At 42.1% G+C, this 144179-nt stretch overlaps 2 protein-coding genes and 1 long non-coding RNA gene across 8 annotated transcripts; 2 read left to right on the top strand and 1 right to left on the bottom strand.

The window, feature by feature from the left end:
- Window positions 1-8622: 8622 nt before the first annotated feature.
- On the top strand, window positions 8623-51074 carry METAP2 (methionyl aminopeptidase 2). Of its 2 annotated transcripts, XM_021006429.2 has the most exons (11): window positions 8626-8894; window positions 19901-20005; window positions 30613-30678; window positions 37124-37226; window positions 45080-45241; window positions 46162-46343; window positions 47540-47634; window positions 47745-47841; window positions 48718-48821; window positions 49432-49547; window positions 50361-51074. In XM_021006429.2, the coding sequence occupies exons 1-11, from the start codon at window positions 8738-8740 to the stop codon at window positions 50611-50613; spliced, it is 1440 nt and encodes a 479-aa protein (XP_020862088.1). In that variant the 5' UTR covers window positions 8626-8737; the 3' UTR covers window positions 50614-51074. The 2 variants fall into 2 exon arrangements, with proteins under 2 accessions (XP_020862089.1, XP_020862088.1); XM_021006430.2 differs by lacking the exon at window positions 19901-20005 and having other exon boundaries at window positions 8623-8894.
- On the bottom strand, window positions 30680-98273 carry USP44 (ubiquitin specific peptidase 44). Of its 5 annotated transcripts, XR_013482927.1 has the most exons (7): window positions 98144-98273; window positions 77263-78770; window positions 61661-61859; window positions 59924-60032; window positions 56174-56379; window positions 54949-55165; window positions 30680-32903 (listed from the first exon to the last, which is right to left on the bottom strand). XR_013482927.1 is itself a non-coding variant. In XM_021006444.2 (6 exons), exons 2-6 carry the CDS (start codon window positions 78694-78696, stop codon window positions 55005-55007), a joined length of 2109 nt encoding a protein of 702 aa, XP_020862103.1. In that variant the 5' UTR covers window positions 78697-78770; window positions 98144-98273; the 3' UTR covers window positions 53070-55004. The 5 variants fall into 5 exon arrangements, 4 of the variants coding, with proteins under 4 accessions (XP_020862103.1, XP_078002784.1, XP_020862105.1 ...); XM_021006444.2 differs by lacking the exon at window positions 30680-32903 and having other exon boundaries at window positions 53070-55165; XM_078146658.1 differs by lacking the exons at window positions 30680-32903; window positions 98144-98273 and adding an exon at window positions 94034-94358 and having other exon boundaries at window positions 53070-55165.
- Window positions 98274-98375: 102 nt separating this feature from the next.
- On the top strand, window positions 98376-101587 carry LOC144454497 (uncharacterized). Its single transcript, XR_013482930.1, has 2 exons — window positions 98376-100862; window positions 100966-101587. It is a non-coding gene; the product is annotated as an uncharacterized LOC144454497 (long non-coding RNA).
- The last annotated feature ends 42592 nt before the right edge of the window (window positions 101588-144179 follow it).

Below are 144179 nucleotides of genomic sequence, written 5' to 3' on the forward strand. Positions count from 1 at the left end.
TCCTGAAGTGGTTTGCCATTTCCTTCTCTAGCTCATTTGACAGATGAGGAAACTAAGGCAAACAGGGTTATGGGGCTTGCTCAAGATCACACACTTAACAGTGTGTCTGAGGCAGGAGGAAGCCCTGAAAACAGTCATAAAACGAGCAGTTATTCCTAACAAAGAAATCTCAATAAATTGCCATAATTACTTCAATTACCATTTTCTTTGATTTCTCCAAAACACTTCTTCATGGCTTCTTCCACTGAAATGTAGGTTCCATGAAGTCAAAGACTGTCTTACTTCGCATATGTATCTCCAGCACTTATCACAGAGCCTCACACTTAGTAAACTAGTTCTTGATAAATGTGTTTCCATTTATTCTTTCATACTGTGTGGGATAGAGACCACCTACCCAAATTAAAACCAGAGTTTTGACAAAAGTTTGCAAAAAGGAGAAATCTCTTTATTGACCTTCTCAAGAAAGGGCAACGCTGTGCTGCCTAAGCCGCCCCAAGAGTGGGAGTGCTCTTTGTTTAAGGCAAGATTACATAGACCCTAACGCAGCAGCCCACCCTAACCCCCTCTTTCTTTGTTTAAGGCAAGATTACATAGACCCTAACGCAGCAGCCCACCCTAACCCCCTTCCTGTCGGCTCGTTGGCTGAGCCTCAGGTATACAATATTCGTATAAAAACTGCCCCAGTAACAGAGAGGACAAAGAGGTATAGAAATTATGTTAGCATGTTCCCCTTTTTAGGGCCTCACAGTTTCGGCAGCCTTTTACCCAAGGTCATATAACTAGCTAGAGGATGAGATAAACAGTATGCTTTTATGGCTCAGGAATTTCTGCTAACACTAAGAGTAGGGGAGGGGGTCTTGTATTCTGAGGGGTCTTCACTTAGTGTTGGTCCACATGTACCACTCAAAAGCAAAAATACCAGAACCATTAACAAGAACTAATGACCTTCTGAGGAGGCTTCACTTCTGAGAGATCATCTCTCACAATACAGTCCTCAGAATTACTAACCGCTCTTTACACAGCCTTTAACTATATGTAGGACCAGGTGATATGCAGGGGAACCAGAACCCGTGGCTAGCTTAAGGGATTTAAAATCTAGTGAGGAATACAGGATGCCGACTTGGAAAAAGAAATCACTAATTAGGGAAGGATATGTATATTGCCCCCCAAATGACAAGTGAAGGAAGTTCAGAGAAGGGAGTGATTGCTGAGGATTAGGGTGGTCCAAGTAGGCCCTCATCAAGGAAGATGGGGCTTTTTTTTGGTTTTTGTTTTTGTTCTTTAGGCAATTGAGGTTTAGTGACTTGCCTAGGGTCACACAGTTAGCAAGCGTCAAGTATTTGATCTGAGACCGGATTTGAACTCAGGTCCTCCTGACTTCAGGGTGGTGCTCTATCCGCTGTGCCACCTAGCTGCCCTCAAGATGGAGCTTCTTTAAGGAAGAATAGGATGTATATAAATGTGGCTGTTGTCACGACAACCTATGTGGGAGGTTCATTGTACAAGCATAATTGTACCCATCAACTAGGGAGCTGACAGGTTAAGTGTTTTGTCCCCAGTGTGAAGGTAATAAATGTCAGAGTTGGGATTCAAGTTCATTCTAGGTCCAGCAGTCCCTCTATTAGGCCACACAGCCCCCTTGAAACAGAACTTTCCTTCTCCTCTTCTCTATCCCAGTGGTCTCCAAAGTAAAGGCTCTCTGGGTGACCTAGTCCTGACTGATAACTGTATGATCAGGCCATGGGAGGTTGAGAAGATGCTTCTTATCCCATTCCCCCCAGGATAGGCTGATAGCATCTGAATTTAGAACCTGAAGAAGCATTAGAGACAATTGAGTTAAGTTCTGGTGGAAGCTGATTTACTCCTCCCCCTTTTGGAAATACTAAGGAAGCATTTAAAATTATCTTAATCTAAACCAGGGGTGGGGAAACCTGTTACCTTGAGGCCACATGTAGCCTTCTGGGTCCTCGGGTGCGGCCCTTTGACTGAATCCAAACTTCACAGAACAAATCCCCTTCGTGAAAGGATTTGTTCTGTAAAACTTGGACTCAATTAAAAGGTCACACCTGAGGACCCAGAAGGCCACATGTGGCCTCAAGGTCACAGGTTCCCCACCCCTGGTAGGATGAGGATCTACCTAACGGAAGGAATAAGTCACTTTTTTAAAATGAGTTACTATGACCACCACCTGAAATGATTTGATCAGATTAGGGTAGGACCTTTGGGGGAAGGGATCATAGAAGAATTGAGTAGTTTTAGGAAAATGATTCTCTAAGGGTTTGCTTGAAAGATTAGCTCCTTCTGGGCAATGGGCAAAATGTTAACTTTTGCCTTATCCTGAACTCCATATTTTATCGTATTGTGAAATCTTCTTGCTCAAGAATCCTATAAATTTAAACTTCAAAATGATTTGTGGGGAGAGATGTTCAAGGGCATGTGAAAAGCCTCTGTCAATCTGAAATTTCTCTTTCTTAGCTAGAAAAATTCTTGAATTTGAAATAATAATAAACTAATAAAACTGTTTCAGGTAGGCATGTGCCTACAACTCAGAGTATACTATGAATATTTTGAGTTCAACATTCCACATTTTATAGATGAGGAAACTGAGTCAAGAAAGATTGTGATGCTCCCCGTTGTATAAAGTCTCGACAAACAACAGCCTTGTTCTAAGTCTAGTGACCTATCCAGTATTCTACACTGCTTCTAACCCAATGTTTCTTCACAGCTAAACCTATACCCCTGCCTCAACACACACACACACACACACACACACACACACACACACACCCTCTCCTTTGACAGTTCCCACCCTCCCCTTTTCTAAGTCAAGTTCCTTGATGGTGGTTATAAATACCACTTCAATGCCCATCCCAGGTAACCATTGGGAAAATTCTCCATTCCCAAGCACACTATTTCCCTAACCTTCAGATATCCTTAGTACTCTAGTAGGTGCCCCTGATGGGGCAAGCTCTGTGTTCCCAGAGGAGTTACCAGTGACTTAGAGCTCCACCTTGCCAGTTTTCATCTTGGGATGGGACAAAATTAGTCACACAGAATGAGTAAGAATGGTGGATGGGGAGTGACCTGCTTTACAGAATCTCTTTCTTTCTCTCCAAAACCCACCCCTTTCTGACCTTCACTATTACTGCCCTAGGAACCACCATCCTATCAGTGATCTGGATTCACAATCCATCCTCAGTAACTAAATCTTGTGTCTTCTTCTACATCTCTTGAAAATATCTCCTTTTCTCAATTTATCTAGGCACCACCCAAGCTCAGGCCCTCATCACCTCTCATCATGACTAACGGAACAATTATAATTGTAATACTGCAATGGGTATCTCAGCTTCAAATCTCTCCCCACTCAGCCCAGCCTCCACTTAGCTGCCAAAGTGATTCTCCTGGAGTTCAGGTCTGACCTCCACCCACACCCCCTACACACAATCTGCTCAGTAAACTCCAGTGGTTCCCAATTTATTTTAGGATCAACTGATATTTCATCTTTTTTTAATGCTTTTATAATTTCTATTTCTTTTATATTTTATGCTGTAAATAATAGTACATGTGTAGTGTACATACCCCCTAAAATTCATAAATTATGAATATATAAGCAAATAGATTGGGTGGTGCCATTCAGTTGTGTTTGACTCTTCATGACCCCATTTGGGGTTTACTTGGCAGAGATACTGGATTAGGTTGGCATTTATTTCTCCAACTCATTTTACAGATGAAGAAACTGAGGCAAACAGAGTTGAGTACCCAGGTTCACATAGCAAGAAAGTGTCCGAGTCTAGATTTGAACTCATGAAGATGAGTTTTCCTGACTCCAGGCCTGGTGCTCTATCCACTGTGCCATTTACCTGCCCCAGATCAGGGATACATGCACAAAAATGTTTTGTTAATGGGGTATGGAGTCAAAAAAGTTTAGAGAGTTTTTATCTAGATGAGTAGTGTCAAACTCAATTAGAATGCGGGTGTGTGTGTGTGTGTGTGTGTGTGTGTGTGTGTGTGTGTGTGTGTGAGTAATCCATATATACAGATCCCTGCTGGTGGCACACTGACTTAGTTTTAAAATGTAATGTTATCCACGTCTTATTGTAGTTTTATTTATTTACCAATTATATTTGAAGCAAGTACCACCATACTTGGAAGCGTTATGGGAACCCACTAGAGTTTGACATCCCTGGTCTATATAACTTCATTGGGTTGTCCCTGGTGTCTAGGGAGGACTAGCACCTCTGGTGCGAGGGTCTGCTGAGTCCTTTTCAGGGCCACCCATCCACCTTTGGTGTTTACCTAGCACTCAACTCTCACCTGTGGCTCCAAGAAGCTATAGCCTGCACACTGGCCACACCCTGGCAAACCTGGGCACATGGGCTAAACTATGGCGAAGGTAACCAACAGGCCTTAAACCCATCGGCAAGGTAGAGGGATGTCCACCCCAAACATGTGAAGATGTACTTCCTTGCTTTTTTTTTTCCTATAAAAACAAATACATGTAATAGCCTCCTCTGAGGTTATTGGCCCAACTCAAACTACAATGGCAGAGGGGTGGCTGTTAGTACTCCCAGGGTTCTGGGGTTCACCCTGTGGCTGGCTATCCTCTTAAACACTAGTTCATAACCCTCCACTGTGGGCTTTCCCTTAACAATGAGCCAGTACATCCAGTTAGTTCTTTACCAAAAGGGGGATTGAGAGATAATGAGGAATCCAGAATAATGTCTAGGGTGTAAGTCTGAAGGCCTGGGAGGATGGTGTTGCCTTCTGCAGTAATAGGGAAGGTAAGAGAGGGCAGAATAAGACAGGTTACCACCTACCTATCATATAGTACCTACTATGTGCTAGGAACAGTACTAAACACTACAAATATCTCATTTGACTCTTACCACAACGCTGGGAGGTGGGTGCTTTCATTACCTCCATTTTGTACTTGAGAAAACTGAGGCAAACAGATTAAGTGACTTGCCCGAGGTCTAGGGCTACTAATAAGATGTCTGGGGCTGGATTTGAACTCCCATCCCCCTGACTCCAGAACCAGTGCTGTCTCTACTGCACCTCCTGCCAGCCTTTCTGCAGTGAGGGAATATCTGTTTTGCATCTGAGGGCTTTCCTCTTGAAGTTATTATCTCTATGGTTCAGCGTGAGCAGACCTTCAGGTTGGGTGGGGTATATGAGGTGCCCCTTCTTAAAGGAACACTCCCTTCTGTGATCAGGGGAACAGTACAGTTGTATGTGGTCCCGTGTGTTTTACATTGATAGCTCTCTAACATTCGAAACAGTTTAAAAATTGGTCCTTTCGCCTTGCTGCATCAATGGTAGTCGTAAATAAAATGAGACGCTAATGGCACAATGAAGATAATATAACAATGAAGATGAAGAAGAAAAACTATCATTGTCCAAGATATTCTCACAGAATGAAGACCCAAGTATGATGGCTGCAGCTGCTGCTTCGGGTGCCTTTATCCTTTGTGAAGAGGACCAGGGGACCCAAAGGGACTGAAAGACCCTGTCTCATCCTGGCTACAGGGCAAGCATTGTCAATCACTTGTTCTGTGAGAACAAGGTCTAGACATCTCCATTAAATCAATCAGTTGATCAGGGGTGTGTCAACAGGTGCAATGGGAAGTCTGTAGACACTGGTTGGGAGATTTGGTCATGTGCTTGTGAGGCTTATAGAAAACTAGCAAGCTGGTTGGCATCAGGGATTTATCTGGGTGTCTGGCAATGGAGAGGAAGGAGACAAGCCAGCAGAGCCCCTGAGAGGGAATCGCTTGGGGAGGGGATGAGAGGAGAGAGAGGGAGGATTTGGGCTTTTTCATCAGCATGCTAGCAACATCCTTGCAACAGCCACAATGAAGGACAGTGTCTGATTTGGAAGCCAAGGGCAAACCTCGTGGAAATGAAACTTCGAGACGACAAGGAAATCAGCACAACAGTTACAGTGTCACTAAGAAACTCCATGAATACTCCATGAAGGAGAGAAAAGGACTTCCCGCAATGGGGAGCTACGTATGTTACCACCACATATCCTCCCTAAGTTGGAACCCCTGAGTGATGATGTGAACATGACAAAGGCAGCTAGGTGGTAGGTGGTGGAGTGGACAGGGCATTGCCCTTAGAGTCAGGAAGACCCAAGTTCAGATTTGGCTTCAGACACTTCCTAGATGTGGCAAATCATAAGTCACTTTACCTATCCACCTCGGTTTCTTCAACTGTTAAATGGGGCCAATGATAGCACCCACCTCTTAGGGTTGTTGTGAGGATCAAATGAGCTAATACTTGTAAAGCCCTATGCCAATCTTTAAATAAACAAAGTGTCAAATGTTGCAGAGTGGAGAAAGATGGAAAATTAATAAGTGGCAACCCATTACGACTGTCCCCAGGATAATGTAAGCTCCTTCCAGGAAGGGGCTGTTTTTTTGTTTTGTTTTCATTTTTGTCTTTATATACCTACCCTAACACAATTCCTTGCAGAAGTAGGTGATTAAAAAAAATCGTTCAATTGAATTACATGCATACTTCTTACAAATTTAAGAAACTGAGGCAACATGATGAAAAATATACTATTCACCTCCAGAGAAAGAACTGATGAACTCTGAGGGCAGATTGAAGTATAGTGTTTTTCACTTTATTTTCATGCTTTTTTTCCAATATGGCTAATATGGAAATATGTTTTGCATGACTTCAGATGTATAATGGGTATCTTTTTGCTTGCCTTCTCAGAAGGGGGGGGTTCCAGGGAAGGAAAGAATTTGGAATTCAAAAAAAATTTTAAATGGATGTTAAAAATACATTTAAGTGAGGCAACCCCCCCAAAAAAACTGGAAGCATACATTGCACAAAGTAGGCACTTAAAAATGCTTGTTGAATTGAATCTGTGTGTTCAGATTAAGACAGTACAGTAGTTATATGTATTTATAATAATAAAGTTTCCTCCCCTGAACCCTACCAGGTGGATAGTGAAAGTATTATTGACATTATTTTAGGAAGAAAAGAAACAAAGCATTTATCAATGCTCCTACTATATGCCAGGCAATGTGCCAAGCTTTTTACAAATATCATTTCATTGGATCCTCACAACAACCCTGGAAGGTAGGTGCTATTTTTGGCCCCATTTAACAGTTGAGGAAACTGAGGCAGAAAGACGTGAAGTGACTCGTTCAAGGTCACAACAAAGCTCTGCGAACCTAAGCTAGTCACTTAGCCTCTGGGCAATTTTTTAAGACTCTTAAATTGCCGAGAAGGCAGCAATCAGCATTAGAAGGGGGAACTTCCTTATCTGGGATAAGGATTCTAAGCCGGCAGCACTAATTGGGACTTTCTCCATGGCACTCGGGAAACCTCTTCTCGGTGGACGTTTCCTCCAACCCTTGAATTCTGACACCGAAGTACTCTCTGCCCCTTTCAGCCTTTTCCTCTCCCGGACCCTCCATTTGAAGTAGGCCTTTAGGGCCATGTTTTAATTGTTTAAATTCCCTTCCAGGATGCAGTGGACTCAGTACCGGGCATAGGTACTCTTTCTGTTCTCCTTTAAAATGTCAGTTTCTTCAGCGCAGCGGCTGTCTTTGCTTTCGCTGCGTTTGGCACTGTGCCTGGCACATAGTAACATGTAATAAATGCTTTTTGATTTGACTTCACTATTCTAAGGGTTACCTTTTTAAATTTTTTTTTTTTAATGCAACTAGGCAGTTGCAGATTCTGAATGAATCGAGTAACAAATCAAATAAGGTAGATTTTGCCTGCAGCGGTCATGGAGATCTTTTTTTGCAAAAAGAAAAGCTGTCACTCCTGATTTATGTCTTCTTGCAGAACTGAATTTAGTGTCAAGGTGTCCGCATGACATGCTTGCTGCTCGGAGAGCCATGTCGTTCTAGTGCAATTTACTCAATCAAGAGAAATGCAACTGGAGATACTTTTCTAAAAACGGGCATCCTTTGCACAGGGCGCAATTTTTTTTATTTTAAAGTAAAATTTATTGTTTCAATATAACAAAATTAATTTCCTTTCCCTCTTCCCCATTTCCCCCTTGCAGAATCAACTCCCGGAATGCCAACTTTTTAATTTTTTGAAAAGTGAATACAAATGTATTTCTCTCTCCCACCCCTTCATCGTAAAATAAAAACGAAATTCCAAACCTAACAAGCTACCCGTGGTCAAGCAAAATCGATTCCCTGCATGCACACTTTTTCGGCCCAACTGAATTTTAAAAACGAGCACGAATGCGTTTTCTCCCTGACCACCCCACCATCCCATCACTAAACGCGCGCCTGCCCAGGCGCACTTTCGCGCGTGAAGGCAGAGGCGGTTTGTCCTTGGGGAGCGAGCGTGCATGTGCACGTGGGTGGGTGGCTCGTACTTCTCTCGGGCACACGTGGGACGTGCGGAAGCAAACGAGAAGCAAACTTTTCTTTTCCTGCCTGGGACGGAAAGGACGCCCCCCCGTCGCGCGGCAGTCCCGGGGCGCGGCCGGTGCGGGTGACGTCACGCGGGCCCCGGGTCCCGCCCCTGACTCGGAGGCTCCCCCTCCCCCCGACCGCCACGAGGCCGGCAGGTCCCGGCCGGCCCCGCCCCTCCGGCGGGGGCGGGCGGGCCGCGGCCCGGTCCTCCAGCCGTCCCGGCATGCCCCTCGCTGGATCGCGCCAACGAGAGCGGCTCGGCGGGGCGCCGGGAGCGTACGCGGGCGGCTGTGCGGGGAGCGGGCCTCTCTAGCTCGGCCTCTCGTTCTCTCTTTAGCAACATGGCGGGCGTGGAGGCGGCCCAGGCGGCGGCCTCGGAGAGGCACCTGAACGGTGAGCTGGAGCCGGACGACAAGGACGACGGCGCGGCCGCCACGACCGAGGAGACGGCCAAGAAGAAGCGCCGCAAGAAGAAGAAGGGCAAGGCCGGGGCCGCAGGTAAAGGGGCTGGCCGGGGGCGGGAGGCCTCTCGGACCCCGGGGTCGCGCCCGGCCGGGGAAGGGAAGCGGAGGCCGGGGGCCCGGGCCCGCCGCGTCCCCTTGTCCTTGGCCGCTTCTCACCGTCCTCGGGTCGGCAGCGGGGGAATCGGCCTCGCCGCGCCCGGGAGCCGCGGCCCGGCCGCTGGGACCCCCCTGGCACCCCCAGACGCCGGGGAGCCCCGCTGCTGCGGCTCTAGGGCCCCCAGCCCCTGAGACACACCCCGCCGGGGCTCCTGGGACCCCCCCCCAGCTCCAGCTGGGCCCACAGCCGGGGCCTCCTCCAGCACCAAATGGGCCCCCAGCTACTCTTACAGCCGGGACCCCCCCCCCCAGCTCTAGCTGACACCCCGCCGCTCCCACAACTGGGACCCCCGCCCCCCCCCGGGGGCTGCCGCCGGCTTGCCTCCCGGCGTCCTCTGCACGTCTACGGTGCCCGGGCTTGGGGAAGGCGGAGGCCGGACTCCAGGTGAGGGTCCCTGTAGGAAGGCCAGCTTGCGAGGAGCCTCTCAGAGCGCCCCTCTGCTCTGCTCTTCATCCTCTCCGGGTGTCAGCGAGCGTGGATGGAGGGCTGACTCTTAGGTGCCGAGCTCGGTGCTGAGCGTGGGAAAAGTGACCCGAAAGTTTCCTGCGAAGGGTCAGTGATTCGTGGAGCTCTTACAGTAGGCAGGGGCTGTTGTTCAGTCGTGTCCGGCTCTCCGTGACCGCATTTTGGGGGTTTCTTGGAGAAGATGCTGGAGCAGTTTGCCGTTTCCTTCTCCAGCTCATTTTACAGATGAGGAAACTGAGGCAAACAGGGTGAAGTGACTTGCCCAGGGTCACACAGCTAGGAAGTGTCTGAGGCTGGATTTGAATTTGGGAAGATGAGACTTCTAGATTCCGAGCCCAGTGCCCTATCTACCCACTGCACCACCCAGGTGCCCTTAGTAGATGCTGAGTAAAGGTTCATTGACTGACGTTGTGCCAAGTAGTCTGCTAAGCTATGGGAAGGTAAATGGGACCAACTAAAAGTTTACGGGATGATCTACACGTTCTTTTCTTAGTCATTTTCAGTCAGTAGGCATTTATTAAACCCTGACGGTATGGTAGGCACTGGGTAGAGAGCAGGAAAGCTAAAGAAATAGCGAAAGTTTACAAAAATCGTCTAAGGATTTTTTTTCCTTAATCTTTTATCAGTCAGTCAGCAGGTATTTGTTAAAGCTCCTACAGTGCTGTGCTAAGGGCAGCAAACATAAAGGAGAAACAAGTTTACAGGAATAACTGGAATAAACAAAATGATTTTTCCTTCCTTGATTTTTATCAAGTATATTAATAAAATAACAAGTATTGGGCTTATTATAAGCCAGGCACTATGCTAGAGGCTGGCAAGGTAGAGTCACCACTGAAAGTTTGCAGAGACAACAGTCATTTATTTCTTCAGTACCTGCTGTATGCAGCTCAAGTCCCACCTTGGACTGGAAGCCTTTCTAGGGTTTGTCTCCTCCCCTCTTCCTAAGCTTTCTTCCCCGACGTTACTTCCCGATGTTACAGTGTGTCTTGTTTGGGTTTATCTTGTCTGTACCTGGTTACTGACTTGCTCTCTCTCGGAATGCAGTGTGAGCTTCTCGAGGACAGGACCTGTTTGTGCTTTCTTCTGTATCTCCAGTGCTTTTGGGATACATCCCCAGGATGAAGCTGGAGTGGGGGATGGATTCATTAATGATCTAGTGCAGCCCTAGATTTTACAAAGGAGGAAGCTATGGCCCGGAGAGGGGAATTGACCTGTGACCTGTCTGGGGTCTGAGCCCGCTTCACATCCCTCAGGCTTCCTTCTGGTGGACTTTCTGAACCAAGAGCCTGGGAGGAGTTGTGGAGTAATAGGTGTTGTGTGTAAACTGCTTCACCTGCTTTCTAGTCCTACTCCCTCATTTTCCAGATGTGGGAACTAGTGGCCAGGTACAGGGGTGGGGAGCCTGTGGCCTCGAGGTCACACATGGCTTTCTAGGTCCTCAGGTGCAAGCCTTTTGACTGAATCCAAACTTCACACAATAAATCCCCTTAATGAAAGGATTGTAAAACTTGGACTCAATCAAAAGGCTGCACCCGAGGACCTAGAAGGCCACAGGTTCCCCTCCCCTGGGCCAGGACATTATGTGACTTGTCCAAGGTCACACCCTGAGGTTAAACAAGAGACAGCCACCAAAACCATGAAGAAGGAGGAACAGCCTAGGAACTAGCCACCATTGCATTGTGGACGCCAGGCAGTGTGCTCTGCCTTCATCTCTGCCACTTATTTTGTGACTATGGGGTGGTCTCCTCAGGTCTGGATGTGCTCATCTGTGAAATGGATAGAAGAGCACCAGCCCCACTGAGATTTTGTGGAGGCCACTTGAGGTTGTGTGTTAAAGCACTAAGGTAAATGTTGGCACTTAACTGTTTCAGTAACTTATAAAAGTCATTTCAGTGATTAGTGAGATAGGATTAAGAGGTTGGTTGCCTCATCTCTGACTCAGGCAGAATTGAGCAGTTGTCCCTCCAAAACCTGCTTCTTTGCCTGGCTTCCCCTTTTCTCTCGGTCTAATCTAATCATTCTTCTAGTGACCTGAAAACTTTGGAGTCGTCTTAAACTTTATCTATCCAGTCAGTTATCGAGTCTTATTGTTTGGAAATGTGTCCGCTGGTCTCTTTCCATCGTCATTGTGACTGCTCTGTAGTCTAAAGCATCTTTACCCTATGTTGGCATTGTTACAAGAAATTTCTTACTCTTTGTTAACATTTTCTGTCGCCTTCCATTCATCCTACACACTATCCCTATCTCTCTTCTGAAGTCTTTTCTGACCCTCTCAATTGCCTGTGATAGGACTCGGCGTTGTTCAGTTTTTTCTATTTAAGGTCACCTATCCAAAGAAAAAGCAACTTGATTTAGGTAGGCTTTTTTTTTAAGAGAAATATAAAGTGTTTACTCTGATTTTAAATTAAGAATGGAGCATAAACCTTTTCTCTGTAGGTGTCAGTTCTACCCTGGTTATGTAAATTCAGTTGAATAAGAAAAGGAAAAGGGAGATGGTGAGAGAAACTGATGTGGAAGGAAGAAAAACACGGAATGTAAGTTTCTTAATGACAGATGGTTCATTTTCATCTGGTTCTCCAGGACCGTGCTTGCCACTGAGGTATAGGCACTTGATATTTGCTCATTGATTGGCTGGTTTGTTGTGAGAAAGAAAAGAAAGGCTATTCCAGTGCTATCTAGGTGAGGTAGTATTCTTGTAGGTAGAAAGGCAGATATATCAGAGGCCATTTTGTACTGTGACCTTCTTTTTGGTCGGCTTCAGGATTTTGAAATTCAGACTAGTCTGTTAACCTGTGACTCCAGCTCTTTTTACCTCTTTAGTAACCACTTGGTCCAACCCAAAGGGAAATTACCAGGGGCAATTAAAGCCCAACCAAGCCTGTGATGGGAATCTGGGCTTGCTTGATTTAAAGGTAAAATCCATAAACTTCAGTACAAGATGACTCCAGTCTATTTTTCCCAGCTTATCTCCTGGTCAAGAATATATCTTCTTTATTTACTCTTTACTTTCTTTGAAAGATTATAATGTACATTACACATCTTTGTATGTATTTTGTCCTGTCTCTTCAGATATATATAGTCTGTGAAGAAACCACATTTCATGCTTCTTTGTATTTTCTTCATCTGTAAAATGAGGAGATGGGATTAGTGATCTCTAAGGTTCCTTCCTGCTCTAAATTTGTGATCTAAAAACACAGCATGCGCTCGCTGAGTATTGCAATTTCCTAGAACATCATAGTTCTTCCCTTTGCTCCTTGACATTTTAATACATATTAGCTGTTAGTGTTAGTATAATTGTGTGTGTGTGTGTGTGTGTGTGTGTGTCTGTCTGTCTGTCCCAGGGAGGCTGTAAGTTCTTTGAGGCAGAATTTTTTGTTTTTTTACATTTTGTATTTGCAGTGACTTGCACATAGTAGGTGGGCACTTAGTGAATTTCTGATGAATGACTGATGATAGATGTTCTATCCTGTTTCTCCTGTGTGGTTTAGTGGGAAGTTCATTGGGTTCGGAGTTCTGGCTCTGGCAGTTCTTAACGGGTTACTTAGAACTCTCTGAGAATTTCTTCTTCAGTTATGTGTTAATATAACTTATCTTAAATCCTATAACTTATTATCCATCTCACAAGATTGTGAGGTAAGCATCCCAGGCATATTTATGAAAGATGTCATATTTTTGTGATCTTTCTCCTGAAATCCTTTTTAATCTTTTTCCATATCCATGTTGGTAATGACTTGTCTCCCCTCAGCACTGTGCATTGATGTAATGCACTCTGACTTTCTCATGAGAGTTATTTGGTTCTTCTCTAAATTACTATGCTGTTACCTCCTCAAGGCATGGAAATGACCCTGGCAAATCCTGTCCTGTTTTAATTATGGCCTGGTATCGGATTGAATGTTGTTCTCTCGGGAACAGTTGAGTTAGAAGAGGCTCAGAGATACCCAACTAGGTTGGCTAGGAAGAGGACTTTTTTTTTTTCCTTTTCTTTTTGAGTCTGAAGTGTCAAGGCCCAGTTGGTTTGTGATCTGGGTCAGTGGGGAGAATATGAAGTCACAGATCCTTGAAGTACTAAATTCCAGCTGTTTGTTTTCTAGCTTTTTTTTTCCACACTGAATTTTCTTGAGTTGGAAGGGACCTTAGATCATCAGTCTAATCATTCTCAGAATAGTATTCTTCTTGAATTGAATTGTGGCATGATAGATAAATCCATCAGCAAGCATTTCTTAAACATGCTTTGTACCAGGCACTGTGCTTGGTTCTGGGGATACAAAGACAAAACACAAAATAATCCCTGCTCTCCAGGAATTTATAAAGACATGGAGAAAACTTGTTCATTTATATTTTTATGTGTGTGTGCAAAATAAGTACAAAATAGGGAGGTTAATTGGGGAGGGGGGGTAGGGATGAGATAAAGCCTTGGTCGGGAGGTGGGAAGTGACACACTGTTGTTGGAATAATGTTAACTTGGAATGAGGTCTTACGGTGGAGTTCCGAAGAAATAGTGCTTGGGTGCGGTCTTGAGGTAGGGCATTAGATGAAGTGGTCACGAGGAGGGAGTCCATTCCAGGGAATGGAGAGAAGGCCTATTTGGGTAGCTTGTAGAGTGCTCGAAAGGGAGTGATGAGTGTATAGGGAGGCTGGAAAGATAGGTTGGGGTCGGGCTGTGGAGGTGTTTCATAAAAGCTGGGCCAGTAGGGAGCATCTGGAGTTTGACTGGGGGAGGGGAATACCGTGATTAGATTGGCTGCTCTGTGGAGGGAGGACTGACGGGGAGAGAATTGAGGAAGGAAAACCATCTAGTGGTGCCCCATTGTAGTAGTTCAGGGGAGAGGTGATAAGGGTCTGCACTAGAGTGTTGGCTCTGTGAGTGGGAGGAAGGGCACATATGCGGAAGATGTTGTGGACAGCTGATTGAATGTGTGAGATACGGGGAAAATGAGGAGTTAAGGATAAATCCAGCTGAGGTAAGGAACCTGGAGACTGGAAGCCTGGTGGTGTGCTTAACAGACATGGTTAGGTAGAGGGGAGGGTTGGGTGGGGAAGCAGAATGAGTTATGTTTTGCACACATCAAGTTTGAGATGGTTATGGGATGTCCACCGTGAAATTCCAGTAAGCCGTTGTTGATGTAAGCCTGTGGCTCCAGAGAGAGGCTCCTTGGGGTTTGTCTGCGGATGAGAGTTTTCTGCATAGAGAAAACCTTGAGGTTACCAGCGAGCGCGGAGAAAGAAGAGGGCTCAAACGGAACCTGGGTGTTTGAGAGGCCATTTTGTCCAGCCCCTGCATTTTATGATGTGGGAACTTGACTGACTGGCCCAAGGGAACAGAAATAATAAGTGACGGGGGTGGGAGTTGAATTCAGACCCTCTGGCTCCATTGTGCCGCATGCATCTGAGGGCCTTCTTCTGCAAGTGCTCGTGGCCTAGTTTGAAGACTTTCTGTAGTGGTGGGAAACTCTTAACTCTGGAGACAACCTCTTCTATTTTTGCATAGCTGTAATTATTAGGAAGTTTTTCTTTGAGTTGAAATCTGGCTCTTAGCAACTTTTACTCAGTGTTCCTAGTTGTTATTTCTGAGGTTAAACAGAATAAATCTGATTTCTCTCCAACTTACTAGCCTGTCACATACTTGAAGATACTGGATTCTTCTTCCCTTCTCTTCAGGCTAACTGTCCTTATTTTCTTCACTCTTATGGCTTGAACTTAGGTTCCCTGATCACCTCCCGTCATCCATGTTGAGACTTGCCATTGATCCTTAAAGTTGGATGCTCACAGCGGACCATAATAGTCCTGTTTCGCAAGGATGTCGCCTCACTCACCATGGACGCCCTGCTTGTGTTCATGCGGCCTGACGCTGTGTCAGGACTACTGGTTGCCCTGTGGCGCTGTTAGTTCTTATCCAGCTTTGGCCGCTCCCACGTGTTTTTCAGATGAACTGTGATACAGTCGTACCTTGCTCCCTTCCCTCTTCATATCCTCAACTTAGGCAGTTGATAAAAGTTGAACTTCTTAACCTTTATCCTTGTTGCATTCCAAATTAGACTCAGGCCCTCATTCTTTCTTGCTCGAGTGCTTCTTGGAAGATGGCTGTTGTCGTCCAAAATTGTGGCTAAGCCTCTCAATTTTGTGTCACTTGTACAAATAGTGCAATAGGGTGATCAATTAGATTAGATTATATAAAGGGTTATTAGGTGCCAGCCACTGTACTGGGCAAAGGGAATACAAATACAAGCAGAAAGAAAGCCCTTACCCTTGAAGAGTTTATGTTATATTGGAAAAATATAATGCTTAAGAGAGAGTTTAAGGGGAGTAAATAATGAAGATCCCTGTAAGGGGTGATGGTGGAAGGAAGGGGGATATGGAGGCTGGAATTGTGGAAAAAGCTTTCCTCATGTGAAGGCTGGAGAGTGAGGAGCTGAGCCAGTGTAGAAGCAAGTGTGGCTAACATCAGTATTTCCCCAAATAGAGGTTCTAGGAAGGACCTCAACAACTGGAGGAGGAGACTTGCAGAGAGGGAGGTGGATAAACCATACCCTTTATCTCCTAATTGAAATCATTGATAAAAATGTTGAACAAAACAAGGCCAGAGAGAGATTTGAGGCACCCTGCTGTGGACTTCATTCCAAGTTAACATTATTCAAATAATAGTGTGTCATTTTCCGTCTTTCTATGCCATGAACTTCGTGAGGGCAGGAAACCTGCTTTAATTTAATTTGGTCTGTCTCCTAGAACCTAGCATAATGTTCCACATACAACTTGTCAAAATTTTAGGGTTTTTTTTTTTCAATTAGCAAAAAATCATCTTTCTCTCTTCACCCCCCCCCCCGCCATTTAGAACAAAAGAAAAAGCAAAACCCTTGATGAAATGTGTAGTCAAGCAAAACAGATTTCCACGTTGGCCTCGCCCCCTGAAGTATTTATCTCATTTGGCAGTCCAAGTCATCCATCTCTGTCTGGGGGTGAATAGCATATTTTATCATTAGTCCACTGGAAGTTTGGTTAGTCATTATGCTGATAAGAATTCCTAATTCTTTCAAAGTTAGTCTTTACCAAATTGTTGTCATTGTATAAACTGCTCTCCTGGTTCTGTTCATTTCTCCCAGCATTGGTTTATGTGTCTTCCTGTGTTTCTCTAAAAGCATCTCCTCATTTCTTAGAGCACAGTAGTACTGCATCATATTCATATTTTATAGCTCGTTCATCTAATCTCTGGTTACCGGCACTCCCTCAAAGTTCTATTCTTTGCAAACTCAGAAAGAGCTATAAATATTTTTCTGCATACTTAGAGTTTGTTTTTGCTTAGGATTGAATCTGCCCTCTTTCTAAATCTGGCCTCTGCCCTCCTTCCTTTTCCCACCTAATAATTTCCTTATTGAGTGAAACGTTCTGTGCTGGAACACGCACAAATGTTCTTTCCTTTTACCAGTACAGATGAGAGAAGTTGCTCGTCCGCCTCCTCGTTTGTGTAAGTCTGCTTGTGCACCCTAAAGTGTGAGATCATTTTTTCCCAATCATCCTTTAGGCTCTTTTGGGATGATAATGTTGAGATAGTCCAAGAATTCTTACATTTTTTATTTTACCTATTTTCCAGGTCAGTTCTTTTTGTTCTGAAATACCTTATATATCCTTCTATTTTTTTTTCACTCTTTTGACTTTGTTTTAATATTTCTTTTCTGATGGAATCATTGGCTTCTATTTGATTCTGATTTTCACGGAGTTTGTTGCTTGGACAAGATTTTATACAACTTGTGTCAGGCTGTCAAATTCCTTTCCAATTCGTCTATAGTTTTCATTTCTTTTCCAATTTTTTCCTCAAGTGCTCTCATTTCATTTATAAAAAAGTATTTTTAACTCTTTAAAAAAAATACACTTCTTGCTTCATCTCTTCTAGGAATTCCAGTTGAGCTTGTGCCCAAGCTGTTTTTTCTCTGAGGCTTTGCTTGTAAATGTTTCGGAGTCATTCTCTTCTGGGTTTGTATCTGGAGCTTCCTCTGCCACCACAATAGCTTTTTATGGTAGGATCCTTTTTTTTTCCCCCCTCTTCTAAACTTTGGACTTGATGTTAGGTTTGGGCTCTGCCACACTGCTCTTACTGCTGCTTTCTTATGGTGTTGGGTATTGTGTTATTCTAGGATCTCAGGCACACACCAGGGAATGGCAGGCTTTCAGCGCTCCCGCAGCAGTCTGATTCTGGACAAAGTCTACTTGTTGTCTCCTGGGCCTAGACTCTGCAGGTCTCTGACCTGAGTTTCGATCTGAGCAGCAGCAGAGTACTGCTGGGTTCGGCCATGTCAGCCAGCTGGAAAGCTTTGTTGGCTCAGGCTCCCTTTTGGTTTGGGATTGCTGCTTTGGTTATTCCCAGTGGGCTGAGCTTCTGGGTTCTTAGCCACACCTCGGCTGCTTTCTTCTGAACTCCATCCTTTCTCCCTGGGAACATCACTCCAGGCTCTGTGACCTAGGACTGAGTAGTGGCTGACCAGGTTGCCAGTTGGTACCTGCCCCTCTTGTGGTGCCTTGGTAGGGGTCTGATGGTGTCAGAGTTCAGGTCTAGTATCTCTTCTTGCCCACCTAGCGCCAAGTGTGAGTGGTATGCTCCTAGCCTAACCCTTTGGCCCCATTGTCTGCGAGTCTTTGTCTCCACATGCTGACCATGGCAGGACAAATAACTCACTGTGACTTTCCCCTTCGGGATTCAGTCTGGTGTGTTTTCGAGGTCACTTTGGAGTTAGGGGCATTTTGGGGTGGTGCCTCTCTGTACTGCTTCCTGTCATTCTGCCATTTTGTCTCTGCCACTTCTACCATAGAGATGGTCTTTAATAAATGTCTTTTGAATTGAATTGCAAAATGAGCTGCTAGCATTCTCTTACCAATTCCTTGTAAGGCCCAGATCTGGCACCTCCAATGGTGGTGCCAATCTCACCTTCATTGATCTCCCTTCAAACATGTACAGCGTTTATTGTCTTCACCTACTTATTTGGGCCTTTATCATCATATCGTATTTTATATGCCTACTTAAATAGTTTTTATTTATATTTTTCTTCCTAACTACGTTGTAAACCTCTTGAGGGAAGAGAATGTCCATATGCTATGCATGTGGAAAATGCTAGACATTTGTTGAATTGAAGGGTATTATGTTATCTAATGATTTGCCAAATAGACCCACTGGGCCCTCAGTCCATGAGGGCTGCTCCCTGGCACTCACCAGAGCCTCTGTTCTGAACATCCAGCTCATTCGTACTGTGTGTCCCTGGTGACTGTTGGGCCCTTTCCTTTTTATAATTTCCATGGGTTCAGTTATCACCCCTATGCAGGGAACTCCAGATCTAACTGTATTTTGGCCTGTCTCCCAAGCACCAGTCCTCTATCATAACTGCCTTTTGGACATTTCAAACTGTACGTCTCATAGCTAACGCAGACTCACAACCTGTCCAAACCGGAACTCATTAATGACCATTCTCCTCAGACTCACTCTTTTGAATTTTCCTGTTACTGTTGAGGATACCATCCTTCTTCCAGTCTTTCAGGTTCACTGACCTTGGAATATCATTGACTCCTCTCTCTTCCTCACCCTGTAGAGCAGTTTCCAAATCTTAGGGTGTCTGTCTCTAGAATGTTTCTGTCATAGGTCCCCTTCTTTCTCTTTACGCAGCTACCACCCTTGTTCTCCTGGACTTTTACAATAGTATTTTGTTTCTCTGCCTCACGTCCCTTTCATTCCCATCTGTCCCCTCTCCACAGCTGCTAAAATAGTTTTCCTGATACACTTGTCTGACCGTTTTGTTGACTCACTGTTCTAGAGTAAAATACAAACTCTTCTCTGTCATGAAGCTCTTCACAATTCACCCCCTCTTGCCTCTGCAGTTCTGGTATTCATCATCTCCTCTGCCTGCTCTGAAGTGCAGCCATGCACAGGCTTATGTGCTGTGGATGGGCACTGCCATGCCTCTGAACTGGCTATTGCTTTTCTTGGAATACTTTTCCTTTTTACTTCCACCTCTTGGAATTCCTTCTTCAGACCATCTTGCCTTGTCTGGCCCCTCTTCCTGTATTCCCAACTACTAGTGCCTTCCCTACAAAGCATTGGTTTGTACTGAAATGTAACTGTGCATATTACATTAGAGAATGTAAGCTTCTTGAAGGCAGGAATTGTTTGGGTTTTGTCTTTGTATCCCCAGCCCTTAACACAGTGTTTGGTGTATAGTAATCAATAAATGCTTATTGATTTTATTTTTAAGTATAATGTTATAATGTTAATTTTCAACATTAAAAAATCCCAACAGTTGCACCGTATTTCTAATGTTTTGTTTTTCTGAACTTGAGAGTAGGGTCCTTTTGAAAATTCATTCTCCAGAGGGCCTACTAAACATTTGATTTTAGGCTATCATCATCGAGGCTTGATTTGTGCAACGTTATTTAACCGGCAGGACAACAGGAAACGGAAGGAGAATCGGGGACTTCAGTGGATGAGGTAGCCAAGCAGCTGGAAAAACATGCCCTGGAGGATAAAGAAAAAGAGGATGACGATGAAGGTAGGTGTGATTGTTGGGGGGGAGGTGAAATATCAAAATTTCATCCAGTGTCTCAATTCACTAGTTGAAAAGTGATGAGAGGCTTAGGGAAGACTTTGTATGACTGACTGTTGAATGAGCTGCTATATATAAAGTGTTTTGTAAACTTGAGAATCCTATATAAATGTCAAATAATAATCTAATTTAAAGTAGATCTTCCCATCATACAGCCTTTTGTGATCCCATGCAAAAGACCTTTTACAAAATCTGTATAACCCATGTTAGATGTCTGTGATAGGCATCGTAACACAGTGAAAAGAACATTCAGCTAGGACTAGAAGGCCTTGAATCCCAGTTCTTCCATTTATTAGCTGCTGCTGCCACCAAACACAAGGAGATCTTTGCCCTTAGAATTGGAAGGGACCCTTAAGGTCTCCTAGGTCAGCCCTCTCATCTTGTAGATGAGCTAAGGGAGAATCAGAAAAGCAGTGTGATTGGCCAGAGGCACACAGGTATCAGGTGGCAGAGCCAGGATTTAAACTGGGGCTCTTGCGACTGGCCCCTGGTCTAGGAAGTGTGGTGTAGTGGGTACAGAAGCCGAGCCAGGAAGACCTGGGTTCAGGTCCTGCTGTGACTCTCCGACCCTGGGCAAGATAGTTCATCTTCTTCTTCTTTTTTTTTTTTTTTGGTGAGGCAATCGGGGTTAAGTGACTTGGCCAAGGTTACACAGCTAGTGAGTGTAATGTGTCTGTGAAATTTGAACTCGGGTCCTCCTGACTCCAAGGCCAGTGCTCTATCCACTGCGCCACCTAGCTGCCCCAAGATATCTAGTCTTTCAGTGCTCTAGGCGACTTTCTGAGAGTCCTGTGTTGTAAACAAGGGCTATATGTGGGGAGATTTCCTTCACCCAGTGTTATGGAAATCACTAGTCCAGTCCCTGTTCCTCCCGTGTGTAAAGCTATATTTACAGGTTTTCCAACAACCAATTTTAGTGGTCTTTTTATTTCACTTATTTCAACTGGATGATTGTGGGTAAAAATAAGATGTTGAAATAAATTTTGCTGTTTGTTGCCTTACCAAGATTGGACATATTGAATGTGTACTCAGATAAATGATTCCTTAATTAAAAGAAAAGTTTTATTTTGTTTTATAGTCAGCTAATTTGAGGTGGAATATTAACAGCGTAATGATGTGGGGCTGTTTTCCATTAGATTTATTTGCATATAATTTAGGAAAAGTAAAAGGGTGGAAGAGCAGTTCTGTTTATAGAGTCTTAAAATACCATGTGACCCCCGATCTGGGCCCCTCGAGAGCTCAGCTTTCCATTGGCTGTAGGATTTTTTAGGAATCTTGAGAGTTGGCAGCTAGTGTTAGTGTGATCTTGGAAAAGAGATTAGACAGTTCTCAGCAGCCTCCTTCTGGGAGGCAGAGATTGTCTCCAGGCCATGCTATGTCTTGAAACCTATCACCTATCACCACATGTGATTGATGCTACCTGCCAAGCCTCCATCCTTTGCTACTGCAGGACTTTGTGGAACACTGTTCAGCAGATGTGTGGATGCCTGTTTTGTTCATGGAGCTGTGGGACAATACAAAGAATGGCCGGGAACCCTATTCTTCCCCGGGGAAGAGAACACTGGGCTGACTGGGTCTAAAGTACATTTCAGCACTCTTGGCCCAATTTCACTGCATTGGGGATGTTTTAAGAACAGTGTATGTAAAAGTACTTTGAGTTTATTACGGGGAGACACCCACCCACACCCCCACACCCATACCCCTTCCCCATCCAATGTTGGGGGAGCTGTGTGTGCCTGAGCCAAGTGCTACTGTATCCTTCTTGTGTTAGAACTATGTAAACCTTTTACTACCAGGTCACTGACTTGGATGTACCTTTTTGTCCTAGGGTGCCACTCTGACTTACACCCACCTCTAACCAGATGATAATCATAGTGTTTATTCTGCCTGCCTCACTGGATTGTCTTGAAGAAAATGCTTTTCTAAAATACTGTATAATTATATGGTATTATTTCATGTTGTTACAGTGCTGGTTTTGAAAATTATGACATTTGAGTCCTAGTAACATCAGCTGTGTGACTGGACAAGTTCCTTAACCTTCATGATCAATCTGTCTAACCAATGGGGACAATAATACTTGGATTTACTATCTTTTGTTTTGATGAAGGTGCTTTGTAAACTTTAAACTTCTATATAAATGTGAGCTCTTACCATAATTAAAATAAGGGATTTAAACAGATTGTGTCTAAGGTTCCTTCTAGCTTTATCAGTCTTACAAGCCCTTTTTGGGCTTGTAGCTCCTTGGTTGAGAGGTCAGACTCAATCATCAGATTGTAAAGAGGGCCTTCGATGGCCCAGAATTGTTGGCAGTACAGGAGGCTCGGGTGTGAATTCCATCTTTGCCACTTGCTGTGGAATTTCATAAAAATCCTGGAGCCTGGGTTTCCTTCTCTGGAAAATGTCTCCATTTTACATAGTCTCTTATTTAATTATTTTACTAATTATTCAGTGATCAGTATTTACCTCACAGGATTGTTGTGAGAATCCAAGAAGATAATGGATGTGAAAGGGTTGGGAACGTGCAAGCTGTTACTGCTTTTATCAGTCGTTTTCTACTGTCAGAGTTTATGGTCTTTCATCGACCATATATTTTATAAGTCATACATCAACTTACTACACATGAAAAGTATCTATGCAATATTCCACAACCGTAGTATAATCATTTTTTGAAAGCATTTTTATCTTTTTTTACGGCACTGTCATTTCTTAATAAATCCATCTTTTCCCCCCATTCTTATCAATCACTTAGTATTTATTAAGTGCTTATTATATTCTAGACAGTGTGCTAAGCTCTAGGAATACAAAGAAAGTGAAGGAGACCCTTTGTCCTCAAGGAGCTTTCATTTGAACAGGAAGTAATCACATACCTAAGTGAGTATATACAGGATACATGGAAGTAGGTATCTCTAAGGTGACCTTCAAAGAGAGACGGCAGCAAAGGCCTCCTGCAGAAGATGACACCTAAGCTGGTTTTTGAAAGAAGCTGAAGGGAGCAGCTCCAGAACAGAGGAGATGAGTGTGGTTGTGTAGAGATAAAAGGGTCCCCTATGTAAACATCTTTAAGTGCTAAACTTGGAGTTTACATTTGGTCTTGGAAGTAAAGAAAGCCAATTGCCTTGGAGTAAGCTCAGTAAAATTCCTGTATCTGGTCAAAATGAAGTGTAGTGAAATGTGTGAAATGCAATGGAATACCACAGTCTGTCGTCATTCCACCTCTCACTCTGCCTTGCAAAACTTTCTTTACCTTCACTGTGACCTCCAGTCCCTTGACCCCTCAGTACTTAGCCAGGCCATCACCCCTGCACTAGCCTCCTTCACCTCCCTTCGCCATCATGACTCCTGGGTGAACCACTTCAGCTCTGCAGTGTCCCATTCGCTGGAGTCCCTCACTCCCTTATCCTGTCACCAGTCTTGTCTTCCATACCTCAGCCTTGGATTCCTCCCACCATCTGCTGCTTTCACTCTTACTTGCTACAGACTGAAGCTGGAGAAAATGACAGAATTCTGCTCTCTGGGTCCATGACAGATTTATATTGCATAACCTCAACTGAGCTCTCACTTCACAGGGCAGTCCTTTTACGTTTCCCTAATTGACTCACTATCCCGTTTACCACAGAGGCTTTTCTGGGCCTTCTTATCCCTCCTCAAATCTCCCATAGATTCCTCCCTTCCCCCACACTCTCAGCTGAGAATCTTGCCTCGTATTTCATTGAAAAAAATGAGGCCATTCACTGAGAGCTCCTTTTTCTCCCTTCCCCATCCCACATCACTCAGGTACCTTTTGCCACTGTCTGCCACGAAGAAGTGGCCCTTCTCTTTGCCGAGGTAACTCTCTGCTCTATGTGCACAAGTGACTCTGTTCTATCCCATTTTCTTCAGCAGACTGCCCCTCTGTCATCCCTGATCTATTCCTTATCCTCAGCCTCTCCCTGTCTGCTTCCCTCTTGCTTATAAATATGCCCACGTCTTGTCCCTCCCTGCCAGATATCTTCCCGTCTTTCCCTTCCCTTTTGTGGCTAAATTGAAGAAGGCTTTGGTCAGCCAGCGCTTCCACTTATTTTCTTGTTAACCTCTTCTTAATCTTCTGCAGTGTGGCTTCCACTTCAGCTGAAGCAGAGCTCTCCAAAGGTACCACGGATCTCTTCACCGCTGGATCTAATGGTCTTTTTTCAATCTTTACCCTTGTTGAACTCTTCAGCCTTTGACATTGGTGATCACCCTCGTCACCTTGATACTCTGTTCCCTAACTTTTCGTGACGCTGTTCTGGTTCTCCTGTCTGACCACCCTTCACTCTCCTTTGCTGAATCATCATACATTTCAGGCTTTGGCATCCCCCAGGGCTCTGTTCTAGGACTTGTGTTTTTCTCTACGCTGTTTTGCTTGCTGCTAATCATCCGTTTCCATGGATTCAATTATCTCTACATTGATGGTCCTTAGATCTACTTATCCAGCCCTAACCTCTCTCCCAACCTCCAGCTGACTGTTGGACATGTGAAACTGGATGTCTCATAGACATCTTAAACCCAACGTGTCCAAAACTGAACTCATTTTACCCCAGAACCCTCCCCACTTCCTATCTTATTTCTTTGGAAACCACCATTATCTTGCCAGTGACAGGTGCTCACAACCTCCTTATTCACTCTCACTTTCCACATTCAATCTGGTGTCATCTTGTTGATTCTACCTCTGAATTGTGAGGAGAAACTAGAGGCAGCTGGATTATTTCAATAGTTCAGGTGATGAAGACCTGTATTGGAGTGGTGGCTCTTTGACTGGAGAGAAGGGCAGAGGTGTGGGCATGTAGTAGAGATGTTGTCGAGATAAAAGGGATATCTTTGTAGCTGACTGGATGTTTAATGTGAAGAGTTGAAGATAACTAATAATAGCTAACATTTACTTAGAACTCATTATGTGCCAGGCACTGTGCTTTATAATTATTATTTCATTATATCTTCATTATAACCCTGTGAGGTGCTATTATTATCCTCATTTTACAGATGAGGAGACTGAGGCAAACAAAGGTTAAGTGACTTGCCCAAGGTCACACAGCTGTTAAATGTCTGAGGCCAGATTTGAACTTGGGTCTTCCTGACTGCAGGTCTGGAGCTCTATCCACTTTCCCACCTGTGATCCCAAAGGTATGAACCTAGGTTACTGGAAGGCCGGATGGTGGTGCCTTTGATAATAATAAGGAAGTTTGGGAAATAAGGAGTAGGTTTTGGGGAAAGATAGTGAGATCTGTTTTGGACCTGTTATGTTGCTTATGGGCCTTCATTTTAAATATCTGATAGGTACTTGAGGTTGTGGTATTGGACCTTTGGAAAGAGACCAGGACATGGCTCTATAGAGCTGAGAATCATTTACATAGAGATGATCTTTGAATCCCTGAGAGCTGATGAGCCCCCCAAGTATAAATAGAGAAGGTCCAGGAGAGATACTTGGGAGCTATCCCATATAAGGTAGATAAAAGTGAGCATGACATGGATAGAGATCCAGAAAAGGGGACTGGGAAAGAGCCCCCAGATAGGTAGGACAAGAGCCGAGAGTGCAGTGTCCAAAAGACCCTGATTGGTTTAAGTGAATGTGTCCAGGAGGAGGGAATTACCAGGGTCACATGGTCCACTGAAGTCAAGAAAGGTGAGGATTGAAAATTAGATTGGGCTTTGAAGAGATCGTTGGTAATTTTGGAGAGGGAAATTTCAGTTGAATGATCATTTCAGAAGCCAGATAACAATGTGGAACAAAAGTGGAAGCACCTAGTGTACACAGGATGGAGAAAAGATGGAGACTTGCACCTACAGAATATCAGAAGAATGTTGGTGTTAAAAATAAAGGGCTTCAGGGGCAGCTAAGTGGTGCAGTGGATAGAGCACCAGCCCTGGAGTCAGGAAGAACTGAGTTCATATCTGGCTTCAGACACATAACACTCACTAGCTGTGTGACTCTGGGCAAGTCACTTAACCCCAATTGCCTTACCAAAAAAGGGGAGGGGTGGCTTCTGGGCATGGCCCCCATATGTCTACTACTCTATTAAAATATGAAAATAAATGACAGCTCTGTGATTTTATCAGTGTACTTATTTACTAAGAAGTCCTGGGGGGTTGCCAGTAAATAATTTGTTGGTGTTCAAACTTAGTCCTATCTAAGTACTCTATCTACTATCCCATGCTACTTCTCTGTTAAAATAAGCATAAATACTATATTGCTAACATTGGCATATTTGGAAGAATTATTTTTTTAGAATAAAATTTTAATAAATCCAGATCCAAAAACTTAGGTATAATTTGTGTTGCTTCTTATGGATCTTAAATACTCTTGAGGGTCTTCGTGGCCTTCAGGTTGGAAAGAGCTAAATTCCAATTCTAAATGTGCCTTAGACATACCTTGGGGATATGACCCTGCGCTCTCTGAGCCTTGGAAGGAGTTGCTTCAACTATCACTGGTCTCACAGATGCCTTAAAAGCAAAATAAATTGTTCTTACTCACTTTTCAGTCTAACTGAGCTTTCCCTTAAGTAGAAAGCCTTGTAGTTCGTTCTTTTCTTATTTTCACTGAAGCTTTGGTGCTTCAAGGCAAGATATTATAAAACAAAACAAAACTTTCTGGCTGAGTAACATTTTTTACTCAAGTAGGAAAAATCTTTTGTGTGTTTGCAACTTAATAAAGGAATGATTGGATTAGCTTTTCCAGATTTGTAGCAATTCATATTTCCTTCTCTTCCCCCCACTTCAAAAATCATACTTCTTTGATAGCTCTTTCTGGAACATTTCTCATTGCCTGAGGCTTCTTTGCCCTTAATAGAAGATCCTTTCTTAAAGTCTCCTTCCTCCCCACTCAGAGTCCCCTGATGCCCAGCATACAGTCGATTTATTTTTACCAAACTGTTTGGTTCCTGGTTGTTTTTAGAGCCTGATGGACTCTGACACAGATGACTTTTTAAAAGGAAATACATTAATTTTTTATAGCTTGTATAGTTTGGTATAGTGGAAGGAAGAGTGCTGGATTTAGTAAGGAAGACCTAGGATTGAATCTTGTATCTGACATGTACTAGTCTGACTTTGTGTGCCTGAACTTCTCTGACCCTCCGTTTCCTTATCAGTGATGTGAGGACACTCCCTCCTCTACCTGTTTCACAAGTCATTATGTGATGGGAAATTACCTATTAAATAGATCAAGGGGTGATGCACTGTGGCTGTATCCTTCCCTAGACTGTAGCCTTTTGCCGTTGATTGCACAGTGGATTTGGAATTAGGAGAGAATTTGGTTCAAATTCTACCTTTGGTTGTGGGACAAACCACTTAGTTTTTCTGAACTCAGTTTCCTTATCAATAAAACAGAGATGATTGTCCTGGCTGAGGGCCCCCCCCCCCCCCCCCCCGGTGTTGTCAGGACAGAATGAGATAGTGAATGTGAAGAGCCCTGTAAACCTGAGAGCACCATAGTATAACCATCAGATGGTGATTCCCATACTCTTCCATAAAAAGCCCCTAGAAACCACTGCCATCTTTAGGGAATGGCACATGGTAAGGAACAGTTTTCTCACTTTAATTAACATTTTTGTTTGTCTGGAGGTTAAAATGAATTGTAGGCCCTTATGTTAGTTCAAGGAGGCATATTGCATTAAAGACTTTTTCCTAAAGGGGAAAAAAAATGACCAAAAGGAAACCTTAGGAGTGGGTTAGGGCAAGGGGCAAAGGGCAGAAAAGGGTCACTTTTGCTTTTGGTAATACTCTATGGGGCATTTATGAGTGAAGAATCCTTAGCGTGAGCTGACCAGAGCTGCTGCTTTATCTGTCTTTTCTGAGTTACTGGGCCAGCAGCAGTGTGGAGGCCACCCAGTCGCAGACTCCAGGTCAGTCACCTTTACTTTAACCAGAACTGAACTGACTTCATAGCCTTCAGCCTTGGATCGCTCCGACCATTTCATCACCTTTGAGCCTACAGATGTGCTGCTGAATGAAGGGGAACAAAATCATATAACTGCTCACTGCTGCACTTCTGATTTATGTAACACAACTTCACTGCTCCTAGGCAATCCTATTGTACCTGCAATCTCTACAGCAACTCTTCCAAACCCCATCCCTTCCCAAACCTTTCTGTGGCTCCTCCTCCTCCCACCCTCCCAGATGAGAACCTTACCTCATATTTCACACAGAAAAATTGAAGCCATTCACCATGAGCGCCCTCTTCTCCCCTCTTCATCTCCTCCTGGCACTGTCACCTTCACGTGATGAAGTAGCTTTACTCCTTACCAAGGCTGCCTGTTCAAGTGATCTCATCCCCTCCCATCTCCCCCAGCAGAGTGTCCCCCTCTGTTTACTGATTTAATAATCCCTTCTACCTCCAAAGGTGCCCGTGTCTCCCCCATTGTGGGGGAAAAAAACCAACCCTTAACTTGATTCTTGTACTACCACCTCTCCTGCTGGATCCTGTTATCTCCTCTGCCCTTGAAAAGGCCATCTACAATAGGGACCTCCATTTTTTTTCCCTCTCACTCTCTTCTTAACCCCTTACAAGCTGGCTTCTGACCTTATCTTTCCACCAAAACTGCTCTCTCCCCAGTTACTAATGACCTCCTGATTGCCAAATCCAAGGGCCTTTACTCTGTCCTCATTCTCCAGCCTTGGACGTAGTTTATCACTTGACCCTCTTTGATAGTCTCTCTCGATGTTTTTGGGTGCTCACTCTCTCCTAGCTCTTGTCTGCCTACCTGTCTGCTCCTGCTTGGTCTCCTTTGTTGGATCTTCATCCAGATACTGCCTCTAATGGTAGGCATCAGCAGGATTCTATCTTGGGGCCCTCTTCTCTCCTCGCTCCATACTTCTTCACTTGGTGATCTCATCAGCTCCCATGAGCTTCATTACCATCTATGTGCTGATAGTTCTCAAAACTCCCTAACTTGCCCCACGCTTGCTGCTCACTGCCAGTCTTGCATCTCCAGCATCTCTACCCCTAAACCTTCCTTACTACTGTAAGGGACAACATCATCCTTCAGTCCTTCAGACTCACAACCTAGGGGTGATCCTGGACTCTTCACGATCTTTTACCATCCCACTCCACCCATTCTCAAATATAACCGCTTGTCCTCTGACACTCCTTGCCTCCAGGCTCTCCCTACTCATCCATTCAAGTGGTCTTGCTAAAGTCCCATCCTGTCGCCCTCCTCTGCTGGATAACCCTAATAGCTCTTTAGCCCCTCTAGGATCAAATATGAATGCTCTGTTTGGCATTCAAAGCCCTTCGTAACCCAGTGCTCCCCTTCCTTCTCCCTTTCCACTTCTCTAGTCTTGTTGCACCTGACTTCCTGTCATGTACTCCCTGAACCAGTGACACTGGCCTCCTGGCCATTCCACAACCAAGACACTCCATCTCTGGACTCCAGGCATTCTCTCTGGCTGTCCCCGATGTCCAGAATGCTGTCCCTCCTCTACTCCCACTACTGACCTCCTTGGCTTCCTTAAGACCCAACTAAAATCCTGCCTTCTACAGGAAGCCTTACCTAATCCGTCTTAATTCCAGTGACCTCCCTCTATTATTTCCCATTTATCCTGTTTCTAGCTTGTTGTCTCCTCCCCCATTACATTGTGAACTCCTTGAGGGCAGGGACTGTTTTTTCCCTCTTTCTGGTATGCCTAGCACTTAGCACAGTGCCAGGCACATAGTAGGCAATCAATAAATCTTTATTGATTGATTGACCCTAACCTGATACAGTATTTTTTCACTATTGAAAGTAGTTCAGAGGCCCTGTGGGTAATATGTGTAATATTCATGTTATTTTTTTGATGGCTATTAATAGCCATTCTTTTCAGCAAACTCCTTCAAAGACTCATGGTAGCATAGCATATGGATAACTTGGAGTTTTTTAAGGATCTGGCAGCAGAATTCAAACTCAGCTGGGATCTTCTCAGTTGGAAGGTTTTTGAGCCACATGCTGGTGACCAAGCGGGCCATGTGTTTGTTATCTCAGCTTTAACTTGGTGATACAGAACTGGTTATTAAAAAGGGTAATTTACCAAAGAGAAGTCTAGTAGAACTGAGATGAGACACAATTAATCGTTTGCCGTTAGTTTGAATCCCAAATCCATTAGGTTAATTTCTGAAGATTTATGGAACTTTTCTGACCATTAACATACTAAATCTGATTCTTGACTTAACTTCCCAATCTTTGTTTTTTGAATTATCATATGATTTTTTTTTGTTCTTGATATTGAAGTATGATAAGCAACATCAGATATTTTTCCTCACTTTACATGCAGCTACTGTGTCCTTCCTGGCAAGTGCCCCCGAAGGGGAGTGAGAAGACCCGTCCCCAAATGTAAATGACTTTTCACTGACTTCTTTTGTTAATTGTTTTGTTCTGTAGATATCTCTTAATAACTGAGTTATCAAATTCCTGTAAAATGAAGTCCAGTAACAGTTGTATGAACCACATTTGGGTACAAATGTGTTTGCTGTGATTCATTTACAAACACTAGGTCTTGTGTGCCTTATCATGATTTAATCGTTATTCCCTTTACTTTGTGATTTACATTTGTAATCCTTTTTCCCTTAGATGGAGATGGTGATGGAGATGGAGCAGCAGGAAAGAAAAAGAAAAAGAAGAAAAAGAAGAAAGGACGTGAGTTTCTAAACTGGATTTTATTTGATAAAACTTAAGCAGTTCACTGATAGTGTGCGAGTTTGGACTGGTGTAGGACACGTCAGTAATTTAGTGGCGGACATAACTTCCCCTCCTGCATCTTACAGATCACAGACCTTCTCATGATGTGTGTGATTCTCATCTTCAGCTTCCCAGAATCCTTTAGTGAAGACCTTCCCATGACATTGGGGGCCTTCTTTGGACATTCTCTAGGTACCAATGCAGTATTTGGGCCGTTCATCTGGCTTGATGTGTATTAAGGAAATAATGCTAAGTTTTGCCTAGGGTAAAACTTAGTAAAATTAATAATTCCACAACATATCCTTTTGGATAGCAATTTTGTTGGTGTAATTTTTTTTTTGATAGTATAGACTTTTTGGTGCAAAAAAGATTTTAAGGAAGCAGGGTAGTATAGGTAGGACAGTAGTGTTGGGTTTTTTTCTTGTGTCCCCTTTCCCATCTGTAAAAAATATTTGAGCACATTCCTATATATATGAATTTATAAATTACATACAACTGCTATTGTATTGATAAATAAGTTATAAAACATAGAAATTAAAGGGTATGCAACATGAAATGTAATTTTAAAAATGATTTTTTACTGGTTTAAAAAAACCCTTTTGCTTCCATTGAAATTATTTATACTAAAATTACTAATATTAGTGAGAAGAACGGGATTGAATTGCTTCCTTCTTTTCAGTAATCTTTGATTAACTGTTATAACTGTTTGAAGGTCTAGCTCATAGTTTAGAGTTTTTTGTTTTGTTTTACGTGGGGTTTTTTGTTTTTGGATAATTTGGGTAATCAATACATTTTCATCTTCACTACTGTAATTTGTTCTTTCAAAGTAATCAAAAAGTAATGCCTTTTTAAAATGGGTTCTAAAGTCTTTGGAGAGATTTTAAAACAAACTAGAAAATTCCATTTCTAAATTTTTTTAGTGTTAGGGATATGAGATTTTTTATAGGTGACACCCATAATTTTTGGCAATGAAAGCTTAGTTTTCAAGATATCTTGCTATTACTAATTGTGATGACTTCATAATATCATGAGCTAATCTCCCAAGGCACAGTTTACACTTAGGGTGAGGTTCATTGTTACTACTGGATATAAAGCCATATTTCAGACAATTTTTTTGATAATTTTGAAGTTTTGGGGAGAATGCTTCTTGTCAGATTTGATTAACTCCAGGTCACACTGCTTATCAGTGGCATTAGTTATTACTTTTACTTTGTAGTGTGGCGGGAGGAGCAGCAGAAGGTGTAACTTCTGTCATTTTTTTGCTCTCTTCTGTTTATGTGATTAATGGTTTATCTGCAGTCCAAAGTCTGTACAGGACTCCTTTTAAGGCACTTTTTCGTGTTGTGAATGCTAGCTTGGTTAAAACTAGCTAATAAAATCTCTAAACCTACTTAAAACAGATTCACATAAGCTTTAATACAGTGAAATGTGCTGAAAGTGAAGGAATGAGGGTGCCATCTTTACCCCTTCATGTTGCAGAACTCCCTCTCTTGCCTCAGGATGCTGTGTGAGTTACATGTGACTTTCAGACAAAATGAGAGTGTCACTATCAACCTGTGTACTAGATACTAGTAAAGTTCTAGGGTTAAAAAGTACATACAGGAGTTCTTCCTGCACCACAGTGGATTGTTTTGTATCCTAAGATATATGTGCCCTACTTTAAAGACTGTTAGCATAGGGTAAAGAACACAGGACTATAAGTCTGGAGACCAGTGGGATTAATTAGCTATGTGACTTTGAGGGAAGTATTTGAATAATTTGTCTTTTTCCTCATCAGAATTAAGGTCAGTCATTCTAAAGATATGAGTCTAATTCTTATTCAAGTATTTGGAGGAATATATAGAAAACTTCTTTGTCAGATTTTTAGATGAGCTGCCGAGAGGGGATAGTTAATACATCGGATAACAGTGTCTGGTGGCAGAAAGATTTCTAAAAATTTGAGGGATGGGGCAACTTATTCTCCACATGCATACCATGATGGAATCCTTTCTTAATAATAGTTCTTGGACAAAAGAGCCAGGGAATTTTAGGATCATAAATAGGATTTAGAACTGGAAGGGACTTTAGAGATCACTCAGTACATGGGATTCTTAACTTTTTTTGGTATGTGTCATGGCCCCTGTTGGCAGTATCTGGTGAAGCCCTTCTCAGAATCCTGTTGTTAAATGCATGAAGTAAAGTACCTGGGGGAAAAAAATGCAAAAGAAACCAATTATATTGAAATAGTTATAAAAATTATTAAAAAAAATATTTTTAAAACGATCAAGTTTGAAGTCTATAGGTTAAGAACCCCTGATCTAGTCCAGTATCTTCCTTCTGCTCTTAATTTACAGAAGATGACGTAACTGAGATTCAGAGAGGTCATGTTACTGTTTAAGGTCACCTAAAGACATCAGTTGAAGAGCTGGGTTTTAAACCAGCTCTTCTGACTTCAAATCTATTGCTTTTTTCCACTGCACGACTTACACTGTTCCCAAGCAATATGTAAGCTAAGAGTTTGACATGGGTGCCATTATATGACTGCCATCTGAATAGAAACAGTGTCTGGAAAGAGGGTAGGAACCCCGATATGCTGTCCTCTTGTCAGAGCACTTTTGAGAGAGCATTGTGCTTACCCTACAGGCACCAAAGCCAGATTCTGAGGGACCACTGGAGCAAAGAGCAGAGGGTAAAGAAATGGTAGTGGAAAGGGAAGCACAGAGGGTGCAAAGAGTCGCTGTTTTTTAGATAATTTGTAAGCCTTGACTTAAGGGTTGGTACTTGAAATATGAGGTCTTGGACCACGGACCAAGGAATGAATAGACTCTTGGAAGTACTGAACCACCTCAACATTGATGCACTTAACATTGAAGAAAACCAGGAGACAAAAGGATTTAGCAGCCAGATGGAAGGACAGCTTAATGGTTCACCTTGAAGAAGCACAGAGATGGTTGATGGCATGGAAGCTGCACAGTACTGAGAATGAGGAGTTTGAGAAATTCTATGGAGAAATGGGTGAGACTGTCTAAACTAAGCCATCTATACTATGGTACTTTATGACTTCAGTGTGAAAGTGGGCCTGGCGATGATAGCAAAAAATGCTGAAATGCTTGGTGCCTGGCCAGGTCTGAGAGAAAGAAGCAAAAAGCTTGTAGTAGATTCAGAGACCATGTCCCTGTAGATTGTAAATACTTATTTCCAGAAGACAGGTGGAAGATTTTGGACATTGCAGTACTGAATAGCACAGAATATGAAACTGTCACGTGAAGCAAGTGTTACTGGTGGGTAAATAATATCAGTTAGCAATATCGATGTCAGACTATTAGCCAGTTAGAGCAAATTGCCTCAGTCAGCCTTGAATGAGAAGAAAGATTGAAGATGAGAAGGAGCTGTAAACAACTGCAGTAGCCTCAGTCTAATTCAGATCAGCTGTTGTTGCCTCAGAGTGGGAAATGACAAAAGCTATTGACCTCAGTTATCACTCTTTCTTGCAGAAATCTAACTGATATAAAAGAGTCTCGTAAGGAGGAGGCCAAAAGACTCTCACATTATTCATGGCAAGTGAGGCATAAAATGAGGGAGATAGATGCTTGCTGAAGGTATTGGCGGCTGTTGAGGACAATGTCTTGCACAAGTTCCACATGAAAGGATTCTCTGTAGATGTTGAGAAGACAGTGTTTATGAATGATACTGAGTTGATTTTTATCAAGCAATAAAGCCTGAGAAAATGGCAGGCCCTTCTCAAGGCTTATTCAAGAGACTGATTTTACGGGCCATGCAGAAAAAATAAATGTATGAAAATTGACTGTTAACCATATTGTGACATGGAATGGACTGTCAGTCCCTTGAATTAGTCCCTCAGTGTTTATTTGTTACAGGTACTGCAGATGGACAGTGAGTTGGGCCTAGAATTGAATGGGGGACAGTGTAGAGATTTTTATTTGTACAAGTACATTAAATACATAATTCTACACATCACTTTCAAAATTGTCCTGTCTGTGATTCCTACTTCCGTTCTTTTCTGTGTATTTTTAAAAATGATGTTACAATGGTCCTCCTTTTTTTAAAGGGGCCATCCCTATTTCCTCTTCCTCTCACCCCTGGTGAAAAAACAAGAGAAAGAAAGACCCTTTCTAACAAACATAGCAAACAACACATCCACATAGTGACCATGTCAAAAAATCCATCTCCCTTTCTGTGCTTTATGTCCATCACCTTTGTCAGGAGGTAGGTGACATGCATCATACCTTCCAGGGTTAGGCCCCCCCTGGATACTGAAAGTTCATTTCTGAGTGCATCTTCTGGGCCCATCTCAGGCCTCGACTGTCCCCTTCTGAATGCTGTGGGCTGTGTTGCCTTGTCTCTCCTTGGGACTTCTAAGATCCAAACCTTGAAACATTGTCAGGGAAAACTGTAGCTGGCTGCTCGACACAGCCTTTCAGGCTGGTGTTGCCCTGGGAGATGGTGGCATTGGCTTTGCTGACTGGGGGCAGATTCCTTTTGCGTATGAGCCCCTTTCTGTTGCCTGTAGGCTTCTGGCTGATGTCTTGTGCAGTTACAAGGTGGAAGAAGTTAACTGTAGTTTCTCATATTTATTGATCATTATTTGATCTAGTGTGAACTAAAGAGTTTTGCAGGAGTTATGTGTGTTTTGCTGGGTGATCTGATTCCCATTCAGGTAGCCCATCTTGTCAGGAAGACTTGGATTTTGTTTGAGAAATTACATAGTGATTTTAAACAAACATGTTCAAAGAATCATCTTTTCAACATACACATTCTGGTAAATGCGTTGCAGACTATCTAAAGGGCATTGGAGAATTTGCATGGTGGGCACAAATAAGCTGTTGCATGTTTTCAATGATATCTTACCCAAGAGAAGTATCCTAAGGGATATTGTTGAGGAAGTAATTGGGAAAGAAGTTGGGCCAGTCATGTTGCAGTCCTCCACTGCAAAAACCAGCTCCCAGGCTTCGTGGGCATCTCTCAGTCTAGGATAACTGGAGAGGAGCACCTCCCTTCTGGTTTATCAGGTAGGTCCTCTGTAGGATCAGCTGGAAGGATCTAAACAAGATGGTTCACAATATGGACCAATAGAAGGAATGCCCAGACGGATTGGATTTGCTTGTTCACTTAATAAGCCTTTTAAAAAGTGACAGTTTGATTTTGCTTTAGTAATGCCAAAGTGTTTTATATTTTTACTTTATTCCTGTTGCATTCCTTTCTCTCGTTTTCTTGTTGCTGGTTTTGATTTTGTTTTATATTTTATTTATATATTATAATTATAATATATAATAATCTATGTTATATAATACATTATGCATTTACATTTTTGCTTTATTCCTGTTGCGTTCCTTTCTCTCATTTTCTTGTTGCTGGTTTTGATTTTGTTTTATATTTTATTTATATATTATAATACATAATAATCTATGTTATATAATATATTATGCATTTACATTTTTGCTTTATTCCTGTTGCATTCCTTTCTCTCATTTTCTTGTTGCTCGTTTTGATTCTGCTTTCACATCCATCAGATCACTTTTGTAAGTAGTGAGATGAGCCGGATTCTCTCTTGACCGGCCTTTAGGGAATACTGATAAAATCTTACATGTGTTGCAATGTTGCAGAGTTCAGAAGGTGCAGGATGTGATCCTGTGTGATGTTCATTGAGAACTTCTTTGTTTGATTCACAGCTGTCATTTCCATTCTGAGAGATTGAGAATGCAGACACTTTAATAAGGGTTAGAGGCTGCAATCAAACCCAAGTCTCCTGACTGAGAATACAGCGTTAGAAGAGCTAGAGAATTATCTCCATGCAATATACATACTTGACGTAGTCTGTATGCTTTCTTGCAAAAATGTAAATCAAGTTACACTTTAAACACATTGTATAGAAAGAATCTTAAGTGACTTGCCCAGGGTCACTCAGCTGGTAAGTATCAAGTGAATGGTCCGAGGCCAGATTTGAACTTGGGTCCTCCTGACTTCTATCCACTGCTCTGCCTCGCTGGCCTGAAAGAATCTTCTTTGTAAAGTGAATCATCACCCTGCATTTCATTTTCTGTGAATCTGGATTTTAGCGTAATTGTTTAGGATAAAGTTAGGCACTTAAGGTCACTGAACATGAAATTTATGTTGACTTCTTGGGTGAAACGCGCTTTTCTCCAAAGGCAAATAGACACTGTTGAACACGTCATTCTGTGCTTAAGGTCTGTTGGTCTTCTTTCCAGGCAGGCTCTGTGCTCTTTCTGTTTCTCACCTGAGGTAGGATGAAGATGATTCCCGTGGCTAACCATCCCTTTCTCCTCTCTAGCTAAGCTGCCGTGTAGTGAGATCCAAAGGGTGCACGAAGGGCCCAGGTAGGTCCCGATGAGGAGATAGAGTCTTGTGTTGATATAAACTGTAATGCTTCATTTGTCTTCCACAGCGAAGGTACAGACAGACCCACCCTCAGTTCCCATATGTGACCTGTATCCCAGTGGTGTGTTTCCAAAAGGCCAAGAATGCGAGTACCCCTCAACACAAGATGGGTGAGTAGTGTGTTTTATTTCAGATGGCACCTATGCTTTCATTGGCACAGGGAACTCTAGAGGAGGAAAGTCCTTCCACAGCTGCAGATTAGCACTTTCTCTGCAACCTGGAGCCTTAGACAGTTTGCTGGGGACATAGAAGAGTTACATGACTTTTGCCCAGGGTCACCTAGGCCTTAACTCCAAGGTTGGGTCTAATCAGTATGTGAGGCTCTCTTATTGTCTAAATATATATGTATATATTTAGATATATACTATATATCTGAGGTGGAATTTCATGCAAGATAAGATAATTGTGTTGGGGACATTTTTTAAAGTGGATGACTGAGTGATACTAAGAAAAATGGCTTTTGGAATTTGCTTGCCAGAGTGATCTACCCTTTTTAAAAACAGGTCAGAATCGTTCTTCATAATATCAGTACTTTAAAAATATTGCCATTTCCCAGTTAACCATAATGGGGAAGAGCTAAACTTTGAAATTCTCTGATAGTTACTACATTTTAACTCTTCCTAACTGATTTCTCTCTTCACATCGGCATGTAGTGGGGGTGCTGAGCACTGAAATGATCCAGAGAGAAGTGAGTCATGAGTCGGACAATCCATTTTTATGCACTTTGTGGTAGATTGTACTTGGGATCATTTCTCCTTCCCAAATAATGGTGCTCTTGAAGTCTAGCACTTCACTCATTTGTTAAATATTTAATGCAGTCTGCAAGTGTAGCTTGCTGTATTCAAATGCAGAGATAACATATTTGTCCTTGTCTTTAGAAAGCTTGTGGTCTGTGATAATCTTGTCCTTTATGAGAGGAGAAATAAGTGGTATAAGTTGAAAATGGTAGCCATGCCTTCTGCTAGTAATGGCCTAATTGTGTAAAATTGGCAGGTGATCAGGACAGAGTGACAACTGTAAGGTAGAGGACTGGACACCTGTTTTGTGATTAGCCACAATTTAGGGTTTAAACTAAATTTTTTAAATAAAGCTGTCATCTGTTATTTGATGTCTTTCAACTTTGTGGTATCAGAGGAGGCATTTGGGCTGTCGGCTTCTGAAAAGTGAGATGGATGAACCGCTGAAGGTGAGGGAGTTAGCCCCAGCTGGATGGCTGTAATTACTCCCCTCTCCCTTAGAACACAGTGTTGGACCTTTGGGGCAGGCACTAGACAGAGGTCTGTCAATCTCTAAGGAGAAAAGACCATGAACTGTCTTCTGCCTGCTTTGAGCAAGTGAGCAAGGTTGCTTCTCCCTCAGGAATCCGTTCCTGCTGCTGCTGGAGGAGAAGATTCGGTGGGCAGGGTCACAGTTTACTGCACCTTAGCTCCAAGATGTTCTGCAGGAGCCTTGTGTGTACCAGTCACTGTGCTGTGTGCCGGGGTTACAGAGACAAAAAAGAAACTGTTCCTACTCTCCTGGAGCTTACATTTCAGTGATGGAGGCAGCAGAGACCCATAGACATATGGGCAAAATAAAAAAGAAGAAATTTGTTGGAGAGGCGTTGCCAGAGTGGGGTGCTAGGAGAGGCTGGTGAGGAGGGGCTCCATTCCAGGCATGGAGGGCAGCCTGAGCAAAGATGCGTACAAAGGAGATCGAGCACCTCGTGTAAAACAGCAGGACCAGCCAGTTTGGCTGGATCGAACAAAAAGTACAAAAGTGGGCAACGCGTAATGATGCAGAAAGTTAGGTTTGAGCCAGGCTATGGAGCGTGTTAAATAATGAGGCATTTATTTGTGTTTGATCCTCAAAGCAACAGAGGCCACTAGACGTTATCGAGCTGGTGGGCGATATGGGCAAGATCGACGATAGAATTTCAACCAATCGGTGAACGTTTATTAAGCATCTACTAGATACCAATTTCATGACTTTCATGAGCTGTCCCCTTCCAGAACTTCCCTTTTTCAGGTATATTGTCACTCGTCACTGGAAGATCGGAATCCCCCAACAAAGTTTCTAGTTTATATCTTTTCATAGGCAGTGTGAACGATTTCTGTGTTTTGTAAACTGTGGCTTTCCTTACAACTACTTTGCAAATGTGATCTCCATTTTACCTAGAACCAAGTTGTTATAAAATTAAATATAAATCCCAGATAAGGTGCAGCTTCAGAAAACGGGAACCTAGTTGCCAGGAGTACCCCGTGGCTCTAGTCCATCTCATTTACCTGCCCTGGTAAATTTGGCGTGGTGGGGGGAGAAGTAAGTTGTTTCTATTAGAATAGACTAAGGGCGGCCAGGAAGATCTCACATCCCTTTTGTTCTCACTGTTTTTAATTGCAAATCTGTCTAAAGGGGGGTTAAGTTTAAAGGAACTTGAGTGATCAGTCAGATAGAGAATCAGACTGCCAGCCACCTGGAGCTTGGTGGGAAAGGTAGGCTTTGTTTTTGTTTTAGGTGTTTTTGATTCAGGGAAAGAGTTTATTTTGGGAATCTCGCTCTATTTTTTTTTTAATTCATTATGTGATTTGATGACTTTTTTTTTCCCTTTCAATTTTCATGAGTGCTACTCCGATGCCTGCCTCATCATAGCATGGAAATGACCATTGAAAGCTAAGCGATGGCAACAGAGCATACACTGTCATAGCCCCAGAGAAGACTGACGTGGTTATTCACAGAGAAGACCCAAGTAGTTAACAAATGTCTATTCAGATTTCAGTATGCACTTGGATGGCTACCCCATCGAGTCTGTCCATCAGTGTTTATGTATCTGGGACAGGCAGTGCAGCTGGTCAGCGAGCTGGGTCCAGAACTGCAGAGAGGGAAATGGGTTGGATTACTCCAGGGAAAATTGCAAAGCTTTTACTAACCCCAAGCTTACGGTTGACAGCAAAGGCCCATCTTCTCAGTTCCAACATGATGATTCTATGAGGTGGCAGTGAGATACCACTGCCTCAGATAAACTACAAATGAGTGTCATGTGGAGAGGATGGTGAAAGGGAACAGGCTGCAACAGATAAGCCAATGAGGAATTCCAAAGACCGACCAGGAGCAAAGAACATCTTCAAGGGATTGTAGGATTGGAAGAGAATATGGGCTGGCCACGTGAGAAGAATGAATGTTGACAGGGAGAAAGCCTCGTCGTAGTCGTCATGGCAAACGGAGGAAAGTTTCCAACATGTTGGTTGAGTCCTTCGTGATAACTTTTTGGAGGGCTGTATGGGAGGGATGTGCAGGTTGGGTTTTGAACTGCACCATCTGAAGGAACTCGTCAGTCAGTAAGATGATAGATCCAGCTGTGGGAGAGTTTATTGTGAACTTGATCATCAGGAAACAGAAACGTTTAGTTTCCAAAGAACAGGAAGTTGAATTTTGTAAGAAACGTTGAGCTTCCTTTATGTACTGTTTGGGTTTTTTTAGGACGCTAAATTTAACAGGGTAGTGACAAAATGTGTTTCTGCACTGTTTCCTTCTGTGCATCTTAAAAAAGGTTTTATTGTTGCTTTTTTTTCCCCCATGTCTATCACTCAGTAACCTCTGCCTTCCATTAAGTAGAAATCAGTCAGGCAAAACAGATTACCGCCTTGGCCACCCCAGAGAATACAGGCCTCAGCTATTGCTCCTCTGCTTCTGCCTCTGGGAACCATGGTTGGCCGCTGCTCTGGCCAAGGTCTGGAGTCTTTCATAGTCGTTCCCCTCACAAGATGACAGAGGTCATGGGGAGAAACTGTTCTCCTGGTCCTGCTCACTTGACTCTCACTTTCTGCAAATCCTCATGTATTTCTCTGAATCTGTGATAGGAATCATTTCTTAGGTGGCCATAGAATACCCTCCCATTCACATACCACAGAGTATCCAGCCACACCCCAGCTGAGAGTCACTGGTTTTGTTTCCAGTTTTTTGTATAACAGAGTGCTGCTCTAGAAATGTTCTGGTAGATGTGTATTCCTTCCCTTGGGTCCTCAGTCCCCTTGGATTCTGTATCACTTGAGGCAGAGGATAGGAGTAGAGTTTGATGACTTTTGGGTATAGGTTCCAGAAGCTTGAGCTGGTTCACAACTTCCACCCCAGCACTCCTTGGGGAGAGTTTACTTGATTTGGGGCTTTTTCCTAACTCTTTCCAGTTAGGGTTGGTAGGCCAATGACATTCTCCAGAATGTGTTGGTCCTTTCTGAAGTTTAGACTTCCTGCTGCCTTGTTCTTATTTTATTTACCTGGATTTCCAACGTCAGGTTCCAGAACAGTTCTTCTTTTCATGCCCTGATATCTATTGTAATGTTTTTGTAGTTGATTTATTTATTGGTCCATACAACTCAATTTCTGTACCAGATAAGAAACAGAACAGTAGTTGTACTAAAATTTCACAGTTTCCAGATAGACATCCTTTCTCATCCCTATTGCCCAGTGGTAAATGGCATCTAATTTGGCATTTTTGGACCCATGTGATAGTTTATGAAATAGATGGTTTCAGGTCTAGGCTCTACAACCCAGGCATTCCCAGTAGTTGCAGTCTGTTGTCGTGACTCGGGGGCAGCGGCCTCCGTTCAGGTGTCACAAAACCAAAGCCCCTTTGTTTCTTGCTAGTGTCTTTTCGTGCCATTCTCGAGAGTGACTCTGGCCCTTTAACTTGCCAGCTATGCCAGGAGTTCCGTACAAAAGAAGAAGACTTATGGTTACTTTAAAAAAAATGGGTTTATAAAAGCTCCATTTATCTGGATAATCCACTTAAATAGAACAAGGTTTTTGGTTTTCTCATGGCTAGTACTGAAATTTATTTGTTGCCTTTGTTTGTAGATTTTCTGTGTAGTACCATGATGGCATGTGAGTTGCAAAGTAAAATTCAGAAAAAGGGAAATCCTAATGATTAATCTTGTTTGATTCCTCACTCCAAGAAACACGGTGGAGTTGAAAGACTGGGTTGGCTTTGGAGTCACCACCTTGTTTCCCTTCCTGGCCCTGGCATTTACCAAGGAGCCTAATCTTCCTAGGCCTCAGTTTCCTTATCTATAAAACAAGGATCTCATGCCAAATGGCCTTTAAGGCTGCTAAGAAAGTTCTAAATCCTGGGATCCCGTTCCCTTGAGGTTGCTCCATGTGGTGAAGACAAGCCCCAGGAACGAGGACTTTGCCTCACTTTCTCACTGGCTGTGCCAGCACCGCAGCGATTCTTGTACTTCCTGTTTGTCCCCCTGTGTGTGGGGCGGGGAGAGGGGGATTGATCCCTTGAAATCTGGTGGTGCTGCTGGAAGAAATAAAATGCAAGGGTACGAGCCCCTGAAGGACTTGTATCACTTTGAAGAATTCTCTCAAGCACAGGAAATCTCTTGTAAAATCTTAAAAAGTACTTCAGGGTCAGTCAGCCTTGTCACTGTTGCTGTTCAGTCCTCTCAGTTGTGTCTTGGTCTTTGTGATGCCATTTGGGGTTTTCTTAGCAAAGAAGTGGGAGTGGTTTGCCATTTCCTTCTCCAGCTCCTTTTGCAGACGAGGAAGATGAGGCAAGTAGGGTTAAATGGCTTGTCCAGGGTCACACAGCTTAATAAGTGTCTTGAGGCCAGATTTGAACTCAGGAAGACGAGTCTTCCTGACTTCAGGCACAGTGCTCTATGCACTGTGGTGCCACCTAGCTGCCCATTCAGATGCTTTGAAAATTGATCACCCAGTTTATAACAAGTCCTTCCCCAATTGATGAATTATATGAACAGGCAGTTTTCAGAAGAAATCAAAGCTGTTTGTAGTAATTTTTAAAAATACTCTAAACCACTATTGATTAGAGAAATGCAAATTAAAACAACTCTGAGGTACCAGCTCACACCTGTCTGATGGACTAATATGACAGAAAAGGGGAATGACAAGTGTTAGAGAGGATGTAGGGAAAATAGGGAAACTAATGCATTGTTGGTGGAGTCTGGTCCAGCCATTAAGGAGAGCAATTTGGAACTACCTCTAAAGAGCTCCAAAACTGCCTACCCCCTGATCCAGCAATGCCACTACTGGGTCTGTACCCCAAAGACATCAGAGAAAAGGGAAAATAACCCATAGGCACAAAAATATTTATAGCAGTTCTTTTTTTGTGGTGGGAAAGAATTGGGAAATTGAGGGGATGCCCATCAGCTGGGGAATGGCTGAACAATTTGTGGTAAATGTGATGGAATGCTGTTGTGCTATAAGAAATGATGAGCAGGTGGACTTCAGAAAAACCTGGGAGGACTCGTATGGACTGAAGCTGAGTGAAGTGAGCAGAACCAGGAGAACGTTGTACATACACAGTAACAGCCATGTTGTAAGGATAATCCACTGTGGAAAAACTTAGCAACTCTGATCAGTACAATGATTCAAGACGATTCTGGAGGGCTCGTGATAAAAAATGCTGTCGTCTACCTCCAGAGAGAACTGATGGAGTCTGAATGCAGAGAGAAGCATATTTTTTAAACTTTCTTAATTTTTCCTGTTTTTTTGTTCGTTTTAGTCTGTGTTTTCTTTTGCAACATAGTTAACATGGAAAAATGTTTTATGACTGCACATGTATAACCTATATCATATCACTTGCTTTCTTTTTTTGGGGGACGGGGTGTGAGGCAGTTGGATTAAGTGACTTGCCCAGGGTCACACAACTAGTAAGTGTTATGTGTCTGAGGCTGCTTTTGAACTCAGGTCCTCCTGAATCCAGGGCCGGTGCTCTATCCACTGCACCACTTACCTGCCCCTAAATCACTTGCTTTCTCAACAAGGGGGGCAAAGAGGAAAGGAGGGAGGGAAATTGGAACTCAAAATTTTTTAACAAATTTTAAAATATAATTGATCAGCAGTTTTGCAAGATAACCTCAAAATACTTATTAATAATTTTTTGTCTTAAAATCAGCTTCATTTGTCCTCTTCTCCCCCCCTCTCCCCCATTTCTGTGTAACAACAAATAAAAGGGTGGAGAGGCAGTTCAGCTGATAGTAAATGCAACATTTCATTCCACCACCTCTGCAAGGGAGGGAGGCGGGCCCATGTTCTGTTTTCCGCTCTTGATGAAATGCAGTGACAGCATTCAGTGTGCTGTTTCTGTTGGTGTTATTACAGGGCAGGTATTAACCATTTCCTGGTAATGCTGGGAATCCACCTTGTACTTACACACACACACACACACACACACACACACGCACACGCGCGCGCGTGCACGCGCCTGCACCCCCTCCCTCCTTTTGTCACTAAAAGTCCTGGGTGTTGTCTCCTTGCCCTGACATGGGTTGTCTTCCTAGTCTGGTAGTTCATTTTGATTCCACTTCTTTCTTTGGCCCCCTAAATGGTGGTGTTTCTTAGGGTTCTGTATTTACCTTTCTCTCTCCTGACACTAAGCTTTCTTCTAAATGACCTCTGTTAACTATAAGTACGGAGAACTCTCCCTGGGTTTCCTGGTTCTGTTGCTTTAGGCTGATAATAATCTCACCTCAATGCATCCTACCAGTGAAGAATGCTTTCTAACTGAAAGACAGGCCAAGAGCAAGACTCATTATTATGTGATCTTTAGTCATTGGAATAATTTTCCCAAAAAAGCTAGTGACTAGAGAATTTGTAATATTTCTCAAAAGACATCTTTTTTTTAAAGTGTGTAAACCAAAAAATACATTTCCAGCAGATTGTTATTCCTAGTGTAGGCTTTTTAAGGCTAAATTTGTATGCCTACGTTTATTGCTGTCTTTAGAAGATAATGATTGATCTCTGTGGCTCAGAGATTGTTTCATCTGTAAAAAATGAGGTGCTGGGACTAGATGGTCTTTGAGGCCCCTTCATCTCTCCTCTGCAGTGTTGGTCCCATGATCTTAAGTTTAGTAAAGAGCTGAAAGAATCTTATTTGGATAAGCTATTTAGAAAATTGAAAATGCAATAAATATTGTAATAGGGGTTTTACATTGAAATGGTAGTGTCATTCTTATTTTTAAAGGCGAACAGCAGCTTGGAGAATCACAAGTGAAGAAAAGAAAGCATTAGACCAGGCCAGCGAAGAGATCTGGAATGATTTTCGGGAAGCTGCAGAAGCACATAGACAAGTAAGGAAGTATGTGATGAGCTGGATCAAGCCTGGGATGACAATGATAGAAATCTGGTAAGTGTGGAGGCCTCTGTAGTTGCATGCCAAGGGCCCTGGACGACTTCAGAACGTGGCACAGACTTGAGGCATCGTTGGTGCCGGGAGTGGGACAAGTGTGGTATGTGAAAGACGACAGGATGACTCATGTTAAGGGATGGCCAGGGTAGGGCAGGTGAGATTATTGGGAAGTGAAAGTGATATTAAAACAAAGAGAAAACCTGGTAACATCCTGACAATTAAATTTCTAAAAAGTCACATAATTTTAACATGTGTTGCTTTGGTTGTCCGAGTTCAGTTTTCAGCACACTTCTAGACAAACTACATTAGGAATCCTTCAAGTGTGGTTAGGGTGACCTTGAGAAAAGACGCCAGGAGCTTGAGACTGACTCAGCAGCCTCTATTGGGATGCTTTTCCTTGGGTGTCCTAGTATTTTAAAGGCTAGAGTGGGGGTGGGGGACCCTTAGAAGTCACTCAAACTGAATCACTTAAAGTTAGAAACCTGAACAGCGACTACACGGTCTAGTCTCACAATAGAAGTCTCTGCCGCCTGGCTGGTCCACTTTTACATAATGAAGCCAGAGGAAGAAAAAGAGGCAAAGATCATTGTTGCTTCAAGTTTTCTTGGGTTTCCCACCACCACCGCAGGAAAGATTTGTATACAACGAATGCATAAAACTAGTGGAGCCAAGACAGCAGCTCCCAAAGAGTGGCTTGTGTGTGTGTGTACACCAAAGTACATCTCTTGCCTCAGAGGTGAGCTAGTTTCAGAACAGCAGGTCCCTGGTTCACCTCCAGAGGGCAGAGTATTAATTCTCTTTCTTTGGGGTTATTTTCCAAGAGTGCATTTATCTTTTTCAGATTTATGGATAGGTAGGTTATGCTGCATGAGTGGAATGATGTCATTTAGTTGTCCTGCCCATTCTTTTTGTTTTAGTGAAAAACTGGAAGATTGCTCCCGTAAGCTAATAAAAGAGAATGGCTTAAACGCTGGCCTCGCCTTCCCTACAGGCTGCTCCCTCAATAACTGCGCAGCCCACTACACCCCCAATGCGGGAGACCCCACAGTCTTGCAATATGACGACATCTGCAAGATCGACTTTGGAACGCACATCAGCGGTGAGTGGTGAACGGAGAGGAATTAACCATGGTCCAAGGACCTTCTTAGAGACAGGGCGATGGACCCGAGGATTCATTGGTACAGGGAGGGAAGAGGTGAGGAAAATCATCACCTTCCCTCCATCCAGGTCTTAGAGAGTTGACACACAAACCTAATTCAGGTGGCTTTCTCTGCTGCGCCGTGCGTTACACTTCAAATAAAGTACTTAGCATTGAAGTGACTTTAATCTCTGCTAAAGCTCTTGACAGGAGGAATCGATTCTGTGTTTTCTCTGCAAGCAGTGCTGGGAAATAAGGAAATCTCCAAAAAGTTAATCATTGTAACACTCAGAGCTTACAGCCTTTGAAGTACGAGGACTTTCACAATTTTTTCTCCATGTCTTTGTTTCTGAGGCTGGGTCTCCCCACCTTCAAGGCTGGGAGTGCAGCAGCCACTCCTGGGCCTGATCCATTGCTGATCAGCATGAGGGCTTTGACTTGACCTATTTCAGTCTGGGACAGTTCACCTCTCCTTTGGCAGCGGTGGTGACTGCCCCCACCTCAGCGTAATGTGCCAACTTGATGCAGGCTCCTGATTGCCTTAGCCCTCTGGAGCTCAAACCTCCCAGACTTGAGTGATTCACCAGCCCCAGAAGTAGGAATTGGAGGCTTGTTCGATCATGCCCAAATGTTTTATTTTAAAGATTAGAATCTTTTGGGATTGAGCTGAATAGAGATTACCTTCTGAACAGTCATAGCCTACATGTTTATACTATGCAGATTTATGGGATAATGTTTGGCCCATATTTGATCCTGCTGTCTTCAACAAGTCGTACTTAACATAATCTGTCATCATAAGCCTTATTCTAGATGGTGTCATAATAAAATAGTAGTCCTTGTATTTTTCCCCTACAAGGAGGGGATCTAGATTGCTGTGTTAATTTATTTTTTTTCTCCCATTGCTTGCTTGACCCACAGTGTGACCCACGGTGGCTAGCTGAGGGGGATTCTGTGTCTTTCCAAATGTATTCCTGTTCCCACTTGCTCCTGGGGTTCGGGTTTGCGTTCTAGGTGGTTGGTTGAGGTTGCTGGGGCATTACCTCTGTCAGTTGTCACTGTGAAGGTGCCAAATAGATGATCAGCTTCTGAATAGCTTCAGTGATGAGAAAACAGTGGAATTTTGTCGTGAGAGTAAAGAACAGAAAATTCTTTTTCAGGCAGGATTATCGATTGTGCTTTTACTGTCACTTTCAACCCTAAATACGACACATTGTTGAAGGCTGTAAAAGATGCCACTAACACTGGGATAAAGGTATGTGAATTCAGTAGACTACTTCACGAAGCGCCCCGATTTGGAAGCTTTGAGAAACTGATTTAGGAGTGAGCTTTGTACTATTAGAAATTAAATGTGCTTCTATGCAGTGTGCTGGAATTGATGTTCGTCTTTGTGATGTTGGTGAGGCCATCCAAGAAGTAATGGAATCTTATGAGGTTGAAATCGATGGAAAAACATATCAAGGTATGTTCTTTTAAAAAGGAATGACAAACTGGCCAATTTAATTGCACAGAGGGAATTTTTAAATAAATGAAACTACTATTTTGAAATGCCTCAGACATCTGTGAGATTCCCTACTGGAGTACCCTTACTGAGAACTCTTCCTAAATTGAATGAGACTGGATGGGTGGCTGCCTGCATTCTCAGATTTCTGACTTTCTGATACAGGCCACAGTGAGTGAGTGCTACCTCGCTCAAGTTTTTTTCTTCTGAGTTTCATGGGGTGCAGTGATGGAGAACACAGGAAAAAAATGCATCTTGGGATGTTCTCTGTCAGGCCCCGGATGGTGGGATTATTGGGGACTTCCAACAAAGTGCTGCCGCCACATATATAGTGTCTCCCAGTCAGGTTCTTTGGGGATAAAATAAGCTTTTTGTCGATTGATTTTTGCCTTTGTGATGATATTTTAAAGCAGGACAGAGTGGCTCTGTGAATAGTAGTGTGGCTCTCCAAAAAGGCTAAAAATTCCTGTTAGAGGGCATGTGCTGAAGGGATTGTATCTAGAGTTATAATTGTATTTGTTTCTGTCTTGGGGTGCTTAAATGGAAAGATCTTGGTGCCTGCGTGAATGGCTTTGCATTTTGATCACTGTCTGGCATGGTGTGATGATGGTACATGTTGACATAGACGTTTCTCCAGGAGCCAGGCACAAGAGTAGGCTTTCTGGAGGCTAGATCATAATCCTCCATCTGAAGGCACACTGCGTTTGTTCCTCTTAATATATCCTTGTCAGTGGAACATGATTCCTCTTGAGCAAAATACCCCATAAAGCTCCATGTGTCACCTCTCCCTCTACAGTTCATAATGGACTAATCATGTTCTTTTTCTGTTTACCATAGTGAAACCCATTCGAAATCTTAATGGACATTCAATTGGGCCCTACAGAATACATGCCGGGAAAACGGTGCCCATTGTGAAAGGAGGAGAAGCAACGAGGATGGAGGTAGGTGACTGGGATCACACGGAAGTTCGCGAACCAATTCTGTGTTGTGGGTCCAGGGTGGTGGAGCAGAATAAGCTAAGTAGGATGGCCAGCCAGTCAGTGGCTGAGAAGACACAGCTTGGCACTCTTTGCACCAGGCCTCACTAGTGATCTAACCAAAAAAAGACAACTACTCATCTGTCCTGCAAAAAAAATGAAGTTTATTTTCAAATGAAGATCTTCAGGAAGAGAAGACACAGATCATCACTTGTTCAGCCATTCCCAGGAATGGCTGAATGTCCCCCACCACAAGAACATCCCTTTCCTTCGTAGTACCAACATGGTTAAGTGGTATTGTTAGTTAAAAGATGGCTAGACAGTTCAAGTTCAATTACAGTGCATTAATGTACTTATTTTTTTCTCAACCTCCAGCATTTTTTTTTTGCCATCTCATAGATGTCAGTCCAGTGTGACTTCATTTGTTTTAGGAAGCAGTTGTTAAATATGAATCAGTTCCCTTAGCAGTGGAACTTTACCAAAAAAAAAAAACAAACAAAACAAAACCAACCACCCTCACTGTAAATAAATATTTTTCTTCCTCATTTACCTGCATTTGTTTTGTTTCCCTAAGGAAGGTGAAGTATACGCCATAGAAACCTTTGGTAGTACAGGAAAAGGTGTGGTGCATGACGATATGGAATGTTCACATTATATGAAAAATTTTGATGTTGGACACGTGCCAATAAGGTGAGAAGCCCCCTACCCCCCCACATGTCTATTTCACTCAGTGCATAATAATAGTAATAGCATATATATACATGTGTACTTTCGTAATTACTTTCAGCAAATAAATACTTGTTGTGTTCCACCTGTGGAAACTTCTACACTTTTTTCTGTGCTTCTGCATAGTATAGGGCTGTATACCTTATACCCAGAGAGCTGTTTCAAACTATTGCTTCATGTTTGTTTGGCCTTTTAAAACTTCTAAGATTTACTGCTTGTCCATTGTTTAGTCAGTTAGTAAGCACTTGGAACAGGAGGTTTGGCGTGAAGATGATCGTTGTGTGCAAATGGGTTTTTAAATTGATCTCGAGGGTGGGGATGGGGGTGGTGGTGTGTTGTAGAAAAATCAGTGTCACGGCTGAGTCACAGGATGTATCGGAGTGGAACTCATTAGAAAGAAAGCTACTTGATAATAAGTGGAATGTGTAGGTTGACTGTGGAATTAAGGAAGACTTTGAGGGTTGAGGGTGTGCATGTGTTTTATGTGCAGAAGAAAAGGCATTTATTTGTTCGGTCCTGGTGATTGAGGGAGAGCTGATGAGACAGGAATCACAGGCTTCAGAGAATTGGAGGAGGAGGATTCAGAAAAGGCCATTGAAGCCACTGACTTTGTAGACAGTTTAGAAGTAGTAAGAGAAGAGTTTGCCTGGAAGGAAAGTGTCTTCTTTCCAAGTTAGCATTTTTGCATTCTTGATTTGGGCTAACTAGTTTAGATATTGTAATGCTTATTCCTTGACTGTCAGATCATAAATTGGTTTGGATCTCTTTGCTTTTCAGACTTCCAAGAGCAAAACACTTGTTAAATGTCATCAATGAAAACTTTGGCACTCTGGCCTTCTGCCGAAGGTGGCTAGATCGCCTAGGAGAAAGTAAATACCTAATGGCTCTCAAGAATCTGTGTGACTTGGGCATTGTGGACCCCTACCCCCCCTTGTGTGACATCAAAGGCTCCTACACAGCACAATTTGAGCACACCATCCTCTTACGCCCGACATGTAAAGAAGTTGTCAGCAGAGGAGATGACTATTAACTAGAACCTGAGGCCACCTCAGCAGCTTTAGCTAGGCTTTGTTGGAATACATTATACCAGAATTAATTTGCAACATATGTCTGTTTTTAACAGTGGACCTCTCTAATACTTTCCAATGTGTGAAAAGGAAGAAATTCAGTCAAAGGCAAGTCTTCTAATGTAACCAAGGAAAAAAGCTTTTGGGGCTTTAGAGAGATTTCACAAATGTTTAAACTGTTCAATATTTTCTGTTCAGGAAAAGATGCTATATGAAGCTCAATTTTTAGTTTGGAATGAGTTACATACATTTTGTTTTGAACATTTACTATAAAAGATGCTTTTCAGATATTTATATTACTATATTCCTTGAATGCTTTGAATGACCCACCCAATTCTACTACACTTAAGCCCTCTGGTATATTGCCTTTTAAATTTCCTGGATTCAATTTTGTAAAAAATAAAGACAGATTTTCAGATCCTAAGAGATACATTTCAATGTTTGTGGTTCTAATTCTGGGCAAGAGCTGGCTGTATTTAATATAAGAGAACCCATGTCTTTTTATGATAATCTGGAATGTAGATTTCCTCCTGCTTGTGCAGTGGCTCTATCCACCTCAGCAGTGCACCAAGCAACTGGCTCCTGTTTTCATCCTAATGGATACCCAACAGTCGCAGGCGTTGGTCTTCGAGAATTCTTCATTTCCTTTCTAGGACCCTGTTAATTCTCCTTTTCTCCAATCGATGGAAAGATACATTAACTTTTTCAAGCATTCTGCCAACCTCTAATCCTGACTTCCTGAAATGGAACCGTTTTCCTGATTGTATCCACACTGGGGGGAAAAAAACCTCTTCAGCTTTCCTAGCAGAAGAAGTACCTGGAAAAGAAGCCTTTTGAGGTTGAAGAATCATAAAGTATGAAAGCAGGGGAAGTTTCTAGGTTGAATTACTGTTCAGAATAGAACAATTAAAATTGTAGTCACTATGCTCTTTGATAGAATGAGCCAATTTGATGGGGTGAGGTTAGTAGCATCTCAAATCAAACCAACATCAGGGACTTAGGGGGGATGAGTTTGCAATGCTGTTACATGAAATGTGATGTCGAAGTATGCAAATCCCTCCAAAATTTCAGTGCGAACGGTCATATTTACTTGGGTTTGATCTGAGACTGCTATGTTTTTAAAGGAAAATCCCAATTTTTCTTACTTGTAAATACTCAGTTGGGACAGTCCCAAAACAACTTTAAAACTGTAATGAATTTTTTGGCTTGATATTTTGTACCAGGGTAAAGCCTTAACAATGGGCATGCTTTCTTTAAGTATGCTCCCATACTGTTATCATCAGTCCACAATGTGATTGCCTGTGGGATATCAGTTTAGTTTCTGTTATTCTTGTTCACCATCACCACCCTGTTCTCTCATACAAAGAAACCTATGACTTCCTCAGTGGGAGAGGTTGGTCGTCTCTCAAGCTTAAACAAGCAGCCTCTCTAAAGAATGAATGTTGCTGCCACCTCAGGAGCAGATCTCCACCCCCCCACCCCCCGGCTCTGGGTGGTGAATAGAAAGCTACTTCCTCCTTTGCGAGGGAAACTTTGAGAACAAAAAAGCACGCTCTATATAATGGAAACAAACTCACCACCACATAGAATTATGTTTAATTGCAAATATTTTGTTATCAATACTAGATCACTTTATAATGCTGGAGCTTGATGTGATCCTAGTAGTAATAGAGATTTCCTGGACCAATTGTACATAAGCTCCTCTCCAAGGTGACTGGGTAACACAGCATCATTGTATTAAAGCTGGGATTGGCTTAAGTAGGGAGGCTGTGGATTTAAGAAGTGTTTAACTACCTACTATCCATCCATGTATCTCTTGGAATCATTTTGTCATGTTAAAATAATGATGATGTACCTTACTGGATAACAGATGATTAGTTTGATGTTTAAACAATAGTGCCTTTAGTAAATTACTTTACAATCAAAAAAATGTTGCTTTTTTGTTAGATCTGTGTAGTTAATACTGGACCTATTTGCCTACTGTGATTGGTCAAATAGAAGTACTTACTTTCAGGAAAAGTTATCACTTTCACACCAAACAGTCATTGAAACAGATCCCTGCTGCATAGAGCTTATGTACCCCCCCCAAAAAAAAAATTACCTCCTTCTTAGGACTAGTACAATTTGTATTTTTTTTTTCTCCCTGAAAGTTCAAAGATGGAAAAAAAACAGAAACCTCCTGAAGTACTTCTGGTTACAAAACACGTAAGTCTTATTCACAGCACAGAGGTAACTACAGGTGTTCCGAACTGCCAGTGAACAAGCCAAGATCTCCCTTACAAGGAAACACCTCCTGGATTTGCTAGGGAACAGATGACACCTGGAAGTTTATCATATGGTGCAGCTGTTGGGTTATGAAGATAATACTGTTCGGCACCATAACCTCCCTTTATCAGTGACAAAAACACAACACTCAATATTGCCCACATTAAGTTTTATTGAGGTATAATTATCTAACAGTTGAGGTAACAACTTGCATAGGTTTTTATGAAACAATTTCAAACCCTAGTATTCAGCTAATACTCAAGTTGTATTTTGGCACAAATCTTCTGTTTGTTCAGTGGTAAATTCTCACTGCAACAGAGTTGAGTTAAATATCACTACTGCCCCCAACTCCATTTCTGAATTTGAATTTTTCAGTGTTATTTCTCCCCATTTGTGATTAATTTTTGAGAAATGTTGAAGGCATATTAACAACATCTTAACAGTGTAGTGGTAGTTAGGTGGGGAGGGTATCTCAGCTTCCTCCTGTGCTTAAGGCTAGCACTCCCAAAAGAGAGCAACTGTAGGTAAGGTTTAACACTAGGCTAGGTCACATTTTCCCCATTCCTCAAGAGGCAGCAAAATTAGGCTTTTGAAAGAAAAAACATGGTGTATATTAATTTCAAGACAGAAGATAGCTGGCCTAAGTCATTCATCCTTAACTTGCTCATGAAACGAGCCCACCCTCAAAGTACCAGGAAAGTTAAGTACAGGTTTAACTAACTGGTTTAGGCCCCTTAAAACAAAAGGTATAGAACTTGCATCATATTAGGGCTTACGCTATTTGGGTAGCTTGTCCTATACAACCCCCACTTGAGATACTCAGAACAAGAGTATAAACAATCCACTCCTCTGTCACTAGGAAAAATGCAAAGCATGATAACACACTGATTCTCACATGTATCTATTGAATCATTCTTTCAACTCATGTCCTAAGCGACTCCCTCTTTAAAACTTCCCATTCTTATTCATCTGAGCTAAAAATACTCTACACCAAGCTTCCTTAGGAGATCTAACCTTTCCAAGCAAGAAATGGCTAGGACCTTTGGAGACTTACAATTAGTTTAAACTATTTAGGCTTTGTCTTATGATCTCTGCATGATGGCCACTAAATTCACATTTTCTGGGTGCAGGAACAGTCTGCTTTATTGGAACTTGGACAGATTTATGTAGATTCTGTACAAATAAGTAGTCCTCCCCATTATCGCTGCCATCCTTCTCTATTTTTCCCTACACCCACAATACTAAGCTCAATTACATATACAAAGATTATAAGCTGCCTGTTTTCATTTGGACAGATTTTGAGTATGCCCAGTAAAGAACAATTTTCCTTTGCTCTAGTATTTCAAAACAAAACAAAACATTCCTACCTGGCCAGGTCTATCAGAACTTGGCCCTGCAGTCACTTTATTGGCTCTGTTTAGAATATAACCAAAAAGCAGCTCTTCTGAAAACAAGTTGTTCTCAGTGGTGAAGCCAACCACTGATTTATCTGTGATAAGGGTTTAATTCTCCAAGTGACTAAGGCCAAAAACAGCCTGTCTTTGTATCCCCCAGGGTCTCGCACATGGCAGTGCTCAATAATATATACCTGGCCTAAAAGAAACCCTTTTTTTTTTTTGGTGAAATGGTCTATCTTAATTACCTAAAAGAATTAGCCCTGCAGGAACAGCCTTTAAGAAGGCATGCAATAACAAATATACATAAAATGGTATAACCAGAATTTTAGTGACAGTCTCATAAAAATCCATGATTTAAAAAAAAAAGATAAAAAAAGAATGAACACCAGTCTGAGGTAAACATTAAAAATTTAAAGACTCTTCTCTTTAAAAAAACAACAACAATAAAACCAAACCAGCTGTATAAGAAAACTCCAGGTACTAAAAAATGTTTAAAAGTTACCTACTGTCAATATACAAGTGTTAATTTATACCGACTTTGTTTCTGTAAAAAGAATGCTTTGTCTTGCTCGATACAAAATATATAAACATAGTGTACACTGATTCACAAGAGAAAGTACAAAACAAACCCCCTACCTCAGCCGGATTCAAAGCCTAGCACCCCAAGCCACCAGTCAGTCCCTGTCTCTGGATCAGCTCTGGGCACTCAGAGGAGGGCTGGGAGCTAAGAGTCTAGAATGTCCATCCTCCTGGGGAGCTCGCTGGGTATAAAATAAGATGTAAGCCTGGGCCTTACACACTTCTTCCAGAGTGCACATGTTAAGCTTGGAATCATTGCAGTGTACCCAGAATCCTAAAAAGTTAGGGAGATAATTAAAACTGAGGTACATGACACAGAAAACCCAAAAAAAGCAACTTTTTTTCTCTAAGCAAGAGGTTTTTCAGCATGACTAAACATTTGTTGCACTGACACTAAAATTTTAATATTTGCTTAAGAATATGCTCAAATATTGAATAAGCTTACTATTCTAATACTTTATCTACCTTTAATTAAAAAGAAAGTTTGTAGCCTCAGTAATGAAACACTGATTAGAAGTGATTTTATCTTACACTCTGCTTTATTACACAAGATATGAACCCTCTAATCAAAGTCTATTCTTTGTTTTTCATTTAACTGAGCTCACCAAGAGCACCTAGCCAACTCTTGATAAATCAGGGCACTTTATGGATGATCTAGGGTCTTTTACCCAATGCCATTTGCTTTCTGGAAGCAGCAGTAGAAGGGGCAAGGTCTAGTTACAACTGCAAAAAGTGACTTCTGCTACTAACTGAAAAAGTTGGGGGATTAACTTTGCTGACCAGACAATTCAAAGGAAACAGGCCAACTACTTACCCCCTCCCCATCCTCCTTTCATTTAAGAAAGGGAATAATTTAACTAACAAATGCCCAAATCCAAATCTGCCCCTTTGTCTTCTGAAATCTGGCATTCCCATTTCTGGCTTTTAATTATCCAGGTTATTCCTATTATCTATTGTTACAATCTGGGGAGACTCTAAACTGCCAATAATCCATGGAAATGACCACTATTTAAAAGGAATGCTATTTCTTCTTCTGTAAAATAAAGGGTTGGTTTGGGTCTGATGATCTAGGCCAGCCCAGTTCTAGTATTTATTCATCTGACTGCAAGTTCTGATGCTGTTTTACCTACCAAAGGTAACAGTACCAGAGGGAGTAAGCCAAATTTAGCTTATATGAGGGTTTTTATATTTGGACTTAGAATATTTCTAAACCTTTTTACCAAATGCTTTCATCTATTCCCCAAACAAAGCTCTATTAAGAAAAAATGTTTTCCATCCATACCTCCTTCAGAGTTATAGCAGTATGCAGTATAGTGTCCTGAGCCAAACCCTTTCCCATGATGCATGACAACAGCAGACAAATCGTACAGGAAGCAGTCTGGTCTGAGGGACTTCAAAGACTCTCGGTAGCAGTAGGGCTCCATGTTCAGAATTTCATCAAAACCGACGTGTACTCCTATTTTCTCTCTGTGATTACGCCCTGACCACCTGGAAAAAAAATTAGAAACAAAACATGCTAAACTTCTTGTCAAAGTCGTACTGAGTAGAATACTATCCCTATAAATGGTTTCCTCAGTATGCTACAGCTCAGTAACGACAATATTGACCAACCAGAATTTCCTCAGGCCAATCAGTTCTCGGGGAAGGCTCGGTCATGCAACGCTCATCTAAAGCCATGGCTATCAGGACTTTTATTGGAGATCACCGCTATCAAGGCTGTCCTCGCTCCACCACTTTTTTTTATTCTGCATGCACTGATTTTGTTCATGCAAACACTTCTAAATTATGTAAATTCAAACATCTTTTGCGCTCTCTTCCAAACCTTGTCTGGTTACAATTCTCCCCTTAACCGGAGAATCAGTACAGGGAACTGACACAAATACGGAAGACCAAGAGTTTTCCTCAATAAATTAGTGGTCAAAATGACAGGGACAGTTTTCAAAAGGAACTGCATCCTATAAAACTACCACATGAAAAAATACTCTGTAAGTCACTACTGAACTAAAAAACTACTAAACTATTAAGAAGAAAATATTCAAGACAACTGATTTTCACCAGCCACCAAGAAAGAAATGTTTGAAGGGAGGGGGCTGAGAAAAGGGACACACGAATGCACTATTGGTCCTGGGAAATAATTATGCGAGAAAAATGACTATAAACTATTCATACCCTTTGATCCGATAATCCCACTACCATCTATATGCCCCAAAGAGACAGAAACACACAAAAGGTTCAATATGCACCAAAAAGTTCATAGAACATGACGAAGTGGGTGGAACAGCTCAACAACTGTGGTATGTAGATATAATTGAGTATTATTGCACCCAAAGAAATGGGGAGCATAAAAACTCTAGAAAGAACCAGGAAGTCTTAGAAGGACCTGATGCAGAGAGGAGAAAGAACCGGGACATGATAGAGTACTCCCTGACTCCAAAGTACACAAAAAACACCACCAACAAGCAGATGAACTCAGATTGATTCCAGTGGAAAACCAAGCCGCTGTCTTCCCCTACGGAGAAAGGGATGCAAAGTATGGAAAGGTGTCAATTCCCTGTTTCCATGTTGGTTGTTTTCACTTAACTGGGGAGAACACTGGGAAAGGTCAATGATATTTAAAAAAAAAAAGCATCAATCAATTTCTTTCTAAAGAAAAGCCAGGTTAGCAGACAAGTTATCAGGCAAACATTCCTCTGCCCACAGAGAGGCAGCAAAGCCGAATGATCTATCCCTTCCTCCAGTCTGGCTGGATGAGAACAAGGTGATTCAACCCTAGTGGCAGGCCTGTTTCCTTTCCTATGAATTTGGCTCTGTGGTCACCTGCCCTCTGACTGTGCTGTGCTCTGCACAGTCAGAGAGGTTCCTGGAACAGATGGTCACACAGCTTCCTGCCCAGTGTAACATCCCTTCTGCCCCAATGTATCTTATTCTATCTATGGGATGCAAGGCCTCATGGTTCTTCTGGGGAAACTGAATTTAGGTCATTACGAGATGCTACATGCAGACTAAAAAACCTGAGTATAAATTCTAATGTGACTGCAGGTGGTCAGTTTATGTCTCTGGTCCTTAGTTTCTCCATCTGTAAATTGAGGTAAAACTAAGTGACTTCTAAGGTCCCACAGGGCTCTAAACTCCCCATTTTAACTGGTTGAGAATTCAGGAAAAATACTTATATTGAGAAGACAAAGAAATGACACCAGCACACAGATATCTCCCTCTATGTTATCCTAAGTCTTATGTCACTTGTATTAGCATAGGAATGGTATTCCAAGAGTAGGGGGAGGTTCTTCCTGGGAAAGAACCATTAGAGCCTAGATGAAGATAACAGATTTGGAGGAATAGGGGGCTTCAGCTTCTCTTAGGATACAGAGAATTCCCAAAGGTGTGGGGGAACCCTGGGGTAAGCTACTCCAGAAGTAGGTCATGGGGAGGGGGGAGGGGACCCTTTCCTTCAAGATCACAAGGTCAACTCCTAATGAAAAGGATCAGTTCTTCAAATTCGATAAAGTCAGGAGGACAATGACAATTTCTCAGCATGAGTCTTAACTCATGGCTATAAATGATGGCCTCAGCTGACTGTACCTTGTGCTAATCAAATTATTTAACAGTTCCCTTTGAGCTAGGTGTGTCGGAAGAGTGAGGAGAGGATACAAGCAAAGTGTAAGAGGGGAAGGGAAAGAACAAGCCTCTGGTTTGAGCCTGGCACAGTGATAATTATCTCGTTCAATCCTCACAAGCCTGGGAGGTAGATGCTATGATTACCCTCACTTTACAGTTTCCTCAACTTGCGCTGGGTCATATTAGTGACCCTGTAAGTTCCTGTGGTCACATCTGAACTCAGGTCCTTCCTGACTCCAAGCCCATCACTCTGTGCTGTGGTGCCACTAGCTGTATCCACCTTCAAAAACACTTAGTCTAGTTGGAAATGTTGCATACACAAATGAAACAATGAAAACAAGACAGCTTATAATAAAAAAAAAAGTCAAACTATGCAGCAGATATCATCAAGGATGAACGAGAAGGGGAAGAGAGATCAACACGGGCTACAGTCACCAGAGAAAGCGACACTCACAGAATGTTAACAACTTGAGGTTTTGGGCTTGAAGGGTGGGCATTTGGGTAAGTGGGAAGGAATCCACTGGGATAGCATAAGCAAAGGCTTAGAATGAGGAAAGGGAACGTCACAGACTTGGGGAGACACACAAGCCTGGTTTGACCAAGGCTGGAGAGACACAGTTGGGCTGGATTATTAGCCAAGTGTGAAAAACATTTGGGGGGAAGAAAGCACTCTTTGCCCCTAATGTTAAATCGAGGGGTTAAGATTTGATCTGTTAGATAAAAACGAGCCACTATAGGTTTGAGCAGGGAAACCGATAGATGACCATGTCAAGAACAAATTTCCCAAGAGTAAACACAATTTATCAGTGTGGGCCAAGCACAATAAACGTGTTAAATTTACTTAATGAGCACAATGGCCAGAGTTGTCTATACACACATTAGCTGGATTAACCAATAATATTAACATCTGAGTGAAGAACCATAAGCCAATAACTACAATCTGGTTAACATGGATTATAAGAAGCACTCAATCTCAACCTGCCACTGACACTTCGGATGACTTGTGTTCAGTTCTTTTTAAAAAATAGTTCTGAATCTCCTGTACCTTCTTATTAAAGCAAACCCCTATTAAGTTTCTACTATGCAGAAAGGCCATGCGTTAAGGAAAAAAGAGGTAGATTGAGAAAAATTATCATATTTTAAAGGATATTTGACTTTTTAAAAACTCCCAAGCAGAAATTCTGGAAGCACTGCGTTTGTTGTGAAGATTTTTTTTTTAAAACAAAAGCAGCTTAAAAGACAGATCCCGTAGCAACCCCCGGCAAGACTGACCACAAAGGCTCTCAAACTTCTCTAAGAACAGTTCAATGCAAACTCTCATTAAATGGATTAATTCTAAGATATAAGGCTGATTACATTCAGTAAGTTAAAAATCAAAAATGTGCAGAGTTGATAAACAGCCATGTCTGATACAAACCTGAATCGTTTAAGGTGTAGTCTCAGAACCTGAGGCAGCCGACACACCATAAGCTGTTTCTGGGCCTCTGTGAGTATAACTGGTTTTGAAGAAAATTTCCTGCGCTTTGCTTTAACGGAAAAAGTATAACGAAACCCAATTTCAATTTCAGACTAAGGTAAAGAAAGACTAATTCAAGAAAATTAATAATTAAAAAATCTCAATAAACCTATTAATTTAGGAACTGAACTAAAATTTAACTTTTTACAACTGTTTAAAAAAGAGGGTGCTCTGAGCAAATGAATGGTGCAAAGAGACTGCAGAGGAGGAGGAAACACTTTACCTACCCATGAGAAAACAGTTTTGATGAAGTCTTCTCCAAACTGAGAGCAAGGTTTCTAAATCTGGGGTGGGGAAGCTGATGCTTCAGGCCTTTAGGTCCTTGGGTGTGGCCTTCTGACTGAGTCCAAGAACAAATTCTTTTATGGAGGGGATTTGTTCTGTGAAGTTTGGATTCAAAGTGCCTTACTTCAAGACCCAGAGGACCCTACGTGGCCTTGAGGCCACGGATTCCCCACTCCTGTATCTACAGCCTTGCCGATTTAGAACCATTCTGTACATTCAAGTCCATCACTAGCACCTGGTAATCCTGGTACTCTTGCAATAAAATTTTCCTTCTATAATTCTGCTTTTTCAATACGGCACAAAGGCTGCTTCCCCTCTTGAGAGCTATCGGTTTGGAGCCTCTTATCACCCTTCCAGTAACAGGTTCTAATCTACTATCTACTAAGGGAGGGAAAAAAAAAATCACCAAACAGAAAATTTTCCAGAAGGCCAAGATTTCTTAACTCCTTTCTTTTTAGCTACTCATTAGACCACATGGGATTAAAAACTTGGATTATTTAAAAAATGGGACCCAAAAATCAAATGATAATTCTAGGAATGGCTAAAGTTTTAGTATTTTTGTAGACAACAGCTGACATGGTATCTTCGATTCAGAAAGATATGTCTAATTAAAAGGAGCTTGGTGATAAGCACCTGCCCCCCTCCAAGTTAGTATCCAAATCCTTAGAATCATCTTTGTAAGACAGAAATGAAACCTTGTTTTCAGTGGAGAAACAGAACCAGCCCCAACGCCAGGCCAATCACCACATAAATACGGGTCAATTTTATCAAGGGCAACCAAGTAAAATGCTCTCTCGATTGACTGGGCTACTGATGAGTGAAGAATACTGCTGTTCCTTAACAGGAATTCTTGACCTCATCCTTAGGTGGGTCCTCACTGCACCCAGATCCACCCAGCAGCAGCAGCAGCAAGTAAGTAATCCACCCTCTGCAGCACATGCATTGGGACAGGGTCACTACATACATACACACACACACACACACACACACACACACACACACACACACACACACACACACACACACACGTCCTCTGACTGCCCTCATTTCCCCATCTCCCCACTCTCATGCTCCCCAGCCTAAGCTCTCTGTGTTATCTGAAGTAGGGGAGAGAGGTACAGGCAGGACACGGTCAAAGGCAACAGGCAGGCTGCTGTGCAGACTGCCCCCAGCGGTCATCCCAGGGACCATGGATTACATGGGTACTGCTTATCCCAGAATACCATATTCCCTCAATAAAGACAATCCTTAGAGTAATTGGTGAAACTCTCCCCTTCTCCCTTGTGTTTCTTTGCAATATTGAAACCTTTTCAAGACAAAACACATCTAAAATTACATACTGTCTTTACTCACTGTTACACTGGTCACACACATAAATTTTTCCTTCTAAAGCTTCAGTTTCTGTGAACTTGGCCAACATTTCTGTAACCAAGCAGGGATACTGGGTAGCCATTTCTTTTCCATTACAGTGGTATCTTTCCGGAAATTCCAGTGAGAGGTCCCAGAAAGGTTCGACTGTATTTGATTTATTATCACATGCAAGACATGTAACCTGTAAATACAAATATTAAGTTAGTCTCTCCAAGTATTCCAATGCCCTCTCCTGTTAGTAAAGGCAGTATCTACATTAAAAGAAATATTTCTTACTCTAAATCCTATTGATCATAGAAATGCAGATGAAAACAACTTTGAGGTACCACTTCACACCTATCAGAGTGGCTAATAAGACAAAAAAGGAAAGTGTTAGATGTTGGAGGCATGTGGGAAAACTGGGACACTAATGTATTGTTGGTGGAGTTGTGAACTGATCCAACCATTACGGAGAGCAATCTGGAACTATGCCCAAAGGGCTATAAAACTGTGTATCCCCTTTGATCCAGCAATACCACTGCTACGTCTGTATCCCAAGGGCATCCAAAAAAAGGGAAAAGGACCTATTTGCACAAAAATATTTGTCGCAGCTCTTTTTGTGGTGACTCAGAATTGGAAATCAAACAGATGCCCATCAACTGGGGAATGGCTAAACAAACTGTGGTATATGATTGTAATGGGATATTATTGTGCTCTAAGAAATGATGCTCAGTGAACAGATCCAGGAGAACACTGTACACAGAAACAGCAATACTATCCGATAAAGAACTGTGAATGACTTAGCTCTTCTCAGCAATACCATGATCCAAGACAATCCCAAAGGACTAATGATGACGCATATGAACCACCTTTAGAGAAAGAACTGATATTGACTGCATACAGACTGAAGCATGCCATTTTTCACTTTTTCTTTTATACAAGCCTTCTTGTGCAAAATGACTAATATGGAAATGTTTTACATAACTGCACATATATAACCTATATCTGCCTACCGTCTCATGGAGGGGGAAAAGAGCAAGAGAGGGAAGGGGGAGGAGAAGAAAGGGAAGGCTAGAATTTGAAACTCAAAACTTTAAATAAAAATGTTTTTTAAAAATTGAAAAAAAATAAACTAGACTACTACTCAAACAAAAAAAAATTTGTCCTGAAGATGTTTATAATGGAATATACCAAAAAAGACCTGGACAAGTTTAATGGAGAAAAAATTCTTAATGCTTTTCTTCCCTTTAAAACACCTTCCTAAGCCTGAGTGGTGATAATAAGACAAAACAGACCATTTTTATTACAAAGATTTTGTAAAAAGCTTTTGTACAAAGAAAATAATGGCAGACAAAATAAAAGAAATTTCTCTGATAAGGAAAACATTTGTGTCAAATTTCAAGAGATTCTGACATCTTAGCTACAGGAGAAATTCAGTTGCCAATCTTGCCATTTCTCCTTCCACATCTCAGCTCTTTCTACTCCTTCTCCCTCCTCACACTGTACCACCACCACCTTAGGTCTGGGCCTCAGACTCTCACTACGTCAGTGGCGTCCCTGCCAAGCACAAATCTGCCCATGTCAGTCAGTCCCTACTTGAACTCCAGGGGCTCCCTATGCCCTTCAGGACAACTACTCGCTCTTCTATTTTCAAGCCCTTCACAGCCTGGCCTTAATCTCTCCTTTCAGCCTCCTGGACGTCTCTCAGCAGCACAGCCCAACTGGCCACCTTCTCTGTTTCTCACATAGGGCACTTCATCTCCAGTTTATGTTCCTTTGAAACGGTCATCCCCCATGGCCAGAACTCACTCCTTCCTCATCTCAGAACCGAGGTCCTTTCTGTAAACACCACTTTTAGGAAGGGTTACTCATGCCCTCAACTCCCTTGTGTTCACATATTTTCTTTGTGTTCTCTTTCCATCCCACACGTTTATTTATGTGAGAGGAGGAATTAAAACCACTCATAGCACTCATCTCTGGGGCCTGGCACATAGTAAGTGCTTACTAAATGCTTGCTGATTGCTTGAATCAACATATCCGTAAAGCCTAGAACTATTTCCATTAGTCAAATGGTTTTAAGACAGGGAAAGCTTTCCAAAAAACTGTAAATTAGCAACTTTCACACAAAAACTAGCTCTACATTGCTAAGAAGCACAAGGGAAAAACAAGTTTGAGCAGTTCCCTCAAACCCTACAAACTGCAGAAAAACGAACACCATCAGGATCTGCGGGGCTATGAGAGGGACAGCTGTGTGAGTACACTCACAATTGGTGGCGCTGTGATTGGGCCCCTACATCCTGGCAAACAAGGAGTAAATTCTACGAGAACTCCATACCTGGGAACACCACCCTGCCCAGGCTAAAATATTCAGAGCAACACTTCGCGTGATAGTCAACATCCAGAAACAAAGTAGGCACTCAGATACTGGGGATAGGTCCAACAACCACAGAACAGGTAACAAAATATTACTGTGCAGCAAGAAGTGATAAGTGAGGAAGTCAGAGGAATGTGGCAGATCTGTACAAACTGACGCAAAGTAAAATCAGCAAATAAACAAACGCCCACAATAATAAAAAGACTGCTAAAAGGAAGCCAAATCCTAAATAACTGAAAAACCAGTAACAGGCCAGGAGAAACAATAACATAATGACAAACCTCTGCCCTCAGGAAAGAGGGGAAGGTTCTTACAAGGCAGAACACACAGCAATCAACAAAGGACACAGGCACTGGGCCAGCTGGGCTTAATTTGTTACAAGGAAAGTTTCAGAGCTGGGGGGGGGGGAGAGCAGAGAGAAGAGAGGGGAAGAAGTTCTATCCAGGAAATGACTGCGATGTAAGGCGAGAGGAATCAATAAAATTTAAGAAGCATAAAGAGCTTCTCTAAACCTGTCAGATGCCTACTACTAAGAAAGGAGACAGCAGTTCAAAAGGATAATAAAATCTAGAATAAAGATAAAGTATCAAACTTCACTTTAATAAACTAGTAATTCATTAACTGCTTCCTAAGACCTTCATATACAGCACCGCAGGGATCCGAAGGGGAGTCTGATCACACAGCAGAGAGTACCCGTGTACTTTCAGAGGAAGGGATATGGAGGGGAGGAGGGTGGTTTCTTCCTTGCCAACGTGGATCTCAAAGCCTCAGAGGAGAAGGAGGAGGATAAAGGAAATGCATTTGGAGAGGGCTGGAACCGTGTGTTGAAGTCCTAACACAATGGAGATGAAGGAGAATGAGGGAAAGAATAATGCTCACCTATACAAAGCCTGAGCTGTCTGTTAGAATTGAACCACACAGTCCGAGGTGATTCGAGAGAATTATCTCAGTGCACTCAGCCCCGGTCAGACCATACACTTGGAATGTCCTGTTCAACTCTTAGTATCCCATTTTAGAGAAAGCATCAATACTTGAAATATGGTCATCAGAAAAAGGATGCCTAGGACGATGAAGAGGATCTCAAAACCATTCCATTCAGGCACTGGCTGAAGGACCAGTTTAACCAGAAGAATGTTCTCATATGAAAGACCTGCCTGGGCACAGAAGAGGTTACAAAGAATTGTAACTTGGGCCTAAGAGAAGGAAAACCTTCCTTCCACATAACACACAAACTGGGGTGTACTGGGAATGTCGGACAGGAGAGTTTTGGAAGCAATTCTATTTGGTTAGCAATAAAGTCTTTAAAGGATTTTGGGCAGGAGTGACATAATGATCATGCATGCCTAGCAGCTGGACTCTGGATGGACAGATAGTACAGGAGGTTGGGAGGGGGTGAGACCAGCTCTTACAGACTGGTAGCAACAATGGCTTCTTCTCTGGCAATACCAGTAGGACTCTTAAATAAGGGAAGAACAGGAGATCACAGTAAGAGCAAAACTGGCAAAATCTGCAAATTCAGTGGGTCTGGAAAGTGAAGAAGAGGGAAGAGTCAAAGTTAGTACCAAGATCTCTTTAACAAGGCTGACTAGGATGAAGAATGATAGAGGCAGCACTAGAAATAACTTATCAAAAGGAAGACTCCATTTGTTTTGTTTCTAACAAACTGACTTAGAGTCAGCTAGAAATGATCAGATGAGATAAGAACAAACAAAAGAGATCCTCAAACAAATATGTGGAATATTACAAAGAACGGCACAGCTGTGGAAGTCATATAAGAGAATGCAGCTTTGAAGAGTGTCAAAGAAGACAAGCACCCCTTTACCTTACGGGGCTAGGAAGAGGAAGAAGCAGCAGTCAGAACCTTTCCAGGGTCTGAGATACCACCATCCCCCTCCTTCTCCTATAGGAAAATAACCTGTCAAGGAACAATGAATGGTCAATAGTGACAGGTTTTGCAAAAGGCTGAGAAGACCGATCCAATCATTCTGGAGAGCAATTTGTAACTATGCACAAAGAGCTATATATCTGTGCATACTCTGTGACCCAGCAATACTACTACCAGGTCTGTATCCAAAGAGATCATAAAAATGGGGAAAGGACCCACACGTACAAAAATATTTATAGCACTTCTTTTTGTGGTAGCCAAGAATTGGAAATTGAGGGGATGCCCATCAACTGGGGAATGGCTGAAAATGTCATGGTATATGAAATACTACTGTGCTATAAGCAGGCAGATTTCAGAAAAACCTGGAAGAACTTGAATACTGAGGGAAGTGAGCAGAACCAGGAGAACATTGTACACAGCAACAGCAACACTATGTGATGACCAACTTCATTAGATTTAGCTCTGCTGAGCAATGCAATGATCTAAGACAATTCCAAAAGACTCATGATGGGAAATACTATCCATATCCAGAGAAAGAACTATGGAGTCTGAATACAGATCAAAGCATACTATTTTCACTTTTTTGTTTTTTCATGATTTTTCCCTTTTGTTCTGTTTATTCTTTTGGAACATGACTAATGTGGAAACATGTTTAACATGTAAAACCTGTATCAGATTGTTTGCTGTCTTAGGGAGAAGGGAGGGAGAAAAATTTGGAACTCAAAATCTTATTAAAAAATGAGTGTTGAAAACTATCTTTAAATGTAATTGGAAAAAAATAAAATACTATTTAAAAAAAGACTGAGAAGACACCACTAAGCATTTTGGTAACCTCTGAGACAACAGTTACTAGCAGCTACTAGACAAGGCAAGCTCTGCATTTCATCGATAATTTAACAAAAGGGAGATAGGTGACTCTCAGGATCACAGATTTAAAGCCAGAAGGACTCCAAGGGATCACCCAATTCATCATCTTCATGCTGCAAATGAGGAAACCGAGGACCCAAGAGAACTACCCCTACACAGCTATAAAGTGGCAGAGCCAGGATTCGAACCAAATCCAACATTCTTTCCACTATACATGCTGTGCTTTCGTATGATTAAATGAGGATGTATACAAAGGCGGGTGGGGGGGGCAGCCTCATAGTTATTTTTAAAACGTATAGAAAGAGTAAGGGACATCTGATGGACCACAGCCCATTAATGTTCAGATATCTAGAGCAAGGCACAGGCAGGCTGGGTGCGTCCCTGGGGGTGGATCTTTGACAAGGGATGGGGAAGAGTCCCACAGGATGGGCAGACAGCACCTGTATCTTGAAGTTGATTACAAATCCAATAGAGTATTACAGTACTTCTTGTCATTTCCTCATTTTCAGATTTACTTTGTTTATAAAAGCATAATTTACTAGTCTGCTTTTAAACTGTAAACATTTCTTACCAATATTCAGGCCAAGTTCGCATTCATTTTTCTGTCTCTGAAGCCACATCTCTGTTCTTATTGGCCACAAAAAAGACTCATATGTCCCACATTTCCCGTAAAATATACCTCATAAATCTGTTTTATTTTCTATAAAGCCTGTTAGACTTTTCTAGCTCATTTCAAGTAGAGGTATATACTTTCTTATCTTTAAAGCAGTATGTGACATCATTAGGCATTATTTCTAGAGGTCGTGGCACCAAACAAAGTAAGCATCTTAAGGATCAGAAGAAACTTAACCCGACATAAAGACCATCAAGATCACGCTGAATTCTCCACAGGCCCCATCATAAGTTAACATTATAGGAAGATGCTAAAAAGTATTACGAATAACTCAACTTTACAAAATCTTCAGTTCTTATTCTTTAAGAGGAGACTGAAGCCTAAAATGGAGAATAAGGGGGACATTATCAACTAATGGGAGACAAAATTAACTAAGCAATGAACGTGCCAGGTAATGTGATTACCACTGCACCATTTTAATTCACTTTTGGAGATACCCATTTCCGAAGCCTTCACCCTCAATCTGCTTCCTCAAACAGTTGATGTTAATCAACTAATTATTTAAAACTATGTGTCTCTGAAGCAGGAAGTAATTTAAGAAAACTTCAGTTATACCCTAGATCCATTTTTTTTGATATTTATTATTATTATTTTTTGATTGTATTAATTTATTTTGATTTATCAACAATCACTTTTCCATATACTTTTGAGTTGAAAATTTTTCTCCTCCTTCCTCCTCCCCGCCCTCCCCAAGACGGCGCACAATCTGATACAGGCTTTACATTTACATTCCTATTAAACATATTTTCACATTAGTGAAGTTGTAAGTAAAAATTAAAACCAATAGGAGGAACCATCAGAAAGATGAAACAAAAAGGTGAAAATAAGTGATAGCGATTCGACTTCCATGGTTCTTTCTTTGGATGTGGACAGCATTTTCCATCCTGAGACCTCTGGAGATGTCTTAGATCCTCACAATGCTGAGAAGGGTTCAGTTTAACATTCTTAGTCATCGCATAACATGGCTGCTATTGTGTACAAAGTCCTCTTGGTTCTGCTCACTTCACTCAGCATCAGACCATACAAGTCTTTCCAGGTTTTTCTGAAGTAAGCCTGTTCATCATTTCTTATAGCACAATAGTATTCCATTACATTCATATACCACAACTTGCTCAGCCATTCCCCAATGGATGGGCACCCTCTCAATTTCCAAAGATCCATTAATAATATGGTGGTTCAAGCAGGAGGCAAACATGCCTTCCAAAGGAGAGCAGAAAGTTCTTCTGTGCCCAAGGAGTCAGAACAGCAAAGTGAGAGAAATTATCTGCGTCTTACTTACATTCACAACACAAGTACACACACTGCAGCTAGGAAGCAATAATTTTTGTGCAGATTACGCTTTACCCAGGTTTTTAGCAAAGTCCCAAGGAAACAAACAAAAAATAAAATTTCACCTATAAACAAGTCTGTGTTACTAAGCTTGAGGTTTACTTTTTTCCTCCTACCAAACTCATTTAAAATCAGCTAAAAATTAATGCCTATGTTTCTCCAACAGTGGGGCTGGGATTTCTGCTCTCCTCAATCCTCATACTCACCTATTCCACCCCATTCCCTTCCTATCCATGGAGTACCTGGTTAACATTCACTCTACAGAGATCTGCAAGCCCTAGAGAAGTACTGGTTTTATCCAGTGATGCTTAAGTGCAGTAGAACGACTTTACAACAGCGGCAGACGCAAACAGGACCAACATCCAAGCTGTAAATGTTTTATTACTGGTTGTATTTTGTGGTGCTGGTATTTACTTGGACGGGAGAATGAAATAATTTCTAGTTCTCCCTTGAATTTGTTACAACAGATTCTGGTCTATAAAACCACAACAAAGCAAAGTCCAAATGTAGAAATCCTACATTATAGAAGTCCTAAAAGGAGACAAAGCTATCCTTGGGACCTGACTGGCTCCAGCTCCCCTGGAGGGATACAAAGGGCATACAAAGCCCAGGAATATGGAGTCTGGGCCCAAGTTCCTCTAATCTGGTGTTTTCCTATCCTACTGTAATGACCCAATTCATTTCCATATGGAAGCAAGGAGGAATGTATGTAGGGAAGCAACTTGCCTGTATCCTTCCTGCACATCTTTGTTGAGTTAAAGCAAAATAAACCTCCTTTTGTTATCTTTTCGATAACTTTCAAGTGCCTCTTTTCATCCCAACATCAAACCTGAACTAGTGCTCACTTCAGAGCCACCTCAGACATTTGGCACAGTTATGGCAGGTGGGGATGAGATGAGATGGCCTCATGGCTCATGGGTGAGCCGGAGAAAGGGTGCCACAAAAGAGGGTGGGGTGATCAGATGGCGGGACCCTGAATGTGTACACTGTGGCAAGAGTCCTCCTGATCCTATATGGGGAGTCTTCTCTATGGGACAGAAAGCACACTCTCACCTCGGGCCAAAGGAGTCAGAGGCTGCTCAGGGGGTAAACAAAGTGCCCAATATAGGATTCCCTGGTGTCGGTGAATCTGTATTAAGTTGGTCTGCTTGGCATAATAGACTCAAAGTACACTGGGCCATATTATCAGCAGCTAGAGCTCTTGATTTTTAGGGAACAGATGGCTTCAAGGGTGAAGCCATCTTTTCTGATGGGGGTAATGGGCTAACAGGACCTAGCCAATAACCCACCTAAGGTCTCTGACCCAGAGATTCCAGCTGCTGCTGGGATCAGAACCATGAGAAAGGAGGCAAAGACACTCTGGCGCAGAGATCTGGCAACTCCCACCTGGTTAAGAAAGCTCCAGGCTCACCCTCTCACTGCTCCTGGGAAAAGGTAACTCTAGGCACTCAGAGAACAAACCTTCTCTACCAAGGAGTGAGGATGGTTGCAAGAGAAGTTCAAAGAAAAATCTGATGAGATACTACGGCAATGACTCTGGAAGGCCTGGTTGAATGGGGTCAAGACTGAGCAGCTTCTACAGCTTACTTACACGGGTTGAGGGGGTAGCTCTCTGAGGATGTACTTTTACGAAGCCAATTAAATTTATTAAAGCCTCCAAATGAAGAATGCTCCTTGTTCCTTTTTTTTTTTTTTGGCAGCAAGGCTAAGCAGTGGATAGAGCTCTGGAGTCAGAAAGATCTGAGTTCATATCCTTCTCCACCCATCCCCACCCTGCTTACTAGTTGTGTGACCCTGTGTCTGCCTGAGAAATTCACCTGTAAAATGGGGTTAATAATAGTGCTACCTCCCAGGGCTGTTTTGAGAATGTGCTCTGTAACTCCTAAAGTGCTATATAAGTTTTATCATCATATTACATATATAAATAATATTATTATATAAATAACAATTATAAGTTAATTAATGAATAAATTACCGTTACAGATTAATATTATTGAGATATAGGAAGTTATTCATTCACACCTGGCCTCATAGAGATGAATTCCAATAGCAATCAATGGGAATCTGTAAGGGAGGGGATGAAATTCCTAAAGGAAATACATTTGATAAGATTTGACTCCCTCTTGTGAAAGGATCCAACCATTTTGGAGAGTAATTTGGAACTATGTCCAAAGGGCTATAAAAATGTGCAACAGCTCTTCTAGGGCTGTATCCCAAAGAGATCATACAAGTGGGAAAAGGATCCATATGTACAAAAATATTCATAGCTGCTCTTTTTGTGATGGCAAAGAATTGGATATTGAGGGAATGCCCATCAACTGGGGAATGGCTGAACAAGCTGCGGTATATGAATATAATGGAATACTAAAAGAAATGATGAGCAGGCAGACCTCAGAAAAACCTGGAAAGATTTGTATGGACTGATGCTGAGGGAAGTGAGCAGAACCAGGAGAATGTTGTACACAGTAACAGCCACGTTGTTCAATGACTAATATTGATAGACTTAGCCCTTCTCAGCAATGCAAGGATCTAAGACATCTCCAAAGGTGTCATGATGGAAAATGCTACCCACAAAGAAGAACGAACTATGGAGTTTGAACACAAATCGAAGCATACTATTTGCTATTGTTTTTTCTTCTGTTGTGTTTCTGATGGTTGCTCCTTTTGGTTCTAATTCTTCCTTACAACATCACTAATGTAAAAATATGTTTAATAGGAACGTATATGTATATAGCCTATATTAGATTGTGAACTGTCTTGGGGAGGGAGGAGTGGGAGAGGGAGAAAAATTTTAAACTGAAAAGCTTATGGAAGAGATTATTGATAAATCAAAATAAATTAATAAAAAAATGAGGCAATTAAAATAAAAAGATTCCACTCCCTCCACTGTTTGCCATACCCCATGCCCAGCTTGTCTTGGGGTCAATTAGATCCTTTGTTTTAGGAAGAGCTCTACCTAAATGGTGTCAGATTTTAGCTTCTGCCCAATACTCAACCATATAGGTATGGGCTGATCAACTGGTGAAATCTGAGTAAGAAGGTGGGACAGTTACGACTCGGGAAAATACTGTCAGTGTGACTAGGCACTCTGGGAATAGAGGGGAAGAATCACAGAGCCTGTCACCCTGCAAGGTGAGCAATGAGGGAATTCTGGGTGTAGCTCCCAAAACATGGGGTTAAGAAAGCAATTGATGGCCAGTTCTTTGGGGTGCTAGTGGAAATGTATAGAAAAATGGAACATGAGTACACTAAGGGGGGGGGGCACCTTTCAGCACCACCCACGCCCCTTCACTTCAGAGGGCTCTGCACACTCTGAACAACTAGCTCAGGTGTCCCTCAACTGGAAGGCCTCCTCTCCTCTAGGATGAATAGACAACTTCTTCCCAGGGTTTAAAAGACCAAGAGGCAGTATTGTTGGGAGGCTCTTTGCTTTCTAATAGCATATGGGGAGGTGAAACTGTTGACATGCAATTATGGTGGTAGTATACTTACTTAGAAGAAAGGGGATCCCACTTTAGACGACTAGGTGGTAATCCTGTCTCACTATGGAATGGAGGAAAGAGGGAACAGCCGCTCCGGAGGACTCCGGTGGGGGGGGAGGACGGCGGCGGCAAAGATTTGGAATCATTCCCTTGATACGGCTCTTTAGGAGGGGAAGATTTGGGTAGGTGAGTGGGTGGCAGTAAAGAGAAAGATTCAGTATCAAACTAAATCCCAGGACAGGTTACATTCAAGAGGCTAACAGCTACTTTACTACAGATGACCCTGATTCATGATCAAGAACTGCTGACTGAAGAGATAGCCATGCTGTGGCCCCGATGTTCCTGTAGCTGCAGCCCCTCATATCGGGAGAAATCTGCGACTGTACTGGAAGTAAAAGCATCCATGCTGCAGCTGGGATGTTCCTGGGACTGCTCCACTTCATCTTCACCTCCTGTATTAGGAGACCATCACCCACCACATGGACCAGACTGCTGAGACCTAATCCTTTCAAAGTTTAGGAAGGAGAGGAGGAAAAGCTTAGATCTCTGTGTTTTTTCTCCACTGTTTTTTCCTCTCATTATGGCGATTATGAGGGGAGAGGGAAAAGTCTCTAATTTCCCCCACCCTTTTCTCTTTAATATTATCACTCATTCCAGGAGAACTGAGGGCCTCAAACACATGGTCCACATGCCTCCTGTCTGCCAGAACCAGGTTAAAATATAATTGGGAAACATTTAATAAAATAAAAATACAAAAAACCAAATATATTATCACATTTTAAAATTAAGTCAATATTGCAGCCCGGGGATCCTCTGGCACAAATCAGTGGGCCCTTTCCTGTTTGGGTTTGATATAACTACCCTACAGCAGTGAAATCTGACATGACTAGCCCAGGGTCACGTTGCCAAGATGTCTCAGAGGCAGAACTCACACCTGTGACTTTCAGACCCTGACATCCACTTTCAAACCACCAGGCCATGGCCATCTGGCCTTTCCGAGAACATCTTTATGGATGGAGAAACAATTTCCCCAAAATTCACTTATAAAATGGAATGAAATCTGATTGTAAAACCAGCCATAACAAAGGGCACAGGCGGCCAGTGAGAAGAAGATGCCAGTATTTGTGTCAAGAGCACTTCACTTACTAAGGAACTAACCTTTGGCACTCCACAGAATCATTCATTATACTTCTATAAAAGGCAGGAAATGATTACTAAATCACAGGTATACTGCGCTCTCAAATTAATTACATATGGCATCTGTAAAAGAAATTTCAAAGAAATATGCTAGAAAAGCTTATAGTGACATAGTCACCATGAAGACTGAACGCTAATGAGGGAAAGCTTGTGGGGGTAAAGGTGAGAACAAAAACAAAATCAAAGCACTTAAAAAATAAGCTTTATGACCACACATGCATATAGTGAATTGCTTGCCTTCTCAATGAAGTGGGTGGGGAGAGAGGAAAGGAGAGAATTTGGAACTTAAAGTTCTAAAAAGAATGTTAAAAAATGTTAAAAATTTAGAATGTGACTGGGAGGAAATGCTAAATAAACAGACAAAAAAAGGAAAAATAAGCTTATTTGGTAATTATCAAAACAACCTGGTACTGGCTAAGAAATAGAGTGGTGGATCAGTGCAAAAAATTAGGTACAAATTACATTATAGTAAATGACCGTAGCAATCTAGTACATGATAAACCCAAAGATCCACACTTTTAGAACAGAAACTCATTTGACAAAACCTGCTGGGAAAAATGGAGAACAGTATGGCAGAAACTAGGTATAGACCAATATCTCATAGTATACCAAGAGAAGATCAAAACGGGTACATGATTTACAGACAAAGGGTGATAGGATAAGCAAGTTAAGAGAGCATAGAATAGTTTATGTCACATTTATGGATAAGGGAAGAATTTAGGACCAAAGAAAACATAGAGAGCATTACAAGTGTAAAACAGGTAACTGTGATTATATAAAATTAAAAAGTTTTTGCAAAAACAAAACCAATGCAACTAAAATATAAGGAAAGCAGAAAACTGGGGGAAAAATTTTGTAACAAGTATCACTGATAAAGGCCTCATTTCTAAAATATAGAGAGAACTGAGTCAAATTTATAAAAATACAACTCATTGGGGTAGGTAGGTGGCGCAGTGGATAGAGCTCCAGTCTTGGAGTCAGGAGGACATGAGTTCAAATGTGACCTCAGACACTTGACACATACTAGCTGTGTGACCCTGGGCAAATCACTTAACCCCAACTGCCTCACCCAAAAGCAAAAAAACAAACAAAATACAACTCATTCCCCAATTGATAAATGGTCAAAGGATATGAACAGGTAGTTTTCAGACAAAGAAATCAAAGCTATCTATAGTCATATGACTATATCTACTAAATCACCATTGATCAGAGAAATGCAAATGAAAACAACTTTGAGGTACCACTTCACACCTATCAGAGTGGCTAATGTGACAAAAAAAGAAAACATTAGATGTTGGAGGCATGTGGGAAAACTGGGATACTAATGCCCTGTTGGAGTTGTGAACTAATCCAACCATTCTGGAGAACAATTTGGAACTATGCCCAAAGGGCTGCAAAACTGTGCATCCCTTTTGATCCAGCAATACCACTACTAGGTCTATATCCCAAAGACATTAAAAAAAGGGGGAAAAGTACCTATTTGTACAAAAATATTTGAACTGCTATAGTTCTTTTTTGTGGCGGCTAAGAATTGGAAATCAAAGAGATACCCACCAATTGGTGAATGGCTAAACAAGTTGTGGTATATGATTGTAATGGAATATTATTGTGCTAGCTATAAGAAATGACAAGCAGCATGATTTCAGAAAAACCTGGAAAGACTTCCATGAACTGATGCATACTGAAGAACCAGGAGAACGTTATACATGATAACAGCAATACTGTATGATGAAGAAATGTGAATGACTTAGCTGTTCTCAACAATACAATGATCCAAAACAATCCCAAAGGACTAATGATGAAGCATACTATCAAAGCATACTATCCACCTCCAGACAAAGAACCGATATTGACTGAACACAGATTGAAGCATGTTATTTTTCACTTTTTCTTTCTTTCTTTTTTAAAAAACACATTTCCACATTAGTCATGTCGTGAAAGAAAAATCAGAACAAAAGGGGAAAACCATAAGAAAAAAAAGAGAAAGAAAATAGTATGCCTGTATCTGCATTCAGACTCCATAGCTCTTTGTTTAGATATGAAAAGGCTCACGGACTTAGATCATTGTATTGCTGAGAAGAGCTAAGTTAGTCATAGTTGATCATCGCACAATGTTGCTGTAACTGTAAACAATGTTCTCCTGGTTCTGCTTATTTCACTCAGCATCAGTTCATGTAAGTCTTTCCAGGTTTTTCTGAAACCACCTGCTCATCATTTCTTATGGAACAATAGTATTCCATTACATTCTTATACCACAGCTTGTTCAGCCATTCCCCCAAATGATGGGCATCCCCTCAATTTCCAATTCTTTGCCATCATGAAAAGAGCTGCTATAAATATTTTTGTACATGTGGGTCCTTTTTCCTTTTTCATGATCTCTTTGAGATACAGACCTAGAAGTGGTATTGCTGAATCAAAGGGCATACACATGACTACCTTTTCAGCATAGTTCCAAATTGCTCTCCAGAATGGTTGGATCAGTTCACAACTCCAGCAAAAATGCATTAGCATTCCAATTTTCCCACATCTCCAACATTTATCATTTTCCTTTTTTGTCATATTAGTCAATCAGATGAGTGTAAAGTGGTACCTCGGGGTTGTTTTAATTTGCATTTCTCTAATCAATAGTGATTTAGAATATTTTTTCATAAGACTACAGATAGATTTAATTTCTTCATCTGATTTCACTTTCTTTCATATTTTTTCTTTTATTCAAGTCTTCACGTACAAAATGACTATGGAAATATTTTACATAATTGCACAATAATGTGCATTTGCTTACTATCTCAGAGAGGGGAAGGGGAAAGAAGAGGGAGGAACAGAATTCAGAACTCAAAACTTTAAATAAAAATGTTTTTTAAAATTGGAAAAAAATAACCTTATTTCAAGAAAATGGAGATGCTTCCTTATTTCTCCATTAAGTCCAAATGCTACTGGAGACTTACAGTTAAGAACAAAGCCTGAATCTTTGCCTTTATCTCACCCTTCCTCTAAAAATATAGAATAAATAGAGTACTACTTTTTGGGACATAGCAAGAGAAAACAGGTATGACAGGGAAACATTTTCAAGTCTACAGACTGACAGTTCTCTACATTCTCAAAGCAATATAGAAAAGACAGAAAAAGGAACTCAAAGACCATCTAATCCAGCCCTGAAATTAGGAATTCAACTGATAAGAGAACTGAGGCAGTGGCCAAGATCACCAAATCTTTCTTTTGCCTCAATATTTAGTTTGGGTAGCTGAATTTTGTCAAGGTAATAAGCATTTATTAAGTGCTTACTACGTGCCAGGCATTGTGTTAAGTGCTGGAGATACAAAGAAAGGCAAAAATAGTCTCTGCTTCAAAAGGAGCTCACATTCTAATGGACTTAATTCTTGCGACCTCTTCAATTTTACAAACCCCCCAACCACCTAAAATTCTACCTCATAATCATCTTCATAATAACCTCAAATTCTAAATATTTCCCATTTTTCTTTTTAAAACTGTCAATACCCTATTACTCTTCCTTCAGAATTATCTTCTCTGATCCTAATTTTTGGTCCAGTCCCCACTCATAGTTTTTTGTTGTTGTTATTGTTTTTTTAAAAGTAACAGCTTAAAGTACTATACCAGCCACTTGTTTTATCCTCATTTGTGGCAAAACTCGCTAATACGAACTTTGGAAATATTCCAGTAAAGGGGGGAAAATCACCAAAAACAGAACATCATGAATAGGATGGCATATTTAAGAATGCTTCCCAAAACCTTACCCAGACCGAAAACTTCAAACAACAGCACAACAAAAACAATTCATACCTGACTAAGAAGCTGTCCATGAAAGATGGTATTCACCACATTCAGAACCTGCTTGATAAGTTTCTTTTGAGAACTGGGGATGAGTGCTGGATACCTGGTACCTGTCGTCTCCAGTTCATGCTGCACTTTATCCAAAAGTTCACAGAGGAATTCCTGAGCGTCCTGTTGGGCATAACCACGGAATGCTGGTATCAGCCTCCACACTGAGTGTAACATGGCAAATGGGGACACCAATGCCCATTTTCCAGACCACATAACTTGGAAAAGAGTATGCAGCTCATGACAAAGAGAAATATATTTGGAACTTGGCTCCCTGGGCTGAATAAGTTCCATGCTTCTGCTTTTAGATGCCCCACCACTTAAACCTGAAGACAGACTTGGGCGTCGTGACCCAGGACAGCCTTTATATTTTTCTTGATTTTCTCTTATGTGAAACAGAGAATCTGTGATTGGTGGGTGTTTACAAGAAGATCTAGTCTTCCCACTAGCAGCTGCAGCCAGCAATTCTTGAGTTTGGTTCAGATCCAATTTTAAAAAACATTGCCGAAAAATAAGTAAATGACTTAATACCTGCAAAACAGAATTCATATAGCAGGTATTACCCAAATTCCTCAATCCTGTTACCCCAGGAGTCACTGTTGGTCTTCGTTTGACAGGGGAATCACTCACTTTTTTAAATCTTATTTCATGTGAGGTAGACACTTTTTTACCAGTCACTGGTGATGTCAGGCTCTGAGAAAGTTTCTTTATAGGAAGCATTTCCATAATGCCAGACCTGGCAAGGCCTTGCAAACGTGAACTTTTCCTTGGAGGCATTTTCTCCATTTCTGCCTTAAACTGACGCTTCAGTTCCTGTCGTCTTCTCCTTGCTTCTTCTCTCTTCGCTTCTGCTTCTTCCTGAAGTCTTTCTTCTTCTAATCTCCTTTTCCCAATGGGAGTTTGTTCAAACCAAGATCTAAATACTTTCCCAATTAGCATCCGCCTCCTATGCCAAAGAGCAGTGAACATTTGATCTTCATTTCGAAGGAGAGCTTGGGCACCACCATGTGAAGGGTAAGAGTCATCACTGGTACCCATAGAGCGTAAAATCCTTCCACTCCGAGTAGTGCAGTCATAATTCTGACTTTTGATTGCACTCAGTGTACTCCGCAATAATTTCAAGTCACCGGTTGCATTATCATTAAGAACATAGTCATCACAAAGATAACAGAAAACATACAACTCATTCACCTCCAATGCTACTGGGTGGTTACTGTCCTGAAAGTGCCTGAGTGCGTGTTCTTCAATGTATCTTCCACACGCCACATGAGAACAGCTAAGGCAAGCCCAAACCGAATCTGTAGTATTACAATCCACACAATGCCATTTTTGAGGATTGAGGATGGAATGATCTTGAGCAAGCCGAAGCCGCCCAACATGCTTGCATTTATCCATTGTTAATATTTATGTAGTCTAGCTGAGAAATACATAATCCGAATGAGTTTTTGTCCATAACTTGCATCTGAAAACTAAACACAAAAGAACATCAGTTTCTAGTACAATTAAAACATTTTTTTTAGTACAAAGATAATTTTAGAAGTGCTACTAAACAGTGCTTTTCTTTCCTATTTCTGATCTGCTTGTCAAAGTAATAGGTGTAGCCTTTATTTCATTGATATCTCCCCATCTATTCTTCTTCCTTGCTGCCTCTCTCAATCATTTAAAAAAAAAAAAAAGCCCTTCACTTGGCCCTATTACTAATGACTATCACTTATATGGAGAGAAGTTTTATATACATTAACTCATTTGATCACCTTATCAACTTTCCCTTAAGGTATTTATCCACCTATACCCCTCTCCTCACTTTCTCAAACTTCTAGGGAAAGCCAGCCCTTACTTTTCATCTTCAATTCTTCCCACTACTCAATCCTCTGAAATCTGGCTCCCCACTCACTCAACTGAAATTGCTCTCTTCAAGGTTACCAATAGTCTCTTAATTGTCAAATCCATTGGTTTCTTCTCAGTCCTCATCCTTTCTTGACCTCTCTGTAGCAACTGATGGCGTTCATCCTTTCTTGATTCCTCCTTGGGTATTCACGACACTGCTCTCTTCTGGTTCTCCATCTCTCAGCCCATTCCTCAGTCTCTCTGCTGGATTAACATTTAATTCCTGACCCCTCCTGCCCCTCAGTAATTGGACCCCAAGGCTCTATACTGGTTCCTCTTCTCTACCCTCTCTTTTGGTGATCTTACCAACTCCTATCAGTTCAACTGTCATCTCTCTGCATCTAAACTCTAGTTCTGATGTTTCTCTCGAGTTCTAGTTCCACGTCACCAACTGACTACTGAACATTTCCAACTGCAAATCCCACAGGAATCTCAAACAGAACTTATTATGTACCCTGCCACGACCACACACAATGTCCCTCCTTCCCCAATTGCCTAATTCTGTTAAAAGCACCATGATCCTTCTTGCCACCTAGGTTTCCAACCTCAGTTATCCTCAACTCATTCTACCTCACATCCCAATTCCAGTCATTTGCCAAGTCTCATAAATTCCACATTCCCATCTCTTGCTACTATCCCCTTTTATCTACTCATAGAAGCCATCAACTTTAATTCAGGCCTATATCATCCCTCACCTGAACAAAGGGTCACCTTCCTTCTAAACTAAATATATCATATATCTACCTATTTAGTAATATACCATCTCCCCAAAACAGGTCCATGAGTACACTGTTGGTGGAGCTATGATTTCACCTAGCCATTCTGTAAAGCAATTTGGAACTATGTCCAGAAAATTACCACATTGATTATACCTTTTGACCCAGTTAACATATCACTACTAGCCTATATTCCCAAGGATTTTTTTTTTAAAGAGAAGGATCCATATGTATAGAAATACTTATAGCAATTCTTTTCATGGTAGGCAAAAACTGGAAACTAATGCTGTTCTTCTACTGGAGAATGGCTAAACAAATTATAGTATAAAAATGTGATGGAATATTACTCTGTCAAAAGAAATTGATTAAATGGATAATTTCACAAAAGAAACCAGGAAGACCCTTATGAACTGATGATATGCAAAGACAGAAGAATCGAAACAATGCACACAGTGGTAACAGCATTACAGAGGAAAAATATCTTTGAGAGAAAGACTCTGGAGCACCAGTAAAGTGATAAATCACAAGTTCAAAGGAATGAAAATGAAATATGCCACTCACCTATTAACAGAAGTGATCAACTTGAAATGCAGAGATGTGCATTTTTTTGGACGTGGCCAATGCAACAAATTGTTTTGTTGGACTAATATATATTAAGATGTTTTTCAGAATTTCTTTATTTGCTTAGAGAGGAAGTTAGGAGAAGAAACAGGCTATCTTAAAAAAAATACTTGTTACATGAAAAACAAAAATAAAAAATTTTGTAAAAAAACGGAATCCCTCTTCAAAAACAAACACATCCCCACCCCACCCCCATTATGAGAGCAGGGATTGAGTTAAATGTTTTCACCTTTCCTTGTATCCCAATCACTGGCACACAGTTAACACAATAACTTCTGGGTGATTTGCTAGGTTTCTAATTGAAATCCTAGCTTCAGATCTCTCCCCTCTCCATTCCACTCTCCTACAAAGGCTTTGTACATAGACTCTGCTCCCCAGCCACACTAGCTGCCCCCTGCTTAATGCCCCTACCTCACATTCCATATTTCACCAGTGTGCCTTTTACAAAGACTGCTGTCTACTCTGCCTGAAATTCCATTCCTCCTAATCTTCACCCTCCTCCAAGGCCAATCTCACACACAGCCCCTCCTAGAGAAGGCCTAGGCTGATTCACCAGTTATGAGCAACCACTCTAACAGAAATTATTTTGTATTTACTTGTACAAGTTACTGTCACGTATGTCGTTCCCTCCAACAGAAAGGTCCTGGAAAGCCAGGTTTTTTTGTGCTGTCTTATACAACGCAGAGTGTGTGACAGGTTAGTGAATGCTCTCTCAATGCTACCTAAAAAGAAGCTGAACTTCACTCCCAACTTCTCTACATAGACACGTTTCTCATTTATCATGAAAAGCCTTCTGAGACACTGCATAAATTCAATTAGCATTTGATTTTAACAAAAGTACACCCTCTAGTGGTCAGAGGCTAGCAATGCATATTTTTCCATTTTCCTTTCAGATACGGAAACTCATTACAGCAGAAATCGAGGACTCCAAATACTTTCCCACCAGTATTTGTGCACGCTCTAGTATTCACTTCTAAGTACTGTGGGCCCTATTCATTTATAAGTAGCTTCCTTGGTCTTTCTGGGAGAAGGAATCTTAACATTCAGAACAACATTGTTTCTTAGCATTCATTCCCTTGGCTACCAATTTGCCTTCTGGGAAAAGGAAGGAAAAAGGGAAAGACAATAGCTGTCAGTACATGTTTCAATGAACCTTAATGCCTACGAGCGTGTGCATGGATGCACAAATATGAACCTGTGTCACCAAAGGATTTGATAAAACATCTGATACTATTCTTGTGGAAAGGGTGGCGAGAACTAGGACAGACAATAGGCGAGTTAGGTATGTTCAGAATTGGCTACAAAAGTAGACATTAGTGAAAGACGTAGTTCTGGAAGGAGAACTCCAGTAAACTAATCAGGTTTTGGGATCTGTACTTGGCTACACTCAGTTTGATTTTAAGATTAAGGTACAAATGACATGCTTATAAAATCTGGAAATAATATATATGCTGGGAAAAATGGTAAGAGTATGGATCTAAAAAGCTCTTTTGGGGGGGGGCAAGGGCATTAGGTAACTTGGCCCAGGTCACACAGCTAGTTAGTGTCTGGGGCTGGATTGGAACACAGGTCTTTCCAACTCCAGGGCTGATGCTCTATCCACTGCACCACCTAGCTGCCCCTGGATCCAAAAGGATCTTAATGGATTAGAACACTGGGGTGAATGTGTGTGATGGCTGGAGTTCAGAAAGTTGTAATTTGTCTTAAAAAGATGTGGGAGTTTTAATGGACTGTAAGTAAGCTCAGTTTGAACGTGCAGTGGCTGCACTGAGGGCTCTAGGTCCCAAAATAAGGCAGTGATTGTCTTCATCCCCCACCTCAGTCCACATCAGAAATACTGTACTCAGTTCTGGGCACCACAATTAGGTCCTAAACTTTAGGACAATATCATAAGCCAGAGAGCATCCAGTAAGGTAACCAGGATGGTAAAAGGACTGAATCCATGTCACAGAAGGGATACATGAAGCAACTGGGAATATTTAGCATGAGGAGGAGAAAACTCAGGGACAACCATGATAACTGTGTTCAATTATTTTAAGGCAGAAAACTAGGGGGGAAATTTTGTTTACAGCCAGTTTCTCTGGTAAAAGCCCCAAATATATAGGGACCTGAGCCAAATTTATAAAAATAAGATCTATTCCCCAACTGATAAATGATCAAAGGATATTTACAGGTAGCTTTCAGAAGAAGAAAGCAAAGCTATCTATAGTTAAATTTAAAAAATGCTTTAAATCATATTGATTAAAGAAATGAAAATTAAAACTGCTCTGGAGTTCTATCTTATACCCATCAGACTGGCTAACCTGACAGAAAAGGAAAATGACAAATCTTAGAGAGGATATGGGAAAAGAGCTGGTGGAGCTGTGAACTGGTCCAACCATTTGGGAGAACAATTTGGAATTACACCCAAAGGACTACAAAACTGTGCTTCCCTTTTGATCCAACAATACTACTGCTAGGTCCAAAGATAGCAAAGAAAAGGGCAAAGGACCTACACATACAAAAATATTTATAGTGGCTCTTTTTGTGGTGGCAAAGAAATGGAAATTGAGAGGATGCCCATCATTTGGGGAATGGCTGAACAAGTTGTGATGAATAATTATAATGGAATGCTATTGGGCTACAAAAAATAACAAAGGGGATGGCTTCAGAGAAACCTAAGAAGACATATGAATTGAAGCAAAGTGAAGTGAGCAGAACCAGGCACAGTAGTAGCCATATTGTAATGATGATCAAGTCTGAAAGACTTAGCTACATTGCTTAAAACAATGATCTGGGACAATCGTGAAAGATGATGAAAAATGCTATCCACCTTCAAAGAGAGAACTGATAAAGCTATGAGTGCAAACTGAAGTATAATTTTTTCACTTTATTTTTCTTGCTTTTTTTCCTGCAACACGGCCAATACAGAAATATGTTCTGTATGATTTCACACGTACAATTTCTATTATATTGCCTGCCTTCTCAATGGATGGAGAGAATCTGGACCTCAAAAAAAAATTTTAAATGAATGTTACAAAGTAGACAATAAAATTCTGAAAATTAAATAAAATTTTAAAATCAAGTATTTTAAGGGCTACCACCATTGCTCCTTGTTGTGTTTGGCCTCAGAGGGCAGAACCAGAAGCAAAGGGAAGAAGTTACAAAGAAGCAATCAACTTTAGGCTTGATGGCAAGGAAAAAAGTTCCTAAGAACTAGAGCTGCCCCAAAGTGAAATAGGCTGCCTTAGGACATAGTGGCTCCCCACCTACCCCCCCCTTTTTTGTCAGGCTAGCCAATCTGATTAATGTGAGGCGGGTACCTCAGAGTTGTTTTAATTTGCATTTCTCTAGGCAAACATCATTTAGAGCATTTCTTCATATGACTATATAGTTTTGATTTCTTCATCTGAAAACTGCCTATTCATATTCTTTGAACATTTGTCGACTGGGGAATCGGGCCTTATTTCAAATTATTTCTTCCCCTATTCCTTGACACTACCGCCAAACTCTATCACGGAACACACAATGAGCTGGGTTTTCTATGTCTATGTCTTCCTCCTGTCCTTCACCTACTGGACTCCTACACATATTTTTAAAAGCTCATCTCAAATGTCAGTTCTCTCAAAGAACTTTCGTAACTATAATACATCTGTAAGGCATTTGTGCACGTGTGAATATGTCATATTCCCTTCAAACTTGTTAGCTGTGAGGACAGTGAGCTAAATTTTGTAATTCCTCCAATGTTTAAGAACACTGCAGGTACCTAACTGTTAGCTAAATTGAACTAACATATATAATACACATTAGCTATGACTATGCAATTTAACTATCTTTAACTAAACTTTGTTTGCTTTAATAAGATTTCTATTGTCCCTATAAAAAGTCATTAAAGTTTTAAATTATGTGGCCTTTAACATCACTGGTTCAGGTTTCCAAGCTGTTCCTGAATCAACACTTAAAGTGTAGTAGGAGGAGGGCTGGATCAAGACTCAGAGGGCCTGGGTTCAAATTCCAGCATTGCCACTTATTACATGTGCAACCCTGGCTCTTTGGCCTTTAATTTTCTCACCTGTAAAATGAAGAATTTGGACTAGATAGCCTCAGAGGTCCCTTTCTGCTCAAGCTTTGATCTCATGAATCAAAAATTAACAAGTATCTTCTGTACCTAGCTTTAAATCTTATATGTGGAATTAAAGCTGGGTTGGTTTCAGAATCTCAACTACTAATTCTGGAACAGGAGAATAAGATCTCTTATGGAGACAATTTTTTTAAACCCCTTCTCCATTAGAGATGGTAGAGGCTTATTATAAGGGAGACGAAGGGCCTCATCTTAAATACTGATGACTATTTTACTTTTTAGGGGAAGATCCAAAGATGCTCACCAATGATAAGGCTATCAAGTCTGCAAGTCAAAGAACGATCCTAGTTGTAATCTGGTAAAACAAGAGTATAAATGACTCCTGTTGCTGCAAGTCTGACAACTCTCTTTAGATTCTTATATCTGGAAAGCACTTGTGTTCAATTCATCAGCTAGTCCAATGATTCCTCTCCCTCTCCCCTCTTTGAATAATGTCCAAAGGCTTATCTGGTAATACGGATATTTGGATAACTGCTTGGCACAGTACTGAGCAGGATGGAATAGAATCTGTTGTTTTCATTCAGTCACTGAGTCGTGTCCAACTCTTCATGACCCCATGGACCACACATAGCATGCCAATATTGTCCACTGGTTTTCTTGGCAAAGATACTGGAGTGGTTTGCCAGTTCCTTCTCCAGCAGATTTAAGCAAACAGGGGTTAAGTGACTTACCCAACATCACACAGCTACTAAGTGTCTGAGATCACATTTGAACTCAGGTCTTCCTGACTCCAGATCCAGCGCTCTATCCACTAAGCCACCTAGCTGAATCTGGTACAGAATGGGCTACCATTTTATTAATGTAGGAAGGTGATTTATGGACCTCATCTTTCGAGTTTCTCAGTCTTTCTCATGAATTAAGTGGCCGGCTTCAAAGAAGGGTTTATAGGCTGCATTATCAAAAGTGAAGTACAGTATGAGAACTATGATTCAGATTCACCCAGTCCAGTGGCATTTACCAGCAGCAGCCTCAACCCAAGCGCTGTGGCAAGAGCTCTAGAAAGACGGCTAAACCAACTTCCTCTATACCAGATCAAAACAGTGACCAACGCATTCTGCTCCTACCCCCAAGAGGAGGGGCAAGGACAGAAACTCTCATAGGAAAAACTAAACAGAAAAAAAGGGAAAAAATTTCTCCCCCAAAGGCCCCAATACAATGAATCAATATTACATGGCTCAAAGAATATAAGGATAAATCTCTAGAAGAATGGTATTACAGCAACAAGATAAAACAGACACACTTTCAACCCTACAAAGTGATTTAGAATTAAATTAAGATAAAAAAAGTCTGATATCTATGAGACTGAAAATAATATCACTGAAGGAAGAAATCAAAATGATGAGCATGAAAAATGGCAATGTAGAAAACATAGGGAAAAAATCTCAATGAAATAGACTCTGAATCTCAGAGTGACTCAGGCAGGATGGAAGAGACAAGGTATACAATCAAAGACGCAAAGAAACACTGTAGCCTAGTGTCTGATGAACCTAAAGACAGCCCAGGTCCAGGGAGAATGACCATTTAACAAAACTTCTGGGAAAACTGGGCATCGGTCTGGCAGAAGTCAGGTTCAGACCAATACCTCACATCACATACCAGGATAAGCTCCAAATGGATACATGACCTAGCTATAAAAGGCCTTTGATATAAAAGGAAAAGTAGAGGGTAAAGAAGGACATGTCCTTCAGATGTACAGATGAGGGAAAAGAGTTCATACCTAAACAAGCGACAGAAACAAAATGGACAATTTTAATTAGATAGGAAATCTTAAAAATTTTGCACAAAGAAATGTTATATAGTAAAAATAAAAAGGGAAATGGGTAATCTTTGCAACAAGTTTCTCTGATAAAGTAACTCTTTAAAAGCAAACTTACCTACATCTCCAAGATTAAGACTAAGAGTCACTCTCCAATAGAAAATGTTCAAAGGATATGAACAAGCAATTTTCAAAGAAAGAAATCCAAGCTATCAATAATCTTTTGGGAAAAAAAAATTCTCTAACTCACTTTTAGAGAAATACAAATTAAAACAACTTTAAGGTCCTACTCATTAGACTAGCAAATGAGACAAAAAAGTTAAATGACAAAGTGGGGAGGTGCTGTGGCAGAACAGGCACATCAACGTCCTGTTGGTGGAGCTGTGAACTGGTCCAGTCGTTCTATAAAGCAATCTAGAACTATACCCACAAAGTTAACCAAACTGGGCATACCCTTTGACCCAACTACACCACTAGTAAGCGCAGACTCCAAAGAAATCAAAGAGAGAAAGGATCTATATGTACAAAAATATTTAGAACAACTCTTTTCATGGTAGCCCCAAACTGGAAACGAAGGGGAGCAGGTAAACAAACGGTGGTCTATGAATATAATGGAATATGACACAACAGCACCAGGAGAAATGATGGAACAGGCAATTCCAGAGGAAACTGGACTTTTATGAACTGCTGCAAAGTAGCAAGAACATTTGTACAGTGATAACATTATAGAGAAAAACAACTCTTAAAGACTTTAGAATTCTAAACAATAATAAAAAAAAAACCACCAACAAAAAAACCACTGGTCCAAAAAGAAGACAAAACATGCCACTTACCACTTGACAGTGATATTTCAAATGCCCAAAGAAACATATACATTTTTGGACATTGCTAATGTGAGAATCTGTTTTGGTAAACTAATTTACTCAATGGACGGTTAAGGGGGAGAAGAATGGTTACTGGGAAGGACAAACTAATTTTTAAAAAACTTACCTAAGAATAATTTTTAAAATTAAAATAAAGGAGAAAAAAATGGGGGAAAGTACCCTCTGTACAAAAACATTTACAGCAGCTTTTTTCAAAAAAATGGCAAAAACTCAGTAAGTAAGGGAATGTCCACTTACTGGGGAACAACCAAATAAATTATGGCAAATGAATATACTGCACCATAAAATATAAAGAAATAGCCAGTTTCATAGAAAAATGAAAAGGTTAGTAGGAACTCATGCAAAATGAAATGAGTAGACCCAGTAGAACAATTTATACAATGACATTATTTTAAAATACATCAACTTTAAAAGAGCTCTGCACTCTGATCAATGCAATGACAAACCCTAACACTCCAGAAGATGTGGCAAACTACCCAGTTTGGTGATGGACTCAAAATGCAGAATTGAGACATGTTTTTTGGACACGGTCAATAAGGAAACTTACCTTGCTTGACTGTGCTATATTTGTTATGAGGGCTTTAATTTTCTTTCTCTTTCTTTTTTTTTGGGGGGGATGTGTTTCAACTGGTGGAATTGGGACAGAAAAAGAATAAATGTTTGCTATTTTAAAAAATTATGTTTTTAAAAAGGGAAAAAAATTGGAAAATGTGTATTTTTGAAAACCTTTAACAAAGAATAAAAGTAATAAATTTAGTATAAAATGTAAAAGACTGACAAAATTTATATGATTAATTTAAAAAGAGAAAAAACTTTAAGAAACTAAAAAATGAAAATAATTCATTGCAAATGAAAACAAAATCATCAGAAACTCTGTGCCAAATTACACCACAAAATGTGCATCTGAAACAAATAGAAAATGACAAGATTAACAAATAAGGAATAAGTAATCTATATCAGTTAACTGCAGAAGGTAACTGATCAAGCAGAAAAATTCTAGATTCACATGTTTACAAAATAATTCTAACAAGTCATTTAAAGAACAATCTCTATATTACATATTTTCAAAAAAAAAAAAAGCAGAAAAAAATTGGTAGCATTCTCCCAAATTCTGAGAGATGAATATGCTCCAGGGAGAGATAAAGCAGAGAAAGTACAAGACCAGTATAACTGAATCACCAAAGAAAAAATACTGAATAAAATGTCAGTAAGAAGGTAACACTAATATAAAAAAATATTCATTATGAATAAGATAGATTTAAACCAGGAATTTTAACTTTAGGAAAATAATAAACATCACAGTAAGTTTAAAAAAAACCACCACATGATCAACAGATGTAGAAAAAAACAACAAAGCACTCAAACTAAAAAAAAAAGTTAAAGCAGATGAGTTTAAAGAATCTTTTCTTAATATGATCAAACAAGAGAGTTAGCATTATTTGTAGCAAACAGTGAAAGGTTTCCCAGTTGGGCACAAAAATGAAGCCAACTGTCCCCATTATGATTTGGCTTACACAGCACAAAATATGCTAGTGTTGATAAAGACAAGAAAAATAAAGGGCTAAGAATTAACTCAATCAAAATTATCTCTGCAGGAGGACAGTCTGTCTTTCCTTAGAAAACAACAGAGAATCAACCAAAAAACTAATAAAGAGAATTACTTCAGCAAAGCAGCAGCTTCCACCTTTCCCATTCCTGTTCAAGGTACCACCATCCTTTCTGGTTATGCAGGTTCACAATCCTTACTCCCCACATCCAATCGGGGATGGTGCCTTGTTCATTCTGCAGTCCCCACTTCTCTCATCTGCCCTCTTGTCTTCACTCCCAGGACCACCAACTTAGCTCAGGTCAGCATCAACTCTCCTTCATCTGGTGACAGCCTCCTCACATGGCTGTCCCTACCTTCAGTCTCTCCCTCTCTCCAATACACTGTCCACAAAGATGACCAATTCCAAACAGTCACTTTACTTCCCTGCTTAAGAAGAGAGTCAAAGGGTATGCCCAGTTTGGTTAACTTTGTGGGTATAGTTCTAGAGTGCTTTACAGAATGACTGGATCAGTTTCCCTGATGCATTGGCTTCTTACTGCCTCCTAAGGATAAAATACAAAATCCTCTGATTGGCATTTACCATCCTTCACAACCAGGTTCCAGTCTAGTATTACAGGCTTACTACCTACGATTCCTCCTCAGCACCTCCGCCCTGCAGGAATATCCCAGGGATACAAGTCCTCACCACCTCTGCCTCTTAGAGTCCACCCTTTCCTAGGCAGCTCAATTCAGCCACCTCCCTCCACTGAAGTCTAGATAATGCACCCCTCCCCCCAACCCTGAAATTACTTTGCATTAATTTTATATTCTTTTTGTATTTACTTATCCATGTATTTGTTGTCATTCCCCCACCCACCTCCAGGGAAACTTCTGGAGGACAGGAACCAGTTTTTTGTCTTTGTATCCCCAGCACCCAGCAGAGTGCCCCAGCCCAGAACAGGTGCTAAATATATATTTGTTCAATTGAAACCCACCAAAATAGTAAGATTTTTGTATTTCACTAACAAAAGGGAGAGATGGAAAATCCATTAAACATAATGTGTTAAACAGCCGGGAATTAAACAACCAAGACACACACACAACTTCTACAAATATTATTACAAAACTATTTTCACAAAAATCAAACAGAACCTCTAAAAAAGTTGCAAGGCAATGAATGTCCACAGAGAATCCACATCAATACCATAAAAACATTATTAAGCAAATTAATTTACATACTTAACACTTTACCAAACCACTAAGGTCATACTTTAGATAATTAAAGTAATAACAAAATTCATATGGAGTAATAAATGGTCAAAAAGAATGGGGGGGGGTGGGAATAAAAAGAGCTTGGACATTACCATATGCCAAATCACATTATAAAACAGTAACTATCAAAAACTATCTGATATTGGATTAAAACAGAAAAGCTAGCCGGTGGAACAGGTTATTACAGGTGCATCATTCCATAAATCAAGACAAAAAGCACTAGGGAAAAGAACTCCTCATTCATTAAAAACTGCTGGGAAAAGCAGATAAGCATTTGGGATAAAGGAGATTTAAAGTAGAAACTTTACACTGTACATTACAGTAAATTTCAAATGGATAAATGATCTCAATATAAAAAGTAACACTTTTCAAGTTAAAGAACTGTGGAGAAGAGATGAATTTATAACTGCCTGTAACAGGAATTATGAAACTACTAACAACTACTTTGATATGTAAAAGTAAAAAGCTTTTGAATAAATGAGTGCTACTAGAACAAGAAAAAAAATTTGGGCTGGAAAATGTATGTGTAGGAACTATCTGCTAAAAAAAAAATTTCAAAATCTACAGGGAAACTGACAAATAGTCTAAGAGCATTCCTAAATCGAGTAGTCCAAGCATATATTAAGAAACTGTTCTTATAATACCACCACCAGAAAAGAGTTGTCCATAATTAGAAAAGACTTGTTTGTAAGAAAATATTGCTAGCACTATTCATAGTAGCAAAACTTCAGAAAATCTGTATACTCAAACACTGAGTGAACAAATTAATTTTAATATATGAATATCATGGAGTATGACAGATCATAAGAATGACAAAACACATATAAAATGATGCAGTGACTAAATTAGAATCAAAAAACGCACAATTACTAGCTATGTAAATAAAAGTAATTTCAAACTGGAAAAAACATTAACAACACTAACTCTAATTTATAAAACAAACTGTTCCTTAACAACAAACTACCAAGTAAGAAATAAGTTGTAATCACTCAATATTATTAATGGCTTTCTGGGAGGTTGAGGGTTTAAAAAATTTTTTTTTTGGAGAGGGGAGCTCAACCATATGTTAGGGGTTTGCATGTGCTAAAATAAAATTTATTCAATTTATTTAAATGCTTTGGGAGAAAATGAATAGAAGAGATCCCAGCTTCCCTTAGAAGCCTTCTTCTTTGGTCAATTAACTACTAAACCTGTCAAACTCTTTTCTATTTATTTACATTTCCTATGTCAAGATTTGGTCAATAAATAATTGTTATAAGAACATACAGATATACAAAATTTATCACCTCATAATTGTCCATGTTAAAAACTCATCAGCTACTTTTCTGCCAACTTGCAAAGCCTCCTAAGAATTTACTCACCTGCATTCTCACCCCCCCCCCATTTGGAACAGATTCCCCACCTCATATTATATTTCCTATCTCTGCCTACAGATATCTTGATTAATGTTAAGGAACTTAGCCTTCAGTAGACAATTTAGGGTACAGTTTAGTCCTTGGGAGAATTGTTCCAATCCATGACAGATAAAACATAATATTCTAGACTATTCCCATTTTCCCTCTCTTCCTCCTGCAATAATACCACAACTTTCTAAGTCCTTTTTTTTTCTTCTGAAAAAGTTCAAAGTACTTTCACCTTCAATCTCATGATATACCTAAAAACAGGGAGCTGGAAAGCTCAAGGTACCAGAGACAATGACTGATAGAGGCTAGACAGCCAAATCTAAGAGGGTGGGACGAGAATCAGTCTTCCGAACCTTGCTTCTCATAAACTCTTCTACAGCCTTTATGGACAAAAGCCTTCCCCCTCCCCTCCTCTGAGATCTGCTGAAATACCCTCTGGCTTCCCTGTTCAGTCTCTTCCCTCCCCAAAACATCCTTCCCTTAACTTTCTCACTGCACAGCACTAATCATCACACTTTCTGTATGAACAGGAACAGTGGGTAGTTCCCACCTCCCTGTTAAAAAAATTCTTCAGCAAGGCACTCAAGGCCTCTACCATTTGGCTCCAACTTAACCTTGCAACTTTATTTTATGCTTCAGTCAAAAACTGACCTAGTTTTCTCTTCTTCCAATTCTCTGCCACCCTATTCCTAAGCCTAGGACAGAATCCCCATTCTCCACCCTTATCTACTATTCAAAGAAATCCTTCTTCTTTAAAGCCCAGTTCAGAAGTCACCTTTTTCTCAACCTCTCTCATTTGAAAGAGTTTTCTACTTGAACCTCCAAGGTCACTGTTTGTCCTTCCCAATACACTTCACCTTTGCCTAAACTGCATACTACTACTACTTACACAGGTACAGGTTTCTCCCCTCCTACTAGATTATAAACTCTTTGAAGTAGGGGGAACATCGCTTAATTTTAGACATGCAAGTACTTAACACAGTCCCAAGACAGCTGAATGACACAAAGTAAGGGAATGGGCAGCTACAAATTCCTGGGGTGAAGTAGAACGGCTGCAGTGGCTCTTTAAAGGCCATCTGGTTAAACCATTCCCCCCTCTTCCCCATTATTTTACAGAAATCTTAAGGAGCAAAGTTACACATCTGAACCTCGATCAAATCCAACGTTTTTTCCTGTAGCCTAGAGGGCAGTAGAGGGAGAAGTAAAAGGATTTAATAGGCCAGCACACACCACAGTTAAATATTTTGTGTTTTAATTCGTATATAGTTTCATATCTTGTACTTCAAGTCCTTAGCTCTTTAAAGAGGATTTGTAAAAATGCATTAAAAAAACCTGAAAATATTTACATTTTCTATATGATAAGTGTAATTTTTTTTTCCAGCAAAAGTCTCTTTAGGGAATAAGCAGCAACTGCATCCTCTACAATGACTGAATACTTCATAAAGGTTAATATAACAATCCTTAGCACTGGAAAGTTATCAGTAGGGTTAGAGATCTACATCTTGCCCACAATGATGAAACCACACAGCTCTTTCAAAGCAAAATATAACTACCACCTGCAGAGAATATTTGAAAAACAACTAACCTGAGGAGTTTCACCATAAGTTTTGCTATGATCTTTTACAGTGGTGTTCTTAACATGCATGAAGGAACATACAAAAACTAGGTATTTTTCTGAACTGCTTTTTGACAGGTAGACTATGGGACAGCAAAAACTTAAGTCACTGCCACAGTTACAAATTCTCACATAATCAGCATAGCAAGATGACTGATGTGGGAATTTAGTGTTAATCTAAACCATTTTAAAATTAGGCTTATTTGCTGAGAATAATTTTTTCAACCACATAATAAAGGCCGAATGAATCAATAAGTCTCATCACTATTCAAAAACAGCTACCCTTTAGCTAAGGAATTAAATTATTACTGACATGTAAAGGAATTTTTCTGTAAAGGAAAAATTCTGTATGACTCTGAATTTACAAGAAATTTAATTTCACATCACAGGTCTAAAATATATTCCAAGAACTATCTATCCTTTGAACATCTAATTCTTGTAAAATTACAGGTCCTTAAACACAAAGAATATTTCACTTTAAGCACGTGAGGAAGAGATCAAATTAACACCACTGCATATGACTAGAACAAACTGCTTTTACATTAAAAAAAAAAAAAGACATCACAGGAAACATCCTAACTTCATTAAAGTCTAGTTTCCTTTTGGAGACTTCTAACGGAAATAAATACTAAAAGTGGGTATATTCAAAACCTTTTAATCTGGCTATTTCTCTGATTACTCAGGGCAGACACAGTATCAAAATCAGTTTCTCCAAATAAGCAATTGCTTAGGAACATCCCAAACAGATTCTTTAGATGTTTAATTGGAGCCATTATCAGGCATTTTACATAAGAAGAGATAGGATTTCTCCATTAAAGACCTAAACAATTTTCTCCTCTCCAAACAAATAAAAAAATCCCACCCTCAATCAAGGTAGCAAAGAATGGATTTACAATCAGAACTGGGAGATTAGGATGGTTTTCTCCTTACCCTCAAGCACCACCAATTCAAAATAACTGTCCTTTGCTTCCTATTTCTTAACAACACTGCAATACTTTTCCTGTTCGGCGTGATGCTTTCCCATTCAATGTTTATTTAGGTGCCTCTTTCCAGCTCGCCACCAACTCAGAGTAGCTAGAAGAGCACTGGTCAGAAAACTTGGGAGTCTGCTACTTCTTGTTTAACTTATGGGCAAAATACAACCTCTCCAAGCTTCACTTTTCTCATCTGTATAAAACAAACAAACAAACAAACAGGGATGATATTTACACTCCAGAGTTGCGAGCAAACTGTAAAAACTGTAAAACCTTATAAAAATGTGAACTATTTTGATAATTCTCTGTTCTTTCTGTTCCCTTCCTGAATTAACCTGAAATCCTCCTCATCTGAGACACCTCATTTCCCAGGCCTCAACCACCCTTTGCTTCTCCCTACTTTTTTCTCAGACTCCACAGTGCTTAACACAAAGCCTCCAATACCCTAAGAGCTAAATAAATACTTGTTGACCGACTGCTCTGGATCACTCCTTCCCAGTTAGAAGGCATGTTGCTTGGTGATTTATATAAGATGCGCTTACACTTCAAAGCATTGGTATGACTATAAATTTCTGAAAAACCAGGATAATCTTAAACTTGATACATCATTGCCCCCACCCCATCACCATGTACCTAGCAGGCAAACTAAACATTCACTATTGATGATTAATTTCCTCAGTTAACTAAGCTTTCACAAAAGACTTTACCCAAGAATCAATTCCTGTTTACCAATATTCACATCAGCTGCCAATACCAACCCTGGAGAGCCTTTGTAACACCCACTCTTCAAATACCAGGTCAAAGATTTTTACAAATCCTATTCAGAACAAGGAATTGTTAACCTAGGGTCCAGCAAATAGATTTCAAAGTGTGCAGGAACTTGGATGGGGAAATTATGATATCTTTATCTCACTAATCCCTAACTGAAATTTAGCATTTCTTTTCATTATTTAAAAACATCACTGCCTCTGAGGAGGGGTCTCATAGGCTTCATGAATGCCAAAGAAGTCCCTGCCAAAAAAAAAAAAATTTAAGAAACCCTACTAGTTTTAGGGACTCAATATCTTGTCTTTTAATATTAACAAGGATGTAAACACTATCTTAGGTGGGTAGCATAATGGATAGATTGTTTGGTTGGCATCAAGAAGACCTGAGTTTAAATTCTACAGTGGCTCCGGGCAAGTCACTCAAACCTCTTTCAGACCAGCTTCCTGATCAGTAAAATGGAGACAATAACTGCACCCACTTCACCAAGTTGCTGTGAAGGTAAAATGAGAATATATACAAAGCATTCTGCGAACCTTAAAAAGCTCTGTTAGTGTCATCCTTCTAGGAATACCAAGGCAAACACCTGTTGGGGTGAAAAGGAATCAAGAGGTAAAATTCCATTTACAATCACCACCACATGCTACATAACAAAGCTACAGCTACGTCCAAGAAAGAGGATGGGGGGATAACAAGTCCTGTGTTTCTGAGATAGTCCTGAGCAAGACAAGTCATATTTAAATCCAGAAACTTATCTTAAAACACAACTGCCCTCCTAGATCTGTTCAAAGAGATCCCCAAACTAAAATACAAATACTATACATAGATGCCTTTTCTAGTCCCTTAATCCAAAGTCACTGCCATGGTTATTATGATGATCAATTTACTAGGACACTGGTAGTTGAGAAGCTTCAGAATACTTTTGTTCTGCCATCTAAAAACCTATTAATCCAGAACACTCTCCTTATCTCTCACTTCAGAAGTTACCTCAGCAGAAAATTCGTCTTAATTTCCAAAGCAACCACAAGAACAATGATTTGGGGTTTTGGTTTTGTGGATTTCAAACAAAAGATTTTGGATTGGGAACATAGACAGATTAGAAAGTTAGAAAATTCTGAATTATGGCCAATTAAGAGGTGACATGAATTAGCCGAAGGTTAAGGAAAAAAGTTCCTATTTCTGCTTTTATTCTAACAATATGTTTCAGCATGACTTCAAGATATAATAATTTTTACATTTGTCTCTCAATAGAATGCTAATGTTACTTCCCACAACAAAAAGAAAAAAAGGAGGCAGCCTGAAGAGGGCTTAAACACATAACACTGAACGTGTCTGGAATATTCAAATCAGATCAGATGATGAGCTATCATTTTAAAGACTTCTTCCTCTCCAAAGTTTATTCCCCAAATTGTCTAAGATATATAAATAAAATTACAAAATCTTTGGCACTAGCAGTTTTGTCAAATTTCACCAAAATATAGTGGAAAAAAGGATCCTGACAATCTACATCCTGGAAAAATTCCTGGAGCCTTTTATTAGTCTAGCGTTCTCTCAAGTCAACAAACATTTCTGAAGCACCTACTATGTGCTTGTCATTAATGATACCATTCTAGCTTGCAGGGTAAGAGTCATCCATCAACCCCAATCTGAAGTGGTTAAAAACTGCATTTACCAGGCTGAAAGTTGACGTGGGATGAACAAAGTAGGGACGTAAAAAGAGGATGGGGGAGGGGAGAGGTCACTACATTTACTAAATATCTTCCACTCCACTACACCCCCGGAGATGCTAAATTAAAAACTGAGAACACAAAAGAATTTTCAGTCTGGCACAAAATGAGGAGCTCAACCTTAACCATCTCAACAAAACACCGCCACGACTCTTTTTCATTACACTGGACTGACTACAGCTTAAAACAAGTTTGCCTGAAGTTGGCATCCAAACACGCTACTATACCCCAAGCCTTCCCTTTACAAGAGTGTGTCAAACTTAGCTTGCATCTCTCTCTCCCCTCTTGTTTCCCTCTCTCCTCTCTCTCTAGCTGTCTCTCCTGTCTCTCTTCTTCTCTCTATCCCCTCTAGCTTTCTCTTCCTCCCTCTTCTCTCTCCCTCTCTTCTCTCTATCCTCTCTAGATTTCTCTCCCTCTTCTCTCCCTCTCTCCTTCTCTCTATCCCCTCCAGCTTTCTCTCCATCCTCTCTAGCTTTCTCTCCCTCTCCTTTCCATCCTCCTAGCTTTCTCTCCCTCCCTCTTCTCTCTATCCCCTCCAGCTTTCTCTCCATCCTCTCTAGCTTTCCTCCCTCCCTCTTCTCTCTCCTTCTCTCTATCCCCTCCAGCTTTCTCTCCATCCTCTCTAGCTCTCCCTCTCCTTTCCATCCTCCTAGCTTTCTCTCCCTCCCTCTTCTCTCCATCCTCTCTAGCTTTCTCTCCATCCCCTCCAGCTTTCTCTTCCTCCCTCTTCTCTCTCCTCTCCTGTCACTTCCTCCCTCTCTCCCCCTCCCTTTCTTTGTCTCCCCCGCGCAGCGCCCCGCTGCACACAGTAGGCGCTTCACCAGGACCGGCCGCCCCTCGAAGTCGAGCTCCAAGTTGGCCTGAGCGCGCAGTCCACTCCGCCCGCGCGGCCGCCCCGGGCCCACAACAAAGACTACGGGCGCCAGGCCCGCGGGCTGCCCCGCTCGGCGCCCTCCACAGCCCGGCCAGGGGCTCTCGGCCTGGGGGCCGGGGGCGGGGCGGGGCCAGGTGGGCGCACTTTTCGGGGCCGCCGCAGCCAGGTGCAGGCAGCTCCGGCCGTGCCCGGGGAGCGGTGGCAGGTGCAGGCGGCGCTGCGGGGCGGCCAGGGCGGACTGACAGACAGACGGACGGACCGCCGCCCGCCCGCCTCGCGCTCTGCCCCCGCCCTCGCGGCCGCCCGGCGCGCGCCCCTGTGCCCGCCCCCGCCCCCCTCGCTCCGCGCCGGCCCCGGGCCCCGGACGCCGAGGACGCAGACAAACTTCCCAGAGGCGCCAAATCCAAACTCCCAGGAAACCTCCTGGTCCTGCGCCCGCCGCCGCCGCCCCGAGGCAGGGCCCGGCCCCCGCAGCCCGCCGTTGGCCCGGCCTCGGGCCCCGACTCGGGCCCCGGCCCCGGGGGCCACCTCGCGGGACCTCCCGCTCCGCCTCACGCCGCGCCCCCGGGACCCTCCCCCTGCCCGGACCCGGGAAACTCCTCCGTCCCGCGCTCGCCGCCGCCGCCGCCAGGACCGCCCTCCGCGCCCGCACCGCCCTCGCCCGCGCTCCCGCCCCCGCGGTCCCCGGCCACTCACTCACCGGACGCAGCCAGAGCCGCCATCTTGCGAGCTCGCCACCCGGTACGGCGGCGGCGGCGGCGGCGGCGGTGGCGGGAGCAGCGGCGGCGGCGGCGGGCGAGAACCGGCCGCCTGCGTCACGCCATGACGCCAAGCCCCGGCCCCGCCTCCCTCGAGCTTCAGCCCCGGGCCCCGCCCCCGGCGCCTCGACGCCTCCGATTGGGGAGCTCGGGCCGGGGGCGGGGCATGTGGTCTGTGTCAGGGAAATCTCCCCGGGCGCCTGACTCTGTGAATGAACTTTGGAAAACGGAGCCCGCCCGGCGTGCGGCTTACTCCGAAGCCTCCAGCCGGAGCATCCTTCCCCTCCCCGGCGGCCGAGGCTCCTTCTGGTGCGCCTGATTGTTGGAAGGGTTTGACGGAGGCATCTCCCCTTCCCCCACGGGTGACAGGCACTCCTGGTTCTACGAGAGTAGTTAGTTACTCATTGCCCGCCAGCGTGACTCAGCCAGCGCCCCGGGGCTGGCCCTCACTTATCTGGACAATCTGCCAGATTGCACAAGCGGAGGGGGTGGGAGGAGGAAAGGAGATAACAGCCGCGAAGTGCGATTAAAACAGCCCCCGCCCCAGCCCCTAAACGGGAAAAGCTGAACTTCCTGCGTGAGTTAGCTCAGGTGCTGGGGGCCTCTGACGACAAACTGCCCTTCCCACCTGCCGCTCAATCTCCAGACTCCGAGCCTTTTCCCTGGCGGCCCCCCATCGCGCCAGGAACGTTCGCCCCCTCCCGGGGCTTCCTCCAAGCGTCCGAAGCTTTTCCCGATCCTCCCTGACGGCTCTAGCGCCTGCCCTCCGGGATCGCCTCCCCGGTAACCCGTCCGCACCGGGCTCGCCCGTAGGTGTTTGTATGCTGAGCCGCGGGGACCCCCGGAGCTTATGGCAGCGCCCGCAGCATCGTAGGCTACGGCTCAGCCGGACGCGGTAGCGTTTCTGTGACCACCGGCCACCACACTGGGCCACCAAGAACAGCTCTAGCAGGTCCTCGTGGGAGTTCAATGAGCAAAGACAAATTAGTGTAGGAGGTGGCAAGCCTTTCCCACTCCCCGGTTGGTAATAATGTTTCTCTCTCTCTCCTGAAATGACTGTGTATAATGTGTTTATGGGGTGCCGGGAGGGAATGTAAACTCCTGAAGAGCAGCAACTTCTCCTTTGAATCAAGTGGTACCGTAACAGCCGCTGTCACAGCAAACATCCGTTATGTGCCCGTGAATGGAATACAATCACAGGCTCTCCCTTCTCCCCCCCACCCCCCAGAAAGGTCACCCCTATCCAGCCCAGTGCAGAACTAAATTTTTGTTGGCTTGTACTGAATTAGTTCAAATAATAAAGTCAAAGAGCTGAAGCCTCAGGAAATGGGGAAAATTAAGCACCAGAGACAGCAAGAAAGGAAAAATTCTGGAGTGTGGTCGGATCTTTAGGGTGTGCAGACCTTCAAGGGGTGTCACCGTCCTCCTGGCTCTGGCTAGAGCAAGACACTCCGTCTCTTGGATCTAGGCATTTTCTCTGGCTGACTCCCGGGCCTAGAACACTCCACTCGGACTCCAGACCTCCCAGGCTTCCTTTAAATCCCAATTTAAATTTCCGTCTAGATTCTAGCGCCTTTCCTCCGTTAATTATTTCCTATTTATCCTGTATACCATTGGCTTTGTGTTTATTTCTTTGCACGTGGTCTCCCCCATTAGAATGCAAGCTCCTTCAGGGCAGGGACTGTCTTTTGGCTCATAGCCTATCTGCTGCACTTAGCATTGCGCCAGGCCCTTAGTGCCAATATTTCACTGCATAATTGTCCCACCCTGGGTGGGTATTTTTTCCCAGTCCAAAAATTCGTTTGTAACCTTTTATCGAATGATCATTGCGTGGTATAATTCTGTTCATCACACTGCTTAAAAGGTAAACAGTAGCAGTGTATTCACCAGTGGCCTATGAGTGCACGTTTGTCTCTGGAGCATTGCAAGCCCAGGAGCCTAGGATTCTCAGCGCATGCCCATTGTCAGTACTTTGAGTCTCTTGGTTTGTTCGGTGCTGCAGTGTTAACTGTATTGTCGCTCAACCCAATGTGGAGCCCTCGGTGCAAGGGAAGCAGAGGGACAGTCGAAGCCGCCATGAGTAAATCACATGCTATGGTATGACTTGCATCTTCCCACACTAGCTAAACTGTACAGTTTGTTTGCCAGCGATCCATTAATGTGTGAAGCATTTCTTTTTGATTATGGGTAAATATGAAAACTGTTCCTCGGGCTTCAAACTGAAAGTGATTGTGTTGGAAACAGAGCTGCAGAAGTTTTCACTGAGTGAAAAGTTGGTGTGAGATTGGCGGAAACCAAAAGACAAGCTAAAAAACACACACAGATCTTTCTAGATGCGAGTTTAGAGGTCCTAAGACAGTCAAGTGTCCATAAATTGATGAAGTGTTTGTGTAGGTTAATGAAATGTATGACGATGGCTGCAGTGTATCGTTTGAGATGTTGCAAATGAAGGCACAGAAGGTAGCCCCAACACAACATTCTTACAACTCAGTTTGAGGTGAGTCGTGGCGGGGTCGTGAGGTTCGTTCAACGACACAACGTGTGGCACAGCGACAATGACCAAGTAAACCCATCTGATATGAGTGGCGCTGAGGATGGCGAGTCAGATAACAAAGCCAATGATATCGGAGCAGAATCTTAGGACACAGAACGTTAAATTTTGTAAGTCCGTACTTTGAAACACTGTAGTAAATTTTCTCAAGTGTAGCATTTTGACTATAATGCACAGATCAATAACAACTAATGTGTTAACTTTATTTTTCAGACCAGAAAAATGTTCACTAAACTGTCACGAAGAAATGACGTGCATCAATTTGGACTATTCAATTTTAACGTATATTCACAAGTATTCTGTGTAGCCGAATCTTGCCTCAAAGACAGTTTAGTAATGAATGGTTTTTAAGCAATACTGGCAGTTTCTTAAAAAGCTCCTGCTTTTTTGCAAAAATTTGTTGTAAAATCTGCTAAGCATAGGAAGGTGGGACTGAGGACTTCCACTTCCGGGCAGACTTCTGCCCTCCATGAAGGAGAGCTGCATGCTAGGTGGTAGCAAAAGCCTTTAAAGTGAAAAGAATGCATGTAGCCCACTTAAGAGCAGAAGGCAGAGTGGATCCTTGCCCCTTATGCCTCCGTTTTGGAAAGCTGGATTCATTAAAGATCCAGATGGTTTTCTTGTTCATCTCTGGTGATTTCCTATAGTAAATAGAGCTCACCTGTGTTCTGCAGATTTGGCTTGCCATGAGAAACTTAGTAAGAATGGAAGGTGGCTTTGAGCTGTGTTCTTCTGCCTGTTTATTACAGGGTATCTCAAAAGTCCAAGTGCATTTTAAGTTTAAAAAACTTTTGGGATACCTTGTATTAATTTGAATAAAGGGTATACTGCTTCATTCAGCTCTGTTTGATTATATAGGAGGGGGGATGCAAAAATGGAAATGTGTTGATTTCACCTCTTTCATAGTCTTACCATGACCACTTTTATGGATGCTTACCTTTCATCCAGGGTGAGTGACCCTAAGTAAGTCATTTTCTCTAAGGCAGAATTAGCTGATCTGAATACCAATCTGTAACTTGGGGGGTTTCCTCCTCTGGGAATTATCTGTACCAGTGAAATCACAAGTGGAGTCCTTATCACAGTCCCTCTCTCTTACGATTCCTGGTGGGTTCTCTCTGGCTTTCACTCCATTGGTAGTTTCATATCCTCTGTAGGTTTTGACAGAGCTGCCTGGGAGACACTGGGGAATTTTTGTGTGCTGTTTAGTTTGAGATGGCAAGACGTCCAAGCAGAAAGCAGACTCTGCAGGGACAGTTTTATTTTTGTTGTTAGGAGGCACTGAATAAGGGCTCAGCAAATGAATGGATGACATGAAAGAAAGAAAGAAAACAAGGGAAGCAGACAATCTGGAAAAGTCCCTGGCCCTTAGTAGGAGTTTCATTTCCTTGTTTTTGTTTCTGCATCCCCAGTGCCAAGCATGTGTAGGTGTTAAAAAGTGTAGTTGAATGAATCAGTGTAGGAGAATGGGAAAACCTAGATAATCAACCTGGGGATAACTCCTGCTGTTGGGTGAATGAGTTGAGTGAGTGCACACTCACCTGGCCCACTCTATCTAGCAAGCTGTAAAGCAGACCGTGTTTTCCTTCATAGCCAGCTGCTGTTCACGCAGACCATCTGGCCATCTACCATGTTATTGCCTTCTAACCCCCCCCCATTCCTGTGACTCCCTAGGCCCAAACTCCCTTAAACTGCACCCTTACCCGCCATGAGGATAGACTTATCACAGCACCCGGTGAAGAACGAGGGAAGAGGGCACGTCTGGTGAAGAGACCAAGCAAGAGATGTGTCTGGGTGACAATGAATGGGCCATCCTGAGTGAAACAGTAGCTTTGTGTCAAGGAATACGTTTGGGGACTTTCAGGCCACAGACACAAATGCACTTTACAGCCCTCCGAGTCCAAAGAATGAGGACTCAAGTGGGGTCTATCTGTCCCCGAGTTCCCCATCACTGTGATCTCAAGGGAGAGATCTTCCTCTGGGCCTCCTGCCTTCCTCAGAGGAATAAGAAAGGGGAATGTCATAGAATCAGGTTTAGAGCTGGCTCCAAAGCCAGGACTCCTCCTCCCACTTCAACACGTTGCCTCCAAGGTCACTGCTTAGTAGAAAACTTCTGGCTCTTGACATACTAAAATACCTGGGGAGGTCACTGAACTCAGAAGTCAGAATAAAGAAAAAGAAAGCAGCATCGGTTTGGGAGAAAAAAAAAAAGAACCTTTGATCTGGGAGTAGCCTTAGAAAGATCTGACAAGCTCCAAAGTCCTGAAAATTCTAACCCATGGAGCTTGATTGGTGGGTTTGCCACCGAAGAATAAAGGAGAAGTATCTAAGGCTACAAGAGAGAAAACAAACCAGAGACAAAGAAGAAAACACGGAAAGAAGAGTGAAGAGATGAGACCTGAAGTCTGCTGGGGCAGCCAAGATTACAAGTGACGGTGGAAGTTAAGGGCAGCAGAGCTATTTCAAAAAACAGACAAAGGCCAATGACAAAGGCGGAAGATAAAACTGCTCTGCAGAGTGGGGAGCCAAAGTAGCCCAGCTGTTATTATTATCCTGTTATTAGGAGCAGTACTACTACCGATAATTTAAAAAAAAAAAAACAAGCCCTTGGAGCTCTGGGGCTTAGAGGTTAAACTCAGATTTCCAGAGAACCCAGAGTTCATGTGTGATCTATCAAAGCTCTGCCTGGTAGCTTCCCTGGTCTCCTTCCACCCTTGAGCTAAAATCTCACCTTATGCTAGAGGCCTTTGCAGGACCTGCTAGCTGCTAATGCCTTCCCCTCTCAGATTAACTTCCCCTTACACTGTATATCACTTCTATGGACCCCGTTGTTTTATAGGTTGTCTGGTCCTGGAGGGCAGGGACCACATTTGTGCTGTTTTTATAACATACATTCAAGGACCACCCACCCCATACAGTGCCTGGCACACAATAGCTACTCAGTAAATATTTGTGGACCAGTGGGTAGAAAACACAGATCTGCAGAAGGTAAGGATTCCCCAGGGTAACAAAGGCAGAAAACCATTCAAACCTTGGGTGTAACTGGAATGAACTCCAAATGGTTTGGAGCCTCAAACAGAGGCTGTTAAAGACATATCTGGAAAATTGGGATGGAACAGCCTTTGTGTAGAGTGAGGCTGCAAGTTGGAGAATCAGGGATAGGACAGCAAATGTTGAACCCTAGAAGTTGGTCCTGTCACCGTCATGTTCTTGAAGAAACAGCTATGTCTGCTATCTAAGCTGAGACCAAGCCACTAGTCTTTAAAGCTGGTAAAAACTTGGCTGGACTGGGAGTCCCCTAGGGATCAGAGCATTGGACTTGAACTGAAAGAGACTTTAGATGCTACCTCGTCCAGCCGTCCTTTTCTTTTTTTTTCTCCAGATGAGGAAACTGAGACTCATGGGACAGAAGTGAATTGTCAAAGATCATAGAGGTGGGATTTGAACCCAGACCCTCTCTAGTGGCAGCTAAGTGGTGCAGTAGATAGAGCACCTGGAATAAGGGAGACCTGAGTTCAAATCTAGCCTCAGACGCTAGCTATTTGGCCCTGGGCAAATCACCTAGCTTGTTTGCCTCAGTTTCCTCATCTGTAAAATGAGCTGGAGAAGGAAATGGCAAACCGCTCCAGTATCTGTGCCAAGAAAACCCCAAATGGGGTCATGGAGAGTCAGACATGACTGAAACAACCTCTCTGATCAAGCCAAGGAGACAGGTATACATCTTGGGGTTGCCCCCTAGATAACTAAACATTCCTTTGAGCATCAGCAGGTAACACTCTTTAGTCAAACATGGGGACCCATAACCTAGGGAGCTGTTTTCCGAAGCTAGGGCATCAACTAAAGGGTTTATCTCACTTAACTTCCTGTATTTATTTCAAGCACTCTGAGCTCCTACAGTCAACTTGATTAAACTTCTTAGCCAGGTCCTGGCCTCTTCTACCCAACATCTCTGCCCTCCAGCCAACCAACCCTGACCATTAAAACTCGTAGACACTGGCCTGGGTGAATGGCCTCTAGCTTCCTCCAAGGCATGGTTAACTTTTTTTGTATCAAGACTATTTTGTTCAGTGGGCCCCTGCCAGAATAATTAAAAAAAAAATTCACACATTAAAGAAATGCTATATTTCAGTTAGAGGTTGATGAAAATAAGTCATTTTTCCCACTTAGGTCCATCGAATCCTAATACATGGACCCCTCTGAGGTACACGGAGCTCAGGTGAAGACTCCAGGGTCTGAGAAGAGGGGACAGAGACCTAACAGTGTTTAGAAAATGGAAATGTGTCCTCTCTTGACCTTTTGAGGAATTGAAGTCTAAAACATGACACACACTTCTATGCCTTCTCAAACATCTGTCACCTGAAACTCCATTTAATCTTTTCTTAATGACTCTGGGCACTCATTATGAACAGTTATCATTCTATGATATAATCCAGTGATGCCCTTGTGTCCTGGAGAGGTGGGCTGGGCTGTTTGCCTTACTTACATTAAATGATTCTATACTGCTGCTGTTTAAAAACTGTTTTGTTGGGTAAGAAATTTGAAACTGCTCCTGGTTTTTAACTCAGAGTTTCCATTGTTAGAAAATGATCCTAAAAATACCATGAAAGGATGAAAAGGGCCCATCTGTGCAAAAAAAATTAACAACTGTTTAATTTGTAGTAATAATAATAATAATATCAGCTAACATTTATAAAATGTTTATTTTAAACTTTATCACATTACTTATTATAGTATTAATATTATTTAATGTCAATTAATTGACCATTGTTATTAATATTTATTAGTTATTAGTTATTTATATAATTATTTATTGTTAATATATTGATAGTATATAATGTAAATATATAATATTTATAAATATATCTTATAAACTTATATTTTATTAATAAAATAGCTATGAACAAATATTTATATAGAAATCTCTATTAGTATATTTATATTACATTGTTTATAAAATCTTGCAAATTACTTTGAGTATATTATCTCGTTTGATTCTCAGAAGAACTCTGTGAGGTAGGTACTGTTATTATCCTCATTTTACCGTTGAAGAAACTGAGACAAAAAAAGGTTAAATGACTTGCCCAGCCTTACACAGCTAGTAAATGTCTAAGCCTGGATTTGGATTTGAATTCAAGTCTGTCCTGATTCCAGACCCAGCACTCCATCCCTGAACCACCTACTTGCCTCTAGTAAACAATATTTTACCTGAACCACGTTATGGCATTTAAGTAGTAACCATGCATAGCAGGAGGTTTTATGGCTCAGCAGGGTAGAAGAAGAAGGGCCTGATGCCGTCTGGCTGGATTGGGCCCCTTACCCTAGAGAGAGGAAGGCGCAAGTGAAGAAGGACTCGTGAACCCACCAGTACAGTTTGTGTGAGGCCAAAGGAAATCTACCACTGGGCATCCCTGTCTACAGTGTACACGATACGGGCATTCAGAGATCGGTTTACCCTATGTTGGTACGTTTGAGAAAGGATTCAACTTTCTACCCTCTGGAACACAAACCGGTGCCACCCCCACCCCACCTCAAATGGGTCTGAACCTCCCCCACAGCTTAGAACTGATCTGGCTTTCCTAGAGCAACAAACACTGCTTTGCCTCTCAGAGACAAGGCTGGACAACTGAGAAACGGAGTGGCCGGCAAAGTTCATCAGCACAGGTGTCCTTGGGTCTTCCTTATCTATCTGTCTGTACCGCCTCTGGCTGCATATCATCAAGAAACCCTGTAGTTAGATTTGTGAACATTTAGGAAGTTTGGGGCTATGTTTTTGTTCCTTCAGATCCAGAATGAGGCCTTCCTATTTTCTTTTTTTTCCAAGGAGATCCTTGGCCAGATTTCAGGGGTGACTCCGAGGCAAACAGAGCTTAAGTGATTTGTCCAAGGTCACACAGCTATTAAATGTCTGAAGCTAGATTTGAACTGGGGTCTTCCTGACTTAAGGTGGACTCTATACACTGTACCGTCTGGCTGCCCTTTCCCTGGGAGGTAAGTGCTATTGGTGGTCACATTTTACAGTTGAAGAAACAGAGGCAAGCAGAGGTTTGGTGATTGCCCAGGGTCACGTAGATTAGGAAGTGTCTAGGTCTTCCTGATCCAGGTACAGGGCTCTGTCCACTGAACCCTCTAGACCTTACCAGAGGTCCCAAATAGAGACTGAGCCTCTGAGAAAGCCTCTTATTGTCTCCCATCTTGTGGACTGGAGGCCATACCTCTATCGCTTTTTGTTCTTTCTGTATTTCACCCATCTCTTATTCAGGTCTTCCCAGTCCCTTCCCCTAGGCTAGCCTCATCTAAGGCGAGCTGAAAATTCCCCTAGGCAAGCAACATTTAAAAAAGTAATGATTATCGTAACTAAAAGCACCATGTGTTACCTGAGACAACATGACTGGGTGGAAAGAGGACTGAACTTTGAATCAGTTTGAGATTTGGCTCTGCACACACCTATGGGCTGAGTACCCTTGGGCAAGTATCCTAGTACTATAGATTTGCAGAATTGTAAAGAGCCTGTAAAGCTTGCTGGGCCTGAAATCTGGAAGACGAGTTTAAATCTGGCCTCAGACACTTACTAGCTGTGGGACCCTGGGCAAATCCCTTACTCTTTGCCTCAGTTTCCTCATCTATAAAATGAACTGGAGAGAGGAAGTGGTTTACCAGCCACTAAACCCCATGGACAAGCATTGTCAGGCTGTGGTCCCCAGGGTCACAGTCAGATACAACCAGAACAATTAGAACAAGGAACTTCAGAAGCCAGCTAGCAGCAACCCTACGAGCATAAGTCCCATTTACAACTTCCTTGATAGGGAGGTCTCCATTTCAAGACCTCCAGCATTGAGGAAGTCACCAGAAAGGCAGAATACATGTAACGGAAATCTGAGCACCGGGCTTGGAGTCAGAATACCAGGGTCGGTTATTAGCCGTGGGATCCTGGGAAGTCAATACTCCTCTGGAAGACTGATGAGGATAATATCACTTCATTACCTATTTTGTAGGGTTGTGAAGAAAAAAAGCTTTTTTTACCTGGAAATATATATATATATATATATATATATATATATATATAGCACATGAACCCCATCCCCATTACTTGTATCTGCTGCTCCTCAGTCTGCCTTCTGGGGCCAAGCAGAATAAATATAACCCATCTGCCACAGGACAACCCTGAAAACACATGAAGACAGCTATCATCTCCCCTGATTTCTTCATCTCCAGATTAAACATCCCTACTTTCTTCAACTAACTTTATAAAACTTAGTCTCCTGTCCCTTTAATATCTTCTAGGCAGTATGGTACAGGGGGAAAAGCTCAGGCTCTGGATTAAGAAGTCCTGTGTTCAAATTCTACCCTTGAGACTTCCTATCTGTATGACCTGTGGCAAATCACCCAATTTCCCTGTAAAAAAACGGGGGGGGGGGCCTTCAAGGTCCCTTCTTATGATCTGTATACATTTCACCTGATGCCATCTGACCTTTAAGGCCTAATTTCTACCCCCTAGCCCCATCCCCTTCCACCCCTGTCCCAATGTCTGATGTGTTACCAAGATCTCAATGTATAGCAATCCAGAACCGGGCAGAATACTCTAGAGGTGGTCTGACCATCAAGTGAGATGCTCTATGCAAAGTGCTTTATCAAGTCTATGAGCTTCTGTTAAATGCTTGCAATGGGCCAGGCACCATGCTAAGCACCAGAATACATATCAAGGCGAAGCAGTCCATTCCCTCCAGGAGTTTATGGTCCAATGGGGGAGGTATGAAAAAGCATCTCCTCCACTTCTTTGCTGGGTGTGGAACACTGCAAATAGGTATATCGTCAGACTTTTTCAATGTGTTTATTAGTTTTGCTGCATTGGGTTTTTTCCTCTCTTTTTTTCATGCTTTGTTATAGTGAATGGCTCTCTGGCAGCCAGAGAACATTGGGAAAGATAGATGATGATAAAACCGAAGATACTGACAAATTTTCTCTTACAAGAAATCTTTAGGGCACAGCAGAAAGAATGCTCTTTACCATCTGTGCCCAGAGAGCACTGACTGATTGAGCTACTACGTGAAGAATAGTAGGCTACACACTTGGAGGTCTTTCATGAGGCTTTTATATTAACTTATTAGAAGATGACCTGAGTCCCAAGATCCTGAGAAAGACCCTTAGGATAACTCTGGATGGAAAAACAATAGTTGTAGACACACAGACTTTGGGGGAAAGTGCTCTGTACATTGCTGACGGTTATTAGCATTGGCTCAGCCCACTTGGCAAGGCCTGGCTCAGGTCTTGGTGATGAGGCCACATCCTCCGTGGCAGCGTCAAGGGAGGGCAGAATGAGGGGCAACCTGGAGGTCCAGAACCGGAAGGAAGGAGAGGGGGGAACCCCTCATTAAGGTTCTTGGCTCCAAGCAGGATAGGGGGATGAGGTGATACCTGAAAAGGAGGCAGGAGGTGGGAAGCTGAAGCTGAATTCAAAGTCTTTTTTTTTTTAAATAAAGGAGGATACTTGGACATCTTTTACATTTCTTTAGAATGCAAGCTCCCTGATTACAGATACTGTTTCCCCTTAGTCTTCTTATCCATAGTGACTATGGATAAGGGAATACTTACTTATACCTAGGGTCGGGGAGACAGGGCAATTGAGTCTAGAGAATGGTCCCCAGAAAAGCATCCAGTCTTGGCTCCCAAGGTGGGGTGGAGAGGAATGTGGGGCCCCAGAAAAGGGGTTCCAGAGTGATTATGCCATATAGGCCAGAATAGGATCAAGAGGCCAGGCCTCCTTGCCAGGAGGAACCCTCGCCACCCAGGTGGTCATCTTGGGGCAAAGCCAGTGCTACCTGTATTTTTCTGGAGTGAATAAGAGGCAGCAATGGCTTTTGGAAAGTAGCCTGGTACTTTGGCATCACAGGAAAGTAGCTCAAATGGGGCAGTAGGTAGATATGGTCAGGGCTGGGAGGCTTCACCTGAAGATTTCCAGTGACTGGAAACTCACAAGTCTCTGGGTCCTTCCCCCTCCTCCCAGCTTCCATCCAAAGGTCTTATCTGAGGCGGATCACAGGCATAATCCTCAGGTCTTGCACTGGCCCATTCTGATCCTAAAGTTCCTTCTTTCTCTTAGTTAACTTCTTGGATGCCCCCTTCCTGCGCTCCTCTCTCCTCTTTTGCCATTAGCTTGCTCATTCCTCTTCCTGCGTCCATTGCTCTCATGACACCCTCTGTCTGCTGGAGTCTTCCACTGGGGCACCCCACCTGAGCCTATCAGCATTTGTCGGGGCCCCAAGATCTAGAGCCCTTCCTTCCACTTCTCCTGGTCAGAATTTATCCTGCTGCCTCTGAGCTCCATCGCTGTATTTGAAGTTACCAATTGGGACCAATCTGATATAGGAATCTTGTGCTAAACATAATGAGTTATTAAGAAAGTGTCCCATCTATGCGGCATCTGGATTTTAACTGAAGATTTCTAATGACAGAATGGAGTAATTCAAAAAGCATTAGAGTTTTCAAGGATTATGTCAAGAAATAGCCTGGCTTAGTGGACAAAAAGCTGGCCTCAATGTCAGGAAGACTTAGGTATCACTCTCTCTTCTGAAATACACTTGCTGAGTGAGCAGGGGTAAGTCACTTAACTTCTCTGTCCTCTAGGCAACTGTCTGAGAAAATAAAGTTGAAGAATTTTCTCATTGGGAATCCCCATTACCAGTGAATTGTCAGGTACAGCCCTTTGAAGAAAAATGGCAAGATATGTTTTGCGACCAAGGGTTTCTCCCGGGACTTCATAGACCTCTTTCATCTGCAAGAAGCATGAGGTGCAATGGATCTGAATTCAAGTCTTACCTACTTCTAGCTTTAGGATTATGGGCAAGACATTTATCAGGAGCCTCAGGTTTCTCATCTGTAAAACTGGGGATGACTCATCCTGCCTATTTTACAGGAATATTGTGAGGAAAGTGTTTTGTTACCTATAAAGAAGCATAGAAACATTCACTGTTATATAAAGCAGCTTAATTCAGATGGTAAAGGATGGCCTTGGAACCCAGAGCACCTGGCTTGGTAAGCACAGGTAAATTACAACCTCTCCTTGCCCTTGGCAACACCTTAAAACAATAAGATCTTTCCTGGTGGAGGGAGTCTCTATTACCAGTCATTTAGTCAATAAGCATTTATTAAGGGCCTGCTGTGTGCCAGGCTCCTGGAGATTGGAGGAGGATGCAAAGAAAATTCAAAAAACCGTTCTTGGCCTCGAGGAACTCACATTCCAATGGGGGAGGGAGACTGCATGAAAATAACTACACATACAAGATATGTGTAGAGTAGATGGGTGGTAACCTCTGAGGGGAAGAAGAACCTAGCAGCTGAGGGGCCCAAGAAAGGCCTCCCCCACCCCCATCCCCATGAGATCACTGGTCTGAACTAGAAAGAATTGAACTGTAAGGCCTGCTTTGGGTGAAAGTTAATCCAAAAATTCACCCATGTATATTTTTTAATTTAATTTTCCTCACAACCCTGGGGAGTGGGTAGAGGACCTATTATTTATCCCCATTTGCCAGATTAGAAAACTGAGGCTAATTCACTTGACCGTGGTCACCCAGCTAGTAAGTCTTCTGCCTGAGCCACCTGTACCTCCCACTATAGTTCAGGGCCTTGACATTAAGGAGCGAGCCATGGGGAGAAGTGTGCCAGGGAAAAGAAAAGCCAGCAAGGGAACTTTGGCAGGTATACACTAATAGAGGGGTTGCTTTGTGAGCTGTGCTATGGCAAGCCATAAACATTTATTAAGCACCTACTACGTGCCAGGCACTGTGCTGTGGTTTATATGATTCAACAATTCTACTATGTGCTAGGCACTACTATGTGCTAGGCACTTTATTAAGCACCTACTACATGCTGGGCACTGTGCTGTGGTTTATGTAGTTCAACATCTCTATTAAGCACCTTTTATGTGCCAGACCCTATGTCAAGCCACTTACCGGGTGACCCTGGGTAAGTGATTTTGACTCTCAGGGCTCCATTTCCTCCTCTGAAAAATGGCCAACCCCCAATGTCCCTTCCAACTCTAAATACATGTTCCAGCTGAGGGAATAAAGATTTTTTAAAAATGACAATCCCTATCTTGAAGAGTTAACATTCCATGGGGGGACGGGACGGGACCGGGGAAGGCAATGCAGCCTATGGGGAGACAGGTATAACACAAGTAGAGTGGGATCAGGACAAAGAAAGGGCTGGGCAGCACTTTAGAGAAAACAGGATGGGGTCACTGTTCCCACTGGCCCCATCAGGTGTCCAGTGCTCTATGCTGCCCCCCACCCCACCTGCTCAGGGCCCTCTTCTAGGGCACCCTGCTCCGAGAGTGAAGATCTTTTTCTTCTGCTTCTCCCCATCAGAACTTCTTCCATCCAAGCCATCTTGCCCCTTCTGTCCTGTAGGGTTGGGGGAGGGGGAGGAGAAGAGGAGGAGGTTTCTTGTTTTCTCATCCAGATTAGTATGGAGTTAGGTCTCCAGATTTCAGATGCCTGTCCCTGGGACAGTAAAGCCATTCACCTCTGGAACTCCCCACTTGGGGATGAGCCTTCTAGCTTTGTGACCTAGCCCACCCACTCCACGTAGCAGACCATGCTTGGCAAGGCATCCAGCAGTCCACCAGGCCGTCTGCCATGATCTCTTCCCCTACCACTCTTTGCTCTAGGTACAGTAATAAAATCAATACTATCATTGCTTCTGGAAAGGTTCTGTCATTTGACTCCCCTGTGAATCCACTCATCATCCTGGCAACTTCCCACACCAAAAGCCCCTTTCTCAGGGCCCCATCGCCAGCTTTCAAAGGCACCAACACAGTTCCATTTGATAAACTAACCCTGTGCTAAAGAGTTAAAGGCTGATAAGGAGCTAATACAAAGTTGTTCCTTCCTGGGTAATTTGCCTTTTAATAAGAAGCTTGGGCAATATCAAATCTTAACCCAAAGGTATGAATGTCTAATTGCACAAATTAGGACAAAAGCTGATCATTTGGGGCACGATTTTGGGGAAGACAGCTATACGACTCTCACTCAAATCATGGTCAATTAGGGGACAATTATTGCAAATACTCAATAACCTCAGTTCCCTCATCTGTAAAATGGAAATAATAATAACAGTTACCTAACTGGATTGTTGTGAAGATCAAATTAGATAAAACATTACAAACCTTAAAGTGGTATATATTTCATATATTTTATATAAAATATTTTCCATATATCACATAAAATATTATATTTTATATAAACATATACTTAATATACCACATATATTATATAAGTATATTTTAATATATCCTATAAAACAGGACATTTTTATATAAACATAATGTATTTTCATATATCATACATTTAATATATGAAATAATGTGCTTAGATATGGTGTTTGTCATGTTTCTATAAATATATCATACATTCTATGTACAATAATGCCCAACACAAGGCATTTCAAGTTTAGCCCAGTATGCAGCACATAGTAGGTACTTAATACTTGTGGATTTCATAAAGCACTTGGCCAAGTCCCATCACCCCATCACATATATTATCTTACTTAATGCTGAGGTGTCATAATCCCCATTTTATAGATGAGAAAACAGACCTGAAAGGCCTTGCCCCTGTTCACACAGCTGGCAAGTATCTGGGGTTAGGTACAAACACTTTTTCCACTACTAGGAGACAGATGGATGACACCCAAGTTGTCCCTTCTCAGCTCCTAGCAGCGAAGCCACAGAGAGAAACAACCTCAGATCATGTTTTTGTTTTCAGGCAATTGGGGTTAAGTAACTTGCCCAGGGTCACACAGCTAGTAAGTGTCAAGTATTTGGTCTGAGGCCGGATTTGAATTCAGGTCTTCCTGACTTCAGGGCTGGTGCTCCATCCACTGCGCCACCTGGATGCCTCCTCAGATTATGAATTTTGAGCTGGATGGGATGTTTGAGGCTGGTCTTCTAGTCCAAGCCCTTCATTTTACAGATGAGGAAACTGAGGCCCAGAGAGTTTCAGTTACTCACCTAAGGTCACACAGGTTGTAAGAAAGCTGGGATTTGAGCCCCATTGCTGTGACTCATTTTCCAGGGCTCAGAAAGGAGTAAAAAGTGGAAGATTTAAACTTTTACACCACTTACTAAATCATACCAGATAAACCTCTCATCTTTCAGAAGGGGGGGAAAAAAGGAAAAGAAAAACTAATCCCCAAATTCAGTTTTTGAAATCTCTACAAAGTCTTAACTCCTTAAAACATCAATAACAATGTATGCGGGTGAAGGTAGTGAGCACAGGTAATGGCCTCTCTAAAATGTTCACTTGAGGCTTCCAGCCATTTGGGAAAAAAAAAAGCTCTCTACTTCTTAAAGGGCTCTCTGAAATCCTGCAGCGTTGCCACATCAGAGTGGGAGCGAATTGCTAAAGCCGGTCTGAGCAGAAATGCAACAGGCTTCTGCGTCACTGAGAAAACCCACATCCTGCATGTCATGGACAAATGTGCATGCACACACACCGCAATACGATGCTAAGCAATTCCTTATGTGAACAGGCAGGCTTACACTGGCTCCCTGCGCCCACGCCCTCTAGCCCAAGGCCAGGTTGGCCGGCTGCAGTTCATTGTGCGCCTGACCCCTGTCCTTAACACCCTTCCCATTCTGGCTCTCAGGCTTCTCAGATCTGCTTCCTCTAAGGAAAGCCGAAGGGTTTTTCCCCTTTCAGTAAGCTCCTGAGTGATAAAGGCAGTTTTAGGAAATAGCTTTTCCCCAGAAGTCTCAATCAATGGGCAAAGTAGACTGGCTGCCCCATTGGCCCTGAACCTGTGCTGACCAGGTCTAAGTAGGGCAGGGGTAATATACAGAGAAATCAAAATCTACAACAAAACATTTTTTTTCTATCACTCACATTTCCCACTCTATATTTTTTTCCTTTCTAGGGAACCATCCTGCGTAACAATGGATAAAAGAAAAAACAAACAAACAAATTTGAACACACTGGAAAAAAACCAAACATTTTATGCTTTGTTCCATACTCATAGTCCACCCCCTTCTGGAAGGGAGGAGGGTAGCTTCTTAGATCTTTTTGGGGGCTAGGCTTGGTCATTATCATTTCACAGTGTTCATTTTGGGTAGTTTTGTGGGGTTTGTTTTTCTCGTTTATATCGCTACAGTCATTGTGAAAATGGTTTTCTGGTTCTGCTTACTGCCCCCTCGTGAATCAGTTCCTATAAACCTTTCTCTGCTTCTCTAAGATTGCTCGACATGAATGGTTGGCATTAGGAAGACGGGGTCCACACCCCATCCCGGGCACTCGCTGGCTGTGTCATTCTGGGGATAGTTTTACCATCTGTAAAATGAGGGGGCTGGTCTAGATTGGGGGTATCAAAGAACCATCCAAAGGCAGGATTTTTGGCAACATGCTCCAAGTGCCTGCATCAGATTAAAATGCGATTGGGAAACACTTAGCAGTAGAAATAAAAAATGAATAGAACACATGTTAGTATGAGGTTTTCCAAGTCAATATGTGGCCACTCTGGGATGCCACTCAAATTAAAAAACACACTTAAAGGTTTTTCAAGGAGAAACAGAAAGTTAATTCATTTGCTATTCTCAAGAATAGGGTGTCCCTCCACCAGAATGTTCTGATGAGGGGAGACAGAGTACAGGAGCAAAGGACCTGATTAAATAGCCCTAATGGGTAAAGACCCCCTCCCACCAACTGGCCAATGTTTTGGCTCACAATCTCAATGCGAAACTCTACCATCAGAACAAACAACAAACAGTATGCATACCTTAGTTACAAATTCTAGATATCCATATTTAGCCCTTAGTTTGTTGAAATATTACCAAAAAAGCAATTGAAGATGTGCAGTCAAGCTAGACACTGTGTTGTTGTGGCAAGGTTACCACCTTAACCAGAATATAGCAACAGGTGTAACAACATGATACAAAAGGGGGGTTTCAAAACTTTAACTACTGAGATACTTTGTACTGCATAGCCAGGTCACCATGACTGGAATGTAGCAACAGGTACAACAAAATACAGGTGTGCGTGGGGGGGGGGGTTCAGGAGTTTTAGGCTTGGCAAACTTTAACTGCTCAGATAACAATGGCCTAAAAAGGGGGGGGGGTACTTGGGACTGGACTCCCATAACTCAGGTGATTTCTAGTAAACTAAAACTTAGGCCTGTCAGGCTACTACGCCTGCCTTGAGTCTGATACATTTTCTGTTTATTCTCCTAAGAAGTCTTCACAGGACCCCTTATCCCACTCAGCCTCATCCCAAACCTTAATTACACTGAGGAGTCTTCACTGGGACATCCCATTCATTTACATACAGTTTAGTGGCCCAGTTTCTATGAGTCTGGCACCAGGGATCTGGACAATCTATAAAGTTACTTTCAGGTCTAAATCTACAACAGAATATGAGGGCCTAGAGGGACCGGGAAGAAAAGAGGCTTGCTGAATGGTGGCTGGAATTAACTCAGAACAAACATCCAGTTTAGCCTGGAGCAGGCTGTGACTGGGGATACCGACTTTGGGAGCCTGAGAACCCTGGTCTTTTAGCTCCTGGTATAACAAAGGCTCACCGTGCAGTACTTAGGCTCAAATGAAAGGAACCAATAATTATGGAAACACAGTCAAAGTCAGATTTTAAATTTGGATCCAGGAGCAAAATTTCTAGTAAAGACCATTTTTCACCTTTGTAAATCACTAAGTAAACTGATCTACCAGAGGGGAAGGGTCTCCTCTCTTGGTGGGCTCCCACTTCACTGGGAGGCAGTGAAGATAGCAGAAAGCATGTTGAATTTGGAGTCAGTAGACCTGGGTTGTGAAACCCCTCCTCAGACACTTACATTTAACCTTTCAGAGCCTCAGTTTCCTCATCTGTAAAATGGGTCTACTCATACTGGTCTACCTTGCATGAATGGCTAAATAAGTGGGAGCTATTCTTACAGGGGATGCTTACACTGATGAAGGGTCCAGAAGGGCAGTGAGCATGTCTTTCCTAGGATGAACTCCTAGGGCCAAGTTCTGTGCACACTTAGGGACCACTGATACCAGCTGACAGCGATAGGGAGGTGGTTTGAGGTGGTTTAAGGTGAGGTGGCCTAGATCTTCTGTGCAGTCATCTAACATCTGTTCCCTAAGCCTCCCTGCTGACTAGAGGTAATAGTAATAGCTCACATTTAGAGAGCATTTTAAGGTGCGCAAAGCACTTTACAGATATAAACTCCCTGGTTCCAAACAACAACTCTATAACATAGGTGCCGTTAATATTCCTGTCTTGTAGATGAGGAGACTGAGGCCTGGAAAGGTAAAATGGCTTGCTTGGAAAAACAACCCGGGTCATTCTGACTACTTGTCCAGTTCAGTATCCCCTATAAACACAAGGGGATTAGAATGTGGAGGGGGCATCTCCTTCCGGGCTGCCTGCAGTTCTCAGACCACCCTTGGGGAAAACCTTCCTTTTCACCCATTTGTGTTTGGCGACATTGCCCTATTGGTCACTGTCTTGTTCTTAGCAGGGAGATGGGGGATCACAGGTCCAGAATGCTGCACACAGCTGTTGGAAGTGAACACTTTGCCACTGGTGTTGCTTAAGTGATCTTTGTCACAAGAGGAAGTTCTTTGGAGGATGGGTGGATCAGGAAATGATTGTAGTTTCAAAAAGTGGCACCAGTAAGACTTTAAAGGGGGGGGTGAGGATTAGTTTCCCTTGAATTGTTGGATGTAGAGCTAGAAGCACCAATCCCCCCATTTTACAGATGAGGAAGCTCAATGAGATGAAAGGACTTGCCAGTTTGTCAGGCACTCCCATGGTCACAGGGCCAGAATTTGAACCCAGTTTCCTTGACCGCCATCTTGCATCTATTGTCTCCCATTAGATTGTAAGCTCCTTGAGGGCAGGCACTGTCTTTTTTGCCTCTTTTTGTATCCCCAGTGCTTAGCATAGTGCCTAGCACATAGTAGGTGCTTAAGAGACATTTACTGATTGATTGGATAAATCTTGCCACTTGGAAAACACTTTGAAATAGTTTTAACTCACTGGAGGTCACACCACCCCTCAGCATGTGATTTCAAATATAGACACTATACTGCCCCACCTTAAACAGCAACTTATAGACAGATGAACCCCAATAGAAACAAATATACTTTGTACCAAAGCCTAAGATAAACCCCAAACCATCCTAAGTGACCCTAGAACTGGACGCATGTGCAGTGAAGCCCTAACCAGCTCCCCCACCCCCACCCCCACCCTCAGGTTCCATTCTTCCTCACCCAGTTCCAGAAAGTGCCCAGGGCTGACTGGGCCAAAGCTATAAGGGCCAACTGCCTCTCCAGAAAATATAAATGAAAACAAACTGTGTTCACAACAGGCTTTCAGGCTCAATCTGCATTAATAACATTTTCTCCGTGCTTTTAAGCCCCGATGTATGGTGTTTGTCTCTTCCCAAGGTGTAAGTGATTTGACCACGCCCTTCTGGAGCTGGGAGTCTTCTGTAAGACTCCCTGGTCATGGTTTCATGGTCTCTTTGGCCTCCCTTTCCAAGGCAAATTCAGTTCATTTAGGAAAAAAAAAAAAGAACCTTATTAAGAAACTATTATGTGCAAGGTACCCACAGCACCAGGAACTGCAGAGACATTGGGAAGAAGGCCAAAGGGAGAGCCTTATGATGTGCTAGGAGAAATCTGGAGAGTTTCTTAGGTGAGGGAAGCGGGGAACACTTCCCGAAGGAGGCAGCTTCTGAGCTGGGCCTCCCAGGAAGGGACTCCACCAGACTGATATTAGGATAGCAGATGAGGAAGTCCGGGGGATCAGTCAACAAGCATTCATTTATTCACTGGTTACTGTGTGCCTGGCACTGTGCTAAGTGGTAGGGATGTAAATACAAGCAAAAACACAGTCCCCACCCTTAAGGAGCTTGGGTTTTAAAGACAGTAGGGGTACCAGGGGAAGGCGGCACCACCAGGCTGGAGCCTGATGGTAAAGTCCAGTCCAGCCTAGGCACGGGCACAGAAACAGGAGAGGACAGGGTGAAGACAGGGGAGTTCAGGGAAGGTCATTCTGATTGGTCGGGGACAATCAGAGGATCTAGCTTTCACCTGAGGAGGGTTACTTCTTCTCTTGGACTGAATGGAAAGAAGAAAGGACGGGTGAAGAAGCTGAGGGGGCTGAAGGGCGAAATGGAAGAAATTTCCCTTCCAAAGACCTCAACATCAGGCAAGGGAAACTCCACAGCAAGTCCCCTTCCAGTCCAATCCCAAATAGCAACTGAGCAACTGTGTTCTGGGACAGAAGCTTGGGAAGCCAGATGAAGCCTCAGGGCTGTTCGATGGCCCAAGACAAAATGTACATAGTCGTTGGAAGCATCTTAAGCTCAGCGATCTTGTTTGATCAGACACTGGATGCAACCAGCAGCCCTGGCAGTTTCATTTGACTCCAAGTCACCGTGTGGTGGGAAGCCAGTCCAAGCTCAGCTATCAGACTGTACTGGAAAGGAGGCTCGGCCCAGGGTTGGGGAGGGGGAAGGCCTGAAGATACAGTCAGTCAGTCAGTCACTTCTCTAGACAATAGTGCCCAAACCCTGTTTAAAGTGAATCTTTCACTTTTTTCCTTTTCTTTTGAAGAAAGGGAAGTGTTTGGAAGAGGTTTGAATTCTTTTAAAGTGTGGTATTTTTCTACAGAAGATTGTGGGATTTAGAACTGGAAAATCATTGAGTTAAATTCTTCCTTCTTCCAGATGTGTGACCCTAGAGAAGTCATTTAACTCTCAGCCCCTCTAGGGAACTGTTTAAGACAATAAAAGAAGGTGACAACCTGTATTAGTAGATGGAGTTCTCTTATCTGAGAGTTCCCTAGACTAGTGAAATCGCTGGTCCAGTACTTGTCCTTACACTACAGACGGAAAGACCGAGGTTCCTAGAGATTATAATACGAATATACTTCATTCTGGTCAATAGTTGAGTTGCCCACAGCAAAAGTTGTACATAAATTAAGTTTTTTGTAGCAATAATAATAATAGCTAACAATTATATAGGGCTTTAAGGTTTGCAAAGTACTTTAGAAACATGCTGTCATTTGATCCTCACAACCCTCGGAGGTAGGTGCTATTATTATCCCCATTTTACAGATGAGGAAACTGAGGCAAACAGGGTGACATGGCTAGTAAGTATCTGAGGCTGGTTTCAAGCGTCCCAATTCTAGGCCTAGTGCCAGAACATGATTTAAAGGACTCCTCTGATGAGGAGTAATGTGCATTTTCAGTTACTCTCCCTGAGAAGCAGAATAGCACAAGTGGAGACAGACTCTGGATGCCTGGGATTCAAATCTCACTTCTGATATTTCTTATCTGAGTGAACCTGGGCAAATTGTTATTTGTGTTTCATCGTCTACAAAAGGAAGCGGCTGGACGAGATGTCTTCTAAGGTGCCTCTACGTCCATCATCCCATGACCCAGGATAGCATCTGTTCTGTGCCAAGGCACTCTGGGTCTCAGTTTCCCTTTCTGTAAATTAGGGGTTGGACCAAGTGACCTCTGAAGTCCCTTCTTGCTCTAAATCTAGGATTCCATGGTGATTTCAAATCTAGATTTTGCTATGAAGGGGTTTCCTGAAAGTAGATCATTATAGGCACCTAACTACCTTATAAGCACTGCTGTACAGGTCAAGTGAGAAAATAAGGTGTGTTCCAAAAGTTTTTAAAGCTTAAACCTGCGCTAAGTCTTTTGGAATGCCCTGTATAAATAAAGTGGTCCAGAAACCTTAACATGACCTATACTGTATGCTATTGTTATTCACAGTAACCACTACTATCAATAACAAAGTGCAACCCATCTGCATAATGTACCATTTCCTATTTACATGGGATTTTACTGCATCCAATCCATAGTTCTCACAAGAATCTTATGACATAATTTAATTATTTTCACCCATTTTGCAGATGAAGAAACTGAGGCTCAGAGAGCATAAGCAGGCTACCCTTGGTCATATCCTGGGAGAGCCGGCCTTCCCACTGCACAAACAGGATGATTCTTTGGTTCTTTTGTCATGCAGATGATTGTGCTCTTCACCGACCCCTCACTTGCTACATGCACATACATAGAGAGGGTCTTGGGGCAGTGAGGGGTTGTGACTTGCCCTGGGTCAGTGGAGGGCTGGAGCTCTGGTATTCCTGGCTCAGGAGCCAGCTTGGTGGCTGGCTGCCTCCTAGGGCCCCGGGGCACCTAAGACTGTAAAGGGTAGAACATGCATTGGTAAAGACAGAACCTCACCCAGAACTTGCCACACTGACGGAATCACAGATTCTGTTAAAAAAACAAACAAACAACAAAATAAACAAACCAGTAGTCCAGCTGCCTGATTTCATGACTATGGGGAACTTCAGGTACAGAACCTTCCTCCAGCACCTGGAATTTAGAGTTGCCAGGGGGCACAGAGAAGTCTGATCTGCCCATAGCAACACCGCTGGTGTTTAACAGAAGCAGGGTTTGAACGTAGGTCTTCTTAACTCTACAGCTGACCCTTTATCCTCTAGCCATGCTGCTGCTCAAGTGTATTTTTCTTTTATCCATTTCATTTTACAATTAACAAGCATTTTTCCCTCCCTCCCATCTTTTCCCCAAATTTAAAAAACAAAACAAAAACCACTCTGTAACCTGCAAGCACAGTCAAGCAAAACAAATCCTCACATCTGCCTCATTCTGTACCCTGAGTTCATCGCTTCTCAGTCAGGAGGTGTGCAAAAGCTTCATTATCAGTCCTCTGGAATTATGGCTGGTCATTGAGCTGACCAGAGCCCCCCAGTCTTTCAAAGTTGTTTAACTTCATCATGCTGTTATTATATAAATTGTTCCCCAACTCTGCTTACTTCTCTCTGCATCAGTGCCTACACATCTTCCCAGGTTTCTCTGAGCCTGTCCCTTGCATCGTTTCTTATTGCATAATAAGATTCGATCACGTTCCTGTACCATAATCTGTCCAGCCATTCCCCAACTGATGGGTGCTGCCTTAGCTTCTAGTTCCCTGCCAGCACAAAAAGAGCAGCTCTGCCCATTATCTTCATACATAATGATCCTTTTCCTCTTCCTTTGGTCCCTTTGGGGATACAGACCCAGTGCATCCAAGAGCTCGTCTATTGCATGTCGTAAACAATAAGTCCCAGAGTTAGTCCAAGGCTAATAAGCCCATCTCTGATTCACAAATGAGGGTACTGGGTCCCAGAAAAATGAAATGACCCATCCAAGATCATACTCGGGGTCAGTAACACGGCTGGGATTGGGATTTGAATCCAAACCCCCCCGGCTCGTGGTATTTTTTCCAATCCTTTTCTTGAAAGCCCACGAATGTAAGTGTTTGCTGTTAAGACTCTACATCTGTCCTTCCCTTCTTTGATGTGGACACAGCAGGTGGGAGGGACCGAGATCAGGGCCAGAACTGCTCATTCTAATGTGATTCTGGCACCAACCCACCTGGCCAACTGGACCCTCCCTGCCGCCAGGGAGGCAGCAGGTGTGAGCAGTGGGGTGGTAACTGGAGAAGGGAGTTGGAGACTCAGCTGCTCCGGCATTCAGGGCCCCTCGTGCTCTTGTCCTGAGCTTCCTGTTTCTGGTTCAGCTTCCAGTATCATCCCCTGCTCCTGGCAGGAACACCAACTACGGGTGAAGCCTGGCCAGGCAGGAGAAGGGAGCGTGGAAACAGCTGGTAAGAGTCTGTGGCTCCTCTGATCCAAAGTTCGACAGCCTGGGCAGAGCTTTGGCAATCTGGCTCTCGGGGCTGCTACGGCCAAGGCTTTTCTGGAGGGGCAGCCCTTCCAAACTGGGCATTCTTTTGCATGATGAAGAGGGTGGGGTTTTTTGGTTCTGATTTTGGTCTTTAGAAAAGTTCTGACAGAATGCCACAGCTGAGGCCACTACCCCTCCCCCGTCCCTCTCCCCCCCCCCGCCATTTTCATAGCTATTTTGTAGGCAGTAGATATAGTACATTATTAGGCATATGCTTAATAAATACTTGTTGACTGCTGACTGATGGACAGTATTGAACATGGAGTCAAGAATGCCTAAGGTCAGATTCAATCTCCAGCACTGGCTGTGTGAGCATGAGAAAGTCATTTAAAGTCTCTGATCCTCATTTGTTTCAATTCAGTTCAATAAGCATTTACTGATCTGTAAAATGGGCACAATGACTAAGCTAATGCATGAGCTTCCTTCCCACCCCTTGAGCTTGCACAGATATTTTCTGCCTACCACAATGAAAGTTGAGGCCCCTATTTCAGGCCATGCATGACTCAAGGGCCTTGGGGATGACAAGCTTCCTGGATGTTTTCCACCATGGCCCAAAAAAGTCCACTGACTTTTTTTTTGGTGTTTTAGAACATTGTGGTAGACCCTGAGTGGTCCATTGGTCATCTATCTCTTCCTTCCCTGCATTATGATAATGAGGGGGTAGGCTGCAGCTTCTGATGAGAAGAAGAAAGTTTCTGGCTGGTGCTCTCTAGGGGAAAAGTTGTTATTTCAGAGATGCCCTTTCTCTCCCCAACGTAAGAGCTGCCTCTTCCCTCTCGGAGTGTGGACTCAATTATCTAGACTGGGTCCAAGACCACTGGCTGCCTTTGCCTCTCTTGTGCATCTCCTTTCTTTAGCATTGACCCTGTTGCAGTGACGGCAGCTGGCATCCTCCTCCTTCCCAGGTGCCTGGGCAGCAAGGAAGAGAGGGCCTGCGCAGCAGCAGCAGTGGCCTGGGGCCGATGGAAGTTACTACCAAAGAGAGCCCAATGGCCAGATCGCACTCCCCCGTTTGCCTGGATAATGACAACAGAGGCGAAGCATAAAATGGTGAATTATCAGTCTCATAAAAACCTTTTCTGTCTCCCAACAAATCTTGAATTTCAATCTTCCAGCTGGCTGTACTAGTAGGAATCAGTGGAGATACTGTTAATTCATGCTGTGGTTTCCTTATGCTTATCATTGTTTTCTCTGCGGGAATAAATTACTGTCCTGTATTTGTTTCATACTGTACATTGGTTAGCTCTTTTACTCCTCCCCCCCAAAATGGGGGGGACCTCAGACTAGAGACAAAAGTGGAATTGTTCCTGGAAGAAGGAAGGGTGAGTCAATGAATGTGAGAATGGGGAGCTTCCTTCCCCTATGGAGAGGTGAGACTTCCCCAGAGCAGAATGCTGGCAGATCCCAGTGGATGACTACAGGCCAGGCAGGGCATGTGGTCTCAGCTCAGTCTTGCCTCTCAACTTGCTTTTATACCGCACGCATAAAACTCTCGGTAAACCTGAAAGTGCTATGTGGCCGCCCCACAAGTCTGAAGCTATTAGGGCTTAAGATATCACTTAACTTAAAATGGGACCTTGAAAAGGACCCTTGGGACATCCTGTATAAATATCAGTTATTACTATAATTGAGAGACAGTATGGCAAGACGCATAGGGGGCTGGCCTGGAAGTCAGAAGAATTTGGGTTCAAGTCCTCCCTTTGCCATATATTGGCTGTATGACCCTGGACAAGTCATTCAACCTCTGCATGCCCTGGGCAACTCTTCAAGACTACAAGTTACAAGTGAGTCTCCCCCATCTATGAAATCATAGTTCTCAACTAAAAAAATTATATATGAGTATTTTATAATTGTATCTAATTTGCCCTCCTTATAATTGCAGAATTACTTATTATTCTATATTTATTTTTAAGAACGATGCTTTTATTTTATTTTACAGACATCACCCAGTTGAAGAAGACACAAACTTTTAAAGAAAAGTTTGATTCAGGGCTTACACTTATGATACATATGGAAAGTCAAACCCTCTATTGAGCTTAATTATTATACCTAAGAGGCATTACGGTATGGTGGGAAGATCATATATTTGTAATATATTTGTAATCAGAAAGGGTCAAAGTTCCTATCTTGACTGATTTGCTAGATGTCATTTAGCCTCTCATCCTCAGTTTTGTCATCTTGACAATGGGCATAAAGATACCTATACCTGGGTGGTTGTTGCAAGGATCAATGAGATCGTTGTAAGTAAAGGCCTTGGTAAATCTGGAGGGCTCTGCAATGGTGGCTAACATCCACATTACTGTTATATCTACCTCTCACTGGAAACACCAAAGGCAAACATACTGGAGTCAGCTTATGTTAGCAAGTTGAGGGAGGGTAATTGAAACCTTCCAAACACACTTCCCAGTTTCTAGTTATAATATTCTTTCCCCTAATGAACCCAGGGGACTAGAAAACTTTTTTTCCTCCTATTTTAAAATTTGATACCAAAATTATTTCTTCTATGACCTCTGAGATCCCTTCTCCATTAATGGTGGGATTATGTGATTTTCAGTCTCTTCTTCCCCTTAACCCTGATTTTTTTCTACTTGATTGTAGAACAAGGTTCTGCACTTATTTTCCATTCACTCCATTGGTGAAAGTAAGACTGACTCACTAGAAGCCAAGGCAATCAGAGTCACTTAAATTTTACATTTTACAGAGAATGGAATATAAAACACACCTGCCACCTCCTTACAGAGAGGTGGGAGACTACGGGTGTAGAATGGTGCATACCCCATCGGGTGTATGGTTTTTGACCATCTGCCAATGTTGCTCATATAACCAATGCTGGTGCTAGGCGTTCTTCTCTACCCCCAAATTATTACTTTGTCCCAGACCCCAGGTGATAGAAGTTTGGGGAATGGGAGGACCAGTTGGGTGTTGATGAAGACCACCATTTTTGCTTCATGTGAAAAAGACTATGATTTCAGGCTCACAACAGATTGAAGTCATGTGAGAGAGGATTGCTTTGGTGAGCACACCCCATGGGACAGGAAGCTGCATCACAGGGGGCAGGGAAGTAAAAGGATCTCCCCTCCTTTCCTTAGCCACTTCGTCCTTAGGCCTTCCGTTCAACATAGAGAGTGGGCAGCATGGTTTCAGGAGAACTGAGATCATTTCTGAAGCCAGAGTGGGGACAGGTTCCTGTACAAGCTTGGCAACTAGCTGCTGCAGTGGATAGAGCTCTGGGCCTGTGTTCAAATCTAACCTCAGACACTTACTAGCTGTGTGACCCTGGGCAAGTCACTTAACCTCTACCTACCTCAGTTTCCTCATCTGTGAAATGAGGATAATAATAGCACCTACCTCCAAGGGCTATTGTGAGGATAAGGGAAAGAGAAAGGAATAAACATTTACATACTGCCTACCAAGTACCTGGCACTGTGCTAAGCACTTTTTACAAATCTTATTTCATTTTATCCTCACAATAAAATAATAATGATAATAAAATAAAATAAGTTTTGTAAAGAACTTTGTAAACCTTTTTTTATTTTTTTTTTATTGTTATTTATTTATTTATTTATTTTTTCCCCTTTGTAAACCTTAAGGTGCTATATAAATGCCAGCCATTATCTGGGACTTTGGATTGTAACCTAGATACTAGCATTGATCCCCTCATTCCTTTCACACTATCTGCCAGTGTGGGAGAAGAATATGGGATATAGTCAGGCAGAAAACCCATGTTGGAATGCTCAAATCTTTTCTCTTGCCTCTTTGCTATGTTAAGTAAACTTATGTAGCTACAGAAAAGTTTACTGCTCAGGTTATCTGAATATGGAGGGGCCCAGGTAATATTTTTTATTAACTGCTGGGTTAGGATTTATAACCTGGCTTTCTTTTTGCCTGGCTATTTGAATTACCATGCCTTTTTTTGGAGGGGGGGGGAGTGTAAGAAAGATGGGGTCTTGGATCTTATGTGCATGAGTCAGAGAGACCTTGACAAGACTGCTGGGCAGGCGGCATAAGTATAGCACCACCTAGTGGGCAAAGTATGCATTACACCCTTCATTAGTTAATAAAATGATGGCTGTCTTTCTGTGATGTTATGGAAGGCACCTCTCCAGCTGGGGTGGGCAGTTTGTACTTCTGCAGTCCACTATTATTACATGGGATCACAGGTACACATACAGTCTACGCAGGGATACTGACTTGTTTTTCTCAATTACAAGGAAGGCTTCCATGAGAGAGGTAGCTATGGTGATGTGACAATATAAGGCATTTATAAAATATAAACAATAATAAATAAATTCTTTTGCTGAAGGCTTGTTTTCTTTTTAGAGGGCTATCCAAAAAAAGCCTTTACAGAGCAAATCTTTTTTGAGCAATAGCCTCCACGTTGTAGGTTCAGTTCCTGTTCTTAAGCTGAAATTTGGATTGCAAATATTTGATCACACGAAGTAACTTCAGAGAAGTCAGAGGTCTTTGCTGTTCTTCCAAAAGGCTCTCACAAAGTCACACTCATTCTTTGGGTTCCAGCAAAACCAGGCTCTGCTGTGGCTGGTGATGTTGGAGAGTTTTCTGAATAGAGAAACTGTCTTTGTTAGAAGAACTTTAGTTCTAGGCTTAAAAGTTTCATTTACACCTCTGGAAACCTACTTAACCTGCTCTGTGACTTGACAGCTATGTTAAGCAATTGGATCAGGCACCCTTCCCACCTGTTGTTATTTCAAGGATATGGAATTCAGGGTTTAATTTATAGGCAAATCAGAAAAGACTGTCACAGCCTTATACAAGTTTATCACTACTCACTGCATCATCCGTTCTGTTGACAAAGAAAGCCAAAGCCAACTCACTTTGGGCTTCCAGGATTAACACACTCACCTCCTAGCTACCAATCTCATATTTAAAATAATAACAATAATAATAAGTTTACTTGAGGTCCTGTGGGTGGTAAAGTCTGCAACGTGTTTTGTGGGAGCCTGATAGGCCCAGAAAGGTTGCCATAGGAAAGACAGAATCCAGAAGAAATTCAAAGCAGAGGTGCTCAGGTGAGAGACAGGACAGAGATAAAGCTTCAGGAGGTGAGGAAGCAGGGAAAGAAAGATGTTGCCAATGGGCATAAAACTTAGCCGTGACTTCTGCTTTGTCATGGGTTTCACCACTCATGGGGAGAGAATGCTATTATACAGTGTAAGACTTTTTACTTGTCCAATTTGTAGATTATGGGCTGAGTGTGATCCCCAGACCCATCAGTTATGGAAGTTCTAGGCCTCACAAGACACTGTTTAGAAGAGTCTAAGAACTGTACCATATGGACTTTGTTGAGGTTTTTCACTCAAGGCGCTTGAGGAGGAAACTAAAAAAAAAAAAAAAGACAATGCTTGAAACTCCCCAAGGTTCCCAGAGAACTCCCCAGAAGCGGGGGTGTGGACCATTGTGCCCCCAAGCACCCCAGCTTAATTTACTGGGACGACAAATATTTAACTGGGAGGAGAACATCAGAGGGGTTGATGAGGGCATCCCTTGATAGAACTGTCTGATGGTTTTTCCAGGAAACTTGATGAGATAAGAGGGTGTGGCCTTTTGGCTGAAGGCTGCCTCCCAGGAAGTGGGCATATGCCCTGGCACCTCCTTTAATTGGTTCCCAGCGACTGGGGCTACCTCCAAGGATGTTCTCAACTGAGAGTAGGGGGAGATTCTCATCGAAACAGCTAGCCCTTCCTTGGACACCTACTCAGCCTAATGGATTCTCCCCTCTCTCCTCTCTCCTCTCTCCTTCTCCCCCCTTTCCCCACCGCTTTCTTTTCTCTCCTCTTCCTTCTCCCTCTCTTCTGCTCTCTCCCCCTCCCATTCTCTCTGTCTCCTCTTCCTTCCCATTCTCTCTCTTTTTCTCTCTCTCTTCCTCCTCTCCCCCCCTTCTCCTCTCTCCGTCCCTCCATCTCTCTCTCCCTCCCTCCCATTCTCTCTCTCCTCTTCCTTCTCATTCTCTCTCTTTTCCTCTCTCTCTTTCTCCCTCCTCTCCCCCCTCTCTTCTCCTCCCTCTCTCTCTCTCTCTCTCTCTCCTCTCTCTCTCTCTCTCTCTCTCTCTCTCTCTCTCTGAGGGAGATCAAGCACAGCCAGGGTGACCTGGCTGCCCATAAAAGAATCCCAGGCTAACCCTACATGCTTGCCAGTGTGGTCTTAGGCTACAAAAGTTCTTGAGATATCTTGGGGGCACAGTACAGAGTTCTGGTCTTGGACTCAGGATGTCCTGAATGACCTGAGCTCAAATCCTGCTTCAGACTCTCACTAGATGCGTGGCCCTGGACAAGTCACTTTATTGCTCTTAGCCTGGATTTCCTCATCTGTAAAATAGGAATAATAATAGCACTCACCTAACAGAATTATTGTGAGGATCAAATAAGATAACAAACATAAAGTGATTTGTAAACCTTAAAGCATTAGATGATAATAATAATAATAATAATAATAATAATAATAATAATAAACAAACAGCTAGCCCTTTAAGCATTTTACAAACATTATCTCAATTGATCCTCAGGAGGTAGGTGCTATTATTATCCTCATTTTACAGATGAGGAAACTGAGGCAGACAGAGGTTAAGTGACTTGCCTGGGATCACACAGTTAGGAAGTGTCTGAGGCTAGATTTGAACTCAGGTCTTCCCAACTCCACATCCAACGCTCTGTCCACTGTGTTGCCTAGCTGCCATATACAAATGCTAGTTACAGCTGCCGCCGCCATTGCCACTGCTGCTGCTAGGCACCTAAGGTCTTACTGTTTCCTTTTCTGAACACAGGTTAGGGACTCTTTCCTGTGAATGGCTATTCCATGCCCAAGAGAACAGGGCACTGGGAGTGCTCAGGGGCACGTGAGCTTGCACATGGTTTGAGAGGGGGGATCTTGAGGACAGATTTCTCAAATCCTAACTTTGAGCATTCTTGAGTTACAGTATTTGGGCACGGGCCCTCCAGAGACAGAAGGTTCCCTGGGGCAGCACCCTCCTGAGAGAAAGAGGGAATAGCCCCGATGGTTCCTAACTGGCGCTACCTTTAAAGAGTAAACCCATCGAGTTCTCAGACGGTAGAGGTCTGAAGGAAAGGAGTGTGATTAGTCAGCAACCACCAAAGTCTTTGACTTTTTTTGGGGGGGGGAGCTAAACCACAGGGCTGGCACTGAGTCTTAGGGCACCATGAATGTGATATTTTGTGGGAAAGAAGGGCTCGCCGGAATAACCAAGAATTTGTTGTTACTGTTCGGTCATTTCAGTCACGTCCATCTCTTTGTGATCCCATTCAGGGTTTTCTTCACAAAGACATTGGTGTGGTTTGCCATTTCCTTCTGCAGCTCATTTTATGGATCAGGAAACTGAGGCCAACAGGGTTAAGTGATTTGCCCAGGGTCACACAACTAGCGAGTGTCTACGGCCACATTTGAACTCAGGTCTTCCTTACTCCAGGCCTGGTGCTCTGCTCACTGAGCCACCTGGCTGCCCCAACCCTCTATCTCCCTCCAAAAAAAAATCCTTTGTTGGATCAGAGTTAAAACAGAAAGGGAGCATAAAGACCAAGTCCAGTCCTCCCACTTTGCAGATGAGGAAACTGACACCCAGAGAGATGGACTTATCTAGGGTTCCATAGCCACTAAGTGTCTAGGGCAGTATTTGAACTCAACCAGGTCTTCCTAACTGCAAGTCCAGTACTCTATACTACGCTATATTGATTTTTGGTTTGGAAAACAGATCTAGGGCACAGGGGTCAACATTAGGGAGAAACACCTCTTCCTGGGCCTGGAAATGGGCGCAAACAGGCTACACACAAAAGTTCGATGCCACTTCACCAATTAAGAAAATCATAGCTTTTTTTAATGCCTCTAGGCACAGGCAGCTTTTGGAACTGTGAACTTGCTGCATTTACCTGCTAGGGAAATGTGGAGCTGTTCCTCTAAGGATGTCATCCACATTTAAAAAAAAAACAAAACGAGACCCACCTCATCCCCCTTACCACATGTCCTTGGTTGCAAGGGGCAGATGGCGGGTTGGACTGCCCGGCATTGGTTCCCTTTCCACCGTGCTGAACCAGCTCCGGGGCAGCTCGCATCTGCCCAGGATCGGTGACAGCGCAGACCTCAAGTTAAGCTGTGGTTGAAGGTGTCTGACTTCGGGCAGAGCTCGGGGCGGCTCTGAGGGAGGAGAGAAAGAAGATAGGGTTGGCTTGGGTTACACATTCCCTCTGTGGGCTTTGTCGTCCCGGGCCAGCATAAAGCAATAAAGGCAGGTTTTATGGAAGTGCCGGGGTCAACAGTCAAGGCCCGAGTGTTTTAGATTTCAATCTGAAATTAGTGGTTTGGTGACAATGACATATTTTCATGGCTGTCCACTTTGATTTATGTAATATTCGCCCCTTTGGGGCTTGCATCCCCACTTTGTTTCCTAACTGATGGGCCAGAAAAATAATGGAAACCCATTTGGTTTTGCCAAACTATTGAACATACTTTCCTTATTCTTGTTCTTCAACTTAGAAAATTTTACTTTTTCTGAACTCTTTCCCTTGGTATTAAAGCATATTTTTATCAGTAAATTTTGAATGAATAGAAAGGCAACTTTTATCACTTGATTACTAAGTGGAAAATATTCAATTAGTCTCTTTATTTGACTCTGATATAGGATGTGGGGATGTGTATGTGTTTTTTATATTTTACATTAGATAGATAATATCTGAGGTCCCTTCCACAATCCATAATCCTACATAGCTCTTTGAAGTTTGCAAAGCACTTCAGATACATTAATTCATTTGAAGTAATGTTGGTCAGTTGTTTCAGTCACGTCCAACCCTTCATGACCCCTTTCGGGAGTTTTCTTGGCAAAGATACTGGAGTAGTTTGCCCTAACCTTCTCCAGCTCATTTTACAGATTAGGAAACTGAGGCAAACAGGGTGAAGTGACTTGCCCTGGGTCACATAGTTAGTAAGTGTCTGAGGCTGGATTTGAATTTAGGAATCTGTGGGAATAGGATATGGGGAATTAGGTAAATAGAATGTAAGAATGGTGATGTAGTTAAGTCTGACTCCAGCTGGATTTTGAGTCACAAGAGTTGGGTTCAAATCCTGACTCTGCTACTTCCTATCAGTATGATCTGGGCCAAGTTCCTTCCCCTCTCTGGCCTGGTTTTCTGGTCTGATTTCCCACCCACAAAGTGTATTTTGTTTTCTCTTTCAGGTAAGGAAAATAGAGAGTGTAGGATAAACATTTTTATTTCAAAAGACAACAATAAATCTACTTCTAATTATTTGTATCCAAAACACATTTGCCCGGACAGGAAAAACAACAGTAAATTTCAGTAAAATTATTTTAAAAATTTTAAAATTCTTGCTTCAAGTCAAAATAGAGAAAGAAAATTATAGACCAATTTCTCTAATGAATATAGATGCAAAAATTTTAAACAAAATATTAGCAAGTAGATTACAGAAACTTATCACAAGAATAATACACTACGACCAGGTAGGATTTATGCCAGGAGTGCAGGGTTGCTTCAATATTAGGAAAACTATCAGCATCATTGAGCATATCAACAACAAAACCAACAGAAACCACATGATCATCTTAATAGATGCAGAAAAAGCTTTTGATAAAATACAACACCCATTCCTATTAAAAACACTAGAAAGCATAGGTATAAATGGAGTCTTCCTTAAAATAATAAATAGCATATATCTAAAACCTTCAGCAAGCATTATATGTAATGGGGACAGGCTAGAAGCATTTCCAATAAGATCGGGGGTGAAACAAGGATGTCCATTATCACCACTGTTATTCAATATTGTACTGGAAACCTTAGCTTTATCAACAAGAGAAGAAAAAGAAATTGAAGGCATTAGAATAGGCAAAGAAGAAACAAAGCTATCACTCTTTGCAGATGACATGATGATATACTTAGAGAATCCTAGAGAATCAAGTAAAAAACTACTTGAAATAATAAACAACTTTAGAAAGAGTTGCAGGCTATAAAATAAACCCACATAAATCATCAGCATTTCTATATATTACCAACAAAGCCCAACAGCAAGAGATAGAAAGAGAAATCCCATTTAAACTTACTGTAGACATTATAAAATATTTAGGAGTCTACCTCCTGAAACAAACCCAGGAACTCTATGAACACAATTACAAAACACTTTTCACACAAATAAAATCAGATCTAAATAATTGGAAAAACATCAGTTGCTCATGGGTAGGCCAAGCTAATATAATGAAAATGACAATCCTACCTAAGCTAATTTACTTATTCAGTGCCATACCAATCAAACTACCAAAAAATTATTTTATAGAGTTAGAAAAAATAATAACAAGATTCATTTGGAAAAAAAAAGGCCAGAATATCAAAGGAACTAATGAAAAGAAATGCAGGGAAGGTGGCCTAGCAATTCAAGATCTTAAATTGTATTATAAAGCAGCAATCATCAAAACTGCTTGGTACTGGCTAAGAAATAGGGAGGTGGATCAGTGGAATAGGTTAAATATGCAAGACACAGTAGTCAATGACTATAGTAATCTATTATTTGATAAACCCAAAGACCCCAGCTTCTGGGATAAGAACCCACTCTTTGAAAAAAAAACTGCTTGGAAAACTGGAAAAGATTATGGCAGAAACTAGGCATAGACCCAAATCTCACACCATATACCAAAATAAAGTCAAAATGGGTTCAGGACTTAGATATAAAGGCTGATACCATAAGTAAACTGGGAGAACAAGGAATAGTTTACCTATCAGATCTATGGAGAACAGAAGAATTCATGACCAAACAGGAGATAGAGAACATTATGAAAAGCAAAATGGATAATTTTGATTACATTAAATTGAAAAGTTTTTGCACAAACAAAGCCAATGCAACTAAGATTAGAAGGAAGGTAGAAAATTGGGAAAGAATTTTTACAACCAGTCTTCTGATAAAGGCCTCATTTCTAAAATATATAGAGAATTAAGACAAATTTCTAAGAATACAAGCCATTCCCCAATTGATAAATGGTCAAAGGATATGAACAGACAGTTCTCAGATGAAGAAATTAAAGCCATCTATAGTCATATGAAAAAATGCTCTAAATCATTATTGATTAGAGAAATGCAAATCAAAACAACTCTGAGGTACCACATCACACCTATCAGATTGGCCAACATGACAAAACAGGAAAATGATAAATGTTGGAGAGATGTGGGAAAATTGGAACTAATACATTGTTGGTGGAGTTGTGAAATGATCCAACCATTTTGGAGAACAATTTGGAACTATGCCCAAAGGGCTACAAAAATGTGCATACTCTTTGATCCAGCAATACCACTTCTAGGGCTATATCCCAAAGAGATCAAACAAATGGGAAAAGGACCCACATGTACAAAAATATTCATAGCAGCTCTTTTTGTGGTGGCAAAGAATTGGAAATTGAGAGGATGCCCATCAATTGGGGAATGGCTGAGCAAGTTGTGGTATATGAATGTAATGGAATACTATTGTGCTATAAGAAATGATGAACAGGCTGACTTCAGAAAAACCTGGAAGACTTATATGGTCTGATGCTGAGTGAAGTGAGCAGAACCCAGAGGACTTTGTATACAATAGCAGCCACGTTATGCAATGACTAAGAATGTTAAACTGAACCCTTCTCAGCATTACGAGGATCTAAGACATCTCCAGAGGCCTTGGGATGGAAAATGCTGTCCACATCCAAAGAAAGAACTATGGAAGTCGAATTGTTCTCGCTTATTTTTACCTTAAGTTGAATTTTGTTTCATCTTTCTGATGGTTCCTCCTATTGGTTTTAATTTTTACTTACAACTTCACTAATGTGAAAATATGTTTAATGGGTATGTAAATGTAAAGCCCATGTCAGATTGTGAGCTGTCTTGGGGGGGGAGAAAAAGGGAGAAAAAATTTTCAACTCAAAAGCATATGGAAAAAAAAATTTAAAATAAAAAAATAAAATAAAAAAAAGAAATGAGGCCTTTATCAGAAAAACTTACAGTAAAAAAAAAAATTCTTGCTTCAATTGACACAGTTGACTCACCCCACCCTTTTAGTGTTAATAAATGCCTATTGGATTATGGAATAAATCTTTGATCCTATAACCTGCCCGTTTTTAAGAATGTATTTCATTCCTACTCTTGTTTCTCAGTGTGTTTTCGCATACATTATTCCACTTATTTTCCATAAACAAGACAGAACGAGTTTTAGCCCGGGCTGGGGGGGAACCTATGTGGCTCTCCAGGCTGCAGTTCCCCACCCCTTGTTTTACCTCATTCTACAGATTAGGAAACAGAGACATCAAGAGAGTTCGTCTAAAGCCCCATAGGTCCTATGAGGAGGGCAGCATTAGCACTCCAGCCTCCTGGCTCTCTGAGCTGTTGACCACTTAGCCACTGAGAAATATTTCTACTCTTTGAAGCTGCTTTCTTGATACCCAGCTGGTGATTTCTCTGGGGGAAGGGGGATGAATATCATTTTGGTTATGATAAAAACCAGTTTCTTGTGAAAAATTTTACTCATGCCTGACTCCTAAATATCACATAAAGCAGCCATAATGGAGAATAAGATGGTCTCCAGGCCGTTTCCCCTGAAGTATTTGCATAGCTATATGGAGAGAAATGGATTTAGAGCATACCACTGTACGACTCATCTCCGATTAGACCCATGCCATGCCAAGCCGATTTGGCTTAAATTCCGAGGTGTCCAAATTGATTGAGAAGCTCTTCTATCAACCCTAATTTATTCGCTCTTATGGAAATCCATGACCTTGGAGAGTGAGCAGAATAGCAGATGAGGCACAGCTCCTGTGTGCCAACTGAATTGTTCATTTAAAATGTGAAAGAGAAATCCACCCTGTTGAAACAGGATTTCATTTCCCTTTTCTGGTCAGTACCACACAGCCACCGACTGGGGTTGCATTCCGCTGGAAGCCACAGCTATCATGCATCACTTTCTCCAGATCCACCCAGAGACCACGAGGAAGGGGCCAGTAGCAGAAGTGATATTGATAAACATAAAAGGAGGCAGAGGTGATAAACACTCCACAGGGAGGCAGAGGCGGCTTGGCCACCAGAAATGGAGCTCAGAGGCCATAGCAAGAGAGGCTGGGGTCTGGCCCTAACTCTGCTGCCAATAAACTGTTCCATCTGAACCTTCCCAGCCTCAGTTTCCTCCTCTGGAAGGTAAGGGAGTTAAATAGAGATGTTAAAATAACTGTCCAGAGGCTATCCACCTAAAAAGATCACAGGGATTAAACCTGCAAGGGACCTCAAAAGATGCAATCCCCTCATTTTAGAGATGACGGGACTGAGGCCTAGATAAATAATAAGGTGGCCTAGGGCAGCATGTGAACCCGGCCATCCTAGCTTCATGTCAAATACCAGAGTCGCCCCAGCTGGAAAAATTATATGTAAACCACCAAACCACTCACTAAAATGAATAAAAATAAACATGTATATGTATATATGTGTGTGTGCATCTATATATATAAAACATATATATATATATATATATACATATAATATATAGGATCTGTGATGTTTTGCTTGGTTTTACTGAAGGTTTCTTTTCTTCTTCCTTTTTAAAAAATTCTGTCTTAAGGGCTGACCTTTTTGGGAGGGGGAAGGAGAGAAACAGGAAGGAATCTAGATGGTATAAAAAAAGATGTCAATAACTAACTCTTTCAAAACACCCCAACGTATAACTAAGTATGATCCTATCCGTATGGAACTCAACGGACGAGAATGGAAATGATGCACAAGAGGCGAAGAATAAAAAACAAACACCCAACCTACACAGAGAGGACATGGGAGTCTAACGGAGTCCCAGCTGGGAGCGTGCGGCTTCCACAACGCGCTCTCCAAAAAGCAGGACGCACTTCTGAGTTGAATCGATACGGTTAACATTTTCTCCATCACTCTCTTACGTCTCTAGACAATCATCAAAGCCACGAATCAAGCCCTTTTGGTACCATTCGTCCTTTTCTGGAGTGCAAACGCTCACGCTGAACATTTAACAGTCGGCCCTTATGAGTCGGCGGGTAAGTCCATGGATTTCTCCGAGTCTTATCGCTGCCTTTCTAGCCCAGGCCGTCGTCACCTCTGACTGGATCAAAGACTCAGCGCTGAAAGGAGCCTCGGAGAGCACCTAGTGTCTAACCCCTTCCATTACAGGTAGGAGGTTGCATTGTCCGCCCAGGGTTACGGGTAGTCAGTGACACTCAGGAGCCCAGCCTAGTCCCTATCCCTAATCCCCAGCACCACTACTGATAATAAATAACCTCACCTCTCCATTCTCCACCCAACTGCCGGAATAATCGTCCTAAGGCACATCGTCCCCCTACTCAAAAATCTCCACGAGTTCCAGTGCTGAGAGCATCAGTACAAACCTTATCCTTCACGGCCTCCCCAGTTCGCCTCCAGCTTCTCTCTCCAGCCTAATCTTCCAGCTCTCTCCTTTGTAAACTCCAGGTTGTGGCCAATCAGGACTATTAGCTTTCCCTTGCCATCTCTCTTCCTTCAAAGCTCAGCTCAGTTACCGCCTTCTCACTGGCGTCTTCATGATTACATCAGCTGAAAGTGTTTTTCTCTCTTCTCTAACGATGATAGAACACGTTCTCTGGGTGTCTTCTTTGCCTCTTTCAATGCATTGTTTTTTATTGAAGTCATCGGTGTACAAGTCTCTCTCTCTCTCTCTCTCTCTCCTCTCTCTCTCTCTCTCTCTCTCTCTCTCTCTCTCTCTCTCTCTCTCTCTCTCTCTCTCTCTCTCACACACACACACACACACACACCCCACCCCCATCATTAGAAGGTAATTTCCCTGAAGGCAGTGACATGTCATTGAAGAAATTCCTTCCACCATCATTATCTAAGCTGGAAACCGTACCTTAACGTGTTAGAGAGTTTTCTGGGTACTGAGAGTTAAGTGACTTACCTAGAGTCACACAGCCCAAGAGCCAAAGGCTGATTTGGAATCTGGGTCCTCCTGTCTCTGGAGCTCTCTAATTCATTACTCCAAATTGCCTTTCACCCTGCATAATTCTTCCCCCCCCCCTTTTTTTAGGCAATTGGGGTTAAATGACTTGCCCAGGGTCACACAGCTAGTAAGTGTCAAGTGTTTGGTCTGAGCCTGAATTTGAACTCAAGTCCTCCTGACTTCAGGGCCAGCGCTCTATCCACCCTGCATAATTCTTAATAAATATTCTTTGAATTAAGTTTAACTCAGAAAAATGTCTTTTCATTTGCCAATTAACTACGTGTTAGCGTTGCTTTCTTTCTATGTCTTAAAATTTTCAGATGTGATTTGTCAACTACTCATTTCTTTCTTTGGCAATTGGGGTTAAGTGACTTGCCTAAGGTCACACAGCTAGTAAGTGTCAAGTGTTTGGTCTGAGGCCAGATTTGAACTCAGGTCCTCCTGACTTCAGGGCCAGTGCTCTATCCACTGCACCACCTAGCTGACCCCTCATCAACTACTCATTTCTAACAAATTCCACTAGAGCAAAATAATGTGATCTTCCAGTGGAGCTCATGCAGAATCTGTTTCACGGGACACACCCAAGAGAAACGCTAAAATTTATTACAGTGGGAATTTGCCTATGTTTTCTTGTTAAGTGGAGGAACAGCCAGTCTTACTTATTTCATGTGTCTTTAGTTTTGCTTCTATGCGTTAAATGAGGCCAGGACCCAAGTCTGTATGTAGGACCATACTTCCAGGTCTCCCCCAGACCACCCAGAACTACCAGGAGATTTTTGTTTGTTGTTCAGTCATTTTTCAGTCATGTCTGATTCTTGGTGGCCCCATCTGGGGTTTTCTTGGCAAAGATACTGGAGTAGTTTGCTATTTGCTTCTCTAGCTCATTTTACAGGTAAGAAAACTGAGGCAAACAGGGCTACATGATTTGCCCAGGGTCATACAAGTTAGTAAATGTCTGAGGTCAAATTTGAACTCATGAAGATTTGTCTTCCTGACTTCAGGCCCGGCATTCTATCCACTGCACCACTTAGCTAACCAAACTATGAGTAGGTAGGGGGTCTTTATTAAATACTTAGGGACTGATTGGAACTTTGCAGTCATCTTATGCAAAAGCCAAAGTGTGGGTGCCCCCAAGGCTTTGTTTTGGGGCTTTTCTTTTGCCTTTAGGTCAGAGGTTCATTACCATGGACCCCTTTGATTTCAAGGGAATCTGTGAACTTGGATGGGAAAAAATTCATCTTTATTTTCACTAACTTCTAAATGAAATTTAGCATTTCCTTTAATTATTTTAAAACATGATTCTGAGGAGGGGTCCATAGGCTTCACTCAACTGCCAAAAGGTCCATGACCAGCCTCCCCTCAAAAAAGGTTAAGAACCCTTGCCCTAGGTGATTTCATCAGCCCCCATGGGTTCAGCTGTCATCCTTGCACAGATGATTCCCAGATCTCTATATTTAGCCCTAATCTCTCTCCTGAACTCTAGTCCTGCACTGACAAATGTCTGGTGGATATATCCACCTGGCTGTCTCTTTGGCCTCTCAAACTCAACATGGGCAAAACAGAACTCATCTACCCTCAAACCTTCTCCAAACCTCTCTCTTTCTACTTCGGCACCAAATGAGTCACAGCTTCACACTCTCAAAGCCATCCTTGACTCCACCCTCTCTCCTCCTCTCCTACAGAACCAATTTCCCAGACCTGCCAATTTCTCTTAGCATCTTTCACATGGATTGCCTTCTCTTCACTCTTGCGGTCAATGCTCTAGTTCAGGCCCTCTCACCTTGGACAAAAGCCACCTAAATAATCAACCTGCTTCCAATTTATCCCCTTCCCAATCTATTCTCTGCACAGCTGCTAAATTAATATTCCTAAAACAAAAGCAGTGTGGCATAGTAAATAGAGAGGTAGGCTGGAACCCAGAAAGACTGAGATTCTAGGATGCTGTGTGACTGTGGGCAAATCACGTAATCTGTTAGTATTCTAGTCTGGGCAACTTTCTAAGAATACCTTGTGGAGAAGGTGCTGTCTGCATTGGGGACAGGAAGTTTCCTCACCTGAGAGTTCCCTATCACCAATGAAATCTCACAGGTATATTCCCTTTATCACTATTCCTAAAATATCCCTACTGCTAAAATTCCTAAAATGGGTCAGCCTATGTCACATGTCTAATTCAAAATTTAAAAAAAAACCCTTTCAGTGATTCCCTCTTATGTGGAGGACAAATTCCTAGATCTGGCATTTAAAGCCTGTGACCATCTAGCCTTCACCTTCCAGACTCATTTCAAGTTACTCCTCTTTACTAGGCTAGGGGAGAGAAGGGGTCATATAGCAAAGAACAAATTCTTTTAAAATTTATTTAGTATTTTATTTTCCCCAATTATAAGTAAATGCAATTTTTAGCATTCGTTTTTAAAACTTTGAGTTCCAAATTCTCTCCCTTTCTCCCCCCCATTGAAAAGGCAAGTAATTTGACATAGGTTATACACATGTAGTCATGCAAAACATATTTCCATATTACCCATGTTGTGAAAGAAAACATAGACCCCCCCCCCAAAAAAAAACAACTCAAGGAAATAAAACAAGTAAAAAAAGTATGCTTCAATCTGTATTCACACACTGTCAGTTCTTTGGGCACGGATAGCATTTTTCATCATAAGTTCTTCAGAGTTGTCTTGGATCATTGTATTGCTGAGAATAGCTAAGTCATTTACAGCTGGTCATTTCACAATATTGCTAACTTTGTACATGGTACATTTCACTTTGCATCAGTTCACGTAAGCCTTTCCAGGTTTTTCCAAGAGCATCCTGCTCATCCTTTCTTATAGCACAATAGCATTTCATCACAATCACATAGCACAGTTTATTCAGCCATTGCTGAGCATCCTCCCAATTTCCAACTCCCTGCCACCAGAAAAGAGATGCTGTAAATATTTCTGTACATATAGGTCCTTTTCCCTTTTGTTTTTTGTCTCTTTTTGGATACAGACCTCGTAGTGGCACTGCTAGGTCAAAGGATGTGCATGGTTTTATAGCCCTTTGGACCTAGTTCCAAATTGCTCTAAGGAATGGTTGGATCAGTTCACAACTCCACTAACAAAAGCATTAATGTCTCATTTCCCCCACATCCCCTCCAACATTTGTCATTTTCCTTTTCTGTCCTATTAGCCAATCTAATGGATATGAGGCAGTACCTCAGAATTGTTTCAATTTGCATTCCTCCAATCAATAACTATTTAGAGCACCTTCTCACATGGCTATAGATAACTTTGATTTCTTCATCGGAAAACTGTTCATATCTCTTGATCATTTATCAATCGGGGAATGGCTCCTATTTTTTATAAATTGGACTCAGTTCTCTGTATAATTGAGAAATGAGACCTTTATCAGGGAAACTTGCTTCAAAACTTGTTCACAGCTAAATGTATTTCCCTCCATCCTATTTCTCCCTCCCCCACCATTTATTCTATTCTCTCTTTCCTTTCACCCTGTCCCTCCTCAAAAGTATTTTGTTTCTGACTACCGCCACCCTCAATTTGTCCTCCCTTCTATCACCCCCTCCTCCTACTTTCCTGTAGGGTAAGATAGATTTCTATACCCAATTGAGTGTGTGTGTGTGTGTGTGTGTGTGTTATTCCTTCTTTGAGCCAATTCTGATGAGAGTAAGGTTCATTCATTTTCCATTCCCCACACCTCCCTCTTTTTCCCTTCCACTGTAAAAGCTTTTTCTTACCTCTTTCAAAAATGTGATATAATTTATCCCATTCTACTCCTCCCTTTTCCTTTCTCCCAATGCATCCCTCTTTCTCACCCCTTAATTTTATTTTTTAAGATATCACCCCTTCATGTTTAACTCACACCTGTGCCCTCTGTCTATATAATTGCCCTAATAATGAAAAGGTTTTTATGAGTTACAAGTATCATCTTCCCATGTAGGAATGTAAACAGTTTAACCTTATTAAATCCCTTATGATTTTCCCCTTTCCTGTTTACCTTTTTATGCTTTTCTTGACTCTTGTATTTGAAAGTCAAATTTTCTATTCAGCTCTGGTTTTTTCATCAAGAATGCTTGAAAGTCCTCTATTTCATCGAATATCTACTTTTTCGCTTGAAGGATTGTACTCAGTTTTGCTGGGTAGGTTATTCTTGGTTGTAATCTTCGCTCCTTTTAACTCTGGAATATCATATTCTAAGCCCTCCAGTCCTTTCATGTAGAAGTTGCTAAATTTTGTGTTATTCTGACTGTGGCTCCACAATACTTGAATTGTTTCTTTCTGGCTGCTTACAATATTTTCTCCTTGACCTGGGAACTCTGGAATTTGGCTATAATATTTCTGGGAGTTTTTGTTTTGGGATCTCTTTCAGGAAGTGATTGGTGGATTCTTTCAATTTCTATTTTACTCTCTGATTCTAGAACAGCAGGGCAGTTTTCCTTGATAATTTCTTGAAAGATGATATCTAGGCTCTTTTTTTTTCATGGTTTTCAGGCAGTACAACCATTTTAAAATGATCTATCCTGAATCTATTTTCCAGGTCAGTTGTTTTTCCAATGAGATATTTCACGTTGTATTCTATTTTTGCCATTCTTTTGGTTTTGTTTTACTGTTTCTTGCTTTCTTATAAAGTCATTAAGCCTCCATTTGTTCAATTCTGATTTTTAAGGAATTATTTTCTTCAGTGAATTTTTGTGCCTCTTTTACCATTTGGCCTAGTCTGGTTTTTAAGATGTTATTTTCTTTGGTATATTTTTGTGTTTACTAAACTGTTGATTCTTTTTTCATGACTTTCTCGTATCACTTTCATTTCTTTTCCCAGTTTTTCCTCTACTTCTCTTACTTGATTTCTGAAATTCTTTTTGAGCTCTTCCATGGCCTGAGACCAACTCACATTTCTCTTGGAGGCTTTGGATGTTGGAGCTTTGACTGTGTTGTCTTCTGAGCGTGTTTTGATCTTCTTGGTCACCATAGTAATTTTCTATGGTCTGAATTATTTTCCTGTTGTTTGCTCATTTTCCCACTCTGTTTCCTGACTTTTAACTCTTTGTTAAAGTGGGGTTCTGCTTCCAGGGTAGAGGCGGCACCATCCCAAGCTTCAGGGGTTTTGTGCAGCTGTTTTCAGAGATACTTCTAGGGACCTATATGTTTTCAGTTCTTCCAAGGTGGAGAGGTGTGTTTATTCCTCTCCTGGCCTGTGCTCTGGTTTGTGAGCAGCCACAAGCATTCTTTTCTGCCCTGGAACTGTGAGAAGGGTCCCCAAGCCACTGTGGCTACAAGCTCTGCTGTGCTTGTACTCCTCCTTGTCCTGTAACTTTCACCCAGGACTGTGACCTGGATATGAGTATGGGCAAAGCAACAGAGTCCTGCCCCCAGTGCCAGGAAAGAGACCCCTGTAATCTCCTTCTGACCAGTTCTTCAACCACCTGAGAGCTCTGGAAGCAGCTGCCACTGCTGCTGATTCAGTGTCTCCCAAGGCCTGCTCCAGGATTACTGGGGCCAGGGCTGTGCTGGTGCTGCCTGTGCTGGACTGTGGTCTAATCTCACCCAGGTGGGACAGACCTTTCCCGCTGACCTTCTATATTGTCTTTGACTGGAAAATTTTTCACCGTCCTTTTGTGGGTTCTGCCACTTCAGAAATTGTTTTATGGCATTATTTAAAGGTGTTCAAAGGGATTTGGGGGAGAGCTCAGGCAAGTTGCTGCCTTTTCTCCACCATCTTGGCTCGGCCTCTGGAATGGACAAATTCTTATGATATTTGTGGCCAGGACTTACTGTTTTGATTAGCATGGTTCCTCTCGATTAAACCTTCTGCTTGGTACTAGAACAGACCCTTCAAAGAATAATTAGGATGCTAAAAGGGAAGGGGGCGCCATTTTGGGGCCAGCTGCAAAAGGCTGCTTTGGGTAGTCAGACTGGATGGGAGGTTCACATTGATTCCATCGGGGGGGGGGGGACTTTCTTTGTTGTTCAATTGCTTGAGAAATTTTTTTTAAAATGTCCCTTGCTTTTTCATTTCTTTCAAGTGACATGTTTCTATTTGTCAGCTGTAAGGGCTCTTTTTTTCAACCAAAACATAATCCCCTGTCATTTGTGAAATCACCATTAGTTGCTGGGGAAATCTAGCCCGATTTCATAAACTCAGGATTTGGTTTTCTGATAAGGTTGCACTTGGTGGGAGTGAATGACTCTGTTTTCATGCAAATCTGCTCCCCAGTTAAGTGGAAAGGAGAGGCATGGAGTCCAGATGCTGGGCTCTCAGCCTCCATCCTTTCTAAGCCAGTGGAGTTTATTGCTTTAATGAGAGAGCCTGAGTGGCAAAGCATCACATGTGAGAAATGTCTGACAAAAGGAAAAAATCCATAAACTATACCCCAGCTGACATGATGCTGCAGTTCACCGGCAGGGGAAGCCCTTCATTGTACATTTGCTGTTCTTTTGAAAGATTCAACACATATGCGAGAGTAATGAAATTTCAGTTGTAGGATTTTCTTAACCTCAAAACTGCAAACTGACAGCAGGATTATTGAGACCTTTTCATTCAATCTGTCCTGGGTAGCGAAAAGAGTATTAGCCTCAGGGTCAGAACACCTGGCCAGAATGGCTGGCTCTGCCCCTTATTTCACATTGGGCAAAGTATTTTAATACTCTGGACCTCAGTCTCCTTATCTGTAAAATGGCCATGAGGGGCATTATGAGAGTCATCTGGGAAAG

The sequence above is a fragment of the Phascolarctos cinereus genome, unplaced genomic scaffold (assembly GCF_003287225.1).
Source record: "Phascolarctos cinereus isolate Bilbo 61053 unplaced genomic scaffold, phaCin_HiC Scaffold_1;HRSCAF=81, whole genome shotgun sequence".
Lineage (NCBI taxonomy): Eukaryota > Metazoa > Chordata > Mammalia > Diprotodontia > Phascolarctidae > Phascolarctos > Phascolarctos cinereus.

Coding starts and splice junctions, on each gene's coding strand:
- METAP2 (XM_021006429.2), top strand. CDS start 8,738: ATGGCGGGCGTGGAGGCGGCCCAGGCGGCGGCCTCGGAGAGGCACCTG. Junction 20,006..30,612: donor AAAAGAGGATGACGATGAAG/GTAGGTGTGATT, acceptor TTTTTCCCTTAG/ATGGAGATGGTGATGGAGAT. Junction 49,548..50,360: donor GTTGGACACGTGCCAATAAG/GTGAGAAGCCCC, acceptor TTTGCTTTTCAG/ACTTCCAAGAGCAAAACACT.
- USP44 (XM_021006444.2), bottom strand. CDS start 78,696: ATGGATAAATGCAAGCATGTTGGGCGGCTTCGGCTTGCTCAAGATCAT. Junction 60,033..61,660: donor TGTGTGTGACCAGTGTAACA/GTGAGTAAAGAC, acceptor TTTCCGTTAAAG/CAAAGCGCAGGAAATTTTCT. Junction 55,166..56,173: donor CTGCTATAACTCTGAAGGAG/GTATGGATGGAA, acceptor CTAACTTTTTAG/GATTCTGGGTACACTGCAAT.